We start from the raw sequence: 124,381 nt of genomic DNA, 5'->3' as shown, positions 1-124,381 counted from the left end.
TTGTGACTAAAATTCTTGCACTAGCCTCTGTGTGAACATTAATGAATTACTCTTGCCATTCGCTGCATTAGACATGAAAAACACAGGACTTCAGAGTGGCATTCACAGCTTCAAACAGTAATGCTGGTATTTGATGGAAAGTGAATTGTCTCTAGATCTGCACAAAGCTTGGGGTATTTTGACATCACTGTCTTGAAAAAAGAGACTGGAAGACAAAAATAATCCCTCGTTGCAAGACTGCAAATATGTTTTTCCATGTTTTATGTTTATTAAGGAGGAAATAAAGCTTGGAAGGATATTCCTTTATGCCATCCAAATTTACACTATTCCATTTACCGAAAGATTGTTGTAATGAATCTTGATATGAAAAGATACTAATTATTATAGATTGGGAACAGTGCAAAGGAGAAATTGATGCCTTAGTAAACTTAGTCTTATCTCTCACCCAAACCTCCCCAAAGCAAAGCAATCTTAGATCTGAAGAGCAGTCGTTTTAATCTCACTTTTTTTTCCATGGGAACTGTACGTGAAGATTTAAACTTAGTAACATGGACTTGAATTTTCCAGGTTCCATTTGCAGATTCCTTAGGCTTGTCCACAGGTGTCCCTGGAGAACAGGCTGAAACCACTTTTCTGAGATTTTGATCAAGTAACATGGAGGCTAGTGGAAGGATTGCTGTCACCTCTGATCCTGAACATTGTGCTGTGGACCTCGTGAAATGTGCTGAGCACAGGGTTCGTTTGGCTGTTCACAGGATCCAGGCTTGGGGATGTGCTTGGAAAGGCATTCCTGAGTAAGGCTGGCAGCAGAATTTTATCTCCTCTATGTAAGTGATTTCAGCCCATGAATTTCACAGAACCTGGGACCTCTGTGGGGCCCACAGGACCCTTTCATACTGCCCGGTGCACACCTTCCTTTTCATGAGGCATGGATTGATGTCAGCACCCACTCTGAGAAGGGTGGGAGCCCTGGGGTTTGTGGGGTCACTTGGCAGCACACAACCACCACTGTGGAGGAGCCAAGGGTACCAGGCACCCTCAGAGTGGAGTTTGTGTCTTCTGGGCATGAGCCAGCAGAGAGGGCATTGCTGGGTCTGTCCTTCAGCCAGAGAACAAAAAAAAGTCAGGCAGGGCTCACATGCATCAAATGGAGTAATTTTATTTTACTTCTGCCACATAGTGTGTTTCTTTTGGGGATTCTTACCTGTCCTAATGCAGGGAGGGGAACATACAGCAGCCTTTGTACTTCATCTTCAGGAGCTGCTCTGCTGAACTGTGGGTGGAGCTGGCTTCTCTGGCTGCAAGTTATGGCTTAGTTTCACAATGCTTCCACCAAAATAAAAGAGATCACTGTGTGCTTTGTTGTGAGGTGTGGTTGGAGGAGAGAGAATCACTCCTGGTTTCTTAGCGATATTCCCAATCATAATTTTTTTCTCCCTTCCAAAAAAAGACTAAAAAAAAATTCCAGTCCAAAGAGGCAGGCCCAACTTTGTTTCAACATAATTACCTTGCATTCAGTTGAACTTCAGCCCTTCTGTACACTAACTCTTCAATCTAATTGTTTGATTAAACTCGTATTTCCTCCAGAAAGGTACATAAATAAGTGAATTGTTGAGCAAATTAAGAATACTTAACAGCATTGCATCTGAAAAGTAGTTACGCTGATTAAATTTTCTGTCCTTGAGGATTTTCAGGAAATTACTTTTGATCGTCAATAACACAATTAAGTAAACTACACGCACATTAGCATGAATAATTGATAAGAAATTATGTATTACCACGAAGCACTGATTTAATAATTCATGATGCGACACTCTAGTGACTGTGCAAAACTGGATAACATCGACAAGTCTGCCTGATGTTGCTGGAAATGCTGCAAATACAAACAAGTCCACAGTTTTGTTGTACAATAAAGGAAAGTATCTGATGCATGCTGTAGTTTCTGTTTGTTTAATACTTGAATAAATTTAGAAAGAAGACCCTGAAAAGCTCCTGTACTGTTTTCATTTGGATCAATTTCTCTGTGCAAGCACCTTTCACGCTGATGACTGCTCAGTCCTGCTCAGACCACAGTAATAATGCAGAGTGAGGGAGGCTCTCCCATGCACAGCTGGAACCTGCTGTGTGTCTCAGAACCTGCAAAATTAGGGGGCTCAAAGCTTTACAAAGCCTCCTGGTAAGGAGCAAAACAGCATTAGACCCCCTTAAGCCTGAGCTCTTCAGTGTCTGATGTGATTATAATTATTCAGTAAGATTTTGTGGGTGATTGCTCTAAGTCAGACAAAAATGAGGCTGATTTGTGTGTTTTGAGTGTACACAATGCCTTGTAAAACCCTAGGCTAATTCCTTTACAATTCTTGCAGTTTGCCAGGGGAGGCAGATGAATATTCATTTTCTTCTCAGCATATTGGAGCAACCAGGGCATGGTGAGCCACCTCTTCCTCTAAGCCTTTGATCTGAGACCTGGCTGCTGAGGGCAGTGCATCCCAAGAGAGTTTGCTTAAAGTCACTCAGCAATAGCACAAGGGCAAGAGCAAAACTCCAGAGATCTGTGTCTCAGTCATGCTTGTTTCTAGCCACCAGACCCTGCTCCCTTCCAGATGGACTGCCCACTGCAGATGAGCCACCTGCTTACATTCTCTGCTGTCATATATCAGGGCTATGCCACTTAACCCACTCTAATGGCCATTTCAGTGGCTCTGATTAAGTTTGGCATTTTAAAGTTTATAACTCAGCTATAAAAAGTCACTCAGGCTGAACCCCAGCTTGAGAGGCCCAAGCCCAAGGGGATGATTTACATGAGAGCTATTCCAAAACTAGCCTGCATGGTATTTTTTTGGTTATGTGAAGGAAAATTGGAAGTCCAAGGTTTAAGGGGTGGATGTAAGATAAATATGTTTTGTTTGACAGCTCACTGCATTGTCACTGGATCCTATGGAATAATTTTCTCTGAATTTCTGTACTAGTATGAGCCATGCTTAGCATAGATGGTTACCGTGACAATGTTTCTTGCTTGAGTTTGGCAAAGGGTCTCCAGTTCTGAGCTCCTTTCTCAAGAAATCACAGACACCCACAATGCTCAGCCTCCTCCTCATCCCCTACCTTCCCTGCATCCTCATTCATGGCTCTGTGGAAAGCTCATGGTCCTGCCTCCAGCCCTGGTGCTGGCTCTCCACTTGTGCCTCCCCCATGCTGCAGTTCCTGCTGCTCCAGGAGGAGCAGGCACTGGGGAGGCTTTGGCAGGGCCAAAGGAGCCCCTGCTCAGGACATGTGTGAGGTGGACACAACACGTTGGGCTGGGTGTTGTTCGTGGGGGTCGCTGCAAAGTGCCACACCGTGGGGCTTCTTTATAGGGCTGCCTGCCATTCTCTCAGCTCTCCATGCTTGTTACCTCTTCCACATCTAATTAAGTCTCCTTATGCCTATGTACATCACAACAGGAAATGTGGAGCTGTGTTTTCACTTTTGCTCAGTTATGCTTTAGGCTTTCTACACTGCATGCTGGATAGTAATGAGATTGTTGGTCTAATTGGCTCTTTATTAGGAGTATTATTTACAATAATGCTGAAGGCCATGTGTGTGCAGATCTTGGTTTACCATTAAACTCTTCTCTCTAACAGTCAGTGCCCTCCTCTCTGTTCCCCACAGACTGCTGCCCTTGGTGAATTTGGGATGACCTCTCCAGTTCCCAGAGGAGAGCCCCATCCCAGGCCATGGCCAGGGATAAAAGCCTGCTGGCAGGGCTGTGTCTCTGGAAGTCTGAACTTCTGCTGTGCACTTAAGCTTTCTGCTTCCCCGCAGCAGAAAGAAGCCAGCGCAGTGTGGGAGGAAGTCGTTTGCTGCTGGGTGGACCACAAGGGAGCAGGGGATGGAGATGAAATGCTTGTGGTGTGCTGCTGTGGCACATTCTCCCTCTAGAAGAGCTCGATAAAGATCCTGCTGTGCTGGGCTGGCGGTGCGGTGGAAGCAGCGTGTGGAGCAGGGGAAGCGAGGTGCCCTGGATTGATACCCGAGCCTTGAGTACATAACTCAGACCTCTCCACTGAAGAGTTTGACACCCCTCTCTGAGATCACAGTGCGGCCCGAGGGCAGGGGGTGGCACCACCACAATGCCATAAATAAAAGTGTAATAGAGTACAATAAACCATGCTTTATTCTTTCCACTTAAAAACTTCCTTTGCGATGTAGTAAAATATTGACTTTGGGTGGCCGTATTACCGCAAAATAAGATCTTTTCCTGATAACTACCAAAGAAGCATTTAACAGTCCTGGCTTGTGAAAACATGAATGTCATTGGTCTGTAGCACATCTAGCCTTAGCTGAAAGCAATGTGTTGACAGTATTTTAATAATCCAACCACAGTGGCCTTGTTGTCTGCCCCCTTAAGTTGTCTGCCACAAGTAGGTGCCTATCTGCTGTTTCAGGAGTCTGGGCATCATATTTTGGAGTTGTGAGACGTTTCTTGTGGTAAACTAGTAATAGTTAAATCTCACTGGGATTTAAAATATTGTCTTGCATAATTCTTCTAGTATTACATTTCAATGGTTTCTTCTGTATTCAGTGTTTTTTCAATATAGCATCCATAACATGAAACAGATAAGGCAAAAAACACCACCACTTGTGTCATTTTACCAAGAAGAGTTTAAACATGCAGACCAGCAAAAGGCAGCTTCTAGAACTCTGTTCTGACAGGCCTGGAAGTTACTGAAGCTGCTTCTGGTGTCAGACAGTACAGCTAAATAACTCTACAGTGTCATGGAGCATCTGAGATTGTGACAGCTATTTGTACAGGGAAAATATCCACTACTCTGAGCTAGTCTAATGGCAGGGTGACTGTTAGTATCCTTCTTTCTCAGTCCCAGCAAAAGCCCGAGTACTGTGACATTAATGTTGTATACAGAAGGACACCTGGAATATGTCATCCTTCATGATCTTCTGCCCTAACAATGGCCTGAACACACTTGAGAAGTGCCTTCAGCCCAGTCTGGGAGATCTCTGATAGTGTGCTAGGAAAATGCATGAGAGCAGCCATCAGAAGGCATGCCAGACACAGCCAGCCTGAGACACTGCTCCTTGGGACTGGTCAAGGCTGGAGAAAACTTCATTTTTAATTAAACTGTGTTTGCTTTGTCAGCCAAACTGGTTTACCTTTCAGTTCTTCTGTTTCAGAATTCTTTTTTATTAAACTCCAGCATTCAGTATTGGCCCTAGAGACTAACACTTGCTATAGTGGCAAATTTATTAGGGCTCCCCTAGGCACAAATAGGCCAAGATTTTTATTATGTGCACACAGCTTCTTTACACCCGCACTGTACATGAGGCAATGTGTTAAATAAGATCCAAAGCCCATTAAATGAAGAAGCCCATCTCTGCAAAGAAGACTCCCCAGGAACCTAAACTCTGCCTGTTATATCCCAGCTGGCTCACCCTCGCTCCATCGTGCTGGCTGAAGCCATCAGGTTTTGGCAGATGCTTGAGAACCAAGATGCTGGTGTGATCACCAGCCTTGGCAGAGCAAGGGATAGGAGCATCCCTGGGAGTTGTTACTTTTTATTAGAAATATTTCTGTAGCAGTGCACAAGAAATTGGCTGCTGGCAGGGGAGGAATATGTACAGGAGAAAAGAGCTGATCCTATTCCTCCTCTGAACCATTACTTTAGAGCTGAACCCAGCTGGGACTGAGCCAGAGGTTCTCTGGGGAGGATTTGACAATCACCATCCACCAAGGGTCAGAAAGGAAGTTTCAAAATCACTCTCAGAAAGCCAAATACTTGAATACTTCTCCAGTGGGCCTGAACCTGGGAGCAATCCAGATTGATGCTGCTGCTTATTCAGATAAATAACACAAACAACAAGCAGCAGACATCCTGCATGTGTGTGTCTGTGTGTGTGTGTGTGTGTGTGTGTGTGTGTGTGTGTGTGAGCATGCACATTTAAGACACAGCTTCCTGTCTCTTTCGGTGGAGTTGCCCTCCACCGGGCTCAGGAGCAGCGTTGAGGTGAGTCAGATTCATGCACCCCACAGAGCCCTTTCTCTGTCAGTGAAGCCCGGGACTCACTGCACAAGGTTTCATCCCCACCTCCACTATGAGGCTCTGGATGGAGCTGACAGCCTGGCTCCAAGCTGGAAGGAAAGGAAGGGGGAGAATTTCTTGCTCAGTGGTTTTTTACTAGCGGACAAACCAGCGCTGACAAGCCAGCCTGAGCCCTTTATTACTCTGCATACATTCCGAAGGGAGATATTTCTTGTTAAGAGGTCCCCTCTTCTAGTAACTGAATGAGTCTCCACAGCCTGAGAGGTGACTTGTCCCTTCACTGACAGCTCACAAGACATCTGGGACCCCTCAGTGTCACCCTGCTTCTCAATGCCACACTGGGTTGTCTGCATCACAGCATCACAGAGATGAGTAGCAGTATAGCTACTGATGCAGGTTGCACTGTTTGTCCCACACAAAGGGGTCACTAGGTCTTGGCTGAAATTCTCTTTTGAAGCAGCTGGTTGGTTGGATTCATGGTTTTTTTTGGTTATAATGTCATAGGTCTGCTGCTCTGTACAAATATCAAGTGTCTACAGAGCTGTTGAGACTGGGAAGCCTCTTGTCTATAGGAAACTCTGAAAATCTTCAAATTCCTAGCCAGTTCAGATGAAATCAAACTTTGAAGAAAATAATCCACTGAGTTAAGAGCTATGCTTTTTCACCAGCTTGATGAATCACATACATATTAAAATTTAGTGACACTGGTACCCTTCTGTTGCTCAATACACAGTTTGCCAGACACCGTGAAAGCAGGAGAGGAGGGGATAAATGAGAGTCTTTGTTATTAATTAGATTTTAGAACTACATTACTGAACCAGAAAAGTAGGAGCCAGGGTACTGGAAACACCTTATTCCTGCTGCCACTGCATGGAAAGGCAATTTAACCTTGATTCCATACTCTCTGACTCTGGGACTTACATGTGCCCAACCAAAATAGCTCCTGCATGTAAAGGTGGATATATCTGTCCCACAATTTAACAAGGCCCTTAGCACCTGTCACAGGGGAGAATTGCATTGCCCAGATGCTACTTTTGTAAATGATGACATCGTTTAAGCACATTGCTTTTACTTCATCCTTTCCCCCTGCCTTCTCTCAGGGACCCTCTCTCTTCCTGAGCTCAGCTCCTCACATTTCTATCAGCAGGAGGGAGCATTTTGGGCTTGCTACAGGCAGATTGGGAAATACTTGTGCTGGCAGAGTTGGCAATAAGCAGCAAGGAGCAAAAAGTCTTCTAAACAGCCCAGCATGTTAGGGAGGATGATGTCTGCTGTGTGCTCTGTTAGCTAACAGCATGTACACAGCAATGTGAGCATTAATTTGGGGGAATTAGGAATGAGCGAGGGTTTAGTTTGATTCAGGCTGGATTTAAGATTAGCCATAAAAAAGAACAAATAAATTTGGATTGTGGGGTTTTATCTGAAGTCTCTGAGCATCACAGGCTTCCTCCTGCTCAGCCCAACTGTATGTGACCATGGCTGACAGTGCTGTTCCAGTACACATACAGTCACATGTATAAAACCTTTGTTTTACCCCCAGCTCAGCTCTAGGTACAGGAGGAAGGATATTTACCTGCTGAAGGAGCCCTTCAAGTGCAGTGTGGACGTACCATTACCCTTCTGTTAGTGCCATCTCACAATCACTGGAAGCTTTCCAAGGACCAGGCTGTTGTTTGGGATTTTCAGAGGAGAAGCATAAAAATTGACAAGTGTAAACCACGTGGTTGGTGTCCTGCTGAGCCTGATCAGATAACCTCTCAGTACACCCCAGGGATGCAGATATTGCACACCATTAAACATGCCTCGGATGCCCAGAAGGATATAAATCTTCGAGCAGGTTTCTCTACCCCGGAAAGCACAGTGAGCCCGCAGCGAGAAGAGCCCCCCTGCAGTGTTACTGGAAGGTTGCCAGCGTGGAGCTGGTCAAATGGCAGCTGCATCCAGAGCCTCGGACAGTCCGGCACAAGAGGGAGCTCCGCTGTGGCTCATTGTGACAGCCGGTGCTGGGGGCGCTTGTCTGTGACTGCATCAGAGACTGCTCCCTTCACAGAGCCATTTTGGTGACTGTAACATCTCTTCTTCATTCCAAAATGCACAAAAAAAAATCCCCTTAACCACCCCTACCAACTGCAAAACAAACAAACAAGCCAGCCAAAACCCCCAAACACTGGGAAAAAAAGGTCAAATCAATATTCAGCTCGACAAACTCCAAAGAAATAAACCAAAAACCATTTTGTGATATTTGAAACCCTTTTCTTTACCTTCAAATTCATAATACCTGTTTCTAAATTAATGAATTGTTTAAAAAGTACTTTCAGTCCAAAAGAAAAGATCCAAGACTGTTTACTTGGACATCCGTGTAAGCAAACAAGGACTTCTCAATAATTTTTGAGCAAATTTCCCGTCTGAGAATAGAGCAGATGAAAAAAAAAAAATTAACAGTCCAAATATGTAGGTTTTTTCCCAGCAATTTCAGTGCTGTCAAAGCAGCGTCTTTTTCAGCAAAGAAGCTGTTTTGTTGGGAAATTCCTGCTAAGGTGCAGTCATGTGACTTGGCTGTGTCAGTAGGTTTTTGGTCCAGTACTCCAGGTGGTATTTGATCCTGCTTGGTTTATGTTAGGGCTCATCTGGTTGCTAAGGAAAGGAGTTTATGGCAGCAGGATCAGTGCTAGGGCCAGTTCTGCTGCTGGGTTGAACAGCTGGGGCTGATCCTGTTGCCAGGAGGAGTGCTTGTGTCTGGGGCTGATAATGCAGGGGGTTCAGGAAGGGGACACAGTAAGCAAAAGGGCATCTCCATCCAGCTTCCCAGCTGGCCCCAGACTCACCAACTGCACCACCTTTAGCAAGAGGGGACAATCTGTGGGTGACCAGCCTCCCTTCAGCAGTGAGATGGATACGTGAGGGCATCCCAGGTGCAATCCTAGTCCTGGCAAGAATGTGGAAAGAAGCAAACATTCATCTCCCTGGGGTAGTGGAACATGGGAATCCCAGGGGGAAATGGAGCTCCCTTGTGGAGCTGCAAGTAATAGGACATGTGCACAGACAATGGGAGCTGGAAAGGACATTGAGGGCACTGTTTAGACCATGTCCAGACTCTCCAGAAGTACATGAAGGCTGTATCTATAAGTTTATATAAACATGTAGACACCTAGATGCATCTCTACACAGGTATGGGTGCACTATTGACAATAACATTGTCTTAGTGTAAAGTGTTAGGAAATTCTGTTTTCATTCTTTTTCTAACTTTTCTTTTTAGAAACTTCAAATAGTACAGATGATCCTGGCATGGAATAATTCTGGAATGTTTTCACCCACATTCCTTGGGAAGGGATGCAGTCTCAAGGCACCTGTTCCAGGCTGTCAGTGTTCACCAGCAGAAACTGATTCTGCCAACAGACTTTCAGGAATCTCAGGGCAAGGAAAGAGAGTTTCTCTTGGACCACATCCAGTTCTCATTCCCTGCAGCTCATCAGTGTTAGGAATAGAAAGATCAGTGTTTATATCAGAGTCTGTCATCTCTGCCCTGCCAGCGTAAGAATGGTCCTGAAGAAGGACACCTTAGCTCACCTGAAATGCTTCATGTTGGTGACATCACTGACAATGCTGGCACAGCAGTAATTCCATTTTCCTGTGCTCTGAATGCTGCCATTCCCTGCGCCAGCTTTAAGCAGGAGTGTGAACACACCAGGGAGCTCCATGGCAAGGGAGTCCAAGCCAGCAAAGAATCAGCCTTTCAGGCACCTTGCCTTTGACAAGCCTTGACTTTGTGAAGTGCAGCTCCAGCTTTGAACATTTTCTGCTTTTTGCCGCAATCCCATTTTTTTCCATTGTTAGAAGGATTTCAAAGATTGTCCCTGCTTCTCACAGAGTCTTCCCTCTCTCCTTTCAAAGTACCCCAGGCCTCAATTTATTCAATATGGACTTGGGCACAGGAAAGTGCTTATCTTTTACCACTGCAAGCTGCTTCCCTCAAGGCTTGAGTTAAATCTGCTTTAATAAAAACACAGAGCTTTAGTCAGTTGGGACAGAAATGATTTCTCTTCTGCACTATTGGAATGCTGCTTTCTAAGTATGTTCAATAGCATATTAGAAGCAAGTCTCTAATTGGCCATATAGTACCAAAGATCTGACTATCTAATGTGAGAAATCAACATCATGAAAACTTTGAGAATATCAAAAAGAAGCAAGGGAAGACCACAGGTCATTTTCAGCCATTCCCTATCCATTTAAACCCCATAATTACAATATTATATTTAGTATCAGGGGACAGTGTTAAATGTGAGATCATCATAAGACCAGAATAATCATCCTAAACACAAAATAAATTAATCACTGACCTCTGCTGTTATAATTAGGATTTCACAAAAAAACCCCAAACACATTGAAGTCCAATTTACTCAAGTGTTCCATGTTCTTTCTCTCCTATAAGGCTCTGAAGCAGAGTTTCTTTAATAAAAATGACTGATGTACACCAGTTGCTCCAAATTACACATTTGTATGTATTCACTAGAGCCCGTGTAACCCATCATGTGCAATATCACCAGCTTCTGATGCTGTTTTTCAGTGAGAGAAGGGATAAAACTTAGAGTTTTTTATTTACACAGAAATGAAACAGAGCATATCCCCCAAATACAGATGTGCAAACCTGTCAATCTATTTCTGGTAAAAACACAACCAGCCAACTATTCTCTTTATGGTCTGTCATATTCATATTACAGTAGCACTTCCACTGTCAGCAAGGACTCCTTGGCTACTCAGGGACCAAAGCAGAGCAAATCTAAATAAAATTGCTAGTCTGGATAAGGACTGAGCCAAAATCACTCTGAGAAGAGTCTCCACCGTGTTTCACGACACAACATACAATAGGAGAAAATAAGGAAAAATGTGAAAAAAGACAAGTTACCCACCTGGTAACTTCCCCCAGGTGGATGGGACACAGGCCCTGATGTCCTCTGGGTGGTGGCAAGAAGGTGATCACCCCCAGTGCTTTTGGACTGGGTGCTGGCACCATGTCTCCGTGGTCCTCTGGCCAGACAGACCACTGCCCTGGCATAACAGGGAGGGTGGGAATGATTGCAGGAGTCGTGGGCCAAAGGTGCTTCAGCTCAGGGTCCTGCTCCCTCTCTTTAGGAAGGGCAGGAAGGGGGATGAAGCCCTGCATCCAATCATCTCCTAGATCTTTTAATTTTGTACCACACACACACACACACAAACACACATGTGCACGCGCGCACTTTCGTGTTCTCAACTTTCTCTGCCAGCATAACTGGAGATAGAATTAAAATGAAGCATAATTACAATGAAAAAGCTGGCTAGAAGTCATTCCAGTATTATAAAACAAGTCCCATTTATTTTGTTTATTAATTAATAAATAATTACTTATTTGCAAATACAGTTGCATTGATGGAACATATATCTTCTTGGACAGATGACTTAGGAAGGAATTGAACTCCCAAGGAGGAGTTGACAAAAATCCATGCATGTATGCCATTTCAATTAAACTAAACTCTCTAAAACAAATCCAGAATTTTCCACGAGGAAATTCAAGCCCCTGGGACAGAGCCATGGCTGTGGGATGGCAGTCCAAGTCTGCCATGTGACAGCTGGACTGTTGGCATTGCTGCCACCCCACAAGGAGAAGGAGATTCGGAGGGAGGCAGTTCTGGCCCTAGAATGAAGACTAGTTAAGTCAGGTTTGGCCTCAGTCACACCTGCCAAGGGAGAATCACCACTGTAAAGGAGCCTCAGGGCACCAAGAAATGCAACATGCACAAAGGCCATGTGCAGGAGAAGGAAACAGTGAAAGCCATGGCCCTGTTCCCTTCAGCCTGCTGTGCTTCCGTGCTTACCGAGAGCCTGCTGTGTTCCTCAGTCCTAACCACAGCCTGCTGGCAAGGCAGAATTGGGCTTGGTTTGCCTCAACACCTCTTTCACCTACAACTTAGTGTCACTGTCACAAAACACTGCTTTCCTACAACTGCTTTCAGGACTATTGCACGTTTCCCATAGCACCCCTCCCCCCCAAAAAAGGGTCAATTTACAGCTCTCATTCTGCCTGGTTCTGACCTCTTCAGCCTGTTTCCCACAGCAGCAATGGAAAACATTCCCCCAACAAACACAAACACCACAGGGCAAGGAACGAAAAGTACTTGTTATTTGAAAAGTGTCATTTGTCTTCCTTTAACACACAAATATTTTTTGTTCACCATCACGGTCAGAGGCAGGTTTGCTGATGGGTTCCTGCTCAATACCAGGCTGGGACCTGGAGCAATACTTTTCTAATATCATTCATGCCCTCTGTCAAAGTGCAGAAAGCTTTGGATACAAGACAAAACCCACTTTCTTATCTACTCTCAAAACTCCCCCATTTATTTAATTTCACAGAATCATAGAATCAGTAAGGTTGGAAAGGACCTCTAAAATCCTTGTGACCAACAGTTAACTTAGCACCAAGTGTTCACCACACCTTTTGAACACTTCCAAGGATGGTGATTCCACTGCTTCCCTGGAGCTTATTCCAGTGACTGAGCACCCTTACAGTGAAGAAATGTTTCCTAGTGTCTCATCTAAACCTCCATGGAAATTACCTCTCAGGTGATTTCCTCAGGTGCTGTCACTTGTTACTTTGGAGAACACCCTCACCTTGCTACAACAATTTACAAATTCTCCATGTAAAAACCCCCTTTGGGGGGGTTCAGAGACACAATCTGCTGTGAATGCAGCTCCCTGAAGCTGGCAGGAAGGACTGATGGAAATGAAGAAGTCCTACTTGAAATGTATTTGGTATCCTCTTTAAATGCCCATGTTTCAGTTCACCTTAACAGCAGAGGGAAAAATACACTTTGCTTTCCTCACATACCTGGAAGCTGTATAATGGAGCATCCCATTCTCCACAACAAGAGTTTTAGGAGACCCTTGGCAAAAGGGTTCAGAAGTATGCATGTCTACAAAATAAAGGATAGTTAAGTAAAAGGGACCTTTAAAAATACATGTATATATTTTTTTGTCATCAAATTACCATTCATTTTTTAATCTGTGCACAGCTACTTCATATCCATAGTCTTCCTTTAGAAAGGAAGCTTTTATCCTGTCCTCTGAGAGCCTACTTCTTGACTTGTGGCCCTTAAGGGCATTAAAATTTGTAATACCATACACACACACACACAAAAAAAAAAGGCTTGTGCACTCTGATAGGCTTTAAGATTTCATAGGTTTTGTCTAAATGCACCATGGAAAACTCTAATGGATCTATTTATCTATATTTTAACATGTGGATGAGATGCTACTCTATACTGGATAGACATTATGCTGTAGAGAGTGACAGCAACAGGGAAGTGCAACATGAACAGCACCATCAGTTTACAAAAATATTGGTGACATAAAAAAAATATTTATAGTAAGAGCCACTCCCTCAGTTTAACAACTTGAAAATGAATTCTTGCTCTAGAAACACTCTTGATTTTCAAGGTTTTTTTAAAAAACTTTCTTTCAAAATGAGTGTTTTCTCAGGGGAGACTGCATTTGTGGAGTTCCAAGTTAATTTAAATTTTAATGTTTTCAGAACAGGATCACAGGATAATTCAGGCTGTAAAAGATCTCAGGAGATCCCTGGGTGAACCTCCTGGTCAAGGAGGGTCAGCTCTGAGGACAAGCCGGGTTGTTCAGAGCTTTATTCAGTCAGGTATTGAAAACTTTTGGGGGTGGAAAAACTGAACAATAAATGTTTATTCAAATATGGGCATTTGGCTGAATATGCTTAAAACTCAAACCAGTACAAGCTTCTTCATTTCCAACCCACACCTCTGCTGCATTCAAACCTACCAAGCCACAAAATATGTAAGAGGTGAAATCCACCATAGAAAATCATCAAAGGCTAAATTCAAACCCCACTGTAATCAATGAAGTGATGCCCTTAGTGTTTGTCTCAGAGAAATGTCTCAGTAAGTGGCATTGATGAAAGAACTGTCTGGTGGGACCAGGACAGGTTGGGAACACATGGCTCTTGTCAAGGATGGAGGAAGGCTGAGAGCTGAATTCAGGTTAAGGAGAAAAACCACAAAGTGGGTCTGTGTCCCAGGAGAGGCTTCTGTACTGGGAAATTTTCTGAAGGAAAACTCTGTCATAAATATTAACACTGGGAGAGTGGAGCAGCGCCTGTGTCCTGTCTCCACATTGTATTCATTAACAAAAGGCCTGATTAATCCCTTTCTTTTCAGGAAGTCAAGAGCTTCTTCACTGAAAAAAATCCTGTAAAAATTGCCTAAGATGTGAATCAGGCTGAAAATCACTGGCATAATTCTTCCTTAGAGCTTCTGCACTTCAGTTATAACTGGGGAAAACAGTATGGAAGTTAGACAGAAAAAATCTAAACCAATACTCCAAATACAGATATTTACAAGCAGGCACAATACATTCAATTTTTCCATCTTTTCACTTAAGTTTCCTCATTAACTGTGATGATAAAAAAGAGCTTATGCAAGGATGAGTGATATTTTCCTACAGATTTTCAAAGAAAAGTGATCATTCAAAGAAGCCCTTTTCTAGAAATTAATACTTTGGACGTCCTGAATATGTTGTCTGTTTGTTTGTTTGTATTAAATCACAGAATTCACAAGATCAAACTTAGGTACATTTTTCAGGTTTTAAATGTTAGTTCCATTTTTCAATGGGAGCCTGAAAACAAAACAAAACATATTTCAATTACAATAGCTAAGAACTTCTTGTCCTAACAAACAATTAAATACTGTTGTGGGATTTCATTCAACCTTGCTCCTCACCAAGGTATTTCAGGCCAAGTATCAAGATAACTTGAAGTTTTAAGTTGCATTATAAATAAAGCCTGACTCTGGGGGAACCTATTTAGATGTTATCAAGAAATATAAAGAATTCAGCAGCATATTAGTGGGCACTGCAAAAGTATGTGGGAAATCTGAGCAGCTGCAATTGTATTCTGGTTGTTTAAAAGGGTTATTTTGACATGGCTGTTGTATCGTGCATCCAGCATACAATCTTCTTGTCAATGACATCAGGGCAATCAAAATGTGCAAAAAATGGATCTTGCATATATAGCATATTTGTAGCCACAGACTTTCTACCTGTCAATATAGTTCAAAGGCAGTGAGTGAGGAAAGTTCAGTAGATGCAGCATCAGTTCTGGGTCTCATAGGATGCATAGGAGGGTCTCACAGGTTTTATTTAGTGTCATGTATCATGCAACACATCTGGGCAATAGGACACTTGCTTTGGCCATCCCAGCCTTCTCAATGACAAAGCAGCAGCAGCAGCAAGCAGTGGCTTTACACTGTCAAATGTATTTGTCTAGCTGGCATTGCCCCTTCATCTCACTGATAATTTGGTGCTTACTCAATTTCTCTTTTCTTCAGAGTGGTCATCACCTTGTATCTTTCAACATGAACAGCTTTCTTCTCCTTTTTCACCCAAACCACAATGAGATTCAGACAAAGTGTTGTACAAATATCAAACCTGCATGTGCTTTTGTGTGCATGTGTCTGTCCAAACAGTTCTTAAAAATGCTAGCTGGCATGTTTTGTTACTTCAGTTTTCAAGATACTCCTTCAGCAGCAAAATCATCTAAATTGGTGAGGGTGACAATGCTAGTATTTTGGGTTGGGCTCACATCCTTTCCTAAGTGAACTTGAGTTTCGCCAGCATCTTGTTGGTAAGAGTAGGAGGCTGGTTCAGTGTCGGGCTGAGTATCCACAGACTCAGAGTATCTGTAGTCCTGCAGGCCATCTTCAGGTAGTTCAGCTGGTTCTGGTGCAGCAGGCACTGACCAGGCAGGTTCAGAGAGTTGAGAAGGTGATTTCAGCACAGCTACCGATGAGGCTGGTAAAGGCAGCACTCTAGGGTAGGAGGCATAGGGAGAATTCTTCATTTCTGAAGAGGTGGACTGGTGTAAGTTCTGTTCCAAGGGAGGGACTGAGACTTGAACATATTTGCCTGTTTCTGGGTCATAAAATGTCTTTACATTAACTTCGGCGGGTAAATCAACCACGTAGTACTGACCGGAGTCAGGGTCCTGGAGGAGCTTCCGCTGCGTTGAAGAGGGTGAAGAGCTTGCTGCTGGTGCAAGTCTAGATTTCCCAGGAGTGGTTTCTGTGGGAGTAAAAGTTGAGTGAAGGGAAGGATGAAGGGGAGAATATACTAAAGGTGAAGCAGATACTGCTGTCTCTCCAGAATGAATAGGCTTTCTCCCTACAGTATCTGCATGTTCAGTCTGATGGTTTTTCTGCTGCTCTTGCACCTTTTTCCTCTTGTTTGCAAGCTTTTTAGCCCGACGCAGAGCCTTTTCTGTTTTTGGTGGCACAGTGGGTGGCTTGCCTGCTGGTCTCCCACCAAGTCCCCTGGGCTCCAGTCTCCCATTTTCCCCTGCAACGTCCAAAAGTGGATTCCTCTGTGCCGAATTGATTATCTCTTCTGCAGGCATATAAGCTTGCCTCTCTAGTGCCATGTTCAACCAGGCAGGATTTGTAACATCCTCTGTTTCTCTAAGGCCAGGAATAGTTGGTTTATCCGACAATGAACCGGCAGTAAGAGAGTGCATTGTGTTTCCTGACCTGGGGCTTCTAACAGCAGGGCATGAAAGATTGTCTAAGGAAGGTGCACCTTCTGTATGCAGGATATCCTCTAAAGTGTCATTGGATACAGAAGAACATGTCTGGTCCTCTAATATGGAGCCAGTCACAGGGGAAATTGCCTGCCTAGTGATTATTTTCTTTGCACAAGAGCCCCCTTTGCGGTTAGATAAATGATGATTCTTAAAGTAATTTGTCTTTCTTTCTGCAGGATAGCTGGGGTTGTTTTGTGCTTGGTCATTTTCCAGACCTATAATTGGCTGTGCTAAGCTCTGTCTTGCTTTTGTAGGCTTCTTTTCACTTCTACACACACTTTCCTCATCCATTTTCCCAAATTTATTTAACAACACACAAATCTTTTCATCTTCTTCCGTCAGTTTTCCAAATGAAAAGCTCTCTGTATTTTCCAGAAGACTGGGATCCAGTGTTACTGAAGTAGATCCAGACTCACTGGCTTCTTTTTCTCTGTCAGTTGCTCCATCTCTCACGTTCTGCTGCCCTCTGTGTCTTGATGCCCACCAGCCAACCTCCTGGGCCTGCAACATGTTTTGGTGACGCTTGTTGTAAACTGCTGGGGACATAAACCTACGTTCCATTTCCTTATAGCTGCTGCTCACTGTATCATCCAGGGAGAAGGACCGGAGTAGGGGCAGCTTGACAGCCCTTATCACCTGAGGCGACCTGAATGTGTTATCTTTAATCATAAACAGACTGGGTTTGGTTGAGCTTGAAGATGATGGTGTTTGTGGTTCCTCAGACCTGGAGATGGAGATGTCTCTTATACTGTCAGATGCAGAATTTGTGCTGTTGGCCTCTTCCCGTTTCTCTCTCCCTGGCTTCTCTTTCATCAAGCTCCTCTGTTCATTCCCAGTAACGCTTCCCTCCCTCTTCTCCGCTGCACCAGTGCCAGGGCTGATACAAGCACAATATTGCAGTTTGTCTTCCCCAACCTCTTTCCCTCTCTCCTTGTGTCTTTTCTTACTTCCTGAACCCGTTTCACTGTCAGTCCTCTGGCTTTCTGGGAGGCACATCTGCTCCATCAGGGGCACTGGCAGAAATGGCTCTTCCTGAAGCGGCTGCTCCACTGTGGAGACAAAGGATTGCTCTGAGGAACTAGTGCTTCTTTTGCCTTGAGCTTCATGGCCAATGTTGGTTTGGGTGCCACTGTAAGGCTCATCTTCTTCTGGTGAGAGTTGGTTTAGGAGTGTTTTGAAGGCAAAATTTTCATTCTGAATAGCAGCTTGTCTTTCATTTTCCTCACCTTGAACATTGTGATTTTGCATGGGCTGCCCAACTTTTGTATCTACATTGTCTCTATTGAATGGTCTCTGTGCTGTATACTGCTGATGTTTTCCTAAGTCAAGTTCATTTGATTCATGTCTGAATGAGGGGAAATTTTCATTATCCCCTGTGTTTTTAACCAGATCTTGGAGTTTTGAATTGTCTTGCTTCATGATGTCTCCAGTTTGGTAAAATGGAAGGTCTTCTGTCATCTGGGGTGAACTCAAGGTCAGATAATTGCCTGTGAAGTGTCCAGTTAAATCGGTTTTATTGTCATTTTCATGAACACTGCTAGGCAATACGTAAGCTATATCACTCAATTCATCTTTCTCTGTAATATTTTTCTCACTTTTGTCAGGCAAAGTTGAGAATGAGGCGTCCATTTTTGTACTCTCCTGCATATTTTCCCTGGTTTTATTTTTCTCCTCCAAGGCCCTTAACAAGGGAGAAGGGGTATAAATGCTTTTAACACGCTTGCGCACATCCTTCAAGTTAAATAACAGACTCGATGCTGTCAATCTGCAACTATCCCAGGACCTGTAATCGTCTAAGGTGCTCTCCTCGTGGTCTCTTGAGGCCGTGCTCTCTGTGGGAGGAGGTGTCAGTGGGATCAGCTCCCTTTCAGCAGTGTCCACCTCCTGTTTCGGTGGTATGACAGGGGTCAGGAGCTCGCTGATGTTGAAAGAGGGACTGATGGATCCAGGGGAGTTTGCCTGTTTAGCCAGAGGAGTCACACACAAACCAGGGTCAGCCCCAGTCGCCTTTTCAGACAATGAGGTTCTGTGGCTGTCTGTGACCTTCTCCTTTGCAGCCTGTCTCTTCCCTGCTGCCCTTTCTGTAGCCCTCTGTCTCCTCCAGGGTGGGCAGGCATTGCCCAGCTGGGGGCTGTGGGATTCCTCCTCAGCTAAGGTGGCCTGGGGTTTTGGTGGAGGAGGACTGGGTGTCTCAAACCTGGTTGAGGGTGAAGCCATGCTATAGGACACAGACTGGGGTGACACAGAGGCTTGGGACAAGGCAGTGGGGGAAAGTCGAGCTGGCACTGGGGGTGGTGGCACCGGAGGGGCTTCGGGGCTAGGGGGTGTTGGGGGACGGCCGGGCTGGGAGGGGGGTGGGAGAGGAGGAGCTGGTGGGGCAGGGGGTGGCCGAGGGGGACCCTGGGGTACATGGTTCCTAGGGGGAGGTGTGGGAGGGAAAACAACTGGAAATTTGGTTTCTGAAGGGAGGGAACCCTGAGGTACGACTCGGAGAGAGAAAGAAGCTTCTTGTAGAGTTGGCTTCCTCTGAAAGTCTTTCTCTTTCTTAGCAACAGTGGTCGTGGCAGGTGACAATTTATGTTCACCTCTGTGTGATCCTTTAACAAATGGTGATTCTTCCTGGTATGAAAGACCTTCCTTTTCCATTTTCATGTCAACAAATTCCTCTTTTTCTGTCATTTTTTTATGATGAACATTATATGATTCAAAAGCACTATTCTCACTGTGAAGAAAACTACCCTTTTTTGCTGGCTCACTAACTTTCAAGTTTCTGTTTTTTAAAGCCTTCTTAGAAGAATGGGAAAAATTTGACTTGGCTACTTTTGACATCTCAATCAGCACAGGATAATAACCATCAGAGTCCCCATAACTCAGGTCTATTTTATTAGGTCTTCTCTGTGGCTCATGTTTGCCACTGAGGCAGTGGCTACCTTGACTAGCCTCAGAAAATTCAGAAAGTTCCTTGTGGATGCTTAATGTGTCTGTATCGTCCCAGGAAGCAGTGTCATTGCCCTGATTTATTTTGTATTTTTGAAAGCTATTCTTAATGGGCTGCTTATTTGTTATCAGAGAACTTCCTGACCCTTGGTCTGCAGTCTTATCAAATGTCTTAATCAGTGAGGACACTTTTGAAACATGCTTATTGTTCCTTGAACCAGGGACTGGCAAGCTCAATTTCCTTTCCATGGCAAAGGTGCTGTTTTTAGCAACCCTCTTCTCCTCCGAAGCACACTTAGGTAACTGCTGGAATGTAGAAGCCCATATTGTATGTTCGTTGTTTCTTGCTGATAGCTTGTCACAGACATTGCTTTTCTTGATGTCATGGTTAAACGTCCCTGAGTGAATTTTAGCAGACAACTGGAGGGCAAAGTCAGGTGAAATGGAAAGTTCTGGTTCATTGTAAGGGTCTTCGAGTTCTGCTACACACAAACTTTTGAAAGCCCGAGCTGTGAGGCTGCTCACTTCCCTGTCTGTGTCATCCAGGAGACTCCCAATACTTGAGGAATCACTGTGTCCTTCTGAATGTTTCTTATTTCCCTGCATTGTTCATGAGAGTCATGGGTGAAGTATCCAAAGGATTAATTTCAGATGTTGAATAGGCAGGTGACTTTGTGAGGCAGATCCAGCTGTTTGTAATTCACAAGCACAAAGCCCCTCTTCCAGATGGTGCTGCTGCACGTTGACTCATCTTACAGAATAGCTGAAGGAAACTTTCTTCTCTGCAAAGCCAAAAATTACAAATTACCATTTTTCTATATTAACTCTATTAGACTGAGAGCATTTTCCAGCTATATCAGTCACTGACAAATTTTGTGATGCTAGCAACACAATGAACAACATGAAAATCACTGTTCTTTTGATCAATTCAAGTAGCTCATGGTAGATAGTTTAATTTCTAGAAACAGCCATTTAAAAAAGTGTTTTCACCTCATATTTTTACTTGAGCTCTTAAACAAGGACATAATAAACAAATTTCAAGTACTTCCCTTTCCATACCTCCAACCATAAACACTCCCAAGTGCTGTGCATCAGTTTAGAAAAGGAGGTTAGCCATTTTTGGCCAAGAAGAATTAGCAACAAAAGTTTCTTAAAAAAAGATGACACTGAGAACGTCATTGCACACCAAGTCCGAAATGACAGAAAAGTAGATAAAACTTAACTCTCACAGCTTTGTAATGAGAATTGCCAGAACACAGCCCGTGTTTGAGAAAAGAGAGTGGCACTACAGGTAAAAAGGATAACTGTGCATGTTCCAGACAAACAGTGCTGGGGTACCCATACCCAATTTAGGCACCCATAGCAGGCTCCAGGTGGGTTGTGTTGGTCTGCTGGACTGAAGAGGCTGCTAACATCAGCTTAGCCAGCAGAAGGCAGGAGTGCCCCGGGGACTGTAGCAGACCCACTACAGGAGCACAGGGAACTTTGACTTCAGCTCCAGCCCTGCTGAGAGCTAAAGGTAACCCATTCAACACAAGTATAAGGTGCCACAGACTGATTATGACACGCAGTCAGGTCCACAGTACTGAGGTTTTTGTGTATCTCCTGTCTGAACACAGGATGGGGGAATCTTTTTAATTGAACAAGTAAAAGCAAAATAGACCCTTTGGCTGTACTTGAAATCTCTACACCAAAACTTCTCACAATTTCTCTGTAAATTCTTTAGAGGATTATTCTCATATTTGAGGACTTGAGCAGAGTTTTGACTAACTGCAGGGAGACTCAGTTTAAAAGCATACTACAAACCTGGCTAAAACTCTTTAATGAAAATCTGGTTTGTATCTCCATTTCCTCCTCACAATGATGTTACAAACTTGTGGTGAGCTGAAACACCGCAGTTCACATCCACAGTAGAAGACATCTACATCTCAAGCTTGAATCCACTGATTCAGCTGGTAGAACTGAACAGTGAAATTCACATTCTAGATTCCAGTCTCTTCAGGTGTCCAGATCTCTGATTCCACCTTGGTCCAGCTCAGTGAAACTCTTGGAAAGGATCTGTGTTTCTCTATGATGAACCAGTGCTGGTCGAAGTATGAAAGGAACTGAGTTTAATCAGCTAAATTACTTTGGCTCAGTTGTTTCTTCAAATGAAACACTCCTCACCTTCCTTTTCTATATAAAAGAATCCCATCCAACCTATTTTTAGACTCCAAGTATCATAGTGAATTTAGATCCTATCCTTCCAACCATGCAATTCCAATGACTTATGCATAACTACAATAGATTTACACCAGAAATAAAATGAGCCTAACAGAGCTTCTCCATCTTACTTTGTACAAAGAATTTTCAAACATGAGGTTCCCTCCCCTCACAGACATACATCTTCATGTATAAAGCATCAAGAAAAAAGAGAATACAAATGAAAGGTCATCCTGCTCCCAGTTTTGATTATAACTGCTATATGAATGAGAAATTCAAGTACATACCTGCCTTATAGTTTTGCTTCTTGTTTTTAGAACTCACTCTCATACTTGTATTTGGCTTCTTTTCTGACCATCTTTAGTGAGGAGGTAGAAATAGTCCAGTGACGTAGATTCCACAGAAGTAGTGTCCCAGGATGTCTCTGGCCTTCAGCATTTTTTTGATCCTAAGTGAACTCTGCAATTTGAAAACAAAGGTATTTGTTTGCATTATCTGAGGACTCTTTTGTTCATTTGTTCACTCCCATTTTACAACCATTTTAGGGCCAATTTGCAGGATTTCTTACAAAAAGAGACAGCTGTCCATCCCAGAGTGACAATAACCAAATACCTGTTGGGTTTGATAGCTTGTGGAGCACAGTCAGGTTCCTAGCAAACAACTGTCACAATCTCCAGCACTCTGGTAGCCCCAGCAGGGACTGGCAGCTGAGTGAGCAATGATTTCCTGGCATTCTGCCCTTTGCAAAGGCTGGGTGATGACTCCAGGCTAAAAAGAAGAATTCTTCCCTGCTGTGCCACCCTTTCAGAGGGACTGAGAGGAAAATGTATGCCTCCACTCCACTTGTATATGGATTTCTACTGTCAACAAATATAGATGTCAATGATCAACTTGGAACTAAAGCAGCTGAGGTTTGAAAGTCCTTGGTTTTTACTGTCCCTGTGGTAAAAGAGATGAAAGGTGGACAGCTGGCATGGTAAGGGGCAGTAAACAAAATATCTTTTTGCTTCCATGCATGAACCAGAACCTGGAGATGCTAAAGGGAAGCTCAGCCATGGTGAACATGAATTGCTGCCATTCTTCTGCTGTGGAAACCCCCAGGAAAACTGGTTTAGGCCAGTTTGCCTAATCTTTGTAAGAATATATCCATTTCCTACCAGGAGAACTGTCTGGCCCTGAGGTAATGCAGATAGCACAGTCTACTCAAAGGAAACTTTTGAGCTAGCTTGTGGTATTCAACACCTACTGGCAAAAGTGGCAATCACCCACTGTGATTGTGTCCTGCACCTCACCTGAGGAATGGCAGTTGTGTGTTTAGGGATAAGCCTGTACCAATCACAGCATTATGTTGCCTAAGATGTGTGGGTAAAAAAAAAAAGTTAAACTAAAGGCAAAGCAAGCAAACAACAAACAGTGTTACATCTGGTTACAGCCAGATGTGAAAGGGTATCCTCACTCCAGAGATGTACAGTCAGTTCTCTCTCTGCTCAGAGGTTAAATTACAGTTTTACTGCTTCTGTGGTACTCTTCACTGTGCAAAGCCAACACAGACATGGGAGATGGTGATTAAGTTCTGTCTCACTCATTAACAGGGCTGCTGACTACATTCCAGTAGCACAATGTTTATCAGTGCTCAGTGGTGGTGGAGCCTGAACTAGGAGGAATCTTGGCTTTCAGATCTCACGGACGGAGGTCTGGAGAAAAATATTGTCCCCTGTAAACTGAGAACTTTTGCTGAAAAGTGAGTAGAGTAACTATAAGCATGGAGATCATGATGTAATCTCAGCAATTATTTTCCTAGATGGAGTCACAGTTACAAAAACAACTCGGCGCCACAGATGAAGGAAAGAATAGTGACTGCCACTGTCCCTGAAACCCGTGTGACAATCCTTGTCTTGCCTGGACATAATGCCAGTGCTTGCAAAGTGTAATGTTTCAAGCTGGAAAAGCTGCATCTGCACCAAGTGTTCAAGGTGCAGACCACTCCTGGGACTGGATGGAAACGGCAACACTGCACTGTAGCTATTCCTTGAATAAATATGATAACAACTTCTTAGGCAAAGAAGCTGTTCCTGACTGGTTTAATAACCTGGCAAAGTCCCATTTTTTACCTTTTTGGACAAACATGGCCCCTAACAAGCAAGGTGCAGTATTTGAGCTTAGGTCAGGATTCAGCTAGTTCAAACATTTAAGGATGTCTGAATTAAGTCTATGTTAAAGAAAAAGGAAGGCAATGCCGGGCATCTGAAACCACTTGGAAATGCTGAAAAATGTGAGAGGTGTTAGTGGTAGGCATCATCTGATACAAGCTACTGAAAAAGTTTGTATGAACACAAATTTCAAGCAGTTTAATCCAGAAACCAGCCTCCTCTCTCTTTTAAATAGGTGGCTTTTTTCAGGGTTTCTCTTAAGTGCCCAGCAAGTTGTGATGAGGAGGTTAAATTACAGATACTATTCCTGGCTTGGCACAGACTGAATGTCAGCCTTTTTTTTCACTAGACAGGAGCTGGGTAAACCAGCAAACTTGGCTGGAGTGTATGACATCACTGCTGCTGCAATATATAAAGGGCCAGTTGGTTCTCCCACCCCCTTGGGCTGGTATTTGGCTGAAGGGTTATGCCATGAGACATCACAGCGGCATTTTGGCAGGGCCCTCTGGGAGTTGCATAGCAGTCTGAAGTCAGCAGCACAGCATTACCCATGAGAATGAGAAGAGAGGGAAAGATTTTTTTTTTAAATCTTTGTGAGCTGGTTTCTTCATGTGATGCTTTCTCTGTGACATCCATCCACGGCTCCTTAAAACTCAGAGCCCTGTGGTGACTGCTGGCTGATGTTTATTCAGCAGCATGCTCGACTTCCTCACATGCTGCTTCTTTAAGTTTCCAAGGGCTCATAATGACAATGAATAGTTAATGCTCCTTAACGTGGGAAATAGGAGAATCCCTAATGAATTGATGACTTTTTTGCACAGGTTCATATTTGTTCATGGCACACACGGGATTTCATAATCAGGTGAGAGCTCTGGATGGAAATAGGTCTCTTCAGCTTTGTGTCATCAAGCTGAGATGGAGCTCCCAGCCGATGGCAGCTCCTCCCTAGCCTGAGTGGGGCTGGCTCAGTGAGGTCCCTTGGATATTGCTGGAAAATCCTGCATGGCAGCAGGGATCAGCGCATGAATGAGTACTGAGCTGCTGCTGCTGGTCAATGATCACAGCACTGATGGATTCATTTAGGAAAACAAACAAAAAGGTGTCAGGCAGTTAACAAGTGGACCCGGGGGAGGATCACAGCACCATCAACAAACGGGGGAGCTGCTTCCAAGAGAGACAGTAGTGCTCAAGCCATATTTCCCTGAACTGTCAAGAAAGGCAATTTCTAAATTGAGGCAGACATAGAGTTAAATCTATTAGCCAATCCTCTGTTTCCCTCATCCAACAAGATCACTTTCACCAATTCTTTGTAGTCATAAAGGGAAACCAAAGTGAATTCTCTTGCCTGGGGAAAGGGAAACCACTTTACTCAAATACAAATACCAAATTCCACAGCAGATGGAAGATGAAGAAATGGATCTTTGCATCTTAGGGGGAAGATCCCAAACAATGGCAGAAATGGCTAGCATAGACAAGGTGATGCTATTGCAGCATCAGGTCTTTGATCATTGCACTGGAAAACAAGGCAAAGAAACCGTGTCTCCGAACAGAACCAGTGTAGGAAACTGGGTCCATTCCCCTTGAGGGTTTGGCCTGGCAATCATGGCTCGAACAGCTTGTTCTGGGCCAGAGAAGAGGAGAGACTGTTCCTGACTTTGGGCCAGCTTCTGTTCTCAGTTACACTGGTATAAATCTAGAGTCATTTTACAGACGTCAGTAGAATAACTGAGAACAGAATTGGTGGCTGAATACATCTACTTCCTCAGACAGCACTGTGCACTATCCAGAAGCTACAATTGCAACTGTAACCACAGTAAAGCGAAATTCATCTGCAAAGAGCCAAACCTCTGCCAGGGAGGTATTCAGACCAACATGCAAAGGAAAGGGGTTAGAACCAATACCACATTGTTATGCCACCAAATCATACCCTCTGGATAATTCCAATTTTCTCACCTGTATTGCTATCTCTGAAAACTGCAGTACATTTGAGATAAAGTAATGCTGTTCTTTTCTGCGATATTCACTAGAATACATAGACCTAAGAGTGGTGGGGTAGGCATGGTATAGGTCCAGACTGCACCAGCAGAGCTGGCTGCCAGACTGAATTGCCATCATGTGGACAATATCAACTTTTGGAAATATGCCTGTGCATGTGTTAGTAGAGGCTATTCTCACTTAGATAGCTTTTGAAATGTCACATGGCATAAAGATTCTGAAGAGAAATTAAATTGAGAATTTCAAAATTTCATTTAGAATTTAAAACCTTTTTAAAATTTTAGATTATTTCACCATTTTCAGTGAAAAAAGGCTGTGAGAAATAACACGCATATATACTGTAGTTATAATAGTATATAGTATGTTATTAGCGTCCTTAAATCAAAGAGGGTGTATGCTATTTAGCATTAACTGAAATCTTTCATTTTATTTTCTATGTTGAACAATACTCTGATGGTACTGCAGCAGAGAGCGTGATTTTGTTTTGAAATTTCCCTAAGTAAATATTTCAAATTATAAAGCCCATAAATTTTGAATTATCTTTCTAGGGGAAATGTCATTAAAATGAATATGATTGTGATTTTATTTGTTTACTCAAACCTCTTCTCATTTTTTTTCTGAAATAAAGAACTAAAGTCTTTTTCTTCCAGTAGCTCTACTGAAGCTACTTCATTTGTTCCAATGGAAGCTGGAACCAGGGACTCACTCATCTGTTCAAGGAAGGTCAGTGTAGGCTGGTGGAAGTATGAACACAAGGAAGAAATGTACCTAGTTAATGACTGTGTGTTCTGTATCCTGCTGTGTCCTTTCCTCAAAGGAGGTGAACCTCTTGCAGCCCCAGCTGAAACGCTTACCTTTCCAGCTCAGACCACAAAGCTTCAAACACTGGAAGATGAAGACCTCACATGAAGAAAAATGGGAGGAACAGAGACTGCAAGTGTCTCTACCTCTCCCTTTCTGGTTCAGTGGCAAAGACCCAACAGTTATTTCCAGCCGGTCTCCGGACTGCCTTTCCCAATGTCCTCCAAATGCCCCATCCTGCCAACAGGCCTGTTACGTCTGGAAGAAGGAGATGTCTCTCAGAAAGGGTTGTATCGGGACTGAGGCTTCCTTGCAACTCCTGTTCATCCTTTCCATCTCCTGATTCACTGTCTTTGAAGAGCCAGTAGCATGCAGACGTGACAGGGGAAGTCAAAGGCACAGAGCACATGACTGACACAGGCCAAGGGCAGGTACAGCGCTTGACAAACAGCACGACTCTGTGAGAAACACAAGACAGAAGGGATGGTGCTCCTCCTATGACCTGCAGTCAGCACAGACAAGTGACATTTAAGCAACTGAACCCAAACAGTGTGTTTCTTGGCATTAAATTGTCTGCTTGGAAAAGGCCACTGTCTGTAACTAGGTCAGTCACTGTACACCAAGATATTTATACAGCTCCCCAGCAATATGGTACATGAACACCTCGTGGCTATTTATCTTTGCAAACTCTCCCACTGCAAGCAGGATCTGTGTCTCATCCACAGGTCAGCAGCAAAGGCTGATTCGCCTTAGACTTTGCCTTCAACTGGCTGATTTGCTCAAGATCAAAGAGGGCATTTGTGGCAGGGCAGGGAACCAAATCTATGTTTTCTGAATTGCACAAGAAAAGCTTACTTAACCTATCTTAGGTAAGGCAAAAATATGCCTTCCCACTGCCCTTCATAACTCATGGTACTTCAATCTCTGCGAGCCCACCCCAGCCCCCTCGCAGCTGAGTATGGTGCTGTAGCTTGGCATTACATTGTATAGTGAAATCCAGCCTGATTTGGAGGGGATTGACTGCAAAGATCTCTGCTTCATCTCAGGTGCTTGATACCTAAATCTCACTAAGATTGTTAAAACTCAGGCCTTCCTCACTAGCAGGTAGTGACAGCTGACATTACAATGGTATGGCCCCCTCCCTGAGCAAAATCCTGAAGGATTTTGGCTGATGAGACAGGTATTCATCTCTTTCCATTCTCAAGAAAGAGTTAGATGATGAAAGCTTCTAAGTTTTCCCTTCCTGAATAGGAGAAACAAGATTTTCCCACAGCAGAGATGTGGGAGTATCACAGCATTGCAATGGCTAGAGGTGGAAGATGACAAAGGGGGAAGAGAAATAAAATATATACAAAATATATATAAGTATATAATTTTATAATTATATCTTTCTAATTTTATAGTATATATATAAAATAAAATATGGTCAAGAAAACAAATATAATGTTTTGGATGTCTTGTAATCAGGAGCACAATAGACAGTCCCAGTCCCTGTCATGGGAAAAGTGTAACCATATCATCAAGTATGTTAGACACAAGTGGGAGACAGGTGTATTCTCCTCTGTGACCTACACGAGGAAATCTGCAGCTAGCAGCAAGCCATGCCTCGCTTCTCTTTCCAGGCTGGGGAACCTGAAACCATCCCCCACTTACACTGCCCTCTGCTCATCAGCCCCAACACACTGATACCATCAGCATTGTCAAGTTTGCACTTAAACCATTTAAGCTTCTCGACAAGGAGAGTCTGACCCACACCCACCACACAGGATACAGTCCAGGAAATAACAGACTTGAAGAAAAAAGGGATTATTCTTTTACTGGTAGTCTCATCTGCTCTTTTTCTTTATAACTTCTGGATATTTTCAAGATTTGGCAAAGACTTTGCTGAATCTGTTTTCTGTTAAGAAGAGAATTCAAAATGTTTGTGCATGCTAGGTTTGAAATTGTTCCAATTTCCAAGCAGTTTTCTCACCCACTGAATTCCACAGGATTTACAGACAGGCAATATACCAAAATGCTGGGCATCTGAAAAAGATGAAGGATGCATTTTCTGCTTAGCACCCCCTCCTAACCAACACAGGCTGTGCTGCACATGGCATCAGGGGAAATGACAGGTCATATTCCTCTTTGTTCGTGCCCAGCCCCTTACACACCCTGGTTTGAGCCAGATTCTGTCCTGACAAAATACCACAGACAAAAAGATGTAGGTATTAGAGGTGGGGGAGAAGGTGGAGGCTTTGGTCTTCCAAATATTCTGGTTCAGGTTGCAGGAACAGAGCTATTTCTTACTTACACCTTGCTACAGGTTTCAAATGCAGCCAAAAGAGCTCTGCTCCTGAGCACGTAGTGTGGCAGGGAGGGTGACACTCAATGCATGCCAGAGCACATGATCCAAGCACACGGCCATCCTTTCACGTAACATCTCTCCTCCAATGACAAACTGCTCCTCACCATTTGTGATTACAACAGAGCCACTCCAGCTGAAGGACAAAAGCTGTGGCTTCTGCCTTCTGCCTGCCATCTGGAGCTTGGCCATGGGACAGCTACCTACCCATGGGAGGCCTCTGGGAGGGCAGGGGAGAGCCCCCTCACCCTTGCCCCAGGTATCTCTGGAGGCCATACTACTTTCCTCCTTTCAAGGAACAAAAGCCAGGAGAAAAATCTCACCCTGAACAAGATGACAGTTCCTTCCAGCTCCCTCTTTCTGCATTGTGCACAGGACTTGTTTTGGTTTTGCCCTGCAGACTCCCTGTTCAGAGACTGATTAATTGTTATGATTTAATGGTGTGTCCCCAAGCCAATCCTTCATTCTTTCACAGTTAATGCACTTGTGCTTATGATTGTGATTATTCTGTAAAGGATATATGCAAAAGACAGAAAAGGAAACATCAAGAGTTTTAAGGAGAATCCATACTTGTTCCCCAAGAGATAGATTCTGGTGACTCTGGTAGAGTCAGTCCCTCATCAGCTTCAGTGATGTCAGCATGGGGCTTCCCTAGGCCCTCTGAAGAAGCCTGCAGACAAACAACAGCATCAGCCTAGACAGCCTAGTGGTGTCACCAGCTTCTTCTCCTTTCCCATCCCTTCTCCTCAATTCTTCCTCACACCACAGAGGTGCCAACTCTAGCTACTTGTCTCTGGCTTCAATTCACAAGCTTGGTCAAAGACTGGTGTCTCAGTTTTGGAGAGACAGGTAGTCCTAATAACACTGCTTCAAAGGAGATCAGTCAAAAAAAAAAAGTCTCAGTGACCCTGATAAGGAGTGCTGCCCCACTGCCCCAGAACAAACCCAGCTTTGCAGGGGTCAGCTCCCTCTGAGTATGATGTTGTTTCTGCACCAACATCCTGGGCACTCATCCCAATTTCTGCACAATGAAGCACTGTGCTTTGAAATATGCAAAGAATAGAGACAGGGACACATGAAATACACCTCAACAAAAGAAAAGCCATCAAAAGAGTGCAAAATTGTACATGGGTCTATAATGAAGCAGACAGGCAAGCCAAGCTGGCCTTGAGGTATGACAGCTTATGTCTGATCCAGGTAAAGTTGATAGCCAGAGGCACATCTGAGACTGAGGATCTGCAGGAGCTGCAAACTGCCAGAGACTGCTGTTTGCTGGCTTTGCATGTTAAGGTGTAGCCAAATGCTAACCACATACATTTCTTTGAGAGACTCTTCCAAAAACTACAAGTGGAAAGTATGAATTAGGTGGCCTTCATGTACCTGACTGTCATAGCCTTCTCACAGTCCCCAAAACAGCCTTTGACACAGTGTGTAGGTAACAGGGAAAGCATCCTTGAAACTAATGGGATGTGGCTATGTGAGAGGCTGAAAATAAAGATGCATCCCTATTTGACCTTCTTGGCTCATAAAAAGATGGCTCTGACTGTTAACAGATGACTTAGATTAATCATTACTAGCTACTGCCTTCTTGTGTATCATTATTTGCAAGCACAGGTGATGGATGATAAAGAAACCTAGAACTATAATTAAATATCTGCTTTCTATTCCTGTCCAGAGAGGATCATTTGGCAGGGAAACCCAAGGGAAACCTTACTTCTAGTTAAGGGTTGTCCTCTTACAGCTTCAATGCTGCCTTAATTTCTCTGAGACTGCTAAAGGACAGGGGTCTTGGTGGCAGTCTCTTCCACCACACACACTTGCAAGCCATAAAAACCTGGCAAGAAGCAAGAGAGTCAAAACACATCCAGCTCAACACACACATACACACACAAATATACATATATAATATATACATAGATAATGTATACATTAATATACATATATACAGACATATGACTTCAGACATAATCACTGACCCATCCAAAAGCATATGCAGGCTTGATTGAAGGGGAGCAACCTCATCTCAAGGGTAAAGTTCCCCTGTGAGTGAAGACATGCAGCTCCCACCGTGGTGCTTTCCCCACACACCTGTCAGCTGGCTCACAGACAGCTGATCCCAAAATGCAGCACAACCTCAAGCAATGCCCAGTTACCTCTAAGAGCAGTGAACTCACCCCTGCTCAGAGCAGCCACAGCTCTGTGTGACCTGGCACCCCAGCTGCAGGCAGGCCTGCAGCTAAAAGCCACTTGCAGAATTTGCCTCTGCCAGCAATTTTCCCTGTGTGTAACTCAGCTGGACTAAAGAAAGACTGATACAGATGAGTGGAATTTTCTCCCAGCATGGCTCAGAGGGTTAGTTGACTTTGTTTCTGGTCTTGAGGGGGTTAACAGTTTTGTGGACCTTTTCCACAGCTCTGGTACTGCAAGAACAGGTAAGACAAGCATTTCAGAGAAGCAGGTAGGAATAAGAGGCTACAGAGCAAAACTTCTGTGTGCTTTTGACTTGCAGTGCAGGGATGCAATTGCACCTGCAAACCTCCACCCAGCCTGGCCTTCAAGTTACAGCTGTTTGGTTAACAAAGCTGAGAATGCATATGTAAATACTTAATAACAAGTGTGGAAGGATGGAGAAATGGAGCTGGGGCTCCAGTGTTCTGGCAATTTTTACATCTTAGTGCTTGTCACAGACCTCATCCGTCAAGCATCTAACTGAGGACATTTGCTTTCTAGGTGGTCAGTTCCTTGAAGAAGTAAAGGAAGAGAGCCACAGACTGATCCTGTCCAGAAAGCTTATTTATCCTTCTTCTCTCTTCTCCTTCTCCCCTGCCTCCCTCCCAGAAATGGCAGGGGACTAGAGAGGAACCCTCTAGCTGGTACTGTACAAATCCAGTGTGAACCAGTCACTCTGGTCTGCTGCTGTAAGATTTTCTCTATTCAGATTCAATCAGATTGCCCGTTTACAAGCTATTTAAAAAAGCATGAGCAGTTTGACTTCTCAAGCTCAATTTTAATTATTTCTGTTCTTTTTTTGCTACTGAGTTCTGCAGCTAGACTAATAAAATTCAGTTCCTCAGGATAGGAGACTAAGAAGTTCTGCAACAACCGGAGAAAGAAAAACCTATGCCATTTAAGAAATCTTCCAACAATTAAACCTGGATGCAAGGCATAGTCACAATCATTTATAGTGGTCTCTTAGCACTGAATAGATATTTGAACTATCTTACTTTTTCAGGCTCTGTAACATAGTAATTACTTTTTATAAAGTATTTAAATTATTCTACTCCTATTTATTCCAAGAAAAAGAAACAGCCTTCCAAACCCTATACAAATCACTAAAGTTTTAAAGAGCAGCTTATCTGTAGGCAGTAATCTTCTGAAAAATAAAACAAATGTATATTTCCTTAAAGTTGTTTACAGCACAATGTACAAAAATTAAATGTAGCTTCATATCAATTTAGAGCTCTTTTAAAAAGATTATGCCCCTTTGCAAAATAATTACATGTCATAAACAGTATTCACTGCAAACAAATCAATGTGTATGTCTCTTTCCACACACAGACTTTCAGAGACAATTCTGCATTTCTCTGAGAAAAAAAAAAAAAGCTGGACAAAATGAATGGACACTCCACCTCTAATCACTGAAGAGAAGATTTAAATGATGTTTGATTTCTCCTATCTGATCAATCACATTACTGATCCTTGAGTGCAAACACATTCACACACTCAGAAACCACCATTCTCCACAATTTCCCTGTTTTAAAACTACCCACATGCTTCCCCCTTACCTTCTGTGCTCCAGCTTCCTGACAGGGACAATGCAGGGCTGTGCTTTCTTCCCTTAAGTCAAAGCCCCAGCACATTTTAGAGCAGCCTGCTTGCTATTAGCAGTTCCCATTACTTATGTGTGTCGGACTCTTCCTCTGAACATGGTTATTTTAATAAAAACGATGACTGAAAAATAAGCAAAAACAATAAAAGTGGAGGAGCTAACTCTTGAATCCTCGCAGACCTGCCCAGCCAGGTGAAGTGAAAGGAGCAAGGAATCCGAAGTTAGTAAAATGTATTTAAATAGTTATAAGGCAAGGGGAAACCAAGCGGAGATCATGGTGGGGAAGAGGCAAACATACGTATTGGAATAACCACGCGGTGTCGAGTAACAGACAGATGAAACAAACAGTCATCAGCTATTTTTACATTCACATTGCCCATTGGTAATTCTTCAGAGATAACTAATACAGACAGCAATGCTGGGCCATGGGCTCGCTGCTGCCAGTGACTCAAAGCTCAGAGCGCTGCAGTTTTGTACCTACAGGTGGGAGGCAAAGTGTTTATTAGGGTCACCACTAAAAATACTGCGTACATATGCACACGAGTAACACATTGCTGTCCTGTGGGTGCTTTTTCATAAATAGCTCATTTCATCATCAAGGCTGGACACATGTAGCCAGTGTTCTTGGACTTCTTGGAGTAAGGACCTCTTCCACTGTCCCTCCAAAGCAAACAAGATCAGCCATCCTGCTGGAAGGCACATGCCAGCATTGGGTTTCATTTGGCGCACTGCAATAGGATGTTGGATAATGGGAGAAATATGCCACGAAGTCAACGAGCTACATTTCTGTACTGCAGAGCTGGACAATGGATGGCACCCTATGCCATGCTGAGGGCACACTGCTCCTTACTGCAGTCATGGGACTCTCCTGGGGTTCAGCATCATGTTGGACTTGAACCACAGTCTACAGCAAAATGAAGAGCAAGATCTCCTGTGATCACAGCCCAAATCCTGCTTCCATGGCACAGCAGGACTCCACATGAGCCCAGTGGTCATTTATACATTAAAAAGACCTGCTAATTACATTGCTATAGCACCTGCAAGTTTCTGCAGCCTGGGAATCTCCAAGCACCAGGACACTTGTGATGAACTAATTGTCCCTGAGATCCAAGAGCAGCCCCCCCTCAGAGGGGGGCTGCCTTCTCCAAAGCAACCTTCAGCTTTGAATTCCCAACCTGAGGGAGGTGTATTTTTCACCTTAAATTCCAGCAGGAAGATTTTGCAAAGATGATTCTCCTGAAGTCCTGGTCAGGGCTTTTTGTGCTCAAGTATTTCTGAATGCTGGTCTTGCCAAATATCAGGGCACATCTAAGTGCTGAGTTCTGGCCTGGAACTACCGAGTTCCAACAGCTCCCCATGCTCTGCACCTGTACCAGCACTTATGCACAAAGGTCTGGTGTATCATCAGTCATGGCACCTATGGACTGAGACATAGGAGAGAACTGGTGCACACTGAAAAAAAATGTTTGGGATTACAAGAGACAGTGGAAAAAGTAGTTTTCAGGCATCCACTGCCACTAATGTTGGCAAAAACTGTCTGTATGTGTGTCTGTCTCCCCCCAGATTTCTAAAGAGGGGAGGAATGTATTTCTGGAGTACTTGGGCTAAAAATAAACCCATCTCTGCTGTCTATGAAGAGAGGCAGGTATAGCCCTGCTCTCTGTAAGTTCTGAACTTGTGAACTGCTGAGAGCTGAATCGCAACTAGAAAGATCCCCATGGAAATGGTAACTGCTAATGCAGGAAGGTTGGCTGATTGCTTGGAAAATCCAAAACAGGCCTCTCACATGAAAGCAACTGGGGTTAACACTATTCATCAGGATAAATGTGGTTCACAGACTCCAGCTTTGAAAGGACTCAAATCTTGGGATGGGCATAAAGCTTATTCAAATACTGTGGTAGTAAATATTTGCTAATTCAGTGTTCAGATGAGACTCTGGGATCAGATGGGCTGTCATTAAAATGAAACCACTTCTGGGGAAAATTACTGAATAACACACAGGAAACACAACCCAGTGGCACTTAGATGTTGTTATTTCACTCCCAGGAAATTTAAAAACCAGAAATTCCTGCTGCTTTCTTTCAGTGAGTGTCGAGCAATAACAGATCACTCTGAACTTTTTCAGACAGCAATTTGGACTGAAATTTTAAACTTGTACAAAAACAGTATGCAATTTGCACAAATATGTCAATGGAAAATGAATGTATGTTTGTATGCATAATGTACTCCATCTTTCACACACACTTCAAACTTTGTATGCTTGGCAATGCTGAGAGTTCTGACAAGAGAGCCTTATGCAAGAGCAGGAGCTTTCAGCCTTATCTGATTTGTATCCCATCCCAACACTTTCTCTAGGGAAATAAATGGAGTTCTGCCCTACTGACAGAGACAGTTTTTTTCCTTTGTTACCTTAGCTGCAAATCCCAAAGAAGCAGTATGCAGACCCCAAGGGGTCAATGCACCAATCACATGCAAAAGGTCCCTGGTACATGGAAACCAAAGAGTGGAACTGATTATAAACAGAAATGAAAACATCACCCTGGACTAGGAAAACTAAAGCATCAAACTGTTTTGGTTGTAGAAATTAAATGTTTTATAATTCTCTAGGCATAAACAAGCAAGGGGTCTGTTTAGGAACCCATGAGAGCAATAGGACTATATTGAGTTTTCAGTTGTTTGCTCAGAGCACTTTTTGTCCAGCAGAGCAGCACAGGTTCAGTTCTTACCTGACAGCCACAGGTTGAATGATTTATTGACTATTACCAGAGTGAGTGGAATAACTTGATGTCTGGGCACTGGACAAGGAATGTAGATGAGCGTAGAACGTTGGCTGGACAGAGCAGCCTCTGGGTCATATCAGCTGAACAAAAGCAGTGAAGCAGTGAATTGCTGGTATTTTCTCTCCCAAGGGGGAACAAGATCAAGGTTGCATTTTCTGCTCAGCACCCCCTCCTAGCCAACACAGGCTGTGCTGCACGTGGCATCAGGGGAAATGACAGGTCATGTTCCTCTCTGTCTGTGCCCAGCCCCTACACATGCTGGTTTGAGCCAGATTCTGTCCTGACAAACCCAGCTGAGAAGATGTATGTGAGGACATAAAGATCCCCAGGCCCTGAGAACCATTAGCAGTCCTATGGCCTCTTTCCCTGAGGACATTTCTCCACCTTTATGGAAGAGCTGCTCATCCTCTTCATGCAGAACCTGTGCAATGAGACAGATGCAGAACTCATCCCCAGCCTCTCTCCAGGACTACTCCTTAGGGTTCAAACCTTGCCAGAAGATAAAGTTCATTGGTCCCAACTCCAGGGACTCCTAGAATTCTGACAAGGAGAGAATTTTTTTAAGCCATTGCATATTTTTCCTATTTGTCCTTACTGAAGGTTTGAATGAAACCTAGCAAAGTAAAAAGTCTCTGCAAAAGGAAGCTCTGGAAGAAATCTGAGAAGGGTTCAAGACAAAGATATATCTCCTTAATTTCACCTCTCATGATTTTATAATATGCTGTTTAATAAAATAAAATGTCAAAATTGTTTTCATCCTGCCCTCAGAAAGTAGTAAAGAATATTATTTCTAAAAGAAATGGTTATGTTTCTTCTCTGAAATCACATTTCTTATGAAACCAACAAACTTTGCTACATTTTGTTTCTGACTGCATTTACAATCACTGGCAGGCATTGGTTCCACCATCTTTTTGTCCATCTGTGAATAAGACCTTAAATGCAATTTTGAAAGAATTTCTGATCTGGTCTCCTCTCCCTGCTGCTGTGCCATCAATAGCACCCAGACTCAGCTGACTCAGAAAGAACTTGTCTGGATTCCAGCCTGGAACACTCATCCTAAAACTCTGTGAAGTGCCCGACCATGGCACCAGTCTGGGGCTCAGCATCTCTCTTTTGGCTTTTGGGGACAGAATGTAGACCAGAAGGACTCTAAAAACACAGCCTCAGGGACACTTTTGGCAAGGAGGTCAGTCACAACTCATCCTGCATATTTCCCCTAAATCCAACTGACATTTCAGTCAGGAGCACTCACATTTTACCAGCACCACCTCGCTACAGTGATCACACCTGAGAAACCCCAGAAAGATGCTTTGGCATAACTGCTTCACTATTAAACACTCTGCCAAGAGTGGAAGACAGATGTGGCAATAAAGAAAGTAACTACAGAGAATGTTAAACAGCAGAAGAAGGCTAAATTATTCCACAAATAAAGATTAAACCTGCAAAGCAATCTTCTACCTGAGCCCATTTTTCAAAGGGTTGGCACTACCTAAAATAGCCAAAATACCATGCTAAATACCTATCTGCCTTCTGGGCATTGATTTTTCTTTCCCTTCTCATCAGGATATGTCAGCAAAAGCTGACAGCACCTTGCAATTTGCAGGAGAGGTTCAGCCTGTGCCAGGACATGCAATGAACCAGTCTTTCTTAAACTAAAATTTAAGAAATAAGCACACTTGTGACATATCAGATGTGGGAAAAAATATCAGTAAATAGTGGGAGTGATCTAAAATTAGTTCTCATTAAAAACATTATGTAGAAGCCAGCGACATTTAAAGATGCTAAGCCAAATGCATTAGGTAATTTATAAACATAGCTATAATCCATCTAATTTAAGAAAAGGTTGGAAGAATGTGGGGTCACTGGCCTAGTGTAAATATTTCCCATTTACAAATTGCAAAGCAAAAACCAGAGACCACGGGCTAATTAAAATAGCTGGACAAACAATGATGGGAACCATAAGAGGCTATTTTTAGGGGATCGTATGAGAGCCCAGGCAGCCAGGAGTCCAGTCAATCCAGAGGTGTCACATGGCTGCTCTCAGTCCTTTGCACTCTCTCACCCCACCACAGGCAAGGTGAACCAGGCAGTATGATATTTGTTTCAGCCCCACACGCCTCCATCCAGGTTTCATGCAGTATTTTGCACTTTACACAACACATTGGATGAATTCCCATGGAAGTTTCCACAGAATCACCATCCTTATCCTGTCCCAGGTTCCTTCACAGCAGAGAGACGGGGTTTGGGCAGGGAGAGCAGGGTTGACTCCCCCCAGATGCTGGGAAATGGCAAGAGGAAATTGTGGTGTGCTGCACTACAAGAGGAAGTTGTGTTCTGCTGCAGTTCAGCTGGTACTGCAGAGTACTGTGGTACAAATGTGTGTTTATCTCTGGGTGAAGAGAGGTGAAGAGAGATGAAAAGAGAAAAGATAAAACATTCAAACTTGTCGTAGTCTAATGAGTTGCCTGAATTACATGGGTTTTCATTTTCTGGTTTGTAGAATACACTTTCTATGGGCCAAGAAGAAAGAGGAGTGAAGCACAGCAGAAGAAAATAATTTTATAATATAATTTTATTTCTCAGAAGTCAATGAAGCATCAAAACATGCTTGCATTATCTCAAAAACTAAAGAGTCTTGCAAAATGGGTGTAAAATATCTCCCTGCATGGTTTTGTACTGGAGCACCGGTGGACAGTGAAGGGGAAGCCAGCTGGTTTAGGAGAAAGGTTTCAGCCCTGATTTGAATCAGACAGGGAAGAAATTTAAATTTGCACTTCTTCCTTCTCAAACCAACTTTCTTCCTAGTTCAGAATGTTTCTCAGGAAAGGATTATTGGGAACCACCACGGTTTTGAAAAAGATTCAATTTTTGCATGTATTGGCAGAAAACAGGTACCAGGAGTATGCAATGCACAGCAAACACACTTGCCTAACCTGCTTCCAGTCCACCAGCAGAACAGAGCAGACCCCTTCACTGCAAGAAGCAACACAGCTGTTTGCATTTCTCATTCCAGTAATCCAAATAATTATAACACTGTCTCTCCAAAATGATGTGACTTTAAGCCACGTTTAAAAAAGTAAGCAATCCAAAATCAGCATTCAGTAAACCAGAAAGCACTAGAGAGACAAGAAGAAGCTCATGCCCATCTTTTCAGAAAAAGCCAATGTGTAATTGTTCAAGGTTTTGCTGAATGTCAGGAATGGGAGATTAACAAGGAGTGAGATTATCAGCGTTAGCGGGAGGAACTCACGCAAACACAGCAAGGCCAAGAACAGCTAAAAACCTGGCCTGAAAGATAGCAAATGTGCTTCTCTGCAGAACAGAGCTGAATAATGACTGAGAAGAAAGGAGCCAAACGAGGAACAGAAAAGCAACCACTGCAGGAAAGCAAGGACATGGAAACGGCGCTCAGAGACAGAACTCCTTGGTGCTGCTGCAGGAATTGGCTCAGCTCCACCGTCTGCAGCACACCTGGGCTGGCTGACACTGCCCAGGACCACCTGAGAGATCCATGGCAAAACCTGCCCAGGGAACTGGGTGGACTGGGAGGCTGGGGATGGATTTTCATTCTTTCCCTCTAGCTGAACTTGGAGAATGGACTCGGTGAAATATGTGGAGTAGATAGGAAGATGCCATCAGAGAACAACCTAAAAATTCCCCCAGGCCTAAAAACTATGTCACAACCTGTTAATGATGATTAATTAGATGAGTCCCAGGTAATCAGAGACTATTCCTAGTAGTAAAGTGATTCCTGGGACTGAAAGTCACTATACAAAATGTACTAAAGTGGTTGGTATCAATAAACCGACAAATGCAAACAAAATAATTCTTTACTCTCATTCTGTTAAGGAAAAGGCATGTGGTTAGAATTATGATCATATAAACCACTGCCTTCAGACATTTTTGAATGTTTCTAGTCTGCTAAATTCATTAGAAAATTCACACTTGTCAAATACTTGAATAAAAATATAATGGGGATAAAGAGATAAATACTGTCTTTTCAAAAAAGTCACAACTGGTTTCTTTTAAACTTCATAAAAGTGTTTTAGATAAAATAAGATGAAGATAAAACAATAACAATGGTGAAAGTTCTAATGCAGCAAACAGGTACAGGATTAATTATCTTCCTTCAGAGATTAAGGACTCTTCTCTTAGGAGCAAAACTAAACATGTTCACAAAATGAAGGCTTCTATCTGATCCAAAACAACACTCATGCAGATATTGTCCTGATTTCAGAAGAGTTTACACTCCATACAGAGCTCACTGAAGCGTTTAAGCACTGCAAGCTCAAACAGCATTTTCATTGCAGTCTTTTAGTTAGTGACAGAAAGCATTGCTGTTTCAAAACACAGCAGCAATTCCTACATCCAGTGTTCCCACATCCATTCAGAAAATGACTGCACATGCAGGCAGGCCTGAACAACGAGGCAAAGTTTGATGTCTCCACTGGAAACACTTTTAACAGTGCCCATGTAATTTGGGATCACAGGTCCCTCTGATTTCCATATTCCAGTCCTATTGAAGGACAGCAACATCTCACACTTTTCAAAGTGATGCACAAAACCTGGCTATTTTGGAAATTGATGTTTACTGCAGAAGCAGCCTGGAATATGCAGCCAAGTCAGCTCTAATCAACAGAAACCATTCCACAGACATGAGTGGGAGCTGGAACATGCTCTGCTTGCTTCCTGTTTCAGACTGAGTTTGTGCTGTTCTCGCAGGAGGGATGCTAATGAGACCTTGGACTAGTCTTTTTCCAGCTTAGTTGAGCATGACCATCAGGGAGCATCTCCATTAAAAAAACCCCATCTCCACCCTTTTTGAAAGACTACAGATTTTTAGGAAAATAACTGAAGAAAAAAATACAAAACTTCCATGCTAGTAATGCAAGATCAGAGGAAAGCAAGGAATGAGTGTTGTGTATCAAAATGCGTAAAATTGAACACTCTTTAAAAAGAATATTTTTATATTGTTCAGCATTAGATGCCTTGATGAATGGTTAATTCCAGTGTGCTGATTCACATCTTCCTTCACACCTTTCACAGCTTTACCATTTATTTGGGCATCAATGTAAAAAATTTCTAGTCATGAAATTTCATAGTTCCTTCAAAAATCATTTGCAGACTCACTGCTCCTAAAAAATACTTGGAATATAATTACACAGTCCTTCTATTTGCTATTTGAGCTACATTAGTTTGTGAAGTCCAGGAGATTTTGATAATACTCATCCAGTATATCAGCGGTTTCCACTGTGGCCAGTGCCAGAGAGAGCAAACACCTAACCTTGCAATTAGAGATGATCTGTAAATCCATGCCTATGTACACATGGTCCTGTTGCTTAAGACAAAAAATCCCTGTCAAGCTCACTGTCAATTTGAACAAAATCACCCTGCAAAATACACAGAGATTCATATCAAATACTTGCATTGGCATTCTTTCAGATCTCACCTTTAAACACCCACAATATATTTTGTAGACATGTTAGCTTCAGAGCAACCAAACTATATGCTCAAGTTTACACTGGGAACTTATGAAAAAGCTATATTTCTCCTCTTCTGGCATTATGGACTATGCAATAGCTTATGCTGAGTCCTAGATGGAAAAACCTCCAAGGGAGCATTTTTACTAGCACATTCTGCCTTCTGCAAATTACTGTGGTATGATTGTAATACCTTTGTGCATTTTTCTAACTGCTGGTCATATTTTAAAAGTGCCTATTGCTCTTGAGTCTAGAGCTGCATAAACAAAAACAATAATAATTAATAACTTTTGCAATTATCTTCTGCCAACAGAAATCTCAGCTTCAGCTTCAACTGGATACATTCATGTGTCTGAAGTTGTTGTCTAGGGTTGCTATGCACCAACTGTTGGTATGTTCCATCCCAAAGGCGGCTCCTTGGGAAACTTTGAAGCTCTATAAATAGAAGATATTATTTATTATTATTGTGAGGACACAGGAATGCACCAATTCACCCTCAGGGGACAGAGACACTTAAGAACATTTGTTTCAGTGTTGGATGCAGAAATAGTTCACAATGTGAGGTAGAGAACAGCTCTAGTGCCAAATATCCTGTATGAGCAAGAAGGAGAGATCAGTGGGCAAATTCCATCACACCCACTGCTCACCTTTTACAAGTTTAAACTGAGCTTGGCTCCTTTCCTCATGCCTGGAGGTTAGCAGACCCCTCTGGGATATCTGACATGCCCTTCTTCCTGTAAGGAAGAATCACAAGCTCAGGACACCCAGCAGACAAGAGAGGAAGCCTTTCTGAGTGGCTTAGCCCAGGCACCAAGTGCTGAGACACCTGAAGAGAGGTGGCAGGATTTTGGCCCTAGAAAGGGGACAGCAACCCAGCAATGACTGAGATCCCCTGAGCAAGGAAATACGAGTGAAATATACACCAGAGGAGATTTAAAGGGAGCAGGGATAATGAGAAAATATTTAAAATTTAAGAAAATAATAAAGGGAAAACTAGGAGCAGCAGAGAAAGCAAAGTCATTGTTTTTTCTCTAAAATTTGCAGGTTTGATCCTGTATTTGTATATTCATTGAGAATTTTCCAGCAAGAAATATGAGCAGATTAAGATTGCATAGGATCAAATCAAAAGCACCTAAACAAATTAAGTATTCTCCTCTAAGTGACTTCTTTCCAACCTTCCAAAGCCAGCCATGCTGAGCTGTCACCCTGCTGGAGAAGCCCCGTGCCCAGCCCTGTCGTGCCTATGGTGCTGGGCATGCACCACACCCTGACCAGCCTCTACCCTAAGCTTTTGCCCTAAGACCTGAGTGTCATTCCTGACCTTTGCAATGCATCAGGATTTCAGATCTAGGCTGGAAAGAGGGAGAGAGGTGGGGGACACTGAAAATGCTGGCATATTTGAGCAAGACAGGGTGCCAGCCCTCACCAGTAACAAGTTCATATATGCAAAGCAGGTTGTATTTCATTTCCTCGTCAGTCAGGAAACAGAATTTCACCCAGAAAGTAGAACTAAAGAGACACATACCCAGTTGTCTGCAGAGAGAAATCTGCCCTTACCAAGGCTGTCCTTCCCCTGCCGTGGCCAGGACAGTGTGAGTTGGCCTGGAGCGAGCCAGGGGTGCTGAGTGGGGCTGGCAGGGACAGCCCAGGGCTGACACCAAACCCACATCCCCTTGCCCCAGGCTGCCTGCACTGTGGGTGCTGCATCATGACCTCACAGCTCCCCTAAAACAATTAAGTGCCTAAAGGGCCTTCTGGGCAAAGCCCCCACTGGTGACAGCAGTGATGAACAAACACTGCCTTTGCCTAAAAACACAGGTGCTCCTTTCCAGCTAAATGAGTCTTGAAGTCTGTTTCCTTTCACTGTTTATTGGACAGCCCTGTAAAAAGTGTGTGTGCTCAGCTCTCAGTGTGCTGAGCACAAGGACTGGAGGATGGAGGAGAGGGTGGCTATGGCTTGACCCCACTTCAGCAGCTCTCTGCCTGGAAGCAGGGAGGGGAGTGAGTGGTGAAGAAGAGTTCAACTCTTCTTCACTGAGTGAAAAATTCACCTTAGCTTTACCTCATTCTTCTTCAGAAGTCCAGCAAATGGAGGGTGATACAATCTGCCTCTGCCCAGACCCTGGGACAAAGACAACACCAACCAAACACTCTTTTGCCTGTGCCGAGAGTTGGGGAGCTCAGGTATCAAGTGAAGGCTCACACAACAGCACTGGAGCTGATGGTCTTTCTGATGGAAGAAAATACTCTGCATTTCTTTACACTTCTACTCTCTGGACTTTATTTAATCTGCTCTTACAACTGCTTTGAGCTGACAGCAGTCACCATGGACTATTCAGAATGCATTTATGTGGGACACAATACTATTCTTGGTCCCTTTCCCAGTCTTCTGTGTGCCTTTCTAACCACTGAGCATGAAGCAGATGCTTTGGAGGCATGAGTGCAGCCCACCAGAATGGAGACACACATCCCAGAGCCAGCACTGTGCTTGAGAAAAGCATTTTGGAAAATCCTGCTCCTTATAGCTCTCTGCCAAGACAGCCTCTCCAGGCTGCCCCAGGAGCGTGTGCTACATCCACAGCAGAGCCAAGGTCTCAGTAATTCCTGATGCTGTGTGTAGAATACACCATTCAGCTTAGCTTCTCCTTAACTACTCCCATTCCTCATTCCTGATATTAATCCTAGTAACTACCCCTAACACAACCCTGGTTTCCTCCCAATTTTTGCCTGTTTTTTGCAAAAACCCCACAGAGAGGGAGTCCTGAACTTGTACCCATTAATTACCCTGTGCATTCCGTGTAAACTGCACCACTGGTGCAGGATGAGTCCTAGAAGTGCCTAAACACAGGGATGATGGAATGAGTCCAATGGGAAAAGGTATCTACAATCCAAGCTGGCACTGGTAAGTCAAGGCTTTATGCTACAATCACTACAAGGTGCAGTGTCAGACTTTGATGATGCAGCTCAGAGGTATAAGTTAAATGGATGGTGCATTTCTAGGACCACATCTTTGGATTTGTAGAATTATGGAGGTATGGCTTAGATTGCACTGAACTGAACTCATCCCACCAAATTCCTTTGTGCTGGCTGCTGCTGGGTTTTGGGTTACCCAGCTGAGACAGATGACATACAAGTCATTTAAGGGCTGAGGTGCCTCCTTACCAAGTGGATGTTGCAGTGTGCTGTACTGGGAGGTGTGATGCAGAGACCTCAGCCTGGCACTGAGCACCCTCCTTGGGCATTGGTAGGTACCCCAAGCACACCAGTGCTTGCAGTGCTGCTCAGGGGGAATTGTGCTGTGTCCCAAGGGGCACAGCAGCTCAGGTGTGGGAGTCACAGGTGTCTGCACTACAGACTCACAATTCTGACTGCTGGAATACCACAGGCTGGACAGATCTAAGCCTACAGACATATCATGGCAAGACACCTGAGAAAAACCTTCTGCTAGAAGTTCTTGCATATCTGTCATGCTGTTAATCCTTTTATCCCAAGCATGATCTCTTTGCCATGAAGTTAGAAAAGCCTTCCATTGTGGAGTTAATTCACAATCTTAACAACACCAGCAGGCAGGTTTTTGTGGTCAAATATATTGCCACATTAATAATTTCAGAATATTACATGAAGCACAAAAAGAAAAGGAGTAAATTAACAGAAGAAGGCTGCATGGCTCACTAGAGAATTAAAGTGCCATTTTATTACACACACCTCAGAGTTAAAGTTTTAATTTTCTTTTAAAAGATCTCAATATATAACTTTGGTTCTCCATATTCAAAAACACTTAGAGAGGAAGATTTGTTCTTTTGTTGTAATCCACAGGACAAATAAAGCTATAGTCAAGTGATGCTGACCAAATCTCTGCAATTTCCCTGTGATAACAGAATTGTTCCTATTTTTTGTATTCACTATTGCTCTAATAAGAAACTTTTCTCCAAGAATCCTGATGTTCTTTAAATACGAATGAACCAGTCTTTCCCAATCCCTTGTGAACTGTGATCTTGTTTTACAAACAGATTAAAAAGGAGGACACTGAGGCAGAGAGGTGTTACTGGCCTTATTTCCTCAGGAACTGACTTTGAAACAGTTCCTAGTTAGTGATTTGGCTCACCTCTAGCTCTAAGGTGGAGGCAGTTCCAAGAATTATTCCCAGTCCCCTGCTTGGGACAAGCCTCCCTGTCCAGATGCATGGCTGCACACATTCTTACAGTACAAACACAGCAAGAACTGCCACTTGTGGGTTTCACTTGCTCTGCTGAGCCGGCACTGAGCAGCTTTTAAAAGGGGAAAGGCATTCAGAGGCATCTTTTTCTTTTACAAGCTGCAGACATTTGCCTCTTAGTGAAGAAGGTCATCAAGCAGGCACAGAGATCTCTGTGAATATCACTGCAGCAGGTTCCAAATGGCTCCTGGATGCAGCAGCTCTCCTCACTGCCTTGTATTGCAGACCAGCAGAGTTATATTTGGAGGCAGATATCGGGATTATGTTCCCCAGAGCCTCTGATAGAGTAAGTTCAGAGTGTGTTGTCATGATGGACATGCACACATGTGCCCTAGCAGAGTAGAGGTCAGCCATCATTCATGAATATGTGGAGACCACTTACAGTCCAGTTACAGCATATGCTAGTAACACGTGTTCCCCACACACCCTGTTTTCTCCCCAGTAAGCTGCTGTATTTTTAATGTCTCCATTAGCTTCTGGAACAACTGACAGCTTTGAGCTTTTCCCTGCAATGAGCTCCAATGTGGAAACATCACGCAGCTTTCAATCACAAGCCAAATGGCTAAAGATTTTAACAGGAGATTCCAATTCCAGAAGAGGAAGCCTGCCCAGTCAACCCTACACCTTTAATATAATTATTCCTTACTCATGACCAACCATAAATGCACCTGGTTCCTGCAGTACTATTTGTCTTCAGAAATGCCCTTGCTGAAATTGCAGGTGAGCATCTGCAATTCTGTCTTTAGTGTGCCTGTATCTAAGACAAAGTTGCTGGCCCTTGTACTTCAATGGGGAGACAGAAGATTCAGCATTTAATGCAGCAACACCAACTTATGCCCAAAACATATCAATTTTTACGTTTGTTTCAGCACAAGAAATGATTCTTTCATTTAAAGGGAAAAAAGTGCCATTAAATGGTTTCTGCATAAGGCTGTCAGTCCCTCAAAACCATGAGTTATGTTCACAGTTGCTAAAGAAAAATCCAGCTGGTGTTGCAAAGATTCAAAATGGCAAGAAAATAGAAATACTATAAAGCATCTGCTCTCCTGAAGTCTTGTCTCTTCAAGAGATGCTGTCAGCCCCACCAGCAATGAAAGATGTGTTCAGGTATGAGATAAAATTATGTTTCTCTAAGTGCCATGTGATTTAGTCGGGGAGCAGTAAATTAACCAAGGCTCTTAATTTAAATGTCACGGAAAAATATACATTTGCTATCAAAAGTTGGCTCAGTTTTAGTAGAAATGTCTAAATATGGAGAGGCATGAAGCTGTCCCTCTCAGGTGGTTCAGTTTTGCAGAGGTACAAGGAACAGAAAGAGCTAAAATCACACTTCTGTCACTGAAGGAAGCACACTTTGAACAGCAATTTAATTCAACTTAGAAAACGATTCTGTTAAAGCAGATCTATCCCTTGGTATAATCCCTTTGATTTTAGTTTTACAGCAGTATTTTGACTAAGGGGCTGCTGGCTGAAGAAAGAGCAGAGCAGGTCACTGAAGCTGCTGTGCTGACTGCTGCCAAGGCAGAGGGGTGTTAGTGCCCAGCAGTTTTCTGGCTTAACCTTAATGCCCAGCTCCCCTCTGGATCTTGCTGGCCTGTTTGGATGCCTCAGGTGTGGCTCTGAAGAAACAGAACACGCTGAAAATCCTCCTGATAAGAACTTAAACTAAAGTTTATCTTTCTGGCAGAACTGCGTTGGGAAGAAACCCCACATAATTATGTTGGCAGCCAAGGGAAGACAATAAGCCCCTGGAAACCAAGTAAGGAAGATATTTGTGTGATAAGCTGTGGTTAGCTGGCAGTGAGAAGAGATCTTACCAATTTTAATCTTAAATAACTGTTGCATTTAGAGTAAAAAGTGCATTTAAACTGTTCATGCTCATGCTGTGGTATTGTCAATTGCAACAAAACACTAAAGGTGACTCTGGTGACATGAAACCTCAGGGGAGTTATCTCCCTCTTGCTGTTATATTCCTTTCTTGAAGGTGTCCTTCCCAACTTTGGCACAGCCCAGCCAGGAGCTGTGCTCCCTGTATCCTCCATGATGCCACACCTTCCTGTGGGTGCAGGCTGTATCACCCTGTCACCCTGTCAGGATATGACTCTGATCGTGCTTTCAGTTCACGTGAAGCTTATCTCCACTTTTGGCAGATGAGCAAGGAGATAGCATCCCTCATTTCTCTGGCTGCTCCTCTGCCCCATCTATTCTCTTGATTTCTGAAAGGATAACACATCCTCTTGTTTTCTCCCACATGGCAGCAAACAGGTTAGTTATTGTAAAGTTATCAACAACTTTCCAGCAGGAGCACATTGGACAAACACCTGCCAGCTGCTGACAATGTGCTTTTGTAGGTTACCATTCACCCTTACACTCCCATTTAACAAATGAATGACAAATATGGAGTAAAGCAGCACAAGAGCAACAGCAAAATCAGCTCACTGATTTGAATCTTCAAGAAACTGCTGCTGCAGAGAAATGTGCCAGGGGCCATGAGTCCCATAAGTCAGGATACCCACACACTAAAAGTCTGTATTCAGGCAGCTAGGCAGGCTGAAAAAGAAATGGTATTTAAACACATAGGTGGAGATTTTTATTTTTACAATACTACACAGGTGGAGAAACCTTGGGACCACTGAGTGAAGTCCTGACCATCAGTATCCACCCTCTCTCCTGGATGATTCTCCCAACACCAGCAGCAGCCAGAGACCTTGATGACACAATTACTTTCCTGCATTAACTGAATTGCTTTAGTTTTCAAGCAAATCTACAGAACCATAAATGCTTGACTTTAGGAGAGAATTGTGAGTTTATCTCCCATGTGGCTTGATGACTTCCTAAAGAAAAGTGCTCTGTGAGGACAGCCCTCTTGGAGAAGGAAGGAAGCACTGCAGGAGCTCCAGGGGAGGCACCTCCAGCTCTCCACTACATGGGTCACAGGGATGTGCTCTGCAAACAAGTCACTCGTTCCTCTCTTCAACTTAGACCCTGCAGGCAACAACAGAGCAAGCAATCACACAGCATTTCTGTAACTTCATGGGCACACTCCAAAGTCCTATTTTCAAAAACAAAGTGAGCACTTATGAGAGTAAGTCCCAATGAAAATTACATTTTGCAAGTGGTACTGAATATATTTTGCACTTTCACAGCTGTATCTTGACCTCTCTTGTGCAGTATAGCTGGCAAATCCTTTTATCCAGCTGCTGACAGCCTCTCAGCAGAGCACAGCTCCTCAGGCTCCTAGAAAACATCCATTTCTAAACAGGAAAAAGCCAAAACTGAACAGATCTTGTGACAACAACAGACCAGCTCTGAGGAGGAGTTTAAGCAAGGAACTCTGGAGCTTTCTTGCTACTAACTTTTTCATTATTTCTATGGCTTAGAAAGAAGAAGGTGCTGACAAGATTCCACATCAGTCCTTCTGAGAGTCGAGTCTTCTCTAGCATCCTTTGACAGGAAGATACCCAGATTATCTACAATCCAATTTATTTAAGCCTTCAGAAGTCACAGTGAGTCCAGGAGGTGAAACACACCAGAGGGTAACAAAAGGACTCTCCTCTAAATCTTCACTGTCAGGGATTTCAGAGGGCAGTGTGAGATGCACTTAGACCATTGTGATAGGAGAAGACTTTGAGGTAGGCAGTCTTCAGATATACACTGGGAAGGGCAGGGTGTGCCCTTCTCCTGAGGGGAAAATAAAGAGAGAAAACAGGCATTTTTGCTGAAGACTGACAGATTAGACATTTCTTCTCTAAAACTGAGGAGTTCAAGAGAGATTTTTATGTATGCTCAAAGGAATGAACAAATCTTTGTAAATGCTGATAGACTGTAAATAAATAAATGAAATATTAATCATCATTTCCATCAAACTCTAGGAGAAATCTATCTTTGTATTATTTGGATAAGGCTCTGTCACTAGTTCAGCCTTGCCATTTTTAGAAATTATTAGAGTTTTATAGCAGGTCTGAAATTCTATGCCAGTGAGACTGTGATTTTAATGCATATTAATGGCAGAAATGGGGGAGGGGAAAGGAAGTTGGTGTGATTCCCTTACAGAGTACAATACTAAATAAGAAGATTCCAGCTGTGCAACAGGAAAGTTAAAATGGTTTGTTTGGATCATTAATATTGCAATGAAAACTAATTAAACCTAGAGCTACAAGGAGGAGCTCATTAGAGATTTGAATAGAGGCAGCATAACACTCAGCAGCCTCCAGTTTTAGCAGTTTCTTTTATCACACCAAGTGGGATGGCAAGAGCTCACTGAAGAGACAAGGATAGTCTGAAGAGCCAAGGGGATATGGACACACAGACCATGGGATCAACTGCAAGAGGCACCTGATTGCTACAGGGCGTCTTTGGAAAATGCAGCATGAGCTTGGTAGCTCTGCAGAATGAGCCAAGCCCTTTTACTGGCTCTCTGCTCAGACTAACATTGCTGCTATGCTATATCTCAGTCCCCTTGTCTGACCTGACATATGAAACTTCATCTAAAATTTCCTTAGCCTAAGAGCCCTCAAATATGCTTTACAAAATATACCTACTCATTTAGCATCAGTCCCCACATGCCCACCCCAGGACATGGCACTTCATAGTCTGTAGCTTAAGCGTGACCCTCAGTTTTGCAATTCCTTTCTCCTTTAACATGTCATGCCACTTCTGCTGTAGTCAAAGATGTCCTGCCCCTGTTCTGTGGCCATCAGTGTCCTCCTACAGCTATTTAAATCTTCTCACTTCTGATACTGTCATTCCCACCCTCCCCCATGGCCTCCCTACATCCCTGCCCCCTCAAACCCTGCTCCCAGCTTCACACAGAAGCCAGGGACTATACTAACCTCTTCCACAGACATTTGTTTCAGAAGTGGATAATGATCAGACTCGGCTTCCCTGAGTCTTGCATCCTTGCAACCTCAAATAAATACCGGACCCCCAACTAAGGGGTTAATTATCCATGGTAAGTGCTGGTATTTCACTCCACTAGAGGCTGCCAGGGTGAAGGAATGACCTCCTAATGCTGATCATAAAGGACTTCATAGGGGAGAGTCCTGAAAGAAAAAAGACACCTTGTAATTTTACTGCTGTTGTGTAAACATTGCTGGATTGGAGTCCTACTGGTGACTTGAGAAATATAGAAATCCTTCAGTCACAGTGAAAACAGAATAAGATCCTAAAGCAGGGACACACTAAGCTGTACACATGTAACTCAGACTAGAATTTCTCCTACATGATTTGGACAATTGAATGCCAAAGGAACACGATATGTGAGGCACTGGAACTGATGAAGCACTGCAAGAAGTTGGCAAGAGAAGTTGGGGGAACCCCACCCCTGCAAGTGTTCAGGGCTGGTTTGGGCTCTGAGGAACATGATTTAGTGAAAAGTGCCCCTGCCCATGACAGAGAGTTGAAACAAGATGATCTCTAAGGTTCTTTTCCATCCAAACCACTTTATGATGCTGCAAATGAACCCTTGCCTCCCTTAATCGCCATGTGAGTATCAGACCATGTGAATATGTGGACCACTGAAAAATCTTCCATTTTCAAGTCAGAAATTTCCCTCCACTACAGCAGGTTCTGACTCAGGTTTTTATTATTTTTAAATATTTATTAGTTTTGTCCATCTTTGGGCATCAGGGAAATAAATTTTGAACAAAACCTTCTGCTGCATTCTGAAGATCCCAAGAGATGAGAATGGATCCAAGCAAGTCAAGAGGACATCAGTTCCAGCCCAGCCTGCATTTCCAGGCAGGTGCTATTGAGGCATGACTTCCTTAGATAGCCAAGGAGAAGAAAATAATGGAAAAATGCTGTAAAAGTAAAAATTAATCACTGTCACTGAAAAATGTCCCGGGGCATTGGACATGTCTTGGCATTGGAAATGTCTAGGCAAACCTAGAGCTGTGAGCTATAGGCAGAAACAGCCCCACAGGCTACAGGAGTGGCACCACTGCAAAGACCACTCTCCCTGGCATCCCAGTGGTGGATTGTGGCATTTAAGGATACTCAACACCAAAAGGGGATGGTTTTGATTTTCTGAGGCCAAAACAGGGACATGTAGATGTGATCTGTTCTTCACTCCTCATTCAGCAAACCCTTACTTAGCTGAACCCACAAAGAGACTTGGGGTACATGGGCCAGGCTCAGGTTCCAGCAAGCCCACAGAGAAAATAAGAGCCCAAGAGGGGCCAAAGTGCCCTTCAGCTTTCCCTTGAACACAGGAGTGCCTACCTAAGCTGATATCCAAGTACACTGAACAGATTTATGCAAACCCTGCAAAATTCACACCAAGAGACCAGGGGTCATGTTATGTGTACTGTTTCACCTCTTCCCTGGGGGAGAAACAGAGGAGTTTGTCATGATGTCACTCGTGCCTCTTTATAGCAATCCTGAGAGCCTACATTCCACTTTCTACTTTACCCTCCCTGATGCTCCCCCTCAACCAAAGCCCTCAACAGCATGGTTTTGGAATGACAAATATCTTCACAGGCTTGAGTGACTGCAGTAACCTCACATTCCCTTTCCTGGTGCAGCGTGCATGTCACAAATTCACATAGTTCGAAGTCAGCCCTTGAATACTTCACATGCTGGTTCTGTTGCCTCCCCCTATGGCATCAACACCTTTAAGCACCCCATGTTGCCCCTGACCTGGTTCATCTGATAAGCTTTAGACTGATAAACAAGGCCAGTGACAAACAAAAGGGAAGGAAATGAAGAAACATGTTATGGCCGAGCTCTTGATTTCTACAGAGCAATGTAAACCACATTTACATAAGCTGCCAATCAGTTACCACCTCACATTTGTTGTCCACCACCTAAAGCTTTTAAGGATATCATCAAATTAATCTAATTCATTAAGGGGGGAAATCAGGGTTGATCTGAATTGATCTAATTCCCTGTGTGAGGGGAAGCAGGGGTGCAGGAGTCTGCAAGCTCAATAGAGACAGACAATGCAGGGAAATGGCATCTACCAGAACTTGTAGCACTGCGAGGATTCAGTGAGGAAGGCAGTCTTGTTCAGATCCCTCCCATAAGATTAATTTGGGCTGTGATGTAGGCAGACAGTACACAGCAAAAGCTGAATGCCTTGGCTGTCACTTGATCAGGCATAGTGATGATTTTATAGCAAAGTGCCTCTGCTCTGAGATGCTGTTTCTGCTAACTGCCTATCATTAACTCTGCCTCCATAGGAAAGACTTCAGGCCTCATCCATCAGAAAGATAAGATAGGTTAGATCCTATAAGATTCTATGATTCTATCTTAAACCATAATGTAGATACTCAAATTCCTGTTGAAGGAGTTAAAACAAGTTTTTTACATCCCTATGTGTACACATAAGGGATTAAAGAAAGAAGGGATGTAACATATTTAACTCTCTTACTTCAGCTATCTAAATTTGAATTTTAGTGCCATTCTTCCTTTGTCTATAAACATCTTTCCACTCCCTTTGGCAGGCACAGCCCTACCATGCACAGATGAGATTTCTGAATGCCTCTGTCAGAGGCTGAAAGCTTTCAGCTTTCCACAGAACTGTGCACATGAGCAAAAGGACTGTTTTCACAGGCAGATAATGCAATCTGTTTCTGGGAATCTGCATGGAAATGAATGCCGAATAGTTGTTTAACATGGTGTTTATGAAGATATCTAATGACTTTTCGTGCTTTTACATGTAAAAAAAGAAAAAAAACACATTTCTAATCCCAAAGAAGGGATTAGCTTGTTTATGCTTCTTTTATTCCATTAAAGATGCAACATTTGCTTTATGTCAAGAGAAGTCCCAGCTTCCTAAATGCCTCATGTAAGTGCAAATATTAGCTGGCACCAAAATGGGATGCAGTTAGGTCTAATGTCATGTCACCTGTATTGCCCATATTATAAAGAAAGTGGCAATTCCTTTGAACAGGAACTGCATGGTTTGATCAAGTAAATCTGCTCTATGTACATTCAAAATTGGCTTCTGACAACAGGATTTCAAAAGTACAGTGCAACAAGTTTGTACATGCAAGGAATAACATAAATGACCTGTAGGAGCTCAGTTGTCCACTGTTCTCTAGGCATAGCTGCCCCTGACTAACAGTCTGACAGCAAAAGCTTCCTTATCGCTGAAACAAACACAAACACACACACACCCAAAACCACAAGCTGAACATTTCTACCCAGAAACTAACCAGGCTTTCTTGTAGAAGTTACATATTTCACATTTCATGTCCCCTCTTTTGATGGTTGAACTGACAAGCAAAAGAAAAAACAAATGCCTGGGTACATCAAATTTTTGCTGTGCCAGTGCAATGGATCATTCTGTTCTCTGGTTACAGCACATCATAAGAATGCAATTCAGTGGGTGACCCAGCCAAGAGGGGGTAACAGGGACATGAACTACCTGAATTACCACTCCTGTGGAGCACTGAATCTACATTTTCACAAAGGAACAGCTGGTGTTTTTCAGGAGTTCATTCCTCATAAAGATGCTCAGCTTTTCCACTCTTATAGCATATTTTCTTCAGAAGATTTAGTCTGTTGAAAATCCTATTTTACACCTGAAACAGGAAAGACAGAAAAAGTTTCTTCTACTCCACTACCTATGTTCTTTAGTAGATCATTTGGAGGAAACTCACCGTGGTTTACTTTTAATAAAGTCCAACATGCTTATACAGAATACAGGAGATGTAAGAATATTGGATGGAAATTGGACATACTTTAGCCTTTCCTCTTACTCTGACTGCATTTTGCTCCTCCTCCACACACTCCACCTTCAGAGGGTAAGCACCTAGCCATTTTCAGAGGTGGCTTAGGAGCTTTCTATCATCATACACGTCAAAGGTATTTTAAGACACAGCTGAGTGTATCAGAATATGCAACAATGACAAAGGCAGCCTGCCTGGCATGTTTTGTTCATGCTGTCTGAATACCTACATAGGAAATATTCCAGCAATGCTGCCTCAGAAAAGGAACTTTATCAACAAACACCCCTCCAGTGACTGAGATAACCAGAGGACCAGACATTTTCACCCAGTGAATATTGGAGCCCTTCATTTAGGGTCACCCAGTCATAAACTCACTGCTCAGAGAGCCAAACTCTCCCACAATGACTTCTTTCATGAACTTTGTGGGATTGTTTCTTCCCCTGTAGCATCCCAGTTTCTCTGGCACTTCTACAAATACTACAGTACCTCCACTGGGACTTTGAGTGCTTCAGAGAATAAACAACCTATGGAAGAATCTCCTCCTCCAGCTGCTCACTCAGCTTTCAGCAATGAGACAAATAATATAGAGACTGCTCCAGCACTGTCTTTCCTGATGCACACAAGAGATTTGAGTACATGTCCCAAGGCTTTTTTCTTTGCCTCCTTGCACCTCTCTGAGTTGGTAACAGGGCCAAGCTATATTGTCCCTCAAGTAAAATCAAGAGAGTACATTTTAAAAATGTACCAGCATCCCCGTAACATAACACATTACTTTACATGGAAAAGGAAAGAGAGAGGGAGTGGAAAAAAAAGGAGCAAGACTGGAATGCTGAATGGTTTCCCACAGTATTCCTTAACACCAAGGGAGGAAAGCATTGAATAGCTGGTGCAGGCGTGTTTCCCTTTGTTAACACACCCGACATCTGTGATTCTGCTGCTTGCTGCCATGTGGAATCCCTTCCAGTTGTCCCAGCAGCTCAGAGTCCTGACAGAGGGGGTGATGGAGAAAATAGCAAAGGAAGAGCAGCTGTGAGTTTTCAAGCATAGTTTCCATTTGTTCTGGATGCCCACAGCTAAAGCACCTTGATTTTTTGGCAGTAGCCAGCCTGAACATGTTTTCTTCAATTTATTCCATGATGTGACATGACACGTTAATGGAAGGCAGCATACCCACACACACCAGGCTGCCTGAGGTTGTCTAATCACCATGGTATCCATCAAGCAAAGTGCACAAAATCTTTCAATCTTTTTCCAAGAATCTTTTTCAATTGGACTCAAGATTTACTTGGCCACCCTCTGAAGCATATATTTGAGCCTGAGGACTGGTTCTGTGTGAGGAGGAGCACTCAACAAGAGCTGTTAATGAAACAAAGGAAATGACCCCTTGGATCAGATCAAGGAACTGTTTCAATCGGTGTCCAGCTGAAGTGGATGCCGGAATCCTGTCAGCAGAGGATGTTGACATGAATCAGCCAGCAATGTTTGCATGGGTCAGTCTGTAACAGAATATTCTGCTCATATGAGTTTTCACTTCGGAACTGCATCCCGTTGCACAGGACCTACTACTTTCTTTTCAAATACGTTAGCTTGCCATCATTGAAAGAGCTTTTGTGTATCTGTCTGTCTGATTTGTCCTGCTGAAATTCTTCATTTTACAACATTTGGTTTTTTTCATTTTTTAAGAGAATCTCCTTTTTGAACTCACAACTATTGTGGCACCCCATGCTACCATAAGCTGTTGCACTGATCTTTGCTTCATGCTGTTTAGTGCCATCTGAGTCCATTTTTTGCCCATAGAATGAATTCCACAGAGAATCAAAGTTGGCCAGGACAGATTTCTTTTGAACCTCAGATGGAATAGAAGGAACGGCATTTTAGTGTGTCTCCAATTACAGCCACCATGACAGTTCATATGTGTAGCAATAAAAATAACCATAAACCTACCTAATCATTAAAGTAAAGCAAACAGCTCCTCTCTGTATCATCATACACAGGTACTGGAGTTGCTAATAAACCAGGAAGAGCACTGAGGCACTGGAGTAGCATCTTTCCTATCTCCACAGTTTCTTAAACAACTTTAGAGGCATATTTTTATTAAGTATATGAAAGGCAGATGATCTTAAACCTCAAAAAGAGTCAGTATAATAATTGTGTGCTCTTCTAATGCTCTCCAAAGACCTATTCAGAGTCCGTTCTGAAAGACAATAATATATCAAGAACTTCTGCAAACTTCCTCCTAATGAACACATGCCAATTTGAGACCAAGAATTCTGGCCTCGGAGGACAAAATAACCACTGCACTTAGTCTCTGGGTGTTTTGCTACTTTATTTCAGAGTGATTCAAAATCTAATTAAATTTCTAAACTCTAATGAAATTACAGAAGAAAAATCATTTAGGATTATATTATATACAATTACTCACAGCTGAAAATTACAGTTAGCCTCTTTCACCAAGACAGGGTCTCCTGAGAAATCCTTGTTATTCATATAACGTATAAATCTGACATTACTCCCACTATTTACAGGTCGAAGGTAAAAGCAGAATTAATTAAACATATATATCCTACCCAGTGGCTGGATGGTGAAGAACAGGGGGAAGGCTGATAATGATGACGGTGCTTGAAACCACATTTCCCAATCTGGTCGAGAATCAGAATAAACCTATTACAAAGCAGGATTATATTAAGTCTGTCTTATTCTGGTCAGTGCTTTTCCTGGCTGGAGGTATGCTGTGAACAAGAACAGTGAAGCTTACACAGTGAGCTGTGTGCAGTAACCTCTGTGAAGCATTCATGGAAAAGTAGCAATAGAATAAAGCAAATAGCTTTAGAGATGTTATCCATATACTCAGATGCTTAATTCCTTCTCTGAAATACTGAAACTACCTGAGACTGCTGATTTGGACCATCAGAAGCAACAAAAAACCAACAAAAGCAAAATAAATCAAAACAACACCCAAATTAAAAAAAAAAAAAACAACCACCAAGCCCCAAAACAAAACAAGCAAGCTGACATTCCTGTTATTACTTCTAGAAGAGGTTTTCAGGAACCTTGAAGCATGGGATCATTTGCAGATGAAACATGAGGTACAAAAACACTGGAGGTTTCTTACAAGGGTCCTATCTTTCCTATCCAGCTGGTGCAGAGATTTTTGTTTGCTTGGTTTTGGTGTTTCCAACTCTGATTGCATAGAGAACCAGGAGCAGAGAAAGAGCAAAAATGAACTACACACACACACAAAGACACACAAAGACATGTGTGTGCACACCAACACTACAGGTCAAAGCACTAACAAATACTTTCTATGACATCTGCCACACTCAATCAGTTGTACCAATACTTCACACAGCAAAATAGGACAGGGACATCAAGACATTTTTCTTAGAAGTTACTGTCTAGATTCAGCAGAAACAAATTCACTGTAGTAGGACTTTTTTGATATGCAAAAATAACTGTTAGTGTTCCAAGGTCCCTTAGAGAGCAAAACAGTAGAACTAGGCTGTGCTGTTGGCTATCCACCTTCTCCACAAAACATTTTCAAGCTTGTTTATGTATTGAGCTTAAACCCAAAAAAGGGAACTTCTGCTTGCGAATCTAACTACTCAGGATGTGACTGTAGTTTTTCAATAATCATGTGACCTGCTTTAGCTTTTTTTTCAGACACTGCAGAAGAGCAAAATTCATGAAAACTTGAGTGAAACCACTCTGGTATCACAACTTCATAATGACCTTACTAACAAGCTGGATATCAGCACCAACAGCATTTCTTCTCTTACGTAAGTGATCTAACTTATTTGTTTTCCATTGTTTCTGAAAGCTTTTATTCCCGAGCTTGATGGGCTTATTTATTTCCCAGCTTAATTGTCTATATCTTCTGTAAAACTTTGTTTCTGGGGGAAAAATATTTGTTGAGCCAGAGGGGTATTTTGCTGAGTTTTCTAGCTGACGTTTCTTATTCCAGGTGCAAAGGGCTCAGCTGTGCACAATCCAGAAGACACGGTGAAGTTAAATGCCTGCAGCTTTGCAGATTAGATGTGCACCTGCTGAACACCTTGTTTAACACTTTGCTTCCTTCTCCCTGTCCAGGAAACAGTACTTCAGTAGAATTTGAGGGAAAACTGACCTGTGTGAGTGCTGGCTGCAAGCTGCTTTTGGACTCTATGACTCTCCCTTACTGAACTGCCAGAGTCCTGACTCACGTTGCTTCTTTCCAATTCTCTCTGCTGGCCCAAAGCAGGGCTTTCTCACAACCTGCTTCTTACTTCATTCTTATTCATCATCACTTTGTGCAGGGAAGAAGTGGGGCTCATGGTTAGGGAGCCTCAGCAGGGGTCACATGAACACTAACGGGGAGGGGGGAGCTGGCAGCAGTTCCAGGGGCTATTGCCGTCCCTGGAAGTTTGGTGAGGGGGCAGGCACCACCCTCTGGTGGCAAGCCTCAGCTTTTACCTAAGGAGCTCCTCCCATGCTACCCAGCTTCATGCAGACAGTCACGGAAAATCACCATCTCCACCTGGGGAATCCCACAGGAGCAGTTTGCCCCACCTGAGACATGCAGACCAGGTATTCCCGCTTGCACCCACTGGGAATCCGCTCCTGCCTCCCCTTCTGCAAAGCACAGATCTGCAGCAGGGCTCTACCCTGCCTCTGGGGTTCCCAGAGATTTGCTTCCTTTCCTACTTGCTGCCTCAATTACAAATGGCAGTGAGCTCCTGGCTGCTGCAAAGCCACAGGACCAGCCATTATCTGTTGCAATGAGGAGAAATGAGTTGTTGGAGGAAGGAAAAAAAGTCACATGGAAGCAGGAGGTAACAAGCAAAGGGACTACGGCAGATGCTGTGTACTTAGAAAGACAAGGCACACATTGCTGTTATGGCTGGTTTACAATACCTAATCCGGTGGGGAAATTGAGCTCTTCCTGCTCCCTGATTTCATGCATAAATTGCATTCGGCCCCATTTTCCTGGCCGAGCTGACCTCTGGGCAAGGCACAGCGTGAGCAGAGCTGTGTCGCAGAGAGCAGGGGCACAGCAGCGTGACACAGAAGCTGCTCTCTGCTTGGCTCGGCTCTGTGTGCAGCAAGGCCCGGGGAGGGCTGGCTCTGCCCGGTTACACCGGCATCACCGACTGGAGGCTGCCAGCCCAGTGAATCTATCTGCGGCTCCATCGCGTGCTCAGCAGCCCCACCTCGCAGCGGGTAACCACGGTGGCAGAGCCAGGCTCTGTTACAGAGCGATGATCCGCGTTGCAGAGCGATATTCTGTGTCACAGAGCGATACTCGGTGTCACAGAGCGATATTCTGTGTCACAGAGCGATGCTCCGCGTTGCAGAGCGATACTCGGCGTCACAGAGCGATACTCGGTGTCACAGAGCGATGCTCCGCGTTGCAGAGCGTTTGCAGCCGGCAGGGAGAGCTTCCCCTCCGGGAGCCCGGCTCCAGCCCGGCTCACCCAGCTCGGCTGCCCCGGCACGTTCTCCGTTCCTCCTTCTCTAGTGCCCCCACCTGTGAGCAGGGCCCATCCAGCCTGCGGGCTCCTCTGCCGGCTCTGCCAGCAGCACACTCACCGAGATGTTCCCCGGAGACGCAGCCCGGTGTCTCAGCAGTCTCCTGGTGCTGCCGGAGCAGGGGGCACATCCCCATCCTGTGCCAGCCGCACACCGTGCCCGAGCCAGCACACAGCACAGGGCAAACAGCACCAGCGCTGGCTTCGGGGCTCTTTGAAAAATGATCCACAAGTCACTCAAGCCTGGCTATCAAATTCATCTGCTAGGCTCTTCCACACGGGAGCAAGTACTCTGCAAGTCCAGAGGGTTTATTCAAGACGTGAGAGTTAGTCTAAACTCTCTAAAGAGAGAGTCAGAAATCCAGCACTGGGACTAGAGCACTGCAGAGTTTAGGCCATCATTTCTAACCCCCCCAAATGGGAGGTTTTTGTATGTCCCCAAAAGATCTAGATTGCAGATAAGATCAAGATCAAACAGAAAAACCTGTGTTTGAATTAGTTAATCCACCTATTTCCACCCAAGAAAAAACAGAAACAAATAGAATCCACCTAACATTGTCTTTGAAAGCAAATGGTATTTAAACAACATCCAGTAAATGATATTAAACCTTAATTAAAAGCATACTGCAAGAATGAATTGAAAATATTCTCTTTAGTCTTGTGGGTTTTCAGGAATTTCCCTCCCTTTTTAAAAAGAAACTAATAATTTAATCTCAATATATTAAACTGACCTACATAAAATATTCCATGTAAAATATTATTTCTGCCATAAAACACATAATCTGTCACTGGTTTAATTCCATTAGAAAGCATACATTAAGGTCTATGTATTATGATCATTAGGATAATAAAAGTAATACAATATCACTTTTATTATGCTTGAATTTAAAACATTTTTCATATGAGCACAAAGAATAATTAAGGGGATGGAAGAAAGGTGTTTTTTTTAAATTTATAATGAAATAAAATCACAGGCAAGAGCAAAGAGACTTGCTTTTAATATGGAAAAAACAGAAGCTATGCTTTTTGTGCCCACTGTGTAGCCTTAGAGCTTTTGGTGTTCTTTAAATTTCCTTATCTTTATAACTTTGATGTTGGTCATTCAGCATAGCCAGTATAAGCACAGATTCTCTACCCCTTACCACACCTCTTCTGAGAGTCATAGAGGTTTTGGAGAAAAAACATTTCTGCTTCTACAAAATAAGTTTCCAGACATTTTCATTATGTAGAAAAGTTTGGCAGAAAAAAAAAAAAAGAAAAAAAATTCTTTCACTTCTGAATTACAGTTCCTAAAATATATTTGCTTTAAAACTCAAGATTTTTTTTAGCTCTTCTCCAGATTTTTGAAGCTTGATTTGTAATTTATTAAAATTTGAGAACAGAAATGTGATTAATACCAGGAAAAAAAATGAATCTGTTGTAAGCCACCCAGTATGTCAGGTTTTATTTGGCATAACCCTGGAAGCCCCAGGGCCCACACTCAACTCAAGAGTTTTAGCAGTCTGAAAAGCAGACACAAGATTATTTCTTTGGTAAAGGTACCAAAATGCTTTGTTTTGTAATGTAAGGACAATGCTTCAAGCTTAAAAGTAGTCATGTTTCTAGCACCCATTTTAGTGGACAACAAATGAAAGTAAAGACCCCAAAACTTCAAGAAAATGAAATTCTTTCTCCACTAAACGTGGAGGGCGGGAGCTGGGACTTACAATGTTGGACACCTTAGGAGTAGGAAAACTGAGTGCATTTAAGACACTGAAATTCTGCTTGGGTTTCAGCCAAACAATACTCCCTCCCAATTCCTGCTCTGGTGGGGAATGCCAATGAAAAGATGATGCTGTGTGCAAAGCAGCTGTGTCCCCACCAGCACAGGCGCCCCTCGGACTGGCACCCTGGCCAAAGAGCAGTGAGCTCGTGCTGTGCCTGGAGCACCTGCAGAGGCAGGAGCTGAGCAGCACACAGGTGTGGAATGCAGGAGTCACATCTGCCTTTAGAGCCTTCTCATGGCCCAGCACCCCATGCAGCTGCACATCAGTTACAGCATTTGGAGCTGCTTGAAAAGGCCTCAGGGGAAATATCCTTCCACTGAAAAAACATTCAAGTGTACATTTTTAACAATTTCCTATAATAACCAAGCAACATTAAAACTAAACACGACTTCTCCTTTTTCTCACTTTTAAAAAATGCTGATTCTTTTTTCTTGCTGAAGTATGTGGGAATGAATTGTTTTCCTCAAAGCCACTCCATTCTGAAGGCCTGCACCCTCTGAGCATCAGGCACCATGGCTCAGTGGCTTCATGGAGTAGGGAAGAGCCAGGAGGTGTCCTTGTCATGAACAGGGAACTTGGTGTAGAACTCTCTGGAAAGGTTTGTTTCCAGCCTACAAAATTTGCTTGCAAGAGGAAAAGACTCCTCTCTGCCAGCAATAAATCACATTCAGAAGACTGGAACTCCAGGCAGGATCGAGATTCATGGGAAAAGGGGTGTTGGACTGTGCCATTTCCTCACTTATTAGTGTGTTTTATTAGCTTTAGTGCACCTGTAATCTTTTCCTTGATTTATAGCAGCTTCTCTTCTATAGAGCTCTCTGGCTTGCAGTGACAAAACCATGGAATGGAAACAGTGTAAGGCAACATAAAATTTTGGAATTGTATTTTCTCTTCTGGTTAAAAACTGACACATTTCTATGTGTGTGGCCACATTTCTAGGATGCCCTCATTAACTTGACTGATAACATTTCACTACTGCAGGAAGTCTCAGATTCTAGCCTAGGATTTATTAGCATATCCCCTTGGAAAAAGCCAGATATGGAATTCTGCCCAATGTCCTAACAGGCTAAAATATTTCCATTTCAGATTTTTGGAGAGCAAAGGTACATGCTTCTGGAAACCCAGAGGAGGAAATAGGTGAGTTCATGGTGGGATTTTCACTTCCAGGCAGTAAGTTAGAGGCAAAATAACAAAACTGAATGTCCTTGGAAGACTTTGTATAGTTTGTAGGTGTAGAAGATAATACTGTGAGTTTGTAGTTGCCTATGCTGCAGAGTCCTGTCATGTGACTGACTCTTCAAATTATGTGTATGAGGACAGAGCACGGGACCCAGATCCTGAACACAGGCAACCCCTGCCTGAGGTACAACCCTTGTGTACACAGTGTACAAATCACAACACATAGGTTACACTTTCAAATTCTCCTGCCTCCCAACAAAGACTTACAGAGGCAGAGCAGCTGGGCAAGGCAGGAGGTGAGGGACTGGGAGGTGGATATGTGCATGCAGCAATAACAATTTGGAAGGATGCAGATTGGCAAAGGAGTGTGGATGAGGGATTTTGCTTTTGAGGTAAAAGTAAAGCCCTGGCTCTAAAACTCAGCTGAGACCTGCACACACGGAAAGCTGAAGTTATTCATTATCATAAAACACCCTCGAGCCCCTTAGCCACAGGTTCACATGGCTTCCTTGTACCCAAGGATTTTAAAGAACAGACTCAGACTCTCCTCAGCCACCTACTCTGGCTCAGCATTTTTTTTTTTTTAGGGATGTGTTACATCTGAAACTCAGAGAATGTATTTATTATTTAAAGGTGTATACTCACTGAGTTGTTTTCACTATTTGCAGATTACACATATGTTATTGTAGGAGCTACTCTGGGAGCAGTTCTAGCAATCGGTTTTGTAGCAGTAATAATTTGCATGATCAAAGCCAAAATGATTGACAGTGTCTTTGAAGGTAAGAAAAAAATACTCCTGATCCCTTTTCCATAGATCTAGCTTTCCTCATCTTCTGATACAGCAGATTTGAGCTTGTGTTAGAACTGTGTATATACAACAGCTCTGATTTTCCTGTGAAGAACTGTTTAAAAAGGGTCTGAACTGCTGGACTGCCTAGAACTGCAGACTTACACTGCACTATAACCAAGTCTACTCTTTAACCTCAAAGCTGTTTCTCATGATACCCTAGGGATGTGCTACAACCAAACTCAAACCAGACAAAGGATTAGCTAAGACACAGGTCTGAGAAAATTGTCATGAGATATTCCTGCTTGAAGAATCAAGAAGGGCTTTAGGAAAGTTGCATGACACAACTAATATCCGAGTTTTGCCTCAGAAAGTTACAGCTAGTAAAGATCCAGCCATCCTATGTACTCCTGGTTGCCTCCTCACAAATTCTGTGGAGGCCTATCCCCACTCTGTTCCTTGTTTCTCAACTAACCACATTTTCCTCTTCTCACTTTAGAATCAGAAGGCAAAATGGATAGAAGGTAAGAGTCACTGTGTTTTCTGTTATGCACAACTTCTAATTTCTCTCTCTCTCATTATGCATGATGCTTCCCCATGTTGGAATGATTGCACATAACACACATGGTAAGCCTCTAGAGGTCTGGGATATCTAGTGAATCTACAGGGGGAAATGAATTTTCTTCAAACATCTTTTCAACATTTCAGAAACACACAAGAAAACCCAGCAGACTGAGATTATTTTTAAAATGAAAAATCCTTCAAACACTTGTGATGAAACTTCTTTTTTTTTTTGTTTGTACCATGTATAATAAGAGCAAACTCTAGGTAAATGGTTTTATCTAAGGTTACTGTGTCTGCATCTCAGTTCTGAAAATTTCCTTCACTCTGGGCCCTTATAAGTTAGGGTCATGCAGTAATCATTCCTGCTGGGAGGGATGCCTCTTTGCCCTTCCCCTTCCTCCCCCTTACCCAGAAACAGTAAGGCCATTTTAGGGTTTGAGCACCTGACCAGTTCACCAGCAGGAGAGCAGTGCCAGCCTTCTCAGGCAATGGCCCCTCTGCATCTCCCCCCAGGACAGGCAGAGGGGAAGGGATGTACAGCAGCAGAGGCTCTGGGCTGCCAGCTCTGTTGGCTCATGGTAACCTACAGATGTGGACACTTTTTTGTGTCCCTTGGAGACATTTTATAAGTCACTAAAAACCTCCAAACATCAATTAAAGAACATTCTCATCAAGGGAAGACAACTCAATCAGCTGTACTCTATGATTTCAGAAATGGCTTTTGGCCTCTCTCAGGGAGCTGGATAAAGAATGTCCCCACCACTGCCATTCCTCATAAAGAGAGCACAGCATATGTAAACACTGAATTGAACACTGAATTAAAGACCAAAGCAAGGACACCCTTTGCAGCAGCAGCTTCAGTGTTTTGTGTGCCTGACAGAGAAGGCCCCCAGTCCTGCAGCACGTATTATTTTCCCAGGGAGACACTCTTGCAGTGTAACTGGCACAAAAAGTTTTCGTTTTTTAGTAATAAACCATTCTCCGTCAAGACTCTGGCAATTTCTGTGGGTTAACCTGAAATAGATTAGGACTATGATAAGGTCAGAATAACAAACAGAGAATACCTGGCAAACTTTGTGATGCTTTCAGGACAGTGCAGACAGAGCAATGAATGGGAAAGTCATGAGGAAGAGCTAAGCCAGAACAGAAAAGCCAGAGTCAAGAGAAAAGAGAATAAAGGGATGAGAGGGACAAAGACAAGAAGAAACACAGAAGGCAGTGGTAGATTTACTGCCTGGGTGAAATGCAGACAGGATGATCTATGAACTGTTCCACAATGGACTTCTCTAGCTCTCTTTGCTGTTTATTATGTGTCATATTTTCCTTCAGAGACAGTCTGAACATTTATTACATCATCCTCTGATCTTTCTAGGGGAAGTGGCTGACTTTGTGGTGGCAGCAAAATTTAATGTCTTTATTGGTGACCTTACATTGACCTCTTTGATGTTTCCCTATCCCAGCCTACAGGCATTTTTTAATAGGTAGAGTGAAATTTCCAGTTTCATAACAAAATTCTGGTCTTAAGGCTGGAAGTGTGACACGATACAGAAATGTTTTTCCTTAGAGCCACTGACACTGACCAGTGAGAGAGACTCTAATTCCACAATCTTTTGGGGCAAAACTATTTATGTTAAAGATGACACTTTTATGGCTAAGTAGAAAAAACTTAGAAATCCACTGTCACTTCTTAACCAGTGCACTTCTCAATTCTGCTGTGGTAATCAGCAATATACTAGCAAATCTTTGTTCTCTTTCACTTCAGGACATCTATGTGTTACTCTGGGATTCCATAATGTTGGTAATAATCTGTGGAAACAGAATAGCCTTCTACTGGTTTTGAGGAAACCTCTGGCACTAAAAATACTACCAGAGCTATAGAAACATTTAAAAATGCCCCTAATTAACTAATACTTAGCAGGATTTATTTAGGTCACAAGAGACACATATGATAATTAGGTCTAAGTTGATTTTACCTACTTGCTTCAGTTCCCTAGGGAATTCTAATTCATGGAAGTTTTAGACCAGTGGTTAGTCCTAGAAAATGCTCTGATAAAGTGAAGCCTATTATCTGAAATCACCTGATTTATTCCAACCAACCATATAGCCATCCTGAATCCCTCAGGGAAAGGCAACCTGGAACCTGTTCAGTGTTAAGAGACACCATCCCTTTAGGACTGGAGAGGAGAACTGGCAACTCTTCTGCCAACAGCTTCATTTTCTGCTTGACCAGGGATGATTATTAATGCTTGTTCAGGAAAAAAATACTTAATCCCACTGATAGAACACTCAACCAAATTCACCTTCAGCCAAATTTTGTTTTAAATTTTACATCATTATTTCTACACATGCCACCAGCCACTCAGTATTTCCCTAGGTGGGAAATGCTCTGATTGCTGGGCATCACCCAGCATTGCACTTCCATAGCCAGTGGAGTTGCTCAGCCTCATACCAGCTGAAGGTCTTGATGCAGATAATCATCCTCAGTGTCAGAACCCCAATTAACTGGTACTGAACCCAACTGACCCCTTCCAAGAACAGACTTTCACTAAAATCAGGAAGTGTTTGAATGCATCCCCCTTGATAATTTCCAAAATACTTAAAACACATTTGTTTCGATCCCCACGTGCCACTGACAACTCATTGTGAAATAATTAACAGAATTTACCACTTTATTTAGTCAGGTACATAACATTAAGATTTAAACAATCAATTCACAGTGGGTTGCCCTTAAACTCAATGGGATATTTACTAATACTTGAGAAGAAAAAAGCTTGAGGCAAGATTCTGTCAGCCAACAAAACAGCAATTTATATGTCAACTGACAATTATTTAACGTCCTCTTTTTTAATTAATAGCTCATGTCAGTATCAAATGCCATCTTGGTGTAAGCTTGGTAAATTATAATGCCTAAAAATTTCATGCAAGTTTAATGTATTCATAAAAATGTCTGGGCACATTTAATGCTGGCAATATTTTGAGTTAACTACAGTGCATGTCAGCCAGATTTATTTTGACAGGAGACAAAGAAAGAGACATACAGAGACAAGGAGAAGGGTGGAAAGACAGAGAATGTTTACTAAAAAGGAAAAGGTACATATTTTAAACCTGCCACAAATGAATCTGTTGTCAACACATCCTGGCAACAGCACACACAAAATTCCCCATGCCATTCACTGGGTTCTAGAGGACTCCATGTAATTCACTCAGTAGAAAATCAGGTTCTAAATGCAATCCACAAGTTCTTCTGATGTTTTATGGAAGAGAGGAGGAGCGTGGGAGGTGCTTGCCAAGCACATTGGTGATTTTCTTTTCCTTTCCAAAGCCTCATCTAATACTCTCTTATATTTTCCCTCCTGACTTCTCAAGGACCAACTTCTTTTTACTTTGCTTCAGACTGTGCCTGAAAAACACAGGATACTTTTGAGAATTGTAACATTCTTTAGGTGAATGGAGCAGATCTTGGAATGTAACTGCACTTTGAAAGCCTCTAATATGTTCTAAAATTCACTAAAAACAGTGCCAGACATTGCATAGGAGGTGAAATTGTCCACTTTGAAAATATAAACAGCACAGATGGATGGCATGGAAAAGATTAGGTTTGGGCAAGTGTGTGCAGGTTTCAATGCTGAGGTGCAGTTTCTTCCAACTACCAGAACTGTGGCAGCCTAAACACCTGAACCAGGAGTCTTTTTTCCTGGCATTTTGTCATGTTCAGGTCTGTAGCCTGACAGGCAAGGACAGTGAACAAGATCTGATCTAAGAATATCATATCCTTCAAACAGGTTTAAAGTCAGATAGAAAGACAAACATCTTGTTTTGGAGATAAGAACAGTTCTTTCTGACCCAAACTTGGTCCCTAGCACTGTGAATTGCAGAATGTATAGTTCAACAAACAGGAAGCCAAAAACACACACACGGGTCCCATCACCTGCAAATGAGAGACACTGTCTGTCGAGTCACTGGACTCTGAGCTCACAAATAAACTTAACTGGAGATCTGGTTTTGATGCTGGAGTGGGTACTTGAGAAAACAACATATGGGAGTCCCTTGGAAAATGGTTCCAAAATTTACAAACCTAGTACATATACATTTGCATAAACAAAATGTCAATACCCATCCTGTGTTGAGGCAATAGTCACTGGTGAATAGAGTAATAAACTGTTTTTTCTTCCTATTTCTGTCCCTGCCCTGTCTAGCTGAACTTGTTCTTCTGAACAACCTTGGACAAGTCCCTGGCTCAGGTTACCCTTTCCATAAAATGAAATTAATCTTTTTATCACACACTTCAAAATCAAGGACATTAAGGTTTGCACTATGCTGGGGACAGCAGGCTTTAAAAAGCAGCAGTAAGGCACTCTGTAGGCTCTCAGCTCCCTTAGCACCATTCCTGGATTGAGGGAATACAGACACAAACAGCTCCTGAAAGACACTATATATATATATATATATATATATACACACACACACACACATATATATATATATATATATATATATATACACACACACACACATATACATACACTACACACATATGTATGGCACAAACTTCTAGGGTGAGATCAATTAATTAATTAAACCCATTCCAATGATCCAGCATACCTCGCTGATGCCAGCTCTGAGCCTGATGGGCAGAGCCACACTTCTGGCTATTTTTTGCTCCTCTGGCCACCCTCCACATTCCCTGGGAGGGCACCTGGCCCAGGGCGCCTGCTCTCCTCTCAGATCTGGGGACTGCCTTTGTGGTTGACCTTTTCACAGCTGTCAAACTGGGAAGAATCCCTACTCCTTCCTACCCTTCTGCACAACTGTTTGAGGCTAGTCTTGAACAGCTCTAAATAATTTGATTGTAAGAGTTGGTGCCAAACCTGCTGAGTCAGGAGAATGCTTTCCTGGTAATATTCAGACACCTGTCAGAGGCAATTCCTTCCACAGCCATCGTGGTCGCTGCTGGCAAACTTGCTGGTGCAAATGATTCCAGCACTGAACAAGTAATTCTACCCTTCCCTAGAGCTGCTGCAAGTCTGGATAAAAAAAAAAAAAAAAAAAAAAAGGTGAAATGCTTCTGGAAGAGTACCCTCTTCATCCCTGTCAGCAGGCACCCAGGGTAACTCAAATATTAGATGCCACTGAGCAAAGAGCCTCCTGCTCCCTGGCAGCACCCGTCTGCCAAACAAACTGAGGAGCTTTGTGTTGCCTAGGGCTTGTCACAGAAGTGACAACATGGGATTAGCTAGGAATGAAAGCTGCTATGATAGCTAAAGGACAGCTTAGAACCAACAGAAACCAAGGCCTCTGGACGCAAGAGACAAGAGTGCCAGGTGATAGTCAGACAAGAACAGCATCAAATTAGAGCTCCTGCATATTCCAGCTCACAGGTTTTTGTGTATCACATTGAATTTCTGCACACAAGTTCACACTAGACTTATGAAAAAAGAATCACCAATTTCAGATCCTAGGAACTTTTGTCAGTGCCATCTCAGAACATAAAATTATTCACAGATCCTTTTTTAAGATCATGTGTACAGTCTATCACATCATTTTATTTCAGTTCCCTGATCTCTTACTGTCCAAGAATTCTGCCTTGAATAACCTGTACTAAGTGTCAGCACAGCTGCTTGGTTTTCTCCTGACTGTTGCTTATAATCATCCACTCTCCATATTCCATGTGTACTCTCAGCCTGGTGTCAGAGAACAAATAGCAAGCTGAAAGAAATCAGTGAGTACCACAAAGTGATGCTGACTTCTGCTGCAGATGCTTGGGGATCTGTGGTGTACTTCTCAGCAGCTCACAGAAGTTTATGGGCTTAAAGGCTTTCCATATGGATTTAAATGGGGTTTAAAGACACTTTGCAGAGGCTCACAAAGTCAATGGAAAATTTGCATGGTCTTCTAAAGGAAAAACACAGAAAGCCACTCCCTGAAAAGTAATTAGGTTCTTGTGTGTGTTTCTGTGTGCATTAAAAGAAGCACCTGGCTGACTCCCAAATCTTATTTACTACACAGACATTGAAACACTTGTGCTGGCACAGGAGAGGTGGAAGCTGGGGATGAGAAGAATAACTAACCCTGTAGGCAGAAACAGACGATTTAAAGAGTTTGTGAGTGAGCTTCCATGACTCCCTGGAGGAGAGCAAAGGGTGTCCCATGTCTAGAGAAAGGCCTGCTTGACTTCCCCCTTCCCCAGCACAGCTGTATGTTCTGCTCAGGCAGTCACCCTTCTCTACTGTCTCAGGGAAGTGGCCCTGCCAAAAATCAATGTGGTAGAACATAAATATAATTTTCAGAGGTATCAGGCTGTTCAAGGACATCTGGCACAAGGGAAATGGTGAAATATTACAAGTGAGGTGCCAGGCTGGACTGTCCTGTCTTGCAGGAGCTGGCATTGTCAAAAATGGGAAGATTACCTGAGAGCACCAGTAAGACAGCCACTGTCTTGGGGTAACTTACTGATTACACTGGACTGTATGGAGGAGAGCATTGGCCTCCCAACCAATGTCTTATTTTCTCTTTTTATATGCAGAGAATTGAGTTAGGATTAGACCATTTAGGCATTCACTTAGGAGCTGCCCTTCCTAGCAATTCCCTGCCAGCTTCCTCTCCTGTGACACAGGCAGGAGAACCTTATGCAATTGCTGATTCACCTCAGTTAGCTCACATCACTTTGCACTGGCCTGTTCTGTATTGATCTGGAGTTAGAAGTGGGGAAAATACTGTATTTTTAAAATTGGCTACAGGTCCAGAAAGAATTTAGTGTAGCACTTCACAGGCTCAAGTGTTATATTTTGTGAAGAAATTTTTGACAAGTTCATAAGCCTATACCAGGTCCCTGGTTATGTTTTGAAATGCCTCTCCTTTCTGGGAAAGAGCTGCCACAAAATGTAACAAGCTGAAAAATATTATTGCACCACTGTTACCTCTTGGGCAGTGTCAGAGCTGTGTCACTAAAAGAAATTCCTTGTGTCTGCAAAGTGCTAGACTAGCACAGGTGAAGGAGGGCTGTGACAAGCCCCACACCTCCAGTGTGGTGAGCAGGCAAGCAGGCAGGTAGAGGTGAGCCTTTGTCCCTGCATTCCAGCAGACACCTTCCCTGGCTGGGAAGGAGTCTGCTGGAATGCAGGGACAAAGGCTTCCCTTGGAAGCTCCCAAGGGCTGGGCAAAGCAGGCAGATGGGAACTCAGCTGTGCTGCAGGCACTGCTCCCTTACAGAGCTGTGCTGGCTCACCCCAAACCAGAGAAAGAAATAAGGGAGGAAAAGCAGCAGAACAGAAAAAAATCCAGCCTATGTCTCACCACATGGTCTCCCATGGACTGTATGCTCAGGTCAGACTGGAAGGATGGGAATCAGAATTCTTACAGACAATAACAGGGCAGTGAATCCCCTGTGAACAGAAAATTTTGGCAGAGCGTTCTAAAAGCCACGAGTGGCAAAATTCCTCTCAGAGAAGGAGAAAAGGCTGAGGCAAATTATGTGAAACGTGGATTGTGCCTGCCCACCAAATCTCCTGGGACATTTTTCTTCAGCAAAGACAGCAGAAAATACTGAAGTAGTATTGTAGGAATGGGACTACGATAAAGTTCATTTCCCTGTGGAGTCGTGAGGTTCAATATAAACAACTCGAGGGCTGCCAGACAAGATCCTGTTCCCAAGCACTGACACTAGATGGAGCAAAACTGAATAAAAGATTTAGAGCAGTGAAGAAAAAAAATGAAAAAGTTCCTGCATTTCTGCAACTCTAAGGCGTTACTCATTTGAATTCTCACCTTTGATTATGGCTCTGAGTGTCAGAATTAATAGCTCGCTCTTTCCACTTTGCAGGTCAAACATGGGACCAAGCCAAAACAGGTATGTCTGGGGGAAGGGGGTGCTGGTGGCACAGGGAGGTGGAGCCACAGTACTGGGCAGATCCAAAGCTCTAGAGACACATCCACCTGGGGAAAGGTGACCCAGCAACAAAGGCTGTGGGGTTACCCTGAGTTACTGACAGCCTGGCTGTGCTGGGCACTCTGCACAGGCTAGGGCAGGGCATTTCCCAGGGGTTCACCTGGAGCTCCCTGGCAGAGGCTCATCACAAGGCTGGCTGCCCTGTGCAGCTGCCCCACAGCAGCAGGCACTCCAGGGAATAAACTCCTGGGAAGATGCAGCCACAAAAGGGATCCAGGAGCTGCTCAGCTGCTCCCACCCTGTGAAAAGGCAACAGTGGGAAGCACCCCAAATGACAATAGTCCAGTGTCTGCAATGCAGGGAGCCCCGGGATGCTTCCTGGAAAATTCACGGCTTGCTGCTAGGGGATTCCTACCTGGCAAGGGGGCAAGGGCATTGGAAGTCACTACCAGGGATTCCAGGTGACAAGGGCACCTGGAAGGCACCACAACAGCCACAAGCATACGTTTGTTCTGTTGATTCACCTAAGAAAAAGAGATGCTTCCAAAGGTACAAAGACACATCTACTAAAAGAAAAGTTAAGTGAAAGGAACTTCATGAAAGTAACTCCAGCATCTCCATTAATAACTTTCTAGAATTTCTGTGGTTTTTATCTGAGTATCTCCCAGCTCAGCTTTTACAATGATGTTTAACCTGGCATAATCCAGGTAAAACCAAAGCCAGAGAGTTATTGTTAACTGCAATTTTTCTTTCTTTTCAGAGATGACAGCAATGCAATAAGAAACCAAAGTACAAGAGATCAATAACCCTTTTGCAATCAACAGTTACCTGGCCTGAGGATCAATAGGAGTCTCTTGTGCACAGGCAGAAATCCTTCCCATACCAATCCTTTTCTTTGTTCTTTAGTTGAAAGGCTGATTGATTGTTTACAGGAAGAGCTCATAGTGCAGCTAACTTCAATCACCTACACTCAAAAGGCCTGCAATCCCCCTCAGCCTGTCTGTGAAGGAGATGTGTGAGGAAAATAAAATAGATGAGCTCTGCTCACTAATAGATCCTCTTTATTCTGTGATAAGTATATGATTGATTTCTAAAGTCTGTTAAATACCAGGTAATCAGAAAGGTGGCAATATAATTCAGCAGCAGAATTCATGGTCACACCCATATTTCAAGAGAAGTAACTTGATAACTTGAAAAATCATTCATTCGAGGTTAGAACAAAATCAGACTTCTCATTTATTTCAGGAAATACATGTTTTGTGTTAGTAAGAAAACATTTCATTAATTTAAAGTTTTAATTTTTAGATCTAGAACTGAGGTCTTTTGTAGGTATTAGTGATGATTTCAACCATTTAAAATTAATTGCAGCCATTTAAAATTAAAAATTCCTTTTTGAAATAATGTTTTTCATGTTTTGTTGACACTTCATGTCAACACTGTACAAACAAGCTAATCTGTTATTTCCATAATTTCCCTATCCCTATTTTTTTAGTATAAAACAATGCACTAAATTCAGTCAGTGAATAATTTCAGTTTCCCAGCACCTTCATTCTTGTTCTAGCCTTATATGTTCTGGTGGACTTGATTACATCAAAATTGTTTTGCCTGGCTCCAATTTCAAGCTTCTTACAGTGGGAGTGATAAGAGGAAAAATTAGAGGTTTGTTTCAGAACAATGAGAGTAGGTTAAATAATTTAAAATAATTTAAGCCCAAGTTATTCTGTAAACATTTCCCAACTTTTACTAATGCTTTGAGTTGGTGGCTCTGGTCTCAGTTCAGAAAATAATGCTGCAGATTCTATTCTGTTTAATCCTCATCTTTCAAGAATGCTGTGTATAACATATATTGTCATCACAAGGTACAAGGAAACAGGGAGATTTTTGTATTTCAACCCAGGTTTTCTTTCACCTTGTGAAGACAGGGCAGCCAATGTCAGCTGTGGGAGCTTTGGGAACTCTTGGCCAGCATCCTCTGCTATTCCTACAGCTTCTCTCAGAAACCCAGCAGAACTTCAAGGCTTGGGGGCCTCAGGTAGATGGCATTCCCAACTAAATTAAGCAGTATCCCAATATTTCACAGGCAGAGCTTTATGTTGTAGCATTACAGGATGACTCCAAACAGGAGGTTACACTATTTTATTGCAACTTGCCATTATCCAGAACCAAAGACCACAACCTGTAAATAGAAAGGATCTTCACAACCTTTTAGCTCAAACCAATGTCTATAGGCATATGGGTTTTTTAAATCTCTCACCTCAAATATATTCTTAAGGGTCACTTTTGTACCTGATTCTGCTCTCAGTGTGGCAGATCATAATAAAAATAATAAATAAAGTTCTTTCTAGCTCTCCACTAATATAAGAGATTTAATCCAACTTAAAAAACCAACCAACCAACCAACCAACCAACCAACCAACCAATCAACCAACCAACCAATCAACCAACCAACCAACCAACCAACCAACCAACCAACCAACCAACCAACCAACCAACCAACCAACCAACCAACCAACCAACCAAAAAAAGTAATTGTAAGACTGAAGTCCAACCTAGAAATTCTGTGTGTTATTAAGAAATATCACTCAGAAAAATCATGGAGACCAGGGCCTCCTATCCAGTAACCAACTTTCAGATCAGGCAGAGCTGATGTGCTGAGTCAGGGAATTAGAGGAAACATGCTGTTAGAGCATAAGGGCAGCTATAACAGAATTTTGTTTTTATAAAGAATAAGTTACTGTACTACTTGTAATTAACTGAAGGGATTTCAATATGGGCATTTTTTGACTTTCACAAAGCAGGTCATTTGTCACATTTGCAAAGGAAACTGGACAGTAATTCTTCCACGTGTTTTGAACAACAAAATGTAAAATTTATTTTGAGAGAAGGATGATATATTGGAATATTTTCCCTGGTTTCCTAGGTGTCTGTTACCCATTTCAGTAACACTGCAGTTCATTAGCAGCATTTGCCAACAGATAAACTAAAGCAGTAATGTGATACTTGTAAGTAATTTTGTGTACATGTGTAAGTGAATAAAGGCTCTTGTAAGGTATCTGCTAATTGATTTGCTTCCTGTATTATCATTTTAATTAAGACTTGGAACAGAAGAGAGAGAATGTGGTCAGGGAGGAAAGCTATCACCTTCTCTTATTTGTGTGAACAAATGTTTCAGTACACATCATTTCAGTACACTGTGGGAAATAAAGATGAAAATAAACAAGAAATGCTAAGTTACAAGCAGTAGAGGAGAAAGGCCTGGAGAATTAAGGTTGGTAATCTTGATCAGGCAAATGTGCTGGGGCAGTGAACAGATTATTATTTCTCAAAACCTTTTGGTGTGTGCCTTGGCTCCCTGGGAATGGGAGAAGGATGAGCAGTACTGAGACAAGACAGCTGGGCACAAGGGACCCTCAGAGGCTCCTTGTGTCTGCTGTCACTGAGAGCTTTGGGCACACTTGGGCACACAGGGCTGCAGTATTTTGCCACCTCAGGGAGTTTCCTACAAGCTGCTTTACCAGCACCACTCGGAGCAACAGCAGCTCCTAAATTCAGGCCAAACTGTACAGCAGTGCTTGGAAATAATCAGTGAAGGAAAACTAAATGAAAGAGGAACATCTGGGAGGCATTCAGTCGAAAGACCAAACAAAAGACACTATAAGTTCCACCAATTTTTGGTGAAGGATTCAGCCCAGGCAGTCAGCATCCAGCACCTACCTGCACTCACCTGTTTGCCTGTCCAGCACAGGTTATGCCTGTCCATGCTCAGCACCCCCTGCTCTCCCTGAGCTCATGGGCATTCCCCTGAATGGAAGCATTGGGAAGCTCCTTGCAGTCAGGGCTTGGACACATGCCCCAGCATGTCATGCTGGACCTCAGCCCCTTCACAGCAAATGCCCAGCAACAAAATGATGCTGGTGAATAGAGTTATTCAGAAGAGCAGAGAGTTGTAGGCACAAGAAGTGAGCTAAGAGGTGCAGGCACAGCATGCATTTCTAAAGAGATAACAACACAGCTTTGGCTTTAATTACAATGCAAGAACCACAGCAACAGTGAGATCATTCAAGTCAATTCCTTCTGCCAGCTGCATCAGTGTAAATCAAAACTGACTGCAGGAGTCACACAGCTTGGTGCAGCCCTTGTTCACATGATAATAAATCAGGCAAAAATCCACTGGAATCAGCACAGCTGCATGGGAACTAAAAAGGTGCCTGTGGGTGGAGTCCTGGAAATCAGACCCAAGTGATATAAATCCACTCTAAAAAGTATGAGGAAGAGGAGAATCTGATTCAGCTCCTCCCAATTAGAAAGGATGACAAATATCAATGGTCAAAACATTTGCAATATGAATTTTTTTTTGGCTTCTCTCGTGCCTGTAAATGAAAACTCCTATCATTTTAGTCAGGAATATTTTTTCTGTTTCTCACAACTGCACTTAATCAAATAAAAAAGATTATTAAAATTCTTTGACTCGCCAAGCAAATACGGGAAAACAGGAAAACACAAGCAAAGAAAGTACCTAACTAGCAGACCTGATAAAGAAAGGATGTTTATACTATACAAATAGGACCTGTAGTGGCTTCAAACTTCTGAAAATTTCTCTCATTACACACAAGGAATATTACAATAGTCAGCCAAGGTCTGACAGAGGTCCATCTTCTCTGATAGTATCTTCGTCCCAGTAAACATCTGGATGAAGCCCAAGAGCACTGCAAGCATGTGCCAATGATCTCCTAAAAGACCCTACTACCCTACAGCAAACTTCTGCTTGGTGTCACTAAGCCAAAAGTGTTGAATTTATTGTTTTCTGGTGTATTTTTCTTCCCTTGTCAGAAGTAGTTAATTGCACAGACACTATATAGTTACACATAAAAATTTCACAAAGGCCTTTGTCCTCCCTATCGGTACAGCAGTGAATTTGTACAAATTTTCATGCTAGCTCATCATGAAAGCAATTCACATAGTCCTAAGAAGGCATGCTCACTCTTAACCAAGAGGGGAAATGAGATACGGAGCAGCCCAAGTGCTGCAGCAAAGGCCAGCGCAGGATCAGCAGAGCAAAGAGCACAGACAAAGTTTTCCAAGTTCAACATTTTGAGCTACCTAGTAGACCATCATTCTTCTCTGCTACTGCCTCCAACAAAAATGCTGCTTTTGGAATGGTTAGGTGTTAAGTATTTCACCTTATTGAATATATATGGTTTCAATTCTCATATTTCTGGCTTTAATTCCTAGACAAACCTTGTGTTTCACTGACAGCTGCACAAAGGGAGCCTCAGCAAAGTCAGTGACATTACACTGGCCTTGAACACTGTGAGCTAATAACAAGCCCAAATGCATTGTAAGCAAAGTGGCACACACTCTGTCTTCTGCATCCAGACAATGTACTTCTCGTGTTCCCTGGCCCATGCCCTCTCTCTCCATGCCATAATCCACAGGCTGCTGGCAGGATGCATGTGGGGTCATTTGCACCCCTCACACCCCTGCTGATGGGGATCTGTCCTGATGCAGACAATCCAAAAGCCTTTCCTTTACAGATCAGAGCCTATCCAGCACTATCAGAAATCTTCCTCAGTCAATGGGCAATTAAAATAATTACCTTTAATCCTATTCTTCAATTACTCCACAGTACCAAGGGAGGACTTGGAGGGCTGGGACCAGATGCAAGCATATTCTGTTGTGATTAAAACTGACTGAAATGCTCCAATGAATATAAACCACTGACTATTCACCTGTTTTGGGAACAACCCCTGTATGTTTTAAGCTGCTTCATGTTTAAACTCATTAGAGTGACACCAGGGAAGCAACAGAAAGTTGTGCTGAGAGCCCGAGGGCTCCTGAAGGGACGACTTCAAAGGAGCTGCTACCTTGAAATGCATGCAAAGCAGAAAGTAGCTACTCAGAAGAAAAGGCCACTGAGTGCTCCTTCCTGCCAAAGGGATGCAGTGCCCAAAATAGAGCTGGAATGGCTCTCAGGTACCTCAGGGGGTCCTGGTGTGAGGAGATGACTGGATGTCTGTGGTATGGGACTGTGGACAGTGGTAGGTTCACAGGGACTTGGCTGGGGATGCCTGGGAAATTGTTTTTTCTTACAGGCCAATTGATGATATAAAGGACAACTAAATATGACAGAGAACCAGCTGATGTTGGGAAGGGGTAAAAAAGTGATTGCAGAGGAAAAGGCAGAACATGTGAACTTATACTTGCATCAAATCATTGTTTTAGCAGTTAGAACAACAGGAAAAGCAGAGTGGTGACTTTGCACTATCTGATACTACGCTTGAGACACTAAGCCTTCAAGTCATGTGGCTGTGGCAACACCCACTATAATTTTAAATATACCTTACTTTTGAGCGCTTTAATAAATAATGCAGATTTAATTCATAACATTTTCCAAATAATGTTAATGAGACAATAACTCAAATCTAGTTCCTATTACAGCATGATCTACATGTACATGTAGTGCAAATGGAAAATTATTCTCAAACCCATGTGATGTAATATCAACATAACCAATAAACTTTTGATCCAGATCCAACACCTGCCAGGCTTTTCAAACAAGATGACAAAGCTGTGACAGGACCTTCTGTGTGAATCATAATTGCCTTCCTACCATGACTAAAGGAAAATTAAAAATGCATCTCATGTTGTTGATTATTCAGTAGAAACCATTCAGTGACCTAAAAGCAAGTGGTTTTCCAGGCATCCTTCTTGGGGAGGTGATGTTATTGATCAGAATCGGGCTGAGGCTTTGAGCATGTCAGGGAAAGGAGCAAAGGGTGGCAGCAAGGCTCATCTCCAGCAGCAGCAGGAACAGCAGCAGCAAAGAGACCATACAAGGATCAGGGTGAATCCAGAGGTGGCACCTAGACCCAAACCAAATAACAGCTGCTAGTTCTGTGCTCCCAAGCCTTCCTACTATTATCTATTATCTTCTCCTGCATAATTTATCATAATCTCTGAATCATAAGGCCAATTAATCATGCTTCAGAAAAAATGAGATTTCTCACAAGGAGATTATCTGTCTCTGACAAACAAGAGATAATTCAATTAGCTTTCTTTTCTAAACATTTAGTAACTGGTTTTGGTAAATTAGTCCTTTTCGTAATTTAGCTATAATTTAGGAAGATTTAATATGTCATTAGGCACACCAAATTCTGTGTTAATATAACATTATGGCTGAGATTTTAATTGCCCCAGAGTCAGGAACTGTATACATAAATGGCTTGATTCCCACATGGAAGCAGCTGATAGGAAATATATAGAGCTCCACAGAAATTCTCCTTAAAATCCCTTCTTTTAGTTAAACACATGCTTAAGGACTCTGGAGAATAGAAGGCTTTCTCTAACTTGGGTAAGGACTCCAAGAATTCAGTGTAAAAGACAAATATTCACATATTTATTTGCAGAATTTCTACACACTACAGGAATGTATGAATTTAACTTGGATTTAACCCTCTTCACAGTTCCTGAAGTTCTTGTTTCCTATCCTGCAATTTCCTGGGAAAATCCCAGTATCTAACAGTAGTACCTGGCTGTGGCCTGTTTGATGGGAATTTCTTCTGTTTCATTCTGGAAGCAGGCCTTTCAGTCCTTTTGGACATTGCCAATTGTTACTAATGCAATGGCATTAAAGAAGTCGATGCAACTGAGCAGCGAGAGTAAAAATCAGCGTCTTTCGTGCTGGGGAAAATCAAGAGAAAATCAAAGCAATTGAGTTGTATGGATGTTAAAAGGCCTAAGTGGAGAAGCAGATTTCAAAGCAATGTTAATTGCTCTACCCCAGCAGGGTCAGCCAGGCTTTGCCTGAGCTGAAAGTGAAGAGTCAGTTAAAGCGGACTGGTCCCCACGCACTGCTGGATGCAGCCCAGCCATTCCTGGCTGGTCCCTGGAACAGCTGAGCTGGCTATTTCCCAGTATACTGAGTAGTAACCTGCCCAGGGCAGATCCTTTCAGAGCTCTTATTTGACTGGATGGATCCACCAAAAAGTGCTATGATTTGGAGAATCTCTTATTTCAGAGAATTTTGGAGCTCAGTGCTCCCTTCGGTGGCAGCCTCCTGCCACCATTTGAACAGATTTGCCAATTTCTATCAGAACTTGATAAAAGAGCAGAAGCCTCCAAGACATTTACATTCCAGCATGCTTCATGAAGGGGAACAGGTAGAAAAAGAGGACTCAAAACCCCATTTTCAAGCTTTTTCCCAGACTGAGGCCTTCTCTAGATCTCTCCTTGCAGGTTCCCTGATGCCTTCTAAGATCCATGGCCTTACTTAGCAAACATCAATGAAGCACAAAACAAAAGGTGTTGGGAAGCTGACTTCATTAGTTCTGTTTCTTTCTCTCCCAAGACAAATCTGCTTACACTGGAAACACACATATCTCAGCAGAAGTAGTAGGAAAAAAGCCACAACTTAGACCAAGGCACTTGAGCCCATCAGACTGGCACATGCCAACTCTGTGGTAAAACCACATTGATGAAAACACTTAGGTGGTTATCACAGACCTTTTTCTCACAGCCTTTCTCATTCTCAGCTGGAAAGACTGGTACCCATTTACAGCCAAGTTGTCCAAAAAAAAGCCTCAAAGCGGCACAATCTGATTCTCTACCTGCCTTGAAAACACTCATTACTGTCATGACAAGGGAGTTTGTACCTCTATCAAAATGCCATCTGTCATAACCATTCTGCCATCACACTTTCATTTAGAGAAAAATAAGAATTTTCCTCAATTTTATTTTAGGGTTAAGATACTGTATGATTCATTAGAAGTCATGCTGTTCACTAGTTTAAAGCCCTAAATTAATATTTGAATATTAAATTGTGTAAAACTGAGGCTTTTTCATGAGTTATTTCATGTGGCAATAGGAGGCATGATTCTGCACTCAGCTGTACACCAGCAAAGACTGGAGTAACTTGATGGAATTACTGCAGGAAAGAGCAGTACAGACAGAAGGAGACTTCAGCCCATGTATTTTCAAATTTAAAATATTCCTATATTTAACTACAGTTCCAAACTCAATGCTTATTACTATTAAGGGATTTATTAGGCAAGGATTGCTCTGGACAAAGCCCAGCTGACCTCAGTGGGAATTTTGCCTAAGTAAACTTCCCATTGGAGTATGCAATACGATTTGTGTGCTTACAATCATAAGCATTAGCAGAGACCAGACCTGCATCTGAAAACTGTTTCATTAGGTCTCAAAGGTGACATTACCAACAGAGGTGAAGCTTTAAAAACTATTGGGACAGATTCCCTCTGTGCCTTTTTGGCCTGCATGGCGTCCATTAGCACTCTGCAAGCAGCCGAGATGAATTCACAGCCCTGGGCTGCAGCCTGCATTAAGCTCTTTTAATTTTCCTCCTCCACAATGCCATTGTGGGGCATAAAAGTGAGGGGTGGAAAGGTAAATGTCCTGGGGAAAATGTGCTCACAGCATGTGAGCAGCTGTGCCTTTAAAAACTGCTGTATGAGACGTGTAGAAGGAAATGCTCAGTTCAATGGTGCTCCATGCAGAACAATGCTGACACATTCAGATATCACATTTACAGGCTGTCAGGCTCTCAGACTTGGCCTTAGCTCAGGACCAAGTACAGTATCAGGGAGAATCAAACTATTCTACAGGAATGAATAGTGGAGTGGGTAAACTCCCTACTAGTGGAAAAAAACCCTCAGAGAAGACATGAACAGTTTCTACAGCTACAGTGAATGCTATCAGAAGGATACTGGGCAGCAAGTCAATTTATTTCTGATAAAAGTTGCTTCTTAGTCGCTTGAAGTTTTATTAGTTTTCAATTAAGACAGCCAAGAGTCTCACAATGAAGATGGATTGCAGAACCTTAAGGAGGACTGCATTCTGTGCAAAAATGGAGCAAGAATGTTTTAATGCATGGGGAAATGGAAAGTATTAGAGGAGTCTGTAACAGAAATAAGACTGGAAAGATGAACATTCTTTTTTTCTGGAGTGGGGAGGAAGGGGGTTGGGGGAGCATGGTAGTTGACTAGCCCTGATAAGAGCAGAGCTCATCAGAGGCATGAAGACACACATGCACAGAGAAGCCAAAGAGAGGATCATGAAAGACCCAGAAATAAACTCCGGCAAAACATCTGGAATCTGACAAGCAAAGGAAGTCACACAGACTTAACTGAAGCTTACAGAGAGCAGGCTGCTCTGATACTGTGGCCATGATAGCATGCAAATACACCATAAGTAAAGACAGAGACAGGACCTGCTCGTGGCATTCAGAGTACAAAACAACAGCACGTGACTCGGCACACAAGCCAAAGCCATGCCCAGAGCTTAAAACTATATTAGAGCTGTAATTCATGATGAGATGGCAAGGGAAGCCTGGCAAGTTCAATGATGACAACACCAACACTGCTGCTTCTGGAGATGTCTGGACACCATGGCTACAAAACATGATTTGGCTGCAGCTGTGGGCTGCTCAATAATACTGTGTCCTCCAAGCTTTAGTGAAGAAGGAAAATCTTATAGCTGATCTTAACACTGTGAGTCTGGTCAAGACAATGCACTCATTAGAGAAGGAGTGACCAAAGCAACTAAAAAAGGCTTTAGTAACACTTTTGGGAAATTGGGATGCTGTCAAAGAGGGCTGAGCAGCACTGAAAGGACACAATTGCTCCAACTCACAGGCTCCCAGGAAAGTTACTCCTGAAAAGAGAGGGCAAGCTTAGACACATTTGTCTGGGAAGGCAGGGAAGAAATATCAGTCCAGTTGTTGAACATTTGTTCTGATTACTGAAAGGGGCAAAACAGACAGTTCATGGAAAGCCAGGATGTCCCTGATGACAAATACTGATATGAGCAAAATCAAAGTACAACTCAGGGTATTATAATTTTTAAATTTAAACTTCAAATCTGCTTTTGCATATTTTATTAATCCAGAGATTGTGCAGCCTTTAAAAACGGAAATATCATCACTAGAAAGATCTACAGATGCTAATAATTAGTGACACATTACTCACATTTCATTGTAAAACATATGTGTGTATTAATCTAACTATAACGACTATTACAACATAGGCCTTTGACATGCATATGTGAGCATAATGTTTTCTGTGAATCAGTGCCTTAAATATGGTTTTGATTTTATTTGCTTTCCTAAGTTCAGTGTCAGAGAAGGAAAGTATATTTGTTACAGGCCAACAGATCAAAAGAAGCAGAGAAAGTCTTTGGGTATTATCGGAAACCCTTGTTTTGACAGTAGGCATTTTCAAATGAGTGGAATGTTATGATCTCCAGCTTCATTCAAATTACTTCTTTTTAATGATAATACTTCCTTACTCTGAGGCTATACCACAAACAATTATAGAACATTTTAGAGCCTGTATTGTGTGCTATTACTTTTAAAAGATAGTATCCTGCTTCCTTTTCTTCCCCTATAATATTTTCTTTTCTTCAGAGCAATGTTCAAATACACTCCTTTTTGGAAAATTACTTGCCTCTGCCATGGCTCATATTATGGCCATTGAGCTTTCTGGTCATTCACTGTCTGGCCAGCTTTTCTTTTCAGTCAGAGTGTTGACAGCCTGTGCACTGAGGAGTCTGAATAAAATAAATAAATAAATAAATCAGAATTCAAGAGCAGAATCAGCAGCAGATATTTAACAAGACACTACAAGGTACACTTGCCAATCAAGCAGAATTTAGATGCTCTCATTCACCCTTCTGATTTAACTTTAGAGGTTTCCTAGATTCAAATACAGATTTCCCTTAAAGATCAGCATGATGTCTGTTGGGAGTCCCAGAGAAGGAGGTGAGTTCTCCTCCTTCCCACTTGTGTCTCCCCACAGCCACTCAGGCATACACAAACCTTGTAGCCAGGTGAAATCAGCCTCAGGTGTGGGACACCCATCAGCAGTCACTCCCCAGCTGGAAGGCTTTGCTCAATGTCTGCAGTGAATAACATACATTTTGATAGAATTGAGCTCCAAGAAACTGCACTGTTTTTCTAGATATAATCCTACAACCCATGAAAAGCAACTCAGAACTCAGCCACTGTTTACTGACACTCCTCATCAACAATCCCCATCAAAAACTTCCACTGCTATTATCAATAACTTTTGACAGACTTTAACCATCAGAATAGAAATAGTCTACGCATGTGCTCTCCACAAAGAGAATTGTTTTTTCAAACTGTGCAAATATTGTTATTCTCTTTAAAACAAAAAAACCAACCAACCCACCACCAGAGCTTTGTCAATATCTGACTTAATATCAACACAGTACACTATTAATACCTTCATGGGTGAAAAAAATAATTTTGTCGTTTTTCCAGGGCACAATCCCGAATTCAAAGCTCCCTATCCCAAGCCATAGAGAATCATTCACACAGGTTTTCTGTCATTTACAAAGTGCAGAGGAAAAGCCCTCTCAGTGTTGTGCAGAGGAATTTGACGGATGCTCCCTTGTAATTCTGCCCACGTCCCAGCTGCCCTGCACAGACTATTGTTCCATGTAGCCATGGAGCCAGCAAATCAGACCAGACACAGTCAAAAGGGATCTGGCTGCTACTTCACCACATCAAAATCACTAGTTTTTAATGGGTCAAGGCCTTGCCTCTTCCATCAAACAATGAAAATAATTTGGTGCCTTTCAAAGGCCTGCTGTTGAAGCAGTTGTCTTCTTCCTGTTTTAGGAGACAAACTTTGTCTATTGCCTCCTCATGTAAGGAGAGAAATGCAGGAAAAAAGAATCAGATTCTTTTTTTTTAATAGGTAGTGCATATTTGACAGCATATTTGAAGCAAATTCTCAGACAGAAGAAATATAAGCTGATTTGGTGATATGACATCTCTATATCTTTTGCACATGGCCACAACAATGCTAAGAAAAATATCCATTTTTGGTTAAGGGATTCATCCAAACTTATGGTATGTGCAGCATTTAAGATTGGCTTCTTTCTCTGCTAAGAATCTTTTAACAAGTGGCACCTGAACTTCTGTGCTTTGAAAAAGACCAGACATATTTATTTTGTTCCTTATTTTTACCCTAAAAGGAAAGAAGATGAAGAACACAATATTCAGTACCTGACAGCTACATGAAAGAGATGCCTTTAATGTGCTACTCCATCTGCCTGTTTTTCACTTAGATGCAGTTTTGAGGAACACATGTCCTCATCTATGATATGAAAGACATTCTATTCTAAAACACCCTGTATTTGAAGGACATGAAACAGATATTTTGTTTATTTAAAGCTGGGTCAAAAATTCTTCAGAGAGATCATCTTAGAAACACAAGTGAGGTAACTTTTTAAGCAGTTCACAGACCTAGTGGATATTTGGATAAATACTTTTCCATTATTTCACTGCTCAGCAGGAAACACACCACTTGTCTCATCCATAACTCCTCCTAAAGCTTAGAGGTCAAAATTCAACCACGACTCAAACCTATACAGCACACAAAATTTGGCTGAAGTTCTCTGATTAAAATGTCTCTGATAAAGATCTTTACTGGAAGAATTCCTTAAGAAACAGTAGGCTTTTGCTTCTGTTTTTAAGTTTAAAGAATCTGTTTTAAAATTAGCAGCTGCCGAAGTGTAGCGACACCATTCCTGACAACAGAGCAAAAGTGCAGCAGATCTTCCAGGGACATTCCTGAGGTTAGGGAAGGATTCCCTGCTTTTCTGACAACAAACTGTGCTGTATGTGCGTGGGTATTTTGTTTTCAGCTTGGAATGTCTTAAAAAACTCAAAACTCAGAGTCACAGAGTCACAATTTATTATCCAAATAAGAAATTTAGTCAAGGATTTATTATCCTTAAGAAAAGCAGAAAAACGAAACTCTTTTGCGGACATGGTAAAAAATGGAGATCAGAGGGCAAGATTCTATCTATGTCCAAGAAGGACAAAGTAGGTCAGATACAAAATGTTGTTATTCCTTGGGATGTGAAGATCTAAAATGTTTTTTTCTGTGATGTGTTCAAGAATTTAGTATTTCTACTAAAGGAGACGACATACAGAAAGCAGTCTCAAAAAACCCCCCAAGGCTAGAAGAGCTCTTTAGATCTCATTTAGTCCAACATTCTTCCCTTTAATTCACCTTCACCCAAACCTTGCATTCCACAACCATTCAATTCTCTGCTGGACCCTATTTCAATCTTTCTCAATCCAGGTCACTGGGTAAGTAAGGGCAGATCAGAAATACCAGGAAAGGGGAAGGGAAACATTCCTTGTAGTATTTCTGGTTTCTGAATAGAAGCAGGTAGGTCAAAAGAATTTATGTGGAAGCATTTATTCTTAAGATACATCAAGGCTAAATGTGCTATTTTGGAAAACTTGTTGAAGAGATGTTTGAAAACTTAAGGTAATAAATCCAAGCATAAGCCAACAAATCTGAGACAAATACACTTCACCTTCTGACTTTAGTTCACTGCTTTTGTAGAGTGACTTGCCAAGAGCCATGTAGCAGCTCTTTGACCATCCTTATGTGGGTACAGTGACTGTTTCATGATCAGCTTCACCTTAAAATGTTCTCCCTTCCATCAAGCTTTATTCTATCAGAAACCACACCTGGCACCATGGGAGCCTCACCTCCACCCTGTCCTCAGAGGAGGGATGGACTGGAAAACTTCTGTCTCCTCAGCCCAGAACTAAATGACAAAAGAGCACATTGAGTGCTTGGGTCTGATGAGTGAGGCTCTGAGACACATCTTGCTGAGACAGCACATGCTGCAAACCATATGAAGCTGGAAAAGTCTCCTGGGAACACAATACTGTGTGTTTGCCCTGCCCTTAAGTATTTGTTCATTCCAGCCACAGTCAGAAAAAGGGCACTGAACCAGAAGGATCATTGCTTTGTCTCAGCAGAGTCATCCTTACATCAGTCAGTCCCTTAGAGAATTGTGAGAGAAAGATGAATTATGGACATAAAGTCCATGTAAAATATGGTGCCAACATAGGTTGTTGGAAAGCACAGACTGAATTCCTTGAAGCATGAGACTTCACAGATAAACCATATCCTGAGGTCTTTCAGAGAGACTTGTCCTTCCCAAAGCTGTCTGCAGTACTTGTTTGGGGAGAAAGGCAAGGCAGAACAGTGCATGGTCAGGACACCTCTCACTGACTGTGTGGTTCTGGAGTCTGTGCCCTCTCTGAGCTGGGCAGCTCATAGTAGCTAGCTTAAAGTCCTGTCAGTAATGTTTTAACTGGGACAGGTGCCTAAGGAGAATGCATGGCCAGAACTTACCACTGCACTGAAAAGCCTTTGAAATCCATTTTAACATGAGGTTTGCTCACCAACTGCCAGAAATAAGGCCACCTAAAACTGACATTTTAAGATTTTTGGAGAATAGAACAGGAACAGCAATGAACTTTTTAATGGTTCCCAAATGACACTGCCACCTACCATCCTATGAAATTGATACACAACTGTAGGAAGCTAGACCTGTGTCTTTGTACATGGCAATCACTCTTCAACTCTTGTAAGACTCTTCAGCTCTTGCACACACCTAACTATGCAGGAAGTGCACATGACAGAGTCTCTAAGCACTCTTGTAAAACACCCACAAGTCTCATTTTTTTCTCCGGATTTGCAGTGCCATGAAAATTGGAATGATAAAACTTAAGCAAAAGCTAAGAAAAATATACTAAATCCCCTGTGCTTTTGTGCAGTCCCAAACATAATCATCAAAATAATAAAAAAAGCAAGTTTCCTGGACCAAAACAAAATGTGCTCTTATTTGAAGAAAGAAAAAAATGAAAAATACATTTCAGCATCATAGTAAGGATTTCACTTCACCATGAAAGTGGCTGCACAACAGCCTCAAAATCTCAGGCTCTACCCAGATACAGCTGTATCATTCATTCATAACTCTGAAAGAATAAAGGAAAAGGGAATGGAAGAAGGACACTTTACACAGTGGGAAAGGAAATCTGCAGTTAGCAACATTACCCTATCTATTTAGATATTTTCCAATCAGTCACAAATAAATGTCCACAAGAAAATTATGATCAAAGCCCCAAACACAGTGTAAACATTGCTTGATGTTCAGAGACATAAAAGGCATGATGCTTACAATATGGAAGGTCTTACATACTGTTTTTTCTGTTGACAAGGAGCTCGGTTCACAAAACTGTATTTTCCACGTGCTGCTCCATCAAATAGCCATAGAAAAATACCAAGGGCAGAACCACATTGTTCAGAAGTTCTGGATTGCTACAGTTCAAAGGTAACTTGGCCCACTAAAGGAGTAGGAAAATTTGGATACAGATCCAAACACCCTCCATGCTTGGCAAGATTGACTCAGTTTGGATTTTATCCATCTTTAATCATTGAAAATTCTTTTTTAATTAAGATTTCTTGGACCATGGGAGCTACCAGCTGCTGGACTCTGAAAAAGACCTGGCCATAACTCATGTCTCTAAAGGTAGGTTCCAGACAGGCAGAGAGCATCTTTGCATGCTGCCTGCAAGAGGTGTGGAAGGGTGATAAGCTGTAGGTGTCCTGAAAGATGGTGGCCAGCTGAAAGATGAAAAGTTCAGAGAGACAGTTTATTACTGCAGATGGGGAGCAAACTCCCACACATCACTCAGAACAGAACAATCATAGCTCTCCTTAACAGCATATCAGGTGTGAAAGCAGGCAGCCCACCCCAGCCCATCAAGAGAGAGCTGCAGCCCTGAGAAAGCCTTTTTTCCATGCTAGAGCCCAGCCAAAGCAGCCCAGTGTGAGTTACACTGGACACCACTGTGTCCCTCTGCCACCCTGCAACACTTCTGTAAGGGCAAGCCACAATCCTGCTCACAGGAATCCCGCAGCACATTCTGGAGACAGATTTGGGAATGCAAGTAAGACCTTTCAAAGAAAGAAGGCAGGTTAAGAACAGCCAGAGAGGGAGGACAGGACAGCAAAAGCCAAGATGCTGTGGTTACCTCTCCTGACAGATGTGACTTTGCAGAGAGGCAAAGGGGATTTGCACAGCAGGTCTCACCCCGAGCGACTCAAGCTGGTATTTCAATAACACTGCCCCAGGGAGAGGGGGGCTCCAGGCTCTGCAAACAGTCAGTCTGCGCTGTGTCAGCTGCACTGGAGTGCTGATTAGGCACTTTTCTCCTCAGAGCAGACCCGTTCAGCAGGAAACGAGGCCACATGCGTGCTGCCAGAGCTGAGAAAGCCATATCCTGCGGGTCAGAGGCTCCGCTCGCGTGCGTCAGCACACTTCCAGAGCAGCAAAGGGAGGTGCACTGCCTTACAGAGAGAGCTGTGCACCCAGCCTGGGGGAGAAAAAGGGACTTGTACTGTATGTTCATCTGGCTTTTGGGATTTTTGGTGCATGGGTAAACTGTGATGGCATCAGGTAAGAGACATAAAAAATCTTGAAAAAACATTTTACAGAACCAGAAACATCTCAGCAGCAAAAATGGGTGGAAGGGATGTAAGATTTTAACAGCGAAGAAAGTCAAATCATACAACTGCCACCTTTCCTGGTTGCCTCAGTTCCAATAGCAAACCCTTCCAACAGAGGGACAAAAGAAGGTTGCATCTCACCCACCTGCAACCCAGAACTGGGAACTGATTTGTAAAGTCATCCAACAAATCAGCATCAAACCTGGGAAAATGGGAGGTCAGAAGTTTATGTTTGCCCACAGCTCACTAGCCTGACTAGAGCTGTCTGGCCCATGAGTATATCCTAAGGGATTGGTACAATGTAGATTTCCTCAGGTGTGTTAGGTGCTGGGTTACCTGATGAGTCTTCTGGCAGTACAATTTAGAGATAGCAAGAGAGAGATGTGTACATAGCTCTATGGGTCTTGTTTTATCTGTGCAAAGAAAATCTCTCCCTCTCCCTACCTAAAAGGGCAGCATCACCTGAGCTCATTTATGCTATGAAAAGTAAAAAAGTAAAGAAGACTTTCAGCCTAGACCACTTTTAAAAGTACCTTTGGAACTTTAGAATAAATATCCCTTTAAGAGTAAGAATCACTTTTTATGTTTTTATGTTGTTGAAGAAGTTTCAAGACGGAGCAGTAAAAGCGATTCTACACAAAAGACAGAGCCCACAACACAGAGGGAACAGTCAAAAGTACAGAGATCACATGCTCAAAACAGAGAGAGAATATTTTCAGTAAACTGTCAGACACGAGAGACTTCATAAACTGTCAGACACGAGAGGTTTCAGAAGTCCAGATGTGCCTTTGACTCCTCTTGTCTTCTGTCATAGGCAAATACATTGTATAAAGCTCTCTCCCCAATTAAATGATCCAGCTCTGTCCCAAAGCCTGTTAGGGTTCTTGCTGCAATTAGAGGAACCGTTGGTGCCAACAGGAATGGGGATTGTTGACAAACAACAAAAGTTGAGACTGACTTTTGCAGTGCATCTTTCAGCTCTGTAGGGCCCAAGCACTCACGTGAGACCTTAGGCAGTCCTTACTGATGTCTTTACACCAGTATTTTGCACACACCATTAAAAGATTAGTAGGCTGAAGTAATTTATGAGAGACATGAAGTGAGGCATGAATGAGCCTAGCAGAACTATACGAGAAGGTTTAAGATGTCCATCCAGCCTAACATCTTCTCTCAAGCAACAGCAAGGAGTAGATGTATTGGAAGGGTATACAAAATCAGTCATCCCTGGTTTCCTCTTCATTAGCAGTCCAAGGGCATCCTGAAATGGAGTTTCCTTCAGGATCATCAAACTACATAATTGTTGGTAGAATGTTTCTGGTGAATTTGTCTGTTTGTTTTTGAATTTGCTTATCTCTTTGACAGGATTTCCCTTTTCTGTGTTAAAAGAGGAGATTTGAATCTACAAATTTTAATTACCTCCCCAGGCAGTATAAATTTTAAAAATTGCTTCTACTTCCTCATGTCTGATGATTGTTCTGTGCATAATCCAGACCTGTCACTCTCTTGTGAGAAGTGTTTGCTGTATGGACACCAAAGTCTCTTCCTGGAGGAAACAAATTACAAGATTTTAAAGGTAGTTTTCAGTCTCATAAGGATCAGATTTAGCACACGCTAAATTATCTGTGAAGTTTAAAAGCAGACATGTATGATCCTGTCTAAGTGATCACGAGGAGAGGGGTGGAGTAGCTAAATCCGTACTAATTGTCCTATCCAGGGAAGCAGGAATGCCAATGTGTTTCTATCATCCATACTTCATGAAAGCTGAATATATAATCCATCATACCTGCTGGCAGAAGTATTAAATCCATATCTGGGGAGATTTGTAGGCTTTCAAGTGATAAACACTTCAAAAGGAGCACAGGGGAGAGGCAGGAATGGACTGCAGGGTGCCAACTTCCCTTGTCCATTCTGGCCGAGCGCTGTACCACTTATGAAAACAAGGACATTACCCTTAGGGTGATGCACCTGAAGCTACTATATCAATTAATTCAGGATGGTTTTAGGTTGATTGTCAGTGATCAGTAGGTGCTGTCACAGCAGAGGGCAAACACCAGAGCACAGTAAGCAATGTCCTGGCACAGGTGAACTAATGCCTACAGTGTTCATGCCCATGCCTGCTGATGGGCTACTCCTGCATGCCAGACCTCCTCGTCCCCAGGCTGCCACCACCAGAACCCATGGAATGGGAGATAATGTTAATTATTACTGCCAGGGACTAGGGTTCCTGTTCCAGCTATGGAATGGGATGAGTGGAATGGGCACGAGGGCCTGCAAAATTGCCAACACATCCAGGAAACCCGAGAGGATGCCGAATACAGCCTTCCCCATCCCAGCAATCCACCCCAGAGCCTCCAGCTGCGGGGCAGCCTCACCTGCTCTTACAGAGGTTTTCTGTACTCAGGGAGGGAGGGAGTTTCTCATTTCCCCTCAACTCACATCGTGTCCTTTGGGCAAGGGGTGTGTGTGTGTGTGTGTGTGTGTGTGTGTGTGTGTGTGTGTGTGTGCGTGTGCAGAGAGGATCGCAGAGGCTAGAGATGGAGCATCCCGGTCTAGCCCTGATGCCACCCCAGCAGACGTGGTGTGGACCGAAACGACAGGGAAAGGGCGCGAGAAAGAGCGGAGAGTTGAAGGGGGAAGGACTGTGGGAAGCGCAAAGGAGTAGGGAGGGAAGAAAGAAAGCGCGAAAAAAAAAAAAAAAAGAAAAAAAAAAGGAGGAGAAAGGGGAGGAGATGAAAAGCAAGGGGAGAAGGGAGGACCGGGCGGGGAGGAGGCGAGAGGCCGGGGAGGAGAGGAGGGAGGCAGCTCGGCAGAGGGGGACGGGACGGGACCCGGCGCCCCGCGGGCCATGCGCCTCCTGGCTACGGCGCTGGCCGCCCTGCTGGCCACGGCCTCGGCCCCAGGTAAGCGCCCAGCGGGACCCGACCCCTGCCCCAGCCCCGCGGGACCCCGGCCCGCCTCGGGCAGCCCCCGCCCAGCGCGGAGCGGGCCCGGGTCCCGCAGCGGGCGGGGCGGCAGCGGCGGGACGGGCGGGGGCAGAGCTGGGGGTCCCCGGCCCGGGGCCCCTCCGCCCGCCCGCTCCCTGCCCCGCTCCGCTGCCGCTTCCCCGGCAGCAGCGCTTCTTCGCAGCGATCGGATCCTGTTTAGAAAAGAAAGCCCTCTCCGTGCAAGTTCATGGAAATGGGTCCTCGGCCGTCTTCTCTGCCAGGCAAAGCCGAAGCAAAGGGAGATTCGGCGTTGTTTTTTTCCACATGTGCCCTGATCCTGTTGGCATCAGGTGGAAATGGAACTTGTAAAAAGTGCCCTCTTTTAAGACCCTTTATTCCTCTAAAAACAAAGGTATATTGGACAGCGTTGTGTGTCCTGAAGCTGCAGAACAGACACAGAAGCTGGAGTGGAACTTCCAGGTGCAGTGAGCTTAGGGGGGTGGGAAGCCTTGCTCATTCAAGGCTAATGAAAGACTTGAATTTGAACTCCACTGCAGAAGGGCAGGAGATGGTGGAGGCAGAGGTTTGGTTCAAGTCCATCTGTAGTCAGTGCAGAAGCTCTCTCTGAGGGAGAGCTTCTGACTTGTGAAACTTGCTGACAGATCTGTTTGACTGAAAACGGCTGGGTGTTCTTTGGTGCTCTTGCAAGCCAGCTCCTAATTATTTTCATTTAAACAAAGAGCTTTGCTGCTTCTTGGCTCATCTGCTCTTTTTAATTGTAAAGAAATCAAACGAAAGCAGGCTTTGACAGTAGCATAGTTTCACTGAACAAACTACAGCACAGATAATATGCTTCTGGCCATGCAAAGCTGAGATCAGAAGGTAACCACCTCCAGTCCCCAGCTATCAGTCCTTGCAGCGCTGGAGGCTGGGTTGCAGATTCTGCCCATCATCTCCATGGAGAAAGAGAGAGAGGCCTGGATACAGCACTAAACCTGGACTGTGAGCAGCTGTGCACAGGAACAGCTCCACTCCTATCTCAACTGGAGTAACTGGGGCTCTCCCACAAAACCACAGCCATGCTGAAACTGCTCATCACATGTAAGACCCAGTGGCCACTGTCAGTCCTCTAGCACTGTTCCAGCACAGACAGAGGGGAGAGGCCCTGGCATAAGCAAGTTTCTGGGGGATAGAAGTATAGTTTGGTACTCCTGACACTGCTGTTAAAGTGTTTTGCTGCGTAATATGGCAGACAGCAAAGTCCAAATCTAGCTAATTCTTGGACTTGAGCTGATGTAAGAAGTGGACTATTTTCAAAGTGGAGATTTTTAAAACAGTGCTTAGGTAGCAATCACCTTTCCTGAGTCCATACAGGCTACTGAGACATGCTGGTGGAACATACCAGAGAAGCAAACAGGTAAAATGTTGGGATGGGAGCAACTAAGCAAGCTCATTGCAAAAAGGAGAGCAGTTTGATGGTTAAGCACACTGCAAAGAAAGTCTCTGACTCTCTCTCCTCCCTATTCTATAAATAATTTCCCTTTCCAAGCAGAAATGAGACTGAAACTCTTGTGGTGAGCTCCACCTGAACAGCTACATCGTACTATACTGGGAAGGCAGAAGAAGATAAACAGTGATTCTCCACTTGAAACAGCAATCTGCAGTCTAGAAATTCAATGCTATGTTTGCACACAAGCCTGCTCTTAAGTTGTGAAGCTTCCTGCTCTTGGCAAGGAGCCCATTACAAGGGTAAACCTCATGTTGGGGCTGACCAATGCCTGCTACAGACAGGAGGAACATGTCCACTAGTGTCTGAGAACCTTGAATCAGGGTTTTGCTTTCCACAATGGAGGTAAATGAACTCTTTCCTTCAAAATCCACTACTCCTCCTCCAGTGGCAGTAGGAGGATAAAGTCAAATGGATACTGTTTTTCTGCTTTATAAAAAGCATCACCTGACCCTGTTCCTCATGAGCTGATACCATGATAAAAGCAGCATGAGATTTCCAAAACTCTTCCCGTTGCTGAACTTGTGCAGCTGCACCAATGGGAGCCACGGAAGGAAGATAAGGAGAGAGGTTCCCGCTGATCAGAAACATGAAGGCTGCAAAATTTGATATGTCCCTATAAAAAGGCATGTCCCCAAAGGAAAAGTAGGAGCATTAGGTATAAAATACCAATGTTTGTAAGAGTGCAGACAGCTAGAAAGGGACCAGAATCTCAATGTACAATGCTGCTTTCTCACAGAGGTGTCCATCATCACCATATCTGACTTCCTCTGCATTTTCTCTTGGGTACTTCTTGGCACTATGTTCTGCCTAGTTTGGAATTAAGCAATGATTTCTTTTTTATTTTTGCCTTTTATTTTGGGACTCTGTTTCACAATTACTCCTAGCCAGCTTTTTCAAAAATGAAATTCACATGTCAGGAAAATGACATAATTGTTTTTCTTTACAGTTTTCATGACATGTTCATAATTTCAGTAGAAAAAAGGTCTGTGTTTTTCATTTATCCAAACCATAATTTTATAAATGATTTATTAAATATTTATTGTTGAAGTACATTTGAGGACATCAAAAAGTGTTGAAAATCTCAAAGTTATTCTTTATTTACTAAGCAGCACAACCTTCAAATTTAATCTTATTTTGATAGCAGAGGCAGCCATTTACTGGCTTTCCTTCTTCTGGTAAAGCACCAAGGCTGGTAAGTCCAGAGAATAATAACTGAAGTTTCATGCCTGGAAAGCTTTTGGTGGGATTCAGCCTTAATTTTCAATTTCAGCATCCTGTTCTACTTTTATGCTTTCTACAATCCAAAATAACCTCTTGCTTTGGCATTTATGTGAGTTGCAGACACAAACATAACGCACGAATAATTTTACCAATAACCTCTTCCATGCTTAGCTGTAGTTTCTTCAATATTTTTTTTTAAAAACCCAAACAGCTCTTTATACAAAATATTTTCTCCTTCATAACAAAAAAGTAATGTCTACTTGGAATAGAGATGGCATTCAGTAGAGACTTTGATGGAAGTGGCACAAAATAATTATCATATTATTAATTTTCGGAATTCTTCTCAAACAGTTGCAATGCAACTTCTTTAATTTGGTGGATTTACTGTATGTAAGGTGATATAATTCACCACTTCATTTCACTGCTTCACTGGGACTATGAAGCCAGTGTCTCTGTCTCCAAAACTCTTTCAGAAATAGAATGGAAATACTTTACTTGCTTATTTTGAAGATAAATATATGTTTGTGTTTCAGGAGCTGATGTCAGACAATAGTCTCTGCCAAAACACTCATCCCCTTTGTTAAAATGTTCCTTGCTGATGTGCTAGAAAAGTGTCCAGAAATGAAAAAATCATTTTCCCAGAGTTGCAATTCTCATTAGTATTTCAGTTCAGTACAGTACAATATTCACATAACAGGAAGTTGACAGTTTAGGGGACATTTCATGCTTTGCAGAGTGCCTTGCAGGGAGTGCTGGCTCACTGCTGGAATATGGCTCTCTCTCTTGTGGATGCCCTCAGACCGGTAGGTTACACATCCCAAGTCATTTGGGGAACACACTGCCACAATACAGCACTGGTCAGAAATAGATCAATCTCTGATATGACTAATCAGGACTTTCTTAACGTGCATTTGGAAGGAAATAAAATGAGTGTTGATTCCCATGCCTCAGACAATCAGTCCAGTATAAATCAGTTACGTCAGGAAGGGGAAAACTTCCTCTGTTTAACAGCTATGGACACTTTTTTCAGCCTTCACCTATACTTTCTGTTATTAGAAGTAAAGCAGAGAGACAAAGAACTGGTATAAGTGATGGTTCAGGATGAAAAACATTAAAGACAAGAATCAGAAATTATTGGAACAATGTAACAATAATTTGTCCCGATATGATCTCATGTCATATTTTGTCATGCAAATACTGTCAGATTAACTTAAATTTTTAGTCAGAAAAACTAGTCTGATGAATTTAACCCAGGTTTGAGATGACTATTTGATTATGACAAGGAGAACATTACTTAAAACAGAGGACATGGGGAACTGCAGGATGTAGAGAATTCAGTGGTCTTCCAGTGATAATGTAAGGAACAGTGTGATGTAAGGTCTGCCTGCACAAATGATGTCTAAAAGAAGTAGAAGCGTGTACTTTCAAATGCTGACCTTATCAAATCAGCATAAGAGGACCACACATAGGAAAAACTAGGATGGGGTAACAGAAGTGGAGCAGAAGTTAGTACAGCAAACTCACATACTTGAGGATTAGTAAGAATTTCCTTGATAGAGGATTTGTAAGAATTTATTTTCTTTGATTTCTTTGCTGGTGACTGAACGGCAAATGACAAGGGAAAACACCCAAGTGTGCTATTTATTTGTCACCTGACATAAAATCACATATAAATGTATCATGAAAAAGGACAAGATAATTCTGGGATATACCAGGCAAGGTATATCCCAGTCAAATCTGAGAAGTATTGTGAATATTCCACAGGACATTGGAGAACTTCCTTCCAGACACTGCCTGTAACTGCAGTCAATTACATTAAAAAAAAAAAAAAAAAAAAAAAAAAAAAAAAAACCAACAACAAAAAACCCCAAAATTTAAACTGTAACCAATGCAGAGAAGGGCTGTTAGGGTGAATAGGGAAGACACTACTTTACTAGAGAAGACTAACAGAGCTTGTCTTCTTTAGCTCAACAAAGCAAAGGCTGAGGCCAGATAAGTGCTTTGTATATGGAGTCAGGAAGTAAGCTCTAGAGAAGAAAACTCTATTTTAAGCTTAAAGCTGGCACAGGAACAAATGAGCACAAACTGGTTATTGAAAGCATTTAGCCTGGAAGTCCTAAGAAGGATGCAAGCTGTCGGAAGAGCTGGTCACAGAGCAGTTTCCAAAACTGTTAAAAGACTGATAAAAAATTACATAAAGTTGGTCCTGTGACAGTAGCAAGGTCTCCATGTCAGCTCTAGGTTATTGATTAGTGACAGAAAAAATGCTGGGGCAGACTCACTGAAGGAGGGCCCTTTGCCATCCTTAACATTCACAGAGAGGCAGGTGATGTCAGGTTCTACAAGGTCATTAAATTACTGCACACTAAGCAGGTGCCATCAGTTTACCTGCTGTGGGCTTGCATGCTGGGACAGATTATGGTGCTGTTGTGCCAGCTTGGAGGATTCTCACCATCTTTTCTTTCCTTACAGATGTTTGTGAGGCTTTAAACGTGACGGTCTCTCCTGGACCAACGGTGCAATACTCCGAGGGGGATAATGCTACCCTTTACTGCCACATTTCTCAAAAAAGGAGGACAGACAATTTGCTGGCTGTGCGGTGGGTCTTCGCTGCATCGCCTGCCCAGGAGCATCTGATGATCAAAATGACAAAGTTTGGGTCTGTCCAGTATTATGGAAATTATACTCATCATTTTCACAAGCAAAGACTTCATCTTCTTAAAGAGAAACATGGAACTATGTACAAATTTCTTATTTTAAGCCTCCAAAAAACAGATCAAGGACAGTATATATGCAAAGTACAGGAAATTGGCAAACACAGAAATAAGTGGACAGCATGGTCAAATGGTACAGCAGCTACTGAAATAAGAGGTGAGAGATTACTGATTTCAAGTCTATAATTTCTTCTTGTCCTGTGATACCATTTTTTTTTTTTTTGTAAATTCACCCATAAGACATTTGAATTTAGATTATTTTTGAGTGTAATCTGTGGATAGAAGAAGAAAACCTAATACTCAGCTTAATGTTTTGCCTCTCTCTTAGTGTTTCCCTTGGTCTTAGTTCTAGCCTAGCAGCAGTTGGTAAGTAGCACTTGTACTGTCACTTCAGTACTATTGTTTATACCACTTGCAGCCAGAAAGCAGAGATAGAAAAGCAATGGCCAGCTTGCTGGTATTGAACTTTGGATAAAATGACCAGCAACAAGTGGCAGATGTGAGCCAAGTTGAAAACAAGCCATCCCTTTGGGATGGATTAGCTCAAATCTCAAGTCACCACACGCACACTTTCAGAGATGGGTGAAGTTGGATTTTGAGAACAGACTCCTTTGAAGAGGTGGTTTTGTTTAGCAGCTATGCCATCAGTGCAAGCTGGCAAACTACCCCTCTGCTTGTGTCTCTATAAACAGGAAAGTTGGTATCTCACAGGGACAGCTTTAAACATAATGCCAGAAAGCAGTGTCGAGTGTTTCCTCAGTCACTGAACAATGTAGGTTCCTAAATGCCTGTAGTAGAAGCATATGGATTTGTCAGGAGTTCTTGGAGATGGAATGGCATGTTCCAAGTAAGTGGCTTTTATAGCTTTTCATAGCTAAACTATAGAGTTCAGATCAATGGAACTATTGAAAAAAGGAAATCCATAATTTTTCAGTCCAGTTCTTAAATAACATTTCTACCCAGATTTCTGGTATGAGTCTATATGAATATGTAATCATAATGGGGATTTGAGACCTCATGACTTCATCATTTTCACACTGCTCAGCTGTATTGCTGCTCTCCACTTCAAATGACCCAAAGCAGAGTAGGAAGGCTGGCCAGCCTGTAGAGAGTTTTTGACACCCTGTGGGGATCTGAGGCAAACACCACAACCACACTGGCCCTTTAAAAGCATATTTATTCTAACTCTAAATCAAAGATACCAGAAGATATCTGAAATATTGCATGTCTTTAAATGCCATAGGAACTGTTTTACCACTTAAAGCCTCTTGACTGGAAACACAGGACCACCTTTGCTAGCTTTTGGCTAATGCACCCTGAGTGCACAGTACTTGCTGTGCTTGAGAGAGAAGGTAGCTCTTTTCCAAGTACTGATAAAGTTTCCAGTTTTCCCAACAGTAACACTTGGGCTTTTCAAAGAAATTTTATTCCAAACGCATTTTGTATTTTATATTACGATCAGTTACACTTTTTATTGCAAAGGGATTTACTTATATTACAGTTAGACCCAGGATACAACAAAAGGAGCAATACAAATTGCCCAAAGCATTTGGATACTTAAGTTGTGCTGCTTGTGCTTTATCAAATGAGGTAGCAGTGTTCCACCACATCACAGCTGCTGTGTTGCCTAACATTTTGTTCCAGTAATGCATCTGCAGTTATGCCCAAATTCAAAGTAGTATCTTTATGCTGAAGCACCAGACAAATTTCTTAAAACTTTGCACATCAAGCAGAGGCAGAAATAGAACAGTCCCTTTTTTTAAAAAGATTTATTCACACAGAAAGAGGAGGTTACTGTGCAAGATGCAGATTTCCAGGGGAAAAAGAAAAGGACAATTCTGCTTCTTCCAAATGTAACTTGCTCTTAAAGCAAGTTGATGGCTGGATCTGTAGTATCTACTGCTATTAATTTATGTTCAGATTTTGTCATTTGCTAGCACGTTGGCTTGTGCAAATTTGCATAGGCTGTTAATAAGTTGCAAATACATCTTGTCACAACACATAAATTTGTACAAATACACATGTTGGATTTACAGAAAACCAGTTGAGTTACAGGCTACAATTCCTTACCGTGTAATGATGACATTTAAATTTTAGTTACATACCTGGCTTCTACTTTAGTGGCAAAATACATTTCTTTGGAAAAGAAGCCTTGTTGTGGAGATGGGGTCCTTACAGTTTTCTGTTCCTGCACTCGTGTCACCTGCAGCAACTCTGCAGTGTTTTCAGAAGGTCCACCTGAAATTTGAACTGTTGCAGTTTGCCCCTTTTAGTGTTGTGAATGCAAGACATCGGATAGCATTTATAAGAAGGCTATTGTCAAATCTTGTTAGTAAAACCAAGAGAAATCCATGTGCCAGTGTTGCCAAGAAGTGCCTCCTAATCCAGCCACACAATGTCTTCTAAGATAAAGTCAAACTTTTCTCCTTTCCCCATATTCCCATTAAAGGCATCTCTTCCTGGGCTAGTGTCATCAATGTCAGCCTAAAACCAAGTCAATTATGGTAGAGAATACACAAAAAACCATGTTTGTCAGAGACAAAAAAAACCCAAAACACCAGAAAAATGGTTCTTCTACTCTCTTCCTCTGAGAAAACTCAAAATAATCAGTATTCTTCCTAGAACACTATTCAGCACCCCAAAAACATCATTTGCAATCAGGCAATCCCTCATGATACTGCACATTTCTTAGGAAGAGCAAGACAAGGTCCAAATGGTTTATAATCCAAGAGAAGAGACAAACAGGAGGACAAACATAGAAAATTAGGCAGTCCAGCTATAATCCTGCTGGCATGGACAACAAAAACAAGCAGATTATCACAACAATCTGTCTTGTTGGGAAGCTTATTTATCAGAATTTCCCATAGAAGAAAGTGTGACTTCTTAAATATTAGTTACATGTGGCATTTTCTAACAGTGAAAATGTTGCAAGATACATGAATGCAAGATTATTTTTTTTCCCAAAATTAACAAAAGCCCTTTTCTCAGGGAGGCTATCCTGAAATCCTTGCCAAAAATCTACACATGTGATGCTTTCATGTAACAAATGAGTAATTTGTTACAATATTCAGGATGAGCTTCCCATTGCAACTGAAGAGAAGGTTTCATTAGTCCTGAGAGTTGCATGTCCACTGATCTAGCCCCACCCTTCACATCCTTGCAGGGCACTCCTCAATGAATTCCCTTGCCAGTAAGATACTTGTTCTCTAAAGATTTGTCACATGAAGCTCTCTTGGAGGTTCAGACCTCACTGGCAATCTGGAGGACATTGCCACACTCCCATTTCATTGCAGTGATTGCTAGAGAAAGAGAAGTCATGGAATTGGCCTAAGAGACATCATCTAATCTGGTATCATAAAAAATATCAGCATGCATAAACAATCTGGCTGAGGAGAGCAGAGAGGGTCTTAAACAACATTTCAGCAGTCAGAGCATTTGGGTTCTGGTTCTAGGCTGTGCAGCTGTTATGATATTGACAGCCATCCATCCTCCTGAAACAGAGAGGACAATTCTGTGACCATTCTGAACTGTTTCATCAAAAGGCAATTAGATAAAGCAAAATCTTGGGGCACTGAAGCCTAAGACAAAATACATTTACTTCCAGAGGTTCAAACTTTTTATGCCACACGTTTTTCAATTTTTGTCATGTCTTGTTTGGTTTTTTTCAGTGATTTCGTCAAAATCTTCTGATCATCCCACTTTCAAGAAAAATCATGAAGCTTGGAAGTTTTTTGAAGGTAAAGATACATCTAACTGCCCCTGTGTTTATACATGATGTTAGTTTAGTCCAATGGACAGGACAACTAAAGTGCCTGAAATCAGGACCAATTTTGCTAGTTCCTGTGCAAACCCAGCCTTGCCTGAGAAATCATCCCACAAAGTACAAGAGGTACTGGACAAAAGAGAATGGAAGAGTCCAGCTTCAGTTTCTCATATTTCTGTTATGGCCAATGGAAAATAACCACTGGAAATGTTACAACACCTGAATAAAAGCCATGAGGGGAGACTAAGGCTGTAGTTTGAAAAAGAAAAAAATAATCATACAAAAATTTCAAGCCAGTGCTTCCAGCATAAGAAGCAATTGCAGATTTTCTTCCTTCTTCCCCAGCCACTCAGCACTCTCCCCATGGCCACTTTTCTTGTTTTATTGTTTGTTTTTTCTTTTGTTACAAAAAACAAACAAACAAACAAACAAACAAACAAACTATATATATATATATATATATATATATATATATATATATATACAGCTGTTTGAGCTGGGAAATAACCTAACTGAAGTCCTTTTGGGTTTTGAGTTGTTGCTCAAAAAATGTCCAGACCAGTCCTTTGTTTGGTCCTGAGTCACAACTCGTAAGGGCAATTATGCCTATTTGGATTTATGCAGACTCCAACAAAATTTCAACCTGAGCAGGATACTATAGGAAAGTTTCAAGAGGGTTAAACTACTTCTGAACTGTTACCCTAAATCTTTTGGACCAGAGTCTGTTTAGATCTTGTCTCTTTTTTCCTGTCCCATGGTCATGAAGCATCAGCTGCAGCACTGACCATCCCCTGTGCTTGGGTTTCAGATCTGTACGTGTACGCAGTGTTCGTGTGTTCCATAGGAATCATCAGTGTCCTCCTTTTCACACTTGTCATTCTCTGCCAGTCCCTTCTGAACAAGAGGAGATCCACAGGTGAGTGAAATGCCATTCTTCATGACTGCAAAGCCCTTGCCAAAAAGGGGGGCAGGGGGAGAGGACAAGAGAATGCAGGGAGAGCAGGAAAAATAAATGTTTCCTTGCCTTGATTTTAATTTTAATTAAAATTAGTAGGAAGAGAAAAATTCTGCCAGCCAAATTAGAACACAGGCATTTTCTTCCCTTTATATAGGGAGGAAATAAAACTAAAGTTGCTTTGGACTTTTCAAAAATCTTCTACCTTTTCACCAACAGAAGTTGAAAGTAGTTGGAACTTCTTTCAGAGAAGACCAAGTGCTGAATCATTAAGTTACATTCTGACCAGAAGCTAAAATTTTGCATGAGTCACGTTTCTCCAGATGTGTAGAGGGGTTTCAAAGCAATCTTAATTCTGTTCTATTTTATTCTCCTTTCTTGAGTAGCTGTCAATATTCTTGGGAATTTGAGGGGTTTTATTAGCACTATCTCACTTGCGTTATTTTCTGAAACTAAAGCGTCATTTCAACATTCAAATCTGTCTTTTCATAATGATATTTCAAGCTCAAGGGTCACTGTGTCATTCTGGGCCTCAGAGAGGGTTTCTCAAAGAGGCTGCATCAAAGCAGTGTTGTTGTAAGCAGCAGTGCTATTTCAGATCTGTGGAGTCACCAGTGCAGGCTCTGCTTTCATTTTGGTTTGAAAGTGATTTATTTGGAGACCTCACACAAGCTGCAGGGATGAGATACCAGCACACCTAGCAGCCACCATGTCAGAGGAGAGTGTAAGGACCACCTCTGAACAGAAGCTTTTCAGAGTCTGGTTAGTGAGTAGCTTTGTAAATGACAGGAGAAGATGATGACTTTGCTGCCTCTGCAGCCTACTCAGGTGCCACGAAGGAGTGAGTGACTCAGATACACAAGTGAGAAGACACGAAAGCCAGAAATAGATGTATAGAGAAACCCTTGCCTGACCACAAACACATTTCAGACTGTGGCTCCATCTTCCTGGCAGTGCAGTTAGCAGAGTAGCTCTGATTCTAACTGAACCCAACAACTCTGCTTGCCAAGAGGAAGGAGCAAGATGGATGTTATTCTTCTTACCCTGTTAAGTGATGACAAAGGTTTCGTGCCAAGGGAGTACCCACACTTGAGTATGTTGGTCATGGTGAGTCACCCTGAAGCCACAAGCACTAGACTGATGTATCCCAGTTTTTCTTGAGCAGACACTGGGTTAGAATTTGCTTGGTTTTGTCAATTTACTGCTGTGAGCATACATGCAGCTTGAAGGAAAGGTCTATTTACATTGAACCAACACCAGCTAAATATTGAAATAATATAAAATATAGAAAAAGGATTTTCAAAAGAGAAAAAGTAGGTTCTTCTGAGCTGCTAAAACCTTTCTTTGCTACCCAAATATCTGAATATTTGCATGCTCAAAAACGTGTCAGCACTGTACATGAGCATTCCCTTACTCCTGAAGGATTGGGCCTGCTGTTCTCCTATACATTTAAAAAAGGCCTGACAGGTAGATGGAAGCACTGCCTTGACTGGCTTAAACATTGTCTCTGTATTAGTCCCAGCTCCTGGTGCTCTCAGCACCCATTTCCTTAGGACCAAAATGCACCTTCTGGGAGCCGTATGGCTCCCTTAGAATGGGAGAATTTAGCAAAGACCAAATATGAAAACTTTCCTGTAGAGAGGGGACAGGGTCATGTGAGTGCCCTGGTGTCTGCTTTTCATGGCCCTTTAATGAACAGAGAATGAGAAGGTAGGGGCACATCTGTGTTGCATTCAACTTCACATCATGACCCAGGGATGCCCTCCCTCATCCTTTTGAGATATAAATTGGCAGTAGGTTGACCAGAAGAGCCAGAGTCTGTCCTTTAAGAGAGGCATAGAAGCCACAAAGCCACAAAAGAGCATCTTAATAACCCTGGCTCCTAAAAGGCTGCAGTGGGGGCAACTGCCCTTGCTCAGGACTACTGACTCAAAGGAATATGAAGAAGGATTTATACAGCTCACACACACAGCTGTCAGAGACAGGATGGTGGCTGGACTGGACCTCTGATCTGATCCCAGAAGGGATCCCTTTATGCCTGTGGCCACAATCTGACTTACATTAGCAACAGCCGTGGCTCCTGTGGGTGAATGGTTTATTTCAGGCTTCTGGAAATAAATACAGGCACCACAAGGGAAATAAAAGTCTTCAAAGTAAAATTACTGGCCTGCTGTGCTTTTCCTTAGCAAGCTGTCTTTTGGCTGGACTGACCACTGGAATGTGTGTTGCCCAGCATTTCCACAGCAAATTTTTGGTATTGTTTAATACATTCCCCTCTCCCAAGACTTACTATGTCTTCTTCAGTCAGACTGCATTTTAAAGCACAATACAATGTATGGTGACTATCATTAGCTCTCCCAGTGTAACAACCTGGCAACTCCATCATCTTGGCAACTCAGGTCTGTCTGCACTGCTCATTTGAAACTCATAAACTATGTTGGTGTGAAGCCACATTTTCTTTCTTTTTTTCTTTTCTTTTCTTTGACAGTGAAGCATTACCTGGTGAAATGCCCCCAGAACAGGTAGGAGATTACACATCTCTTTGCTCTACACCAAGGTACCAGTTCTGGATTTGTTTTGCTATGTGTGCTGAAGATCAGGAGTAATGTTTTCAAAATGCTTATGGGAACATAAAGATTTGCAGATCCCTGACTCCTGAATGTGCCTGCTGTGCATGAAAAGGGAGAATCTGCCTAGGCTAGCTGTAGGTCCTGCAGGTGTTCCAGTGACAAGCCTCTCCTTGGTGCTCTGAATTGCTTTCTGAAGAAGCCTAATTTCATTCTTTGTTGGTTTCTAGGGTTCCCCAGCACCTCATGGGATGGTACTGACTTAAAGTCTCCATGCACATAGACCAAATCACAATGTTACCCAGGGAGTCCCACACCCAGGGACAGAGTGGGGTTCAAAAGCAGATTTTCAAGGCCCACAGTCTGTTCCCAGCTGAAGACTCAAAGTGATGGGAAGAATTCTTCTGCTGCAGTGTTGATCACTGCCCCTTTAAATACCATCAGCTGCCAAAAGTTTTTTATGGTGTGGCTATAAAGCTGATTTCCACTTTATGATTTTCCTGATATGTATATTGGACTAGAGCTGCAGTAATATATGACAAATATTTTACAAACAAAAAAGATGAAAGAGGGATGTCTCATAACAACACAGAGACACAGCTGTTTCCCAGTTTTCACTGACAGAAACCATGTGTTTCTTGCCTTGCAGTTCAAATCCAGTACCTCTTGGTATCACAGACTGTTTCTCACAGAGTCTCTTTAGACACTGTGGGCTTCAATGCCAAGGATAGCACACCCTAGATCCTCCAACAGTGTGATTTTTAATGCATTCTCATGGGATTATCATGGTATTCAATCTAACTGGCACTCAGATGGAAGTGAAATCAAAACAAAGCAGCACAGGGTTCAGGAGAGGCCAGTACAACCCAAAACTTTCACATTATTTATGGACAGATCTTTGTTCTGTGACCTTGACCAGCCATTGCACCACCCAAAATTTTAGAGACTGCTCAGCAGTTTTCATTTCTTCCTGCATGCTTTCGCTTTCCCCCTTCTTTATTAACTGCTGGGACAAAGTTGGAATTACAGAAAACAAACAAACACAAAAGAATGGGGAGGGGGAGGAAATTTAAGTATATTGGTAGGGAATATAAAAAGAGAAGAAAAATGAGACCCAACTGAAAAAACGGAGTCAGAAAAAAATGTACACTGCAAACTCTGGCTCTCTGGGAATAGATGATGTAGCAGTGATACTGCTGCAAACACTCAGCTTAGGGAGAAAACAAGCCAATGTGATTTCTTCACCATAAAACAGATTCTCTAGAAGTGAAAGAAATGCATGGCTCTATATGGATAAAAACATGGTTTCATGTATTTCAGTGTGACAAGTTATGCTAATGAAATCCTCAATCACACAAATGCATGCCTAAAGTGCATCGACTTTGGGGCTTTAAAATTAAATGCCTATGAAAGTGTTACCAGCATCATAATTAGGTTTCACACTTGGTACCATTCATTTTCCACCCTCTGTTCAAAACACAAACCATCACTTCTTTGAACTCTTTGCTCTTCACCTGCAAATTCCTTGTCTTGGAACTTAATTCAGCACATTAGACCCAAAACCTACTGTCTAAATATCCATTAGGCCCAAACTGATTAACTAATTTGCATGTGATTCTTGTCATTTAAAATTACTACCGTGCAAAATTCAGCCTTGATTAGAGAAGCTCAACTCCAACTCCCTTAGTGATATTTCAAACACAGAGTAGAGTCCACTTTCAAAATTACATTAACAGTCTGGTGTCTAAGAAAAGTCTGTATTCCCACTGCAGTAATACCTAAGCCTCTTAAAATATTTTATGTCTTGACATCAGAATGATGTTTTTGCTTTTGATTGGAATCTAAAGCACAGCAGGCTGAGTGATTTGCTCCAGGTCTCACAAAATGGCTGTGGTAGAAAAGAAAATTAAATCCAGATTTCCGGAGTATAACAAAGCAAATGTTTAGGTTTTGGTTTGCTACTTGACCAATAACAAATTAAGGAAAAAAATAGTTGACCAAAACCCATTTCTCTACCACATTTTAAAAATAACTACCTAAATAAAACAGTACAGTTATTTTTAGTTTTCCAAACCACCTAATTCCGTTTTCTGGTATTTTCTTTAAATACCCTTCTTCATATTATTTTCCCTGTTATTGGATCATTTTGCCAGTGTTCAGATCCAGAAACCCCCAGGAGGTGAAGCTTTGAAGGCAGGAACATTTTTTTTCTGTCTTTCATATTTGTGTTGGCCTGAACTCTCTAGTCCTTCAGTTGCTGCTCTTCTGGAGATGAGTAATTGGAGGTAAATGAAGTGTTTGCCTCAGAAAGCTGTCCTTCTCGACACCTTGGTTCCACAGGGCCAATCTCACATTACAGGAGCACTTTCTGCCACACAGAAGCAGAAACAAGAACCCAGATATTCCTGGCACCTTTTCCCACAGCTCTCCTACCTGGAAAATATCCAAGTAACTCCCAGTTCACTCAAGTGAATTTTTTGTCACCCCCTTGCAGACCTTTGACGAGAGAAAATAGCTGACTTCTTAGATGACAACAGGAAGAGTTCCACATCCTAGACTCTAATAAGGATAGCAAAGCCAAAATTGAGGAGGTCTGGCAACAGCCATGACCTTCAGGGCAGCTGCTGCCCCATTCCATGACTATTACACACCTTCCACAGGTTACTTAACCAGAACCTATATTGTTCTTGCTCTCTAAAAACTCATTAGACCCTTCAAGAAATGCACAATGTGATACCATTGAAATAGAAGCCCAGGGCTGAAGAAGGAGCTGGAGATAAAAAACTAACTTTCCTTTTAGGCACAGCACAAGACAAGCTCACAAAGAGGCAGTGTTTCAGGGCCAAGGAGTCTTTTCTGAGCCTCCTTGTTTGGTTTGAGGAGCTCAGCTCTGAGACAGCAAGTATAGTTATTGTATCTCCCAGAATTAGTTAACCCTGTGTGGCCCTGGCATTCAAAAGAAATCTGCAAGTCTCAAATGCATTTCTTTGTAGCTTCACTTTTCCTGGCAAAGCAGGAATAATAACTAATGCAATGAATTGACACTAAGCTTTTTCATATATTGTGCCTAAAGAAGTTATGACATAACAACAGCATCTTTAGGCTACACATCTGCCTTAATGACCTTGGATTATTAAAACAAAAAACATTAAGAAAAAAATTCTCATCTCCTTTTTGGTAGTCTTTCTTCTTGGTAGTTTGCTGTTTGTACAAAGAAGTCAGGCAGAACAATTTCATTTTCTGCTGGTTTTAAACCATTTCATCTTGATTTTAGTATAGAAACAGATGGTTGTTGTGGGATAGGTTCATAGTAGAGCAGGAAGACTAAGAAATTGTTTCAATCCAGCCCTCAGTTTACATAAAATGTGATTTATTTGTAAATCATGAATGTATTTTATTTTTTAAACACTTTTTAGAAAGTTTGGCAGCAAACCTATGTTTTTGACTGAGTACATGGCGTGGAACTCAGGAATACCAGCAAACCAGAGTCTTTTTGCAATCCACACAAGTGTAAATTCAGAGTGATTTTACCAGTGGTAGTGACATTCATTTGAATTTACAGCTGTGTAAAATGTGTCTGTAATTTTGCTGTTCTTGTGTGGGCAATAGCTGAGACATCTCAACTTTCATTAAGTCTTTTGCCCTGAATATTTTATCCTATTAATATAAAGCATATTTTATTCTATTAATATAAAGATAATGTTTCATTATGCAAAAGAATCTGGAGAGGAGTGGGAGCTTGGGACAAATTATTTCAGATTCAGTGAAATTAGTGTTATCAGTGTTACAAGACCCTGGTTGTGTTCCATGGCATGGTGGAACTCACAGCACAGAGGAGAGAGGTCCCTGTTGAAGCCCAACCATCCTGCCCTAACCTTCCCCAGGGTGAGCCCAGGGGCAGATGCAGCTGAGCAGCCACTGCTTACCAAGTCCCTCCATCACTGCAGCCATCATAACTGAATGCTTTACACCCTCCCCACACCCCAGCTGTGGGCTGAGATTCCTTTCATTGCTGCTTAAGCCAGGACAGCTTTGTTCCCCTTTGGCTGCCAGCAGGGAGCCCCTGCAGAGTCAGTCCCCACAGCTCAGTGACCCACAGTGACAGTGACAGCCACTGCAACCTGACTGCAGATCCAAGCCTCAATACTCGAACCAGGATTTTTGATCTCAGCCTTTGGGAGGTGATAAGGGTAAAAAATCCAGCAGATAGGGGTCTGTTTACAGTATAACTTGTATTCTTCCCTCATAGCTAAGAGCACCTTTTCAGCACAGGTGTACTGGGGAATGCCTGAGTTAGAGAGTGGAGCAGAGCTTCTTGTTTTATACTCCCTGGGCACACTGGCCCCCTTGAAGAAGCCAGATTTTGCAGATGTGGGTTTTTGAGCTGCCTGGACACATGCTGCATGCTCTCCTAATCCCTCAGCCAGTCTTAGCCCAGAATCTGCACTGAAGGTTTTGCTTTTCCATACACTTCCCACGGGAGCTAATGCAACTCTTGTAATCTGTCTGAGCCTCTGACCCTCGAGGGCAGGTGGGCAGAGGTTCACTCTGGGTGCAGCAGGGGGGTCGTACATGCCCTCAAGGAATAGGTGCTGTGAAATGGGTCTTGTTTAAACCTGACAGTTTGCATTTTCTATGCCAGGATGAGTGAGACTCGTTGAGTTTCTCAGCTATACTATATGGCTGAAAAAATGCAAAACCCAGAGTATTTCCAACCCCCATAAGAGGCTTTTCATTTAATACCCAGATCACATTCCAGATTGTTGGGAATGGACTCCCACAAGTGTAAGGTGATGTGTTTGCATGAATTCACAGGGACAAACTTTCTTTCCCTCCATTGCCCTCGTTTTCCCCTCACTTTTGGGCCTGTGCTTTGCAGCTCTGGTGAGACAGTTACCAGTGTGACGAGCATGTCTCCTCTACAGCCTAAGAAGGTAAAGAAAAAGAAGGAGAAAGAGAAACTGGAGCAGCCACCAGCCATCCCAGCAAAAGGTATGAAAACAGAGGCACAGAGGTATTTCAAATCCTGAGCACAGCCATGGAGGGACAGCAGAGTGGGGGATGACAGGAACCCTGCCCTTTGCCACTGTCTCTGCCTGTTCTTGCTCCCATCTGGGGGGGAGGAAATGCCCTGTACCTGCTGTGGGACAGGCTGGCACCTCCCTGCAGCTTTAGCCATCCTGAGATGCTACTCAATGAGTCCAAGCAGGAGATCTCAGCTCCCACCAACTGGAGGAGAGAGAGGAACCTCTGCAGCAATATTCACCCTGCTCAAAGAGAAGATTAAAGTTAGGCAAGTTGAAATTACTTGTTGAGGGTATTCTGAGGGGACCCAGCACATTGCACTCTTTAAAACTGCCCATGAAGTTTGACTTGGGAAGTCAAGCAAACTGAGCAGATAAAGACCAGCCCCTTGGGGACTTCATTTTCCAAGAGGATTTGCAGCTCTGGGGTCTCTCTCACTTTCTGAGCAATGCTGCCAGTGCTAAGCCAGTGGGAGAAAGAGGGAAAGGACCTGAAGATTTGCTGTGGGTTAGGTCACAAATGATCAGTTCCCAGGGGGTAAATTGCTCTAGTGTTTGCATACAAACAGCATGTCTTGCATATCAGATTCTTTAATCTTATGAATTTTTCTGATTCAAAACATTAATCATGTTTCCTTGTAAAATACCTGAAATATGGTTAAACTTATATGTAAGTACATGCATTTGCTTCTAATTTGCTATTAATATGTAATTTATAGATTGCTGATGTATATACTAAAAATGGCAGTGAATGATAATAAAGTGAAATGATGCCTTAATATTTATTTTTCTAGCTCCAATTGCCAATAATTTCCCAAAGCCCAAGCTCTTGAAACCTCAAAGAAAATTGATCCTGGTGAGTAACTTTCTATGACACAATGTTCTGTATATTCTTCTCTCTCAATACAAATGCTGTAATGTTGCCAGAACTGTAGGTTCAGATACTATCATGCAGGTCCTTTTTTTTTTTTTTTTTTAAATAATAATTTTTCAGATGATGAATTCTCTTGGTTCTTTTCATTTTGAGCATTATGTTACACTGGATTATGTTTTCCAGCTTTTTAACAGTTGTCATGTCTACAAACTTGGCCTGTCCTTAAATGAAACCTGCTATTCATTCTCACGTGCTTTTAGCAGCTGGTGTTTTGGAAAAAAAAATATCAGTTACTGACAGAATTATAACTGTACTGTACACTTCTTTTGGGACTTTTCAAATGAGAAATGAGGAGCCTTATTCTGCACTTCATTGGTGTAAATCAGAAGTGCAGGAATAAGATGAATATATATAGTTCATACTAAGGAAAAAACCTCCATATGACAGTTTCTCTTGGGTCTCTCAAACAAGTTTCTGTTTGGAAAATACTCTTGCACATACATGCCAGACAAATCAGATGGATGATGAGCTGTTCCTCTGCTTTTGTGACAAAGCAGTGCCTGGACAAGGTATCCAGTGGTAATAGAGTGACAGAGTTTTATACCAACTCACTTCAGATGCCTACAGCAGCTGTGGTCTGCTCTGTTCTCTGTGTAGGCAATAGAAAGAGAGATGAGTTAGAGTCAGAGCCTGATGCTCCTGGTAATTCCGACTGCTCTGAGTTGCCTTTTGGGAATCCTTTCTTCCTTCTCTGGCAATAGAGAGATCCCAGAGAGACCAACTTTCTATATTAGGTGAAGGTGGGTAGCTAAAATTATGCCACTGGAATAACTCAAATGCCATGTGATGGTTTCACTTTCAGGTGAGGCTTAGAATTGGGAGCCTTCCCACCAATTTTCAGCAAATAACCTCTACTTTTTACAGCCCTGGATACCTGGGCATAATGCCAGATGAATTGAGAACAGCTCAGCTAATATCTTAGGCAATTTCACTGCTTGGCTATGGAGCTCGTTGTTCCTCTGCTGATCCTGCTGGGATCGCCCCTCAGCCAGACTCTGCTTGTACAGGTCAGGCTGTGGTAGAGGAAGAGGCAGAGTTTTAAAACCCCATGAAAAAGGCCATATGTTGACATGTGGCAGGCCAAAGCTATGCTAAAAGGACAAAGACCCAGATGAGAGCACTTGGCACCAGGGGTGAGAGCCACCCTTTGCCATGCACCCAGAGTAAATCCCAGCACCTGGGCACGTCAGTAATCAGGCAGTGTGCAGCCCTCTTAGGAAAAGCTTTCACCAGTTAAAACACTCAGATACTTCCTGCAGGTTAATAAAGCACATCAACTCATGCTGAACTTGAAGGAAATCTGTTTCCAGATACTTTCTCTTTCTGGAATAACTCCAAGGATAGCCCTCAAAGAGCTGTTGCTCTTCCCTTGCAGCAACATCAGTCAAGGTCCAAACACTTTGGAGGTGAGCAGGAGTAAAGCCTTTCCAAACAATGAAATCAGCTTTGTCTCCCCTGGCACAACTGAGGGTCCACACTCTGCAGGCAGACAGCAAACTCTGTCTCAGTGCCTTGCTGTTGGCCTTCAGCAGGCAGCTGTTCCCATGTGCTGCTCTCTTCCCTTTCCTGTTTCACCTCAGAGTGCACCTGGAGAGATGCAGCAGCCCCCAGCCAGTGCACAATCTTTGGGCACGAGTTAGTTTTTAGTTAAAAAGTGATGCAACAAGTATGGACTCATCTAGCAATAAAGTGCATTAAGGGACAAAGTAAACAAAACCAAAATCAGTCTGTAAGGCACATTCAGAAGCTGAGCAGGGCACTTCCCAGAGCAGTTTCCCAAGTCTGTTCCTCTTGCCTCTTTTTACAACACAGTTGTCTTTGGTTTTGTATTCTCAGGAAAAAATAATCCATACTTTTTTTTTTTTTCAGTGAGGAAAATGAAACTAATTGAAGTTAAAGGAGATAAAAAATACAGAAAATACAGAGAAAAAGACATAAAATACATCTAAATGAGACAATTTTTAATTTTAGTAAATTTGTCTCTCCATTTTAATTCTCAAAAAATTCTCAGATTTTAAATTTTCCATCTGCTTTGGGGCAAAAAAAAAAATCATCATCCTGCCAAATCTCTGCAGGATAAAATAACCTTTTCTTTCCAACTGTAATGATTGCACAGCTGGTGTCTACTCTAGGTCTTTTTTCACTGATGGCACACTTACCATGTAATCACTACTGCAAAGACAGACACAAATTGCTGAGTTTCTGAGCTACTTCTGCATCTTTCCTGTGCAACCCAAGGAAGAAACTATACTGGGGCAACAGGAGAATATTCTAGAAAACCTAAGCTAACAAGCTAGAGTGTAAAAGAACATTACAAAATAATTCCAGTGTTTTGGGAAATTTTTTGTAATAGCCTAAATACCAGCAAAATTATTTCCAGAGGACATATGCTTTTGGTTTCTTGAAAGATGTTTATAATAAGCTAGAGAATTTCTTTTGTTGTTAACGTGCTAGAGTGGGTTGCAGTATAATTTTACAAGAACACAATAACCTGGATAAAATATGGACATAATCTCAATGAAAATTAAAAAAAAAAAAAGAGAGAAAGCCTACTACCAAGTTCAATTGCACAGCTTTGAGTAAAGCCTTTTAAATACTCTGCTTAAGTCATATTGCTTTTGTTTTAACCAGAATAACACTTCTATGCTCCCCCTGTTGCAAAAATATTCCCATCAGTGTCATTCTCTATTAGCATCAATGAGAAATGTGTACAGATCAAAGGAAATAGAGATGCTGAAAGGCAAAAAGGGATGATTTTTATAGCATGCAAGAAGCACAGAGAGTCATTACGAAAAAGAAAATTCTGGGGGCCCACAAACTCTTCTCTCTGAGGGCTGTTCTTCTCTAGCCTTAAGTACTTAGCCCTTTAAGTTGGTAGAGATAAATCTTCTACTTCCTCAACCAAATTTTCTGGTAAGGCTTTCATTGCCTCATAGAGATTAGTGTCATAGCCCAAGAGTGTCAGTTACAGAGCATCATCTAAATGAAAAGGCTTTAGTGTCTTTGCATGAAGGTTTAAACCACCATTCTGAGGAACTCCTGTGTGATTCACTACATCCAATGGACAGGATGCAACTTCAGGTTGGATCAAACCTTCAAATCTTTATGCTAAATTTTTGTTGACTTCATCATTTTCACACTTAATTTTAAGGGGAGAAATACCTGCTCAGATAAGATAGGCAGGAATCTTCTGATTCTGCCACTGGCGTGCACTTTGCTGGATCATATAAATATCTCACTTTGAAATCAGGTATATATTTCCTGTATTACGAATTATCCCTTGGGCTTAGTTCTCCAGACACATCCATGTAAGTGTCACAGACCACAAGAGTTGGCTTCTGCTGTTCCTACACTGCCCAACCCTTGAATACCCTCTCTGTCGAATAGAGTATATCTGGTTGTTCCCCACCACAGAGTGCATGTTGTTCCTGTGTGACTTCTGGAGCAGAGTCCTCCCAGTGACCATGGTGCTGAGCTGTTTGAGAGGAGCAGATTTCTGCCTTCAGTCATACAGCATAGACAGCATTGCTTATTTCAGCTGGACTGGATCACCTGTGGCTCAGTGCTACATGGTTACTGAGATCTGCTTCTGATGATGATGATGTAAAAGCTGCTTGAGAAACAGGAAGGGATTATGGTTATCTAAGGTGGAGGGAAATTTCCAGCAGTCAGTATTTTGCACAACTAGTAGGATTCCTCAGTAGTCTTTACTGTAGGTACCACTGGCCCTTTCCTTGAGAAAGAAAAAAAGGAAGTTAAATGCATCTGCTCAGTCATTTGTGAATTCTGAAGCTGGGACCAATCAGGTCTTCCCTTCTACTTTAAATTGAAGTAGAAAGGAAATAGTAGTGGATGACTTTAAGTCAAAAGCTGTGCCACCTTCTCTTAGAAGAGTTGCTTCCTCCACAACATGTAACAATGAGTGATGATTTAAGCTCCCAACTTCTTAAGGCATTATTGATGTCCACAGACTTCCAGTCAGACCATACATATGATAAACAAAGGGGTGGTGAACAGTTTTTCCCTTGACTCCCTGTTATTCTTTAATAATTCCTTTCAGTCCTCATACTTCCTCTTTCTGTAAGATGAATAATCCTTTTTTTTTGTTCAGTTTCTCTAGGTGTGAGATGTTCATAGGACATGAATATCATTTGCACACTCAGCTGACATTTGCGACTCAACATACTCAAAGCTACTGATTTATGCTTGCTTCCCCATTCAGATTGAAGTTGCTGTCTTTACTCCCAAGAAGGAATAATTTGTATAAATGATAAGATTTCTTGTTGGATCAGTTTTGAGACTTGTGTATTTACAAAATCCCACAGTAGATGATTTTTGTGTGATGACACCTTTGGAGTAACAAAAGTGTCACCAGTGAAGTGAAAACTTTTAATTACTTTTAATTATTATTACTTTGAATAATAAGAAGGAATCAGCCTGATTTCCAGCAGTGCTGGTTTAGACTCTAGGAATAACTGCAACTGTAAAAGCAATGGAGCGTTAGCAAAGGTGAGGATGCTCTTCCCCCAAAACTCATTCAGTGGGACTTATCAAATCACCTTTGTCCCTGACTCTGTAATCATAACTTCTGTGAGATTTAATGACAAAATTTAGATGCAATGGTGAACGAGTCTTCACAAATTGTTGTAGATATTGTTGTCAGCGGATATAGGAAACTCTTTATGCTATAGGGAGTAAAAATAGGCATCTTAGTGGGAAAAACCTGCCCTTTTTAACTGGTAATGCCACTAAAAGACATAATTACTACTCTCCATATTTTCCAATGTCAAATTTCTTAGCTTTAGCACTGAATGTCTCTCTTGGTATTTCAGTACTCTTCCTGGCCAGTAGATGAATTTCTAGAGGATAAGTCATTTTGCAGATCTAGCTTCAGAACTTCTGCAGAAGTAATTTCTGAAGCTCCTCTGTTACAGGAAAATCTCTGGCTTTCTGCTAGCAATCAAATCACTGACACTGGTAAACACTTGAAGCTCTTAAAAAAACATATCTTTTTCTGACTTCTGAGTTATGGCACAATCTTAATGAGGAAGTCACCTGCTGAAGTTCATAGGTTTTGAGCATGAAGTGTATCTGTGGCCCTCAGGAGCACAATAAAGGCCACATATTTTACAGGGAAGGATTTTCCAATGTAGATTTAAAACCAGACTGTCAGATCCTTTTCTCTCTGAAGCCACAGTGAGTTTTCTTCTGCCTGACCCCACTGCCAGCATGTGCTTTCCCACTGTCCCTGGTGGCCCAGGCAAGGGAGTTGCAGCCCATCCACCAAACATGCTGGATCTTTGCTTCAGCACATCCTCACTTTCACCTCCATCACTGCCCCTGAGTGATGGCAAAGCTGGCAGTGATATCCCATCCCCTCCACAACTGTAAAAACCAGATGCTCTGAAGAGGAGATATGCAGAGGAGATGATGGGCTACCCGCTTTCCCTCAGGCTGCACTCAGCAGGCTGTTTCCACCCTTCTGGGCATGCAGACAGAGACAGCCAACAATCTCTTCCTGTGGAAACAAGCCAATCAGTTGTCCTGGGGAGTCCTGTCTCAACACTTTTTGATGGAGTGTGCTCAGCAGTGACACTGGATGCTCCTGAGCTGTGCCATCTGGACAGTGTCTGCATTTTTTGTGGAGCTTTTTACTGACTGTGGCTACAAAACAGGATGTTTCTCAAACATTAAAGGAAAAAAGCCAAAGAGTCAAGTTTGGCTTTTGCAAGAGAAAGGGAGAGAAAAATAATGGTAGTTCCAGAGTGTGCTTGCTAAGAGGAGCTCCTTCATGGCAGTGGGGCAAGGCTGCTTGCTCTGTGCTGTGGAGTAACCTGGCAAGTGCAATTCCTAGGGGCTGGATCAAACAGACATCAGCAGCACCCCTTGGCTCTGTTCCTTTCCCATTGCACTTCCTGCAGCATCCCTGGGCACCACATGCCCACCCAACAGCAGTTTGCCATGTACTGGCAATCACAGCAGCAAACTTCTGCAGAATGGTCAGGGTTTTATCCTTGCTGACCTAAGCCATTCACTCATGGGTGCAGGGCATGCCAGGATGTCGTTTCATTTTCAAGTGTTACTGCAGGAAACCAGAGTGACTAAAAATACTGAGAAACTCTGACTGGAATTTCATAGAATGGCTTTAGAAGGGACCTTAAAGATCATCTTGTTCTAACCCCCTGCCATGTGCTCAGTTTGGGACACATGCTTGTTAAATCCAGAAAACTCAGAGCCAAAAACTCCATTTCATCTATAGTTGTTTTTTTTTCTCCTGTATAAAAGTCTTTCTGTATCATATCTCAAACAAAAACTACATTACATGTGATTATATAGACACTGAATTCAAAGGGGAATGTCTGCAGCAATAGTCTCTAAAATATTTAAGACTGAAATGAACTGGGAAGTCAGGCCTTTTCTGCTTATTTTTGATAGTAAGCTAAAAATTCACATTGGGTTTGTCATCTTCATGATAACATGTGTGGTCATGGAACAGTGAGATTGCAGCAGTCTCTAAGTGCAAGTTGGTATCAGTTGTTTTTCCAGAGAAGTTAAATTTAAGAGGTTATTATTTGCTTGTTTTCTTCATACCTAATCCCAAATTTGGATGAGAGTAGTCTTAGTTAAAACTTCAAGAACTTTCAAGTCTGATATTGCTCGCTGTAAACATCCTTCAGGCTGCAAAGAAACAAACTAGCTAAGCCTGGCAGGAGTGAAATTGACATTCCTGGTAATTATGAAATAAAATTCAGAATGACTTTGATTAAAACTCCAATCCTTCTAGTTAATTTCTAACACATTTATATACTAGACAAAACCAAAAAAAAACAAAACTATATATACACATACTTTAGTTTCTTTTACATATTCACATGATAGACCTTGCAGATTGCTTAATAAGAAAAATGTTTCTATAAGTGAACTCTTTTGAATAGTTGCCAATGGGAAGCCCTGTGACTGGAATGAACTAAAATTAAACTGGAAGAAACCTGGAAGAGGAATCATTTTGCATTTGCCAGAAGATACACTGGAAAATCATAACTCTTCCTAATTTATATTTTGGCAAAGTGTATGATCCCAAGACGAGAAAACAGACATACAAGATAAATACTGTATCTAGGAATGCCACATTGGAATAGAATCCTACTTGAAAAAATAATTTCCATAGTATTTTAGAACAATGATGCAATTTTTTGTAAAAGGATGTTGTAGCCCTAGAAATCCCAGTGGCCTCCTAGAGGAAGACCCAGGACAGAAAAAAGGGGGTGAATGGCCAGTCATTCATTGTCTCTTCCTCTTCTGCCCTACCCTCCCTCCCACCTGTAACACCAGTTACTGAAGTCACACAATTGTTCCAGAAAGAAGGTGGTGGCCCAGTTCCAGGTTAACACTGCCAAGACAATATCCAATCCTAATGGGAGATGAAATTGTAGAATTAGGGGTTTTTTTTTTCCCTGTCTGCTCAAAAAAGTTGGTTTTGGATAAACAAACCAGCAAAATTAAATTAAACATGTGTTTGATAAATGAAGTGCAGAAGAGTGTATGGAATAAAAACCTGGCTACCACAGGTACTCAAAGTGCTGTTGGCTCCCATGCACTGTTATTACACATCTTTTGCTGAAAACTGTATACCTTTCACAATTTTGAACCTCCTGTGTGTTTCCTCATATTTTCAATCAAATTATTACATACTAGAAATATGCATAAGGGAAATTATTCTACACATTTTATGGTGTGCTGTTGCTTGTAGCAGTAATTGAAGTACCTTTTCCTCTTATGAAAGTACTAATTTTATTTGGTTTTATTGCTTTTCTAGATGCAATTATTTATTTAGTGTGTTTTGGCTTTATTAAATTATGTTTACTATAGGAACATCATAAAAATGTATGAAAGCAACACATCAGCCACTACTGCCCAATGACTTATTTTGGGGAATCTAGTGTTATTTTTCATATCCAAACATAATAGAATAAGGTAAGAATAAAGAGATAATCTACACTGGAAAACAATACAATTTTGAGATAATATAATAAAACACCTGGACAATATGATTTCATAAATCTTACTTCTAAAATTTACATGAGCTGGGCGTTAGGGTGGCTATTTTAGGACATGCAGCATTTTCTAAGTGGAAACAAAACAAGAAATTCGATTAAACAAAGGGGAAAACATATACAGATTTAGCTTGTCCTGAACAACTGGTTCCTACAGAACAATGAAAATATTTCTACGTCAACAGATGTCTGCATCAGACTTAGGAGACGTAGAGTTTTACTCTGGCAGTGACCAACAGCTTTGTTTCAAAAGTTTTATCAGATTCATTTCTAGGAGGCTTTTCACATGCAGTGTATCATTATGCATTGAAGGTCTGATGTGACACTAAAGCTGGCAGCAACATTCTCAATACCTTCAAACAGAAACTCAAAATATTTTCATACACTGAAAATAAAATCTTCAGCATTTGTTGGTGTTATTGTTGTGTCCACCCTCAATGTAACTCCTGTATTTAGCTTCTGTTATAAGCATGACTAAATAGACAGGCACATATCATTTGAAATCTCAAAAGGAATCTCTAACTTTACATAAAAGCAAAAAACAACTGAAGTGCCTAGAAACTGAGGCTAATACTTTCAGGGTGGAAGGAAGAGGGTAATATAAAAATTTTTCAGGCATCACAGCAGTTGACCAAGAATTTTTTTTTTTCTTTAAGCCAAGACCAGGATAGGGGACATATCCTTCTAAACACTGTGGTTCAGCTCAGTCTTAATATATTAACAAAATAAATGTATGTTTGATTTCTCTTACAGTCAAGATCTGTCTGGATCCACAGGAATTCCTTTTGTCATTACACCAGAGAATTCAGTGAATGCAGGAAATGTTCTGTGTTGTCAACAGCAGAGCATTTGATAGTGAAGAGACCAGAAGTTGAGATGAAGTGGGGTGACACATGGAAGTGGGGGAGGGAGGGAGGGAGGGAGGGAAGACAGTGTGACCAGTGAAATGCAAAGGTGCCAGCCCTGCAGGCAGTGCCCTGCAAAGGGCCTGCACTCACATTGCACAGACTGGCTGCCTTCAGCCACACCACTTGCTGCTGCACACATTTTTGAGCATTTGATCTGCAGGGAAGAAATAAGATCAAATTAATGCTGGAAGAGTTTAAACTTTTTCACTCTGATGTAAACAACCTGAAATGGTGAGTGTGAGCAACTGTCAAGGCAAAAGGAGAGGATTCCAGAGCAGTGCAAAGGACAGGAAGCAGGGCAGCACAGGGGCTGATTTCAGAGGGTATTAGATGCTTATCTTTTTAGGCAGAAGACAATACAGTACTTATTCAAACACATTTCAGGGAAACAGGAATTGTTTGTGTTATATCAGCAATAAATAAGCAATAAATAAAATGTGAAACTTTTGGCCTTGGCAAATATTTACAACTTCTTCCTAACATTTAAGTACTGTATGGAAAATCTTGGATTACGAACTTTGAAACTTCATGAACTTTAAAACTTCAGTTTTAAGTTTACAGCTGCCATTTTTTAGTCTGAGAGATGCAGCCTTTTCGTGGTTACTTCTTGTGATTGCAAAAATTTGCATGGCTGAAATGTTTTGGTTTTTTAATTGTCTTCTGCACTTCAATTTGAGGACACAGTTATTTGGGTAGAACACAGTACTCAAGAAGATAAAGAGCAAATTCTCCACTTGTTCTTCACTTGCATAGGGCTGTAGAACTTCACCCTTTTTCAGGGAGCATAAACCTCAATCTTCTACAGATGAACTGAAATCCATTTCAAGTACTGAGGGTCTCACATACAATTCCACAGCAACTCTTTTATTTGTTGCTACGTTTTCTGAGATTAATTAGACATGAACAACCCACTCCCAACTGTGAGCAAAACACACACAGGAGTACAAGACAAGATGTTCCTCCTCTAAGCCACCTGAGTCTGGATGAAACTGCCAATAGCAGTAGGCAGCTTCTGCCACACACAATAAATTTGTTCAGTAAATTTTATTGACCATCTCCCTTAGCTAAATTTTATAGTTTTAAGTCAAATTCAATCATTTTAATACAGCAGACAGTTTTGGTGGAATGGCCTTTGTTCTAAACTCTGAACTCATCTATAGCTTGGCAAAAGTGGTGAAATTCCACTGGAATGGCAGTAATTCTATCCAGTTTTTTCTGCCTTCTGCGTATTTTTAACATTTTTTGGTTCTGTTAAGAAATATACTGAGAGGCTCTGTGAGTGGCTGTGATTAGAGATGTAAGTGGTCCAAGGTTTACAGCTGGAAAGCACATCTGGCATATATCTTTCAAATTGTGAAATATGCAATAAATAAAATTGGGAAATTTAGTATTAAGGAGGCTGAACATTTTGCTAAAGTACATCTCTCCAATCTGTAATATTTGAATTGTGAAAATATTTGGTTAAATTAGAAGAAAATCTGAAAATCCTACTTAGCTCTGTTTCCTATTTTTAATATTATTTTTATTTCATCTTCTATGAGCTAGCTTTAATGCAGGGTAAATTGATTAACAACCCAGCAGAATTAGCAAGGGTGGCAGAAGAACTATACCCAATGTTATGAAGTATCTTTGTTCAGTGGTAACGACATTATAATGAATTTGTTGGTTCTGTTTTGCAGCCAAAAATTGCAGAGGAGAATTTAACATATGCTGAACTTGAACTGATGAAGCCAATTCAGGAAGCCAAAGGCATTTCCAGTATGACAGTCTACGCACAGATACTCTTTGAGGAGAACAAGCTGTAATAGTTCATGCCTGTATAAATGTCCTTTGTCTGTGTTCTATTTAATTCTTGCTGTGCTGTTTATTTATAAAAATCATACAAATGTCCTTATTTTTTTATTTCCAGTCATACACTTCTATTTTTCTATGAGACTTTTAAACACAATGTAGTTGAAAGTAATCATAGAAAAAGCAGCTGTTCTACAAGTGACATCCCAGAGGTTCCCTTGGTGGTGTTCCAAACCTCTGTTGGAAATGGACTGAAGGTCCACCTGGGGCATTTTTAACACTAAACATTATTCCTCCTTTAATGCTGATGTGATGGGTCCAGCTGCCAATGTCAGTATCTTAGCAAGCCTCAGGAGGACAAACAGCAGAATCCATGCCCATCAACCTGCTGCTGAAGGAAAAGACCACTTACCAGGATAATGGCCACTTTAATGCATTTCGTCCCATCAGAAAAATAATAACCCAGTAAAGCTGAGACTTTTTGCTACAGCCAAGGAAAAGCTAAAATTACTTTTTCTACTTCTTTTCTCCTTCTCCAGAAATAGTTAAAAAGGTTTGTGCTCTATGTTTTCAAATTCCCTTTCTAAATGACATTGTCTTAGGAAACTTATGTTATTTTAGTATGGTGTTTAAAATAAAACATCTCAAAATAATCTGAAGGGAAGATTTATAGTTAAACCCCCATGATTTAAGGAAGAATATTCATAGCTTGAGAATATCTCCCAGGATTTGATTTTTTAAAATGCTGATTTGGAATAGGAAAAAACTTGATAGTGAGAAAAAACCTGAGAGAACCTGGACACTGCTTTTGGTCTTGGTTTGGTTTGGTATTTCCAAACCTGCAAAAGTTTCCTCCTGTAGCCTGTACTAACGAGCTGCTGATCTAGAGAAAAAAATTACACGGCTTCTCCTTCAGTATGGAACAGACTCTGTAAAGCCCTGCTGACTTTGGATTTATTTCTTCGGAAAGACCAGGGCTCAGGAGATAGGGAAATGAGCCTAATGTCAGGACACAAAATAACATTCCTCTTTCCTTACCTCTTGGTAACTGAGAAGGCATTCTTCCTTTTCCTTTGATACCCATTCATGGAAAATGAGCTGTTCTGTGCCATCCTGGCCATTTCAGTCATGGAGAGTGGCTGGACTGATGTTTTCAAGCTCATGTATCTTCAGTGTCTAAATGTCCCCAAAGCTCAGTGACAATTCAAAGACCTAACATCTTTCAGCTCCTGGGAGGCTTTAACCCCTGAGTAAATGTGCAGTTCATGAAGATGTAGAAGCTTGGGCTCTAGGTCACCATCAGGTCATGGAGAGCCAATACTTGGCACGAGCCAGGTCTTCTCCAGGTCTGTGAGGGAGCCCCATGACAGGCTGCTCACTCAGCAGTATTTAATGTGGATTTTGGAGCAGCACTCTTTGGAGTTATAACTCAGATGGCCCAAGCTGCTTCTTCCTTTACGGGTCACACCCCTTTAGTGATAGAACAGCTTCTCACCCAGGCTCAGAGCACAGCTGGGAATCACTGCAGGAACACTCATGCCTTTGTTCCTGCTACTGCATGGGAGGGCAGGAGAGGAGGGTGGCGGGACAATTGAGGATGGGGACAGGCATCCAAGGGCACCCACGTGACAGAGCACATCACTGCCTTTTGGAGGGGTTCACCAGAATGAGCAAGTCTGTATAAGCTGGTTTTTAACTTTTTTGAACAGTGGTAGAGATTAGGCAGCACACAATCTGCTATTGTCTAGCCAGGATCTGTAAATACAAAATTCAGTCGTATTCTTCCACGTTGGATAAAAATCTCTTCTATAAAAAGGAGTTTAAGAAAAGCTTATCAGGCTGACCATTATGTGCAGTACTAATTCCAATTCTATTCCTTCATCAAAACAGTTCTTTCCAAACTAAGGCTAGCTTTCATCAATAGATTTGTTCGTAATTATTTGCATTTTTAATGTTTGCATTTGTGAGCTGTCAATGTTTGTTTCACCTTTGCATTATTCCAGGATTTAATCACCCACCAAAAGGGCATGGTATCTTTCCTTGCTCTCTGATCAGGTGTTGGACTTTCAGTGACAACAGCAATCAACTCAATGACCAAAACCAAATTGGTGCTAATGAGTGATTCAACATTCAGAGATCAATTTTGGAACATCCTAACTGACTATTCAGAGAGGACATCTGTAATGCAGACAGCTGTTCAAAAGGCCCTAGAAAAATATAGAATTTATTAGTTGATACTTTGGAATTTAAAATCCTAATACATTAATGATTTGACCACTTAGCTGTGAGAACTTTCAGGTTCTGTTAGAAACATTTCTTTTGCATAAAGCTGGCCATTGTGCCCATTGTTCAGAAGAATCCTCTACTGTGTATTTATGCCCAGCATGTTAATGAATACCATTCTCTATGTATTAATATCCTATATATTCTTGCTTGTGTTTGATATCTAATTCCCCAAAATAATAGTTAATAGAACTGAATAAATTACTTTTTTTTGTAAGATTTGTTGTCTTAGTCTCTCTGTAGGATTTAAGCTTCATGGATACGGATATTGCTTCCTAGGTTGAAGGACATGTGTTTATCTCTTACGCAGCATTTAGAAAGTCACAGTATTTGGAATTGAATTCTTCATTCTGCAGAAATTTCCAGCTTTTTAAAATGTTTTCTATTTGGAACTTACTTCAGATGGCAGCAGAATCCTGAAAGGCAACAGACCAGCTGAGTGAAACAAGGCCAGAAATATTCTTGGGAGAGCACCCATCTTTCCAAGAAGACATTGCCTATATCTTTTCTTAAGCAATGTCCACCTAGATTTAATAATGTCAGATCATATCACTGGAGAAAGGAAAAATAGCATCTTGCAATGAATTGCACTTCTATAAGTGTCAAAGCAG

General features: G+C 42.2%; 3 protein-coding genes across 4 annotated transcripts; 2 read left to right on the top strand and 1 right to left on the bottom strand.

Moving 5' to 3' along the window:
• Positions 1-13,623: 13,623 nt before the first annotated feature.
• On the bottom strand, positions 13,624-20,365 carry C6H10orf71 (chromosome 6 C10orf71 homolog). Its single transcript, XM_030240877.2, has one exon. The coding sequence runs from the start codon at positions 20,206-20,208 to the stop codon at positions 15,598-15,600; it is 4,611 nt and encodes a 1,536-aa protein (XP_030096737.2). The 5' UTR covers positions 20,209-20,365; the 3' UTR covers positions 13,624-15,597.
• Positions 20,366-57,729: 37,364 nt separating this feature from the next.
• On the top strand, positions 57,730-74,811 carry TMEM273 (transmembrane protein 273). The gene is made up of 6 exons (XM_009087329.4): positions 57,730-57,850; positions 62,431-62,481; positions 63,192-63,302; positions 63,810-63,834; positions 71,694-71,720; positions 72,520-74,811. Exons 1-6 carry the CDS (start codon positions 57,799-57,801, stop codon positions 72,563-72,565), a joined length of 312 nt encoding a protein of 103 aa, XP_009085577.2. The 5' UTR covers positions 57,730-57,798; the 3' UTR covers positions 72,566-74,811.
• Positions 74,812-91,906: 17,095 nt separating this feature from the next.
• Positions 91,907-121,598, top strand: VSTM4 (V-set and transmembrane domain containing 4). 2 transcript variants are annotated; one of them, XM_030241427.2, is made up of 8 exons: positions 91,907-92,022; positions 97,250-97,648; positions 101,160-101,228; positions 102,063-102,170; positions 104,698-104,731; positions 109,656-109,768; positions 110,595-110,656; positions 121,376-121,598. In XM_030241427.2, exons 1-8 carry the CDS (start codon positions 91,968-91,970, stop codon positions 121,499-121,501), a joined length of 966 nt encoding a protein of 321 aa, XP_030097287.1. In that variant the 5' UTR covers positions 91,907-91,967; the 3' UTR covers positions 121,502-121,598. The 2 variants fall into 2 exon arrangements, with proteins under 2 accessions (XP_030097287.1, XP_030097288.1); XM_030241428.2 differs by lacking the exon at positions 121,376-121,598 and adding an exon at positions 114,846-115,309.
• Positions 121,599-124,381: the final 2,783 nt, after the last annotated feature.

This window comes from Serinus canaria, chromosome 6, assembly GCF_022539315.1.
Source record: "Serinus canaria isolate serCan28SL12 chromosome 6, serCan2020, whole genome shotgun sequence".
Taxonomy (NCBI): domain Eukaryota; kingdom Metazoa; phylum Chordata; class Aves; order Passeriformes; family Fringillidae; genus Serinus; species Serinus canaria.
This window is presented reverse-complemented; position numbering and strand designations above follow the sequence as displayed.

Bases quoted from the DNA above. Each gene is read 5' to 3' on its own strand.
- TMEM273 (XM_009087329.4), top strand. From the start codon at position 57,799: ATGACCTTACTAACAAGCTGGATATCAGCACCAACAGCATTTCTTCTC. The intron at 63,303-63,809 runs GTAAGAAAAAAA...TTCTCACTTTAG, and splicing joins GATTGACAGTGTCTTTGAAG to AATCAGAAGGCAAAATGGAT. The intron at 63,835-71,693 runs GTAAGAGTCACT...TCCACTTTGCAG, and splicing joins GAAGGCAAAATGGATAGAAG to GTCAAACATGGGACCAAGCC.
- C6H10orf71 (XM_030240877.2), bottom strand. From the start codon at position 20,208: ATGCAGGGAAATAAGAAACATTCAGAAGGACACAGTGATTCCTCAAGT.
- VSTM4 (XM_030241427.2), top strand. From the start codon at position 91,968: ATGCGCCTCCTGGCTACGGCGCTGGCCGCCCTGCTGGCCACGGCCTCG. The intron at 97,649-101,159 runs GTGAGAGATTAC...GGTTTTTTTCAG, and splicing joins AGCAGCTACTGAAATAAGAG to TGATTTCGTCAAAATCTTCT. The intron at 104,732-109,655 runs GTAGGAGATTAC...TGTGCTTTGCAG, and splicing joins GTGAAATGCCCCCAGAACAG to CTCTGGTGAGACAGTTACCA.